The 144,179-nt window shown below is 34.3% G+C and overlaps 1 protein-coding gene and 16 non-coding genes across 17 annotated transcripts in view; 1 reads left to right on the forward strand and 16 right to left on the reverse strand.

The window, feature by feature from the left end:
* Positions 1-63,416: 63,416 nt before the first annotated feature.
* On the reverse strand, positions 63,417-63,488 carry TRNAC-GCA (transfer RNA cysteine (anticodon GCA)). Its single transcript has one exon. It is a non-coding gene; the product is annotated as a tRNA-Cys (tRNA).
* Positions 63,489-68,873: 5,385 nt separating this feature from the next.
* On the reverse strand, positions 68,874-68,945 carry TRNAC-GCA (transfer RNA cysteine (anticodon GCA)). The gene has a single exon. It is a non-coding gene; the product is annotated as a tRNA-Cys (tRNA).
* A 694-nt stretch (positions 68,946-69,639) lies between these two features.
* On the reverse strand, positions 69,640-69,711 carry TRNAR-CCU (transfer RNA arginine (anticodon CCU)). The gene has a single exon. It is a non-coding gene; the product is annotated as a tRNA-Arg (tRNA).
* Positions 69,712-73,241: 3,530 nt separating this feature from the next.
* On the reverse strand, positions 73,242-73,313 carry TRNAC-GCA (transfer RNA cysteine (anticodon GCA)). The gene has a single exon. It is a non-coding gene; the product is annotated as a tRNA-Cys (tRNA).
* Positions 73,314-73,891: 578 nt separating this feature from the next.
* TRNAM-CAU (transfer RNA methionine (anticodon CAU)) lies at positions 73,892-73,963 on the reverse strand. Its single transcript has one exon. It is a non-coding gene; the product is annotated as a tRNA-Met (tRNA).
* A 5,543-nt stretch (positions 73,964-79,506) lies between these two features.
* On the reverse strand, positions 79,507-79,578 carry TRNAC-GCA (transfer RNA cysteine (anticodon GCA)). The gene has a single exon. It is a non-coding gene; the product is annotated as a tRNA-Cys (tRNA).
* Positions 79,579-80,156: 578 nt separating this feature from the next.
* TRNAM-CAU (transfer RNA methionine (anticodon CAU)) lies at positions 80,157-80,228 on the reverse strand. The gene has a single exon. It is a non-coding gene; the product is annotated as a tRNA-Met (tRNA).
* A 5,539-nt stretch (positions 80,229-85,767) lies between these two features.
* TRNAC-GCA (transfer RNA cysteine (anticodon GCA)) lies at positions 85,768-85,839 on the reverse strand. Its single transcript has one exon. It is a non-coding gene; the product is annotated as a tRNA-Cys (tRNA).
* Positions 85,840-86,417: 578 nt separating this feature from the next.
* TRNAM-CAU (transfer RNA methionine (anticodon CAU)) lies at positions 86,418-86,489 on the reverse strand. The gene has a single exon. It is a non-coding gene; the product is annotated as a tRNA-Met (tRNA).
* Positions 86,490-92,028: 5,539 nt separating this feature from the next.
* On the reverse strand, positions 92,029-92,100 carry TRNAC-GCA (transfer RNA cysteine (anticodon GCA)). The gene has a single exon. It is a non-coding gene; the product is annotated as a tRNA-Cys (tRNA).
* A 578-nt stretch (positions 92,101-92,678) lies between these two features.
* On the reverse strand, positions 92,679-92,750 carry TRNAM-CAU (transfer RNA methionine (anticodon CAU)). Its single transcript has one exon. It is a non-coding gene; the product is annotated as a tRNA-Met (tRNA).
* Positions 92,751-98,291: 5,541 nt separating this feature from the next.
* TRNAC-GCA (transfer RNA cysteine (anticodon GCA)) lies at positions 98,292-98,363 on the reverse strand. The gene has a single exon. It is a non-coding gene; the product is annotated as a tRNA-Cys (tRNA).
* Positions 98,364-104,554: 6,191 nt separating this feature from the next.
* Positions 104,555-104,626, reverse strand: TRNAC-GCA (transfer RNA cysteine (anticodon GCA)). Its single transcript has one exon. It is a non-coding gene; the product is annotated as a tRNA-Cys (tRNA).
* A 578-nt stretch (positions 104,627-105,204) lies between these two features.
* Positions 105,205-105,276, reverse strand: TRNAM-CAU (transfer RNA methionine (anticodon CAU)). The gene has a single exon. It is a non-coding gene; the product is annotated as a tRNA-Met (tRNA).
* A 5,522-nt stretch (positions 105,277-110,798) lies between these two features.
* On the reverse strand, positions 110,799-110,870 carry TRNAC-GCA (transfer RNA cysteine (anticodon GCA)). Its single transcript has one exon. It is a non-coding gene; the product is annotated as a tRNA-Cys (tRNA).
* Positions 110,871-117,033: 6,163 nt separating this feature from the next.
* On the reverse strand, positions 117,034-117,105 carry TRNAC-GCA (transfer RNA cysteine (anticodon GCA)). Its single transcript has one exon. It is a non-coding gene; the product is annotated as a tRNA-Cys (tRNA).
* Positions 117,106-135,531: 18,426 nt separating this feature from the next.
* Positions 135,532-144,179, forward strand: part of Pfdn5 (prefoldin 5) — a 14,731-nt gene continuing 6,083 nt past the window's right edge. The window contains exons 1-4 of the mRNA XM_035363502.2: positions 135,532-135,660; positions 137,854-137,988; positions 140,390-140,464; positions 143,186-143,291. Coding sequence (XP_035219393.1) covers positions 135,547-135,660; positions 137,854-137,988; positions 140,390-140,464; positions 143,186-143,291 — 430 coding nt within the window. The 5' untranslated portion in view covers positions 135,532-135,546. The remainder of the gene's footprint in view (positions 135,661-137,853; positions 137,989-140,389; positions 140,465-143,185; positions 143,292-144,179) is intronic.

The following is a 144,179-nucleotide window of genomic DNA, read 5'->3' on the forward strand; positions in this document are numbered from 1 at the left end:
GCCACCTTATCCTGAATCGGAATTCCAGAAAGATCAAGAATATATGCGAGCTGCGTTAAAAAAATAAAGAAGCATGGGATCTTTTCTGACTCGTCTCGGGAATCAAGTATGTGGAACAACCACCATGGGTTCCATTCAAGATCTTTTCAAGAAATGTCAAGACGCACCCGTGACCGTTGTATTAGGTAATTTAGGAAGGCATCCTTCCCTCTTATCCTATCATTTGGAAACCCTTTTTGTTCGACATCATAAAACGGTCCATATTCTTCTCGACGATTCCAACGATTGGTTCGTCAGCGGGTTAGATCCGTCTTGCGAATGCGACGGCACGCATTGCGATCTTCTCATCTGGATCGAACCGAATTTTGGAGACTCGGTGGTCAAACCAGCCTATGCCGATCGTCTCATTGTTTTCACGAGCCATCTTCATCTCAATTTATCTAATTGTCAGTTACTGAATTATCATTTAGGCGATCCCTACGACCTTCCTTCCAGTACCATGAAACCGTGGATCGAAGATGAGGCTGAAATATATCCACACAATGAAGTGCTGTACCCAAGGAAATATCAACCTGGGAGATGGTGGAAGCAAGTCGAGAATGAAATGGATGTTGTCTTTCATTTGAAACTGTGTCGGACAGCTCAAGAATGCTATCTCAGCATGTTAAACGCTCTCGAGATTGTTGGAAAGTATCGTCCCAAAACCTGGCGATTCCTTCTTTCCGAATATATGAAAAAGTCATTGGCTTTAAATCTTCGGATGGGATTAAAGAAATGTGATGAATATCAGTCCCAATCCATTCCATCGGTTCGAGTCCAATCCCTACATCCGTCATCGGCTAATTTACTCAAACCCATCTATGGTCTCGATTCCTTTTTCCAGTCTCAATTAGTTTCCTCACTCTGGTTTTCTTCCTCAGGTTCGATTGATTCTGTTTCTTCCTCCTCTTCCTCCTCAGAAGTTTCCCAAGGTCCCAATAATTCATACATGAGTAAATCATCTAAATCAGCCTCATCGTCTGAAAACCTGATGCGGTTTTCATAATCGTAAATTACATCATATAAAAAAGAACGTCGCAAAGGGAGAAACATAGAAATTAATTTCTGCAGGGCATCTTCAAACGGTTCTCGGCAGACAGGACACGTCAATGCTTTTTCTCTCCAAATGTCAATACATTTCGTGTGGAACTGATGTTGGCACGTTAAAGTAGAAATGGTTTCTACATCTTCGGCAATGAGTTCGTCTAAGCAAATTGGACAACATTCGGCCATTTTGTTTCTACTGTTTCTTCTTCTTATAAATATTTTTTTTGATTCAAAAACCTATTAAAAAAATTATAAATAAGTAAGAGTTCTTCATTATACCAAAAATAAAAGAAGCATCATGTCTCCCTCAAAAACTAGTAAATTAGTCTACTCTATTTATGAAAATCAATATGAAACTTGGTGTTTAGAAATGCATAAAGATCTAAATCATACCGAAACACTTCAAGAATATCACCAATATCTTATCGATCAAAAACAACGTTCCGCGAAATATATTTCAAATGCTTTAAATGCTATTCGACGAAAATGGTTCTTACCTTCTGCAGATGAGGTGGTGGTCAAGAAACCTCGTCGTCGAAAACACCAACTTTTTACAGCAGAGCAGATGAATGAAATCCGTAATCACTGTCTCTCCAATTATGAAACAGATGAACTGTCGCTGATAGTCTTATTACTTTTAGAAACGGAATTGAGGATGATTCACATCTTGGGCTATCTAAACGATGATCCAGAGAAACGAAAAGCGTTTGCGTCTAAATCTTTAGAAGTCTATAAGGATCCAAATCAGATAAAGTTATTCCAGTTTCTTTTCAATGCTCCTCCATCCAAACTATTTGGAAAAAATCATTACCAGTATTTATTTAATCTAAAGCGACGATTGAAGAAACAGTATAACATCAAAGGGGCTTCCTTCGAAATGCTGAAGCGGTCTCGATATCTCGTGAAAGCAAAGGCGAAAACGAATGAATCAGAACCCAATGAGTGAAACTTATATATCGACTTATATATCGTTATCAACATCTCCAAAAAAAGAAAGTAAAACCGACCGACTGGTGGAAAATATTTCTCAAAAAAAAATCTAATGTGGTAATAATAATAATAATAATAATAATAATAATAATAATAATAATAATAACTTTTTGTTAATTTTTATCATGTCTTAGACATGATAAAAATTAACTCTACCCTCCTTTTTGTTTGGAATGATGTCAACATGTTGTCTAGACATGTTTCTAAGTATAAATTTCCAAGAAAAGCATGATTCATTCTTAGAAATCTATTTTTAGAAAAGGTGACATCATTCAAAATAAAAAAGAAGGTACAGTTAATTTTTATCATGTCTAAAAGACATGATAAAAATTAACGAAAAGGTTTTTTTTTTTTTTTTTTTTTTTTTTTTTTTTTTTTTTTTTTTTTTTACTATCAAATTTTTTTGAGAAATATTTTTCAACAGTGGGTCGGTTTTACTTTTCCATTTGGAAATAGATCTGTTGATATAACGATGTATAGGAGATGGATCTGTTGATAATGAAATATTATACACCAGTCGTGAGTCTTACTTTTCCATTTTTGCGTACTGTATTTATTTTTATTTTAAGAATCATCTAATTCCTTCTACTTCGTCTTTGTCGTCTCATTTCTCTCCAAAATGCATTCGGTCGACCAAAATAAGGATTGACTTCCCGTTCTTCATCATCTGAGGTAGGTGAACTTTGTCTAGGTGTATCCATATAAGCATAATCTCCCACTAAATCTTCTCTTCTCTGTCTTCTGAGTCTCGTCTGACTGGTACTAGGCCCTGAAAAAATGAGACCATGGCCTCCCAGATGGACTAAATCTTCTTCGGGTCTTCGTCTTCGTCGTTGCCTTGGCGGTTCTTCCACTTCTGGTTCTTCTTCCTCCTCCTCCTCTTCATCCGAATCTATTCTTAAATGTTCCATTTGCAATGTTCCGCTGGTAAAATAGAGCATATCATCCTGGCTGATACGAGTCCGACAGGTCGGGCATTTCTTTTTACCATACTCTCGAATCCATTTCTTTATACATTTAATATGAAAGGAATGCTCACAATCGAGATTGTAGACTTTATAGCGTTTCGTTTCTTTGAAGGCCTTCAGGCAAATTCCACAGATTTCTTCCTCTGCGTCTGCCATTTTTTCCAATGATTTACTTCATTATGACATATCCATCTCTTCGCCGTCTTCGTTTCTTCTTCTTCCTCCTCTCCCTTGACATATTTCTTGACGAGAGGGAACTTGAGATTCCTTCGTCGCTACATTGAGTAACATTCTCAATTCTTTTTCCATATACCCGTCGGAACATAAGAACAGTTTCACCATTTCCATCGTCCAGAAAATTTCTTCGTCGGATTTTTCAAATTCGCGTATTTTCAAGGCCACTTTCTGTACAAGACGGTAAAATTTCTTACCCGTCGCGATCGAACCTTTCACTAATCCTTTACCTTTGAGCTTTGAAATAATAAACCCGGTCCCGAAAAGATATCCGGGGTACTCATCAATTTGGGTGGCTTTTTTCGTCGTCTCTTCGTCTTCTTTCGGAACAAACAGGACGTAGGGGAAATTTTGTTTGAACGCAAACTGCTTTATTTGATCATCCGCTTTTCCTAGGAACAGTTTCGCTAAAAAGGTTTCGATTCGACTCATTTTTTCAATAAATTCTAGTGATAAGGCATCGCACGTGCCGCCTTGTTGAATCTCTCGAAGGAGGTAGTAGAATTCTGTATTCCGATGGTACGTAATTTGAGAAGTGACCAGTTTTCGCAATTGCTGGGTCAAGAACGATTCTTTGAAGAAGAAGGGGCGACGACAAGTGCGAACTCCAAACTCAAACACGAAATTCGCAACCACGTTGAGTTCGTTCCAGCATAAATTGCAATAAATCATGACGTGCACAAGATCAAATAGGGTCGTGTAAGGAGAATAACGAGCCCGAATTTGATTCGAGGCTTTCATTTCCAAACATAATTGATAAGCGGGATCCTTTTCAACATCCTTGGAAGTAGGAGGTAGAAGGAACGAAGCATCGTCCCCGTCACATATTTTTACGTAGGGAGCTAGGACTTTGTGATAATAACTTAAGAAATTGAAAGGTTGGTTCTCGTCTTGATGGACATTTTCCATGAGCGATTTCATGTTGGTGAAAAGAGCGTGCAGAGCCGCTTTATCGACTTGGGAGTGATTCTCTTCATTGGCGATTTTTTCAATATGCTGGGCGTATTCGTCCATGTATTCGATCATGAACCGTTCGAGCGATTCATACGATTCAAAAGGTTCGGCCTGGGATCGAAAAGAGGCATTCACGCATTGTAATAATCGAATCCCGTTTAATAAAATACGTAACGTGACGGAAACATTACGGATCGGTAAAATACCAGGAATCCCTATGAGAGGAAATGTGCAGGGTACGTTCAAATCTCCCGTCCAATTCGCATATTCTCGAGCTAGACGCGCCGATAAGAACGGATCACTGTCATCAGGAAAGGACGCTTGTAAAATAAAAGCATACGCATCTTGAATTTGATCACATTCCGTGCACTGCAATTGACCATTGACACCTGCTACGATTTTATCGGGACCGTGACACGTTGAAATGAAATCAAGGAACGTGGTAACCAAGATCCTACTTGTATTATTCTTATTCTTATCATGCCGTATACACCTATTGAAATAAGACGGGAAATTCGTCGTTCGTATTATGAATGAGGGCAAACGGTTCGTCAAATTGCTCGACACTTGAATGTCGCTCCTTCCACAGTTCAATATTGGATCTCCCGCTCCTCGGAAAATGAGGAGAACTATCAAACCAAACACAAATCCGGCCGACCTCGAGCCACGACCCAAGAAATGGATCAACGTATTTTTGAAATGTCGACGGGTGATCCCTTTTTACCCGCGACGGATATTGGTCGTCGATTACAAGTGCCTTGCACCGCTCAAACGGTTCGTCGACGATTAAAAGAAAAAGGATTAGTGTCGCGCATCCCCGTCCGAAAAGATTATTTGCGGGAGACTCATCGTCAACGACGCTACGACTTTGCTTCTCAACGTGCGGAATGGACGGTTGACGATTGGTCCCGGATTATATTTTCCGATGAGAAAGTATTCAGTTCGATCGGGTACGGTCCTATTCGCGTATGGCGGCCTCGACAGGTCCTGCGTTATCAAGACGAACGTTATTTTTCTTCTGCGTTAGAAGGCCGTCAACGTTCCGGTCGTTTTAATCTCAGTGTCTGGATGTGCATGAGCGGAAAATTTCCCAACCAAATCCGTCGAATCGGGATCCAGCATTTAAATGCCGACTATTACCTCTCTAATGTTTTAGAGCCGGTGCTTCTCGATCATAGTCAACCTCCCGATGTTTCTTTAAACCCTTTGATCACCGAACACCGTCTCTTGTTCATGCACGATCTCTCTCCGATCCATACGAGTTTACGCGTCACACAATGGATTCGAGAACATGAAATTCCTATGGTTGAAGACTGGCCTCCTAAAGGAGCTGATTTGAATCCCGTCGAAAATGTTTGGGCGGAATTAGAACGTCGATTAGCGAATCGGGTAGCTCGAAACCGATTGGAATTATGGGACTTGGTCCGCGATGCTTTTTATAGTTTGGAAGAAACTTATTTTGAAACATTAATCGCGTCCATGCCTCGACGAATTGCATCTGTCATAGAACACAGAGGAGGTTGGACAAAATACTAATCATCATCCATAAAAAAGACACTTCATTTGGTTCTTCAATGAATATATTTATTGACACCATATTTCACTATTTGTTGCAGGGCGATCATAGCCATAAATCGATGACAATATTTCGTTCCACAATACTCACATTGCTGTGGACGACGAGAAGGTTTTGGCTTACTGTCCATACAGATTCAACACGGAGCAATTGATAAATTTTTTTTCGACAATGTTCATTCGCGACATACAGTCTTTGAATATGAAGTTTTCGCAGATCCTCATTCAATTGCTGAATCCATTTGGTATGCGGTCGATACGTTTTCATGTCTCTAGAGGCAAACCGGACACTGTTTGTCAGAGTGTATCCATCAGACGTGATGGCCAGCACACCTATGACACTCGGATGAATTTCAGTTCGATATTTCTTTTTTTTAGTAGAAGAAGTAGAATGAGATGAGGAGGGAAGATCTTCTTCGATTGTAGAACGCATGCGTGGTGGAGAGGCTTGGTCCATTATTTCTGAATAATGAGAGGGAGAAGACGAAATGGGCGATAACGGCGGATTAAAATTCAGAGAAGGAGTATCACGAATTGGATTAAGTTTCTTCTTTTTGATCCTACGGCGGACAGGTGGAGGAGAAGGAGTTGGCGATATATCAGACCACGACGTGATATACTCATTCTCCGAAGAAACACATTCATATAAAGGCGAAGAAGGTTGCAAGTCCAAACAGGGTTCATCATCGTCTTCACACGTCATGATTAAGTCTCCCGTAGCCATCTGTTTTCGACCTATCTACTCAAGAAAATGAGCTCCGATTCCTTCTACAATCGTTTATATAGAGAAAGAGTGAGAGGGGGGAATGAAAGTAGGTAGGAGTAAAAAAGATAAGTCGTTGGGAAAAATATTTCTCTCAGAATAATTTTCAACCTTAAAAAAAAAAAAAAAAAAAAAAAAAAAAAAAAAAAAAAAAAAACTTTTTGTTAATTTTTATCATGTCTTTAGACATGATAAAAATTAACTATACCCTCTTTTTCAAATGATGTTAACCTGTTGTCTCGATATGCTTCTAAAAATAGAACATGACTCATTTCTTTCTTGGAAATTTATTTTTAGAAACATATTCGAAAGGATGAGACATCATTCTGAGACAAAAAGAAGAGACAGTTAATTTTTATCATGTCTTAAGACATGATAAAAATTAACCAAAAGTTTTTTTTTTTTTTTTCCAAGGCTTAGAAATTTTTTTCTTGGCTTTCAGAAATTTTTCCCAGCGAACTCGATGGACAAAACTATCCAATTTTTTAAGAACGGACTATCGCTCATCTATTTAAGCATTCCGAGTTTCTCTTTAGTTCAATCCGTGTTTCCTTTTAGAATGAGTGTGTGCTCTCCAACATGGTTCTACCCTCTCTTCTCAAGAACCCCGTCCAGTGAAGAATTTAAGGATATCTCCTACCTATCTATCAAAGAAGCTACGCGTAAATTTAATAGAGTTGAATTTAATATGAGTTTTTCTAACATTTTCCATCAATGGATATTCACAAAATTAATAATAAACGCGGAACCACCCGTTTTTTATGAACACAGATTAACGAAAAGAAATGCTTTACATTTCGCTATTTTGTTCTCAATGGATGATATCGTTCGGCAACTGATTCTTCTTGGATGCGACATGAACAAACATGATATTTTTGGTTTTACCCTTTACACTATGCCTGTCAATTACGATGCAAACTCATCGTGGATATGTTGTTGCTTGCTGGTGCAAATGTCCGGTGTTGCGATCCCAAAACAGTTTTAGAACGCTGGCGAAAAAATGGAAAATTGGAAGAGGAAAATATGCGGTTACTCAATTATGCTGTTGAACCACGTATTCTTAGCCTGGAAAATTTATGTTACATAACTATTAGAAAACATATGAGGCATGTCAAAAGGAATGCTCATCATCTCGATTACCTGACTTAATGGTAAGACGTCTCACCCTCGAAGAATGGTAATAATATTCTTTAAAATAAGATCCCTTAACCACCCCGCATTTCCCACTTGAAGAACCCATCCTATCTATTCTTTTTTTTAATGTCTCGGGATGTCATCCGACGCATTCTCTTCGTCAAAAAAAAACGATTTCCTCCCACCTACCCCAAAAAGAAGAAGAAGAGGAAATTTCCCATGAGTCTTTTCAAGAACCCTCCTCCCCCTCTCTCTTCATTATATATAAAAGAAGCCGAGAGAAAAGTTGTCTTTTCTTTTTTCCCATCTCGTCCTCAAGAGAGAGAAAACCAAACGCCATGGAGTGGTTACGGCGAGAGTCTTTTTCCCTCGCGATTCATTTCCGTTTCGCCAAGACAATTCCCCTCACGTTTTACTTGGGGTCGGGCACGCTCTATTTTCGAGGATCGGAACTCGTGACTTGCCTTTCCCAGCAAGGGACTTGGATGAGTCCGAAAAGTCAACGGACTATTCAGCAATGGATCTCTCGAGCCCCTTTTCGCCCTTACCGATCCTTAACGACGGATCTCTGGATCGATACGTCGGACCGCCCCAGCCGGATTCTCCGCTATACCCCTTTTATCACCTTTGATTTCCTGGAAAGACTGCTCAACGATTTGGGTCCAGACGCTCTCCTCTTTTCGACCTGGCTTCAGAGTGTGATGAGAGAACATCTTCAAATCCAAGAAGATTTTCAGACCGGGGAAACTTATTTTAGTCCCGTGGAGAACAAGGTGATGGACTTTCAGTTTCAAAATTTATCGGAACTGTTTCAATGTGCTTTATGTTTTTATTCTTCTTAAAGAGTGTGGGGGGAAACTAAAAATTGTAGAATAATCATAAAAAATAATTTCGTTTTTCTTTTAAAAAAAATATTGAGATAGCCCAATCTTGGGGAGGAGGTGGAAAATTCAAAACTATTATCTAAAACAGATATGGCGGTCAGTCCATTTCGATCCACGGAGGAGGATATGTGTGAGATTCTCTGATCCATAGAGGGTTTCAGGAAAAAAAATGGAGGAATGTCTTATAGACATGATAAAAATTAACTGTCCCCTCTTTTTGTCAAGTAAGGATGTCTCACCGTTTCGAAAACGAAACCAAAACTCATCCTTCTCATGGCAATTATTCCAAGAATGAGTCACGGTTTGTTTTTCGAAACGGTGAGACATCCTTCCCAGACAAAAAGAAGAGAGAGTTAATTTTTATCATGTCTAGAAGACATGATAAAAATTAACAAAAAGTTTTTTTTTTTTTCACTCAGAAATTTTTTCCAAAGCTCTGAGAATTTTTTCCCAGCCGACTCAATGATCCAAACAAGACAGATCCAAATTGTTTCTAGAAGGAACTCTCCCTTCTCTATTTAAACCACTCGTGTTTCCAACTTCAGTTCAGTCTGTGCTGTGAATTCGACCTGGATACACACTTCTCCCTCCTGGAAAGAATTTCTGTGAAGGTATGCGAACATTTTTCTCAGCTCTTAGAAAATTTTACCAGCTGACTTGATCGACGAGAGACATTTCGAACATTCTGTTATCTGCGGAAGTCGTTTCATTTTCGTGCAGTCCATGCTGTGGACTCACCTGAATATCCATTGCTCCCTCCCCCTTCTGGAAAGGGTCTTTTTAGATTCTCGTCTCTCTTTTTACGTTTCGTTGGATATCTAGGACGAACTTTTTTACCTTATTTCTTTCAAACTCTAATATTGAGGTTGGAGAGCCGTCATGGAAAATCAGCCATGATCCTGACGAATCTAAACCGACTCCTTGATAGCAGAGCTATATCATGTTTTTTTTTTTGATGACAGATTTCCAAGCTCCGAGTGATGAGAAATTTAGAAATTTTGCAGTGTTAACGGAAAGGAGGAGACAGAAACCTGGAGAATGGAAATGAAGCTAAGAAATAATGCTAAGAGCTCAGGAAAAAAAGGCTCTTTCCAGGAGGGAGAAGAAGCGCAATTCTAGGTTGAGTGCACAGCACACACGGATCTGAAGTTGGAAACGCGAGGGGTTTAAATAGAGAAGCGAGAGTTTCTTCTAGAAACAATTTTGGATGTCTTGTTGTTTGGATCATGGAGTCGACTGGAAAAAAAAATTCTCAGAGCTCTGGAAAATATTTTCTGAGTGATAAAAAAAAATTTTTTTGGTTAATTTTTATCATGTTTTCTAGACATGATAAAAATTAACTGTCCCTCCTTTTTGTCAAGGAAGGTTGTATCACCCTTTCTAAAAATAGATCATGACTCATTCTTGGAATAATTGCCTTGAGAAAGTGTGAGTGATGGTCTATTTTTAGAAAGGGTGAGACATCCTTCCCAGACAAAAAAGAAGAGAGAGTTAATTTTTATCATGTCTGTAAGACATGATAAAAATTAACCAAAAGTTTTTTTTTTTTTTCAATCTCATCTAGAGAATTTTTTCTAGCCGACTCGATCGACAAGACATGACATGACCATTTTTTTTTTAATAATGGACTTACGTTTATCCCTTTCAACCCTCGAATTTGGCTTTGGATCCGTGTCCTTGCTTCCACATTCAGAGCTCTTTTCTTCAACATTTCGATGCAGGGGAAGAATCAATTCTCTCACGACGTTTAGATATTCTTTCAGAATGCTAGAAAACTCATTCAAAGAAGAAGTATCTAAGGGTGGAGTTGCCGGTTGAGGAAAATTCACGAGTCTTGGAATCGGATTATGCGAATCCGTCTGTATGCCAAACTGTAAAGGTGAACCACCCGCTTTAGGAGAGCAGATAATAGTAAGATCCATCTTTTTCCAATTTTTGATTTGAATATACTTGTTTCTTCTTACTCGGAACATTTTCCTTTTTCTTCCTCCTCATCCAGGAACTGAATTCCAGGTGGAACGGAAGCATTTGTAATAAACTGTTGTTTCTTGGTTCCACACGCCTGACATTTTCCCGTGACCATCGGCCGTCGATTTTTCGACATGCGATAGTGGACGTCGACCGTATCGGTCTTGGTTCGGCATTTCACACACCAAATGGAATAAGAAATAGGTTCCGCGTCAGAATGCTCCATTGCAGTAACACACTCTTTATTATTTTCTTCTCTTTTGAGAGAGAGAGAGAGAGAGATCTTAACCAGAAGTGTAGATATAAAATTTAGGATACGTTTCGGATGCGTCGGCTCTTTTCGCATACCCCACTTCTTCACAGAGGTATTCCGTTTGCTGAACCGCTCTTCGAGGATAAAACTCGTTTCCCCAAGCATCGCGAGCATAACGAATTCGATCGCCGGCCGTTAAACAATATTCGACTCCATCCGCCTTTTTAGGATACATTTCATTTCCCGATTCGTCTTTGGCATAAGGGAATAAAACAGACGTATAAAGCGAATACTCGTCCCCATTTTGAAATTTCGGGTAGTATTCTCGTCCAAAAGCCGTTCGGGCATACCGTCGAGGAGCTAAAATGTATTGGTTTCCGTTTAAATCTACCGCGTAATACTCATGACCGTTTTTGTCTCGAGCCAAGATAGGATTTCCTTCAGGATCCGTACCGTATAATTCGTAATGAGGATGTTGTGGGTCGGTCGGGTATCGTTCTTTCCCCGATGCGTCCACTCGATAAACAGACATGCTTAGTTCTCGTCGCCTGCTCCTTCCTTCCTCCCACTCGAGACCCGTTGAGATGAAGGTGTGAGGTTGATATCTATAAAATGGGTTGACCCTTTCAAACTATTCCATTGTTTAAAGACGCGTGGGTTAGGAAAAAAAATATTAATAAAAGCAAATATCTGAACGGTTCAACACAACGGGTGAATGGAAAAAAGGAATAGTTCTCTCTATCCAGTCACAGGATGGTTTCTTCTTCTAGAACGGCTCACACTCAACTGAAGCGAAACTCGGAACTCGAAATGTTTAAATAGATCATAGAGTCCATTCCAGAAAGAATCCGGAGATGTCTTGTGCAGCCAAGTTGACTGGGAAAAAAATTTCTGAGTTAAAAAAAAAAAAAAAAAAAACTTTTGGTTAATTTTTATCATGTCTTATAGACATGATAAAAATTAACTGTCCCCTCTTTTTGTCTGGGAAGGATGTCTCACCCATTCGAAAAAAACAAACCATGACTCATTCTTGGAATTGTTGCTATTAGAAAGGGTGAGTGATGGTCTATTTTTAGAAAGAGTGAGACAACCTTCCCAGACAAAAAGGGGGTTCATTAATTTTTATCATGTCTAGAAGACATGATAAAAATTAACCAAAAGTTTTTTTTTTTTTCAGAGTTACAGAAATTTTTTCCAGCCCACTCGATCGACAAGACGTCCCCATTTTTTATTTAAGAATGGATTCTTGTTTATTTGTGTGAGCATTCCGAGTTTCGTTTTAGATGAGTCTATGTTGTTGAAGAGGAAACATGGGTACCCTCATTTTTTTTCTTATCTGATTTCTAAGATGAATTCAGTGAGTTCACCTTGACTTTTTCAAATTTTGTTTGTTTACTTTTAGCCCAGAGGTCGATGGATAAATCATTCTGATTTTTTATATATATTTTTTGTGTCGCTCTCTCTCTCTAAGAAACCTATCTCGTTCCAAGTCTTCTCGAAGTGCTATTGGTTCGTTTCGAGACGAGGTCATTTCACATCCCCCCTCCTCAAAAAAGTAAATATATATAAATTAAAGGAAGTGATTTTCATACACACACTTCACCTTTTTGTGTGGTGTCACGATGAGCCTATCCAGTAGAGAACGTCTTAGGGAAAGAATGCGTGAACAGAAACGACGCTGGCGAAGCAATTCAGCTATTCGAGACCGAGAACGAATACTTCAAAGGGAACGTTATGCTGTTCTTAAAAAGAACTCCCGACCGCGAAAGAAACATCTTCCTCCCAAGCAGTGGGAAAGCTATACGAATTTGCAGTATAAGGATATGTGGTCCGAAGAAGCCTATCAAAAATGTATTCGACAATGTAATAAAGAGCAATACAATTTCCTGATCTACGTTCTCGTCCGTTTGTACACTTATTACGCGTTACCTGAATCGAAACGTCCCCCTCCTCTGGATATTATTGTGCAAGGATCTGCCGGAACGGGTAAATCTTTCCTGATCCAAGCTTTATACCAAACTCTGATTCGAACGCCTCTTTTTAGCGAGGCGTGCTCGGTTCTCAAACTCGCACTCAGTGATCAAGGAGCGGTTTACATTACGGGAGATACTTTGCATCATGCCCTGCGTCTTCAAATGAACGGGACTTTGTTCGACCTCTGACCCAAGAGACTTTAGACTATTACAGACCCCTGTATGCTCCTTTACGGATGGTGATTTTGGATGACGTTTCCACGATCGGATCCAATTTATTTTCGCGCCTCGACCAGCAACTTCGACAATTGTGTCATGTGCCGGATAAACCGTTTGGGAATGTACATATGATTAAATTCGGAGATTTGCAGCAGCTCCAACCGATTCGCGACACGCCCATTTTTTATTCTGAAGGGTGGTGGACGCCTCAATCCACGCTCTACTATGAACTAGTCGAATGTATGCGATTTTCTCTGGATTACGAGGAGAGACTCGATCGTTTAACGAGAAATCACTTTTTAGAACCGGACGATGTGGCATTTTTCCAGTCCCGCGTTCGCAGTTTCGACGAAATTACTCGCGAAGCTATTATTCTCTGTTTTTCGAGCAAGGATGCAGAGAAATATAATATGAAACGTCTCCAATCCCGAGGGACGTACTGTTCGTGTCTGGCTCGAGACGTGATTTATTCCGAGAGCGAAAAATTGCGGAAGAGGATGATGAAACAGAGTCGACATTTACATCGATCTCAGATGGCGAATCTCGAATCCGTCCTCCATTTACAAAGAGGAGCGCGATATCAATTGACTAAAACGCTCGACAGATCCAAAGGATGGATGAATGGAGCGATTGGAACACTACACCAAATAGACCAGGATGAAGACGGAGTTGTGACGCGTGTCTGGCTGCAATTTTCGAATAGTCTAGCTCCTATCGATCGCGTCTCCATTCGTATTGACACCTGTTCGACTGAAACACTCGCATTTTATCGCGAACAGTTTCCTTTGATGTTAGCGGAAGCGATCACGGCTCATAAAGCCCAAGGAGCCACCTTTCCGTCGATCGCAATTTACATGCACGGACCTTTTAATCGTTTTCAACAATATGTCGCTTTTTCTCGAGTGACTCAACCCCAGGGATTGTATATTCTGGACCAGTTTCGTCCCCGCATGAAATTGGCGAGCAAGCAAAAATACGAGGAGGAACTGGAGCGATTGCAAAACATGTCCCGGATTCCGTATGATATATCGGCTCGAGAAGAGAACCAAGATCCGTACGAGTTTCTCATGAACCTTCTTCAATGTGGGAATCGTCTTTCCTTCCATCTTTCCAATAGAAACATCTCCCAAGAAAAAGAAGTCGTCAAACTAGAAGAAAAACCTTCTTTCCATGTAAAACCTGTTATAAAATGTCAATCTTAAATCTTTTTTAAAAATTCAATAAAAAGAAATATTCTCCATCAAAACCCCTCCATTCTTTCAAAGCTTCACAAAACGCTCAACAATGTCCACACAATGGGAAGAGAAAAATCGATCTCAACGGTCCACACAATGTTGACTCCTCAAAATATGTCTCTCCCAAGTGACAGGATGCTTCTTCTTCAACGGCTGACACTCATCTAAAGCCAAACTGGGAATGCTTAAATAGATAAGCGAGAGTTTATTCTTAAAAAAAATGGCGCTGTCTTGTCAATGGAGAATCGAGTCGGCTGGGAAAAAATTTTGAGAGCCTGGAAAAAAAATTTCTAACTCTTAAAAAAAAAAAAAAAAAAAAAAAAAAAAAAAAAAAAAAACTTTTGGTTAATTTTTATCATGTCTTCTAGACATGATAAAAATTAACTCTACCCTCCTTTTGTCTGGGAATGTTGTTTCTCCGTTTCTAAAAATAGACCAGAACCCATTCTTGGAATTTTATTCTTTTTAGAAAGGATGAGTGATGGTCTATTTTTAGAAACGGTGAGACAACATTCCCAGACAAAAGGGGAAGGTAGTTAATTTTTATCATGTCTTTAGACATGATAAAAATTAACAAAAAGTTTTTTTTTTTCAGAGTTAGAAAATTTTTTTTCCTGGCTCTCAAAAATATTTTCCCAGCCGACTCTATTCTCCAATTGACGACACAGCGTCATTTTTTTAAGAATGGATTCTCGTTTATCTATTTAAACATTTCGAGTGTCACTTCAGATGAATGTCAGCCGTTGAGGAACAAAAACGTAGATTCCCATTTTCTCATTTCCTTCAGAGAGAGAGAGACCTAAATTTTCGAGACTCGATGACATTTCAAGCATTTTTTGTTTAAGCTATTAGACTTCATATTTGTCTGACGTTCAAGAGTATGATCTCTCGTGGATGGATCTCTTCCACCTCATTCTCTTTCCAGTGGATTTAGAAGGGGAAGGGGAGATTTTTTTTTCCTCATGGAGGATGTCTCCTGAATACCGTTCAAAGAGTCTATGGAGAAATTATATGGTCAGAGTTACGGATTTCCAGGGCAATCTGCTTCTCAGCTAAAAAAAGGATCTCTCTTTCCCAGTCTGTCTTCGATTGCCTCGTTAACTGTGAAACCCATCGCTTTTCCGATTTTATGGTTCTCCCAGTATAATCAGACACTCGGTCACAAAAGTATTCGAACACCGGTACCCTATCAGAAAATGACAAGATGACGTTTTTTTTTTCTCTTTCTCTCTGTGTGTCGTGTTATTCCATCCTAGGTTTTCTTCTCCCCCATCTTGGAAAAAACTGGAAAAAATTGGTTACGATCTCTTTTTGAATGGGGAGATGCCATTTTGAGAAAAAGCTAACGACCCTATCTTGGAGAATGAACATGACCGCTCTACACACCCTTTCTCTCTCTCTCTCTCTCTCTTTGAATTGGGAAGCCATTTTGGGAAAAAGCAGACGACCCTATCTTGGAGAATGGAAATGAACGCCTCTCCCTCTCTCTTTGAAATGGAAAGCCATTTTGGGACCCTCTATTCTTGGGGAGGGAGAAAACTGAAGTCTGCACTTCGCTGTCTCTGAAAAGCGGACCCTCTTCTTCTGATCTTGAAGAACTGGAAATGAACGCTCTACACGATCTCTCTTTGAATTCAGAAGGTATTTTGGGACCTTCTAATGTTGGAAAACTGAAATGAACGCTCTACGCATTTTCTCTCTCTCTCTCTCTCTCTCTCTCTCTCTTTGAGATGAGTAGCCATTTTTGAGGATTCGCCACCACCATCCTAACCTTGGAAAACTGAAATGAACGCTCTACACTTTCTCTCTCTCTCTCTCTCTGAAATGGGTAGCCATTTGAAAACTCCCTAACTTTGGAAGAAACAGAAATGAACGCTCTACACCATCTCTCTTTGAAAATGGGGGGGTGTCATTTTGAGACCTCCCTCCCCTAAACTTGAAAAAAAAACTGAAATGAACGCTCTACACTTTCTCTCTTTGGACATGGGTAGCCCTTTGGGGACTCTCTCCTCTTGGTAGGAAAAAAAAGAACTGAAGTGAAGGCTCTACACAATCTCTCTTGGAATGGGATCCATATTTCGGGAAACGTGGATCACCTCATGCTGGAAAACTGAAGTGAACCACCAAGATTGGACTCTATATAATATTTTTTTTAATTGACATCATGACCCTCCTCCAATTTGTTATTAAAAAAGTTTTTTTTGTTTTGGTTTTTATCCCATTTCCGATGTGATTTCAGAAATGCAATTCCATAACAGTTCAATTTCATTCGAGGTTAAATGATCTAAACAGTCTTTGACCCACCCATCCGTATGATTATTTTCTTCTCCTTCCTGTTGCACCAAATTTTGTAAGTCCATATAATCATTCCATACGGGAAGGGCTGGATCCTCACAAGGCTGTCTTGAAACACTTGGAGTCTCTTTGGGATGAGTGGAGGGATCTAGGATGTCTGGACCCGGCTGCGATTCTACCTCCATGATTTCTGGACCCGTTGGAACTTGTTTACCCGGCTGAAATTCTACCTCTACGATTTCTGGACCCGTTGGAACTTGTGAACCCGGCTGTGATTCTACCTCCATGATTTCTGGACCCGTTGGAACTTGTTTACCCGGCTGACATTCTACCTCTACGATGTCGGGACTTTTTGAAGCTTGTGGACCCGTCTGACATTCTACCTCTACGATGTCGGGACAGGTTGGAGGAGGAGAAGAAGAAGAAGAGGATACTGGAAGAGGTTCTGTCTGTGAGGAGTCCGAAAGAGGTTGCCTGTTTGAACAAGTCGGGGAAGAAGAAGAAGAAGAAGCTTCTGAGTTCTGAAGCGGATCTTGCAGGCCAGGTAGGTTCCGGTAAGTCGACCGTTTTTTAAGAGGTAATTTTTTTTCTTCCTCCTCATCTTCAATTGTGATGACTTCAATTTCATTCCGTTGCCGGGTCGATTTTGTTTCGGACCATGACGACGGTTTGGTCCAGCTCCTCTTATCATCTAAGGAAGGGATGGGTAAAGGTGGCGGAGGGTTTTCTTCTTCTTTTCTTGAAACATCATCGGCGATTGGAAAGAAATCTCCTCTTTCAATTGTTTCCAAAGCGAGTACGAGCACCGATCGACTAGAAAGAGAATCTTCTGGGTTGTGACGATGAGATACTGCGTTTTCGGGGGAACGACATAGTTTTGAAAAGGTCTTAGAATATATTTCTTATATTTCATCCTGTCGCTGACTTTAAAACTTCTTTCCTTCAGATTGGGGGACGATGATTCGTAATAGGCGAGAGGAGCGGCTGTGGTTTGAACAATATGAACTTCGTCTTCAGCCGTCGTTCTCACTCCAAACGTAAAATATCGTTTCGTGAGAAAAATATTCTTCCACCGAAAACTCGTGCGCGGATCTGTATATCGCCGGTCTGTTTGAATGGGCCGTCTCAAAGCTCGATCCATCCGATTCCAAGAGAAGGGAGATTCCTCTTTCGTTTGTTGCGATTCGAATAAATTTCTGTATATATTCTGAACGAGCAGGTTGGAGGATTCGACATCTTGGTTGAAAGAAACGATCGCTTGATGAGGTGGTAAATGCGGAATAAATGTCGCACAATGACACGCCAAAAAAATTTTCAAGTTGGAGATTTGCTTTAGCGTCTTCAAATCCTCCCCGTTCGAAATCCGTTGAGTTGGAAAAACGTCTAATAGCGACATGGCTCCCAATGGAAAAGAAATGATCTCTCCCAGTACTCTCGTCTTTTTATATATCTATATAGACACACACAGACACACATAGAGGCTCTATGACGTCCGTTTTATTTGTTTTTTTTTTGTTTCTCTCTCTCTTCTTTGACTTCTTTTTCTTTTCTTAAAAAGATGAATGAATGTTTCTTAAAACGTGTTGATGGCTCGTGACATTCCACCTTTGGATGCACAAATTTTGTTAATGAAACGAGCCAAATATTTTTACACGTCCCACTTTCTAACCGTCTCGCAAATGAATGGGATTATGGATCGTCTTGAGAAGACAAAAGGGATTCTCGTTCATTTTAGTGAATGGTTGCATAAATGTTTGCACGAACCTCTCTCGATCGAGAAGACTGGGAAGAATACCTATCATATTCTTCTCGAGGACTCTCCTCCTTCGTCTCATCATAGAGAGGCCACGACTTTTGAAAAAATCCTCGAGCAAGAAAAAATAGAATGGTGGAACAACTACCCCATCCCTCTCCCCGAGCACCAAGAGGAGCCTGTTCAGAAGAAAAAGAAAAAACCTTTCCAAAAGCCTATCCTCATCCTCCTCGATAATGATGGGGATGAGGAGAAGCCTGTTCAGATTCCTCTCCGTTTGTCAAAACCCGTCGAGGATGAAAAACCTCTCCCTTCCTCAAAACCCCTTGAGGAAGAGAGACCCCTCGAGAAGGAGAGATCTCTCCCATTGTCAAACCTCCTCGAAGATGAAAAACCTCTCCATTTATCAAGACCCCTCAAGAAGGAGGGACCTCTTCCTTTATCAAACCCCCTCGAAGATGAAAAACCTCTCCATTTATCAAGACCCCTCGAAAATGAGGGACCTCTCGATTTGTCAAAACCCCTCGAGTATAAGGGAACCAAAACTTCTCTCTCTTTCGAAGAGGAGGGACCTCTCAATTTGTCAATACCCCTCAAGAATAAGGGAACCGAAAATCCTCTCCCTTTCTCAAGACTTCTCGAGGAGGAGGAGAGACCGCTCCATGTCTCAAGACAGGACCCCCCTCTATCTCTTGAGGATCCGAGGGAAACGATTCCTATTTAAAAACCATCTATCGACGATCCCCAGAAAAGGTCTTCGGAGGAGATTAGAGTTCCATGTAGAAAACGAATCTGCCACAATCATCATCATCATAATAACAATATACCCCCTTCTCAACAACAGAATCCTACAACATTTGCAGATAAATGCATTCAAACCAATCCCTTTATAGTAACCCTTTTGATTGGAGAACCCGTGCATTAGCCTCGAAAAATAAAATGAGATTCTAGACTGTTTCTATGACCAGAATGTTAAGCCAATAGATAGGTCTAGCTCAGAATTTTTCTTTTTAAAAGAAAATAAATAAATAATCCAAAGACTATTCGTAAATATAAATGGTAAAGTCTCGAGTCGGCTGGAAAACAATTTTCAGAGCTAAGAAAAATTCTACAACTCAAAAAAAAAAAAACCTTTTTGTTAATTTTTATCATGTCTTAGACATGATAAAAATTAACGACCCTCTTCCCTTTTCGTCTGGGAATGTTGTCTCACTCTTTTGAAAAACAAATCGTGATTCATTCATGGAATGATTGCCATTAGAGAAAGGATGAAAAAAAAAACTTTTGGTTAATTTTTATCATGTCTAAGACATGATAAAAATTAACCAAAAGTTTTTTTTTTTTTTTCATTAGAGAATTTTTATCTCACCTCTGAGAAATTTCTTTTCTCCCAGCCGATTCGAGACTTTACCATTTGTTTTTAAGAATGATTTCTCCCTGATCTATTATTTCAAAATTCCAAGTTTCGCTTCACAACCATCTGTGCTGTTGAAGAAGTAACGTGATATATGTATTTTTTTAATGAGTTCTGTCAAGATTGAATTGTGCAGGATCGACCTTGCGAATTTCTTCTCTGTGTCTTTAAATAATAAGTTGAACATGGACATTTTGAGTGCCAAACCTCTCAAAGATTCCTACATTGTTCTGGACATGGAATACTTTCACTGTTATGATCCAAAGACGGGAGATATATGTTTCATCTTGAAAGAACTGGGCTACATCACTTGCGATTTAACCTTATGCGGATCCATGATTTTTCTCCCTCCTGTCCATTACGATGACTTATCGTCCCGCAATCAAGCTGTGGTCAACCAGACTACAAATAACCGACACGGCCTTCAATGGACCGAGGGTCGTCTTTCCTACGAGCATCTTCCTACGATCCTGAAAATACTGACCGAAAATGTGGAGGTGATCTACGTCAATGGATACGATAAAGCCGAATTTTTCAGCAAGCTCTGCCAGCGATCCGTTTACGAGTTTTACATCCCAGGGAAAACCGAGTGGCGGAACAAGTCGAAATGCACGCGACACCAATATTTCCAAAAGATGATTCATTGTGCCGAGAACAAGGTGAGAAATTTTCGATACCATTTGATGGAGGGTAGTTACGTTTTCCGGAAATTACATTGTTACCCCTCCGAGAGCAAAGCTGTCGAAGACGAAGAGGAGGCGGAAGAATCTCCCCAGGAGAACTCGTGCGACGATGAGGAGGAGGAGGAGGATTAACTTTCTAATAATAATAATAATAATAAATGTCTAAGTTGGGATGCTTTAGAGACCCAAGAATATTGGTCTCAACCCTTATCTCACCTAGACCTGAAAGAGGATCCTCAAGTGTACTCTTTGTGGTCCTCTTCTAAAATTTGGTCTTGGAGAAAAGCCTTGAATGTTCATGAATGAAATGGTATGTAAATCCCTACAGAAAAAAAATAGGAAAAAAAAAGTTCTTTTTTTTGTAATATGTTGATTTCTTTCCAATCCCATTTCTTTTCCATAACTCCAGCCCAATCGACGAGAAGAAGAAGAATTTTCCAAGTTACACAAGACGAATCTTCCAAGTTACACAAGATGTAGAAAGATTTCACAAGGATTTATAAATTACACGCTCCCACATGATATATGTATAGAGAGAAAAAGACCCTCTGTTCTCTAGCCAATACGTCAAGACTTCCCTAAACTAAGAGAGATCATGAGTACCGAGGAAACCTTAGCAGAGCAAGTGGAAAGACTTTCAAAGAGATTAGAAGAGTTAAGACGGGATAGATTTACAGTTCCGCCGACTAAAGAGGAAACTATCATCGATTTCAACAAACCGCTGTACTTTCATCCTCTACCCCAAAGAATGAGACGAGTGGACTCGCCGTTGAACAGTTCCAATGAGAAACAAAATGTCACTTATTTGAATAGCCAATTTCAACACATGAATATTTCATAAGTATTTTTTTGGTTTTTTTCCCTAAAGCATAGGGAGATCGGATCATTAGTTTTTCCCTTTTCATCGTCGAAAAAGATTGGGAGGAAAAATCTTTCTCAGCTCTCTCAGAAAAATTTTTCAGCCTTAAAAAAAAAAAACTTTTCGTTAATTTTTATCATGTCTTAGACATGATAAAAATTAACTCTACCCCCCCCCCTTTTGTCTGGGAATGTTGTCACACACTTTCTAAAAATAGACCATCACTCCTCCTTTCCTAAAGAATAGAATTCCAAGAATGGGATCTGATCTATTTTTAGAAACGGTGAGACCCTATTCCCAGACAAAAGGCGGGTAGAGTTAATTTTTTATCATGTCTAAAGTTCAGGGTCCATCCATCTTCTTATGTGAAACGATGAACCTGACGAGATCGAGATAAACAAGTCCTGTGAGTTGTTTTGTAATCTTGACGCGATCCAAGAAAGACTTTTTATTTTTTTTTTTTGAAATAGGCGGGGGGGGAGAGAGAAAATGTTCTCACGACCCTCAGATATCTTTTCATAAATATATTTTTTATCAAAGTGTTTCTTTCATCCCGATCCTTTTAAGAGCTTGGAATGACCCTGACATTTAGATGGGGTCGCGATCCCGACAGATGTTGCGCGAGTATAAAAATGTGTGTCCTCCGCGAGATTTCTTCAGAGAACAGAAGAAGACGTGAACTGAGCTGGTAAGTCCCTTTGGTCCTATGAATATGGTTATCTATAAAATCGATTTGATTCTTAGTTTTTTTTAATAATCATAATAATCATAACTTCATTTAAAAAGACCTTTGAAACTTTGAAACTTCTTAACTCTTTGAAAAGAAAAATGTCTCTTTCAAGACGACGACTCTAAAACCTTTTATTGTTTTTTTCCCCCTTTCTAGATCTTACTGTTATACATATATGTCGACCTGTTATACATATATACCTTTTCGATTCTTTTTTTTTGCTCCTGTTTGTGGAAGACATCACCGTATTCATCGCCATGGCGTGTTCAGAAAACTTTATCGTGCTCGATCTAGAGGGTTTCCAGTCCTACAACCACAAGAAGGGTGAATTTACCTACGTTTTAAAAGAATTGGGCTATGCGACAAAAGATTTTTTGACCGTGGGATCGTTGACGTTTGCTCCTCCTCACCCCTTCCACCAACTGAATGAAAAAAACCAAAAGACGAATGCCTGGCTGACGAGAAACCGGCACGGACTTCGTTGGAACGAGGGTCATATTCCCTACAACCATTTAGGACGCATTCTCCAATCGCTCACTCACAGCTTCTCCACGATTTATGTGGTGGGATGCCAGAAAGCTAAATTCTTTGCTAAAGCCTTGGATTATCAAAAACCCGTGACGGAAATTTATGTGCCAGATGGAATTATTTGGAAGTATCGGGAAAAATGTGCCCGACATCATCAAAGGAGGAAATATTTCCATTGTGCCGAAAACAAAGTGCGCAACTATCGATGGCATATTATGGAAGGAGATTTTCATATCAATCACGTTTATCCAGACGGAACGGAGAAAGAGGAGAGGATTCAGGAGGAAGCAGACAATCCTCTGCAAGCTTTTGATAAGGCCTACGATCAGTTAGAGAAGGATCCGTCCCCAAAAGCGTACGATAACCTCATCCAGAAATGGGATAATCTGTCCTGTTTCCAAGTGATGGAACATCCGGATGAGCATACGCCTTTCCACTTGATGGGCTCTTCTACTTCGTCAACTTCCTCCAATAACTCGAGGAAGACGGAGGTTTGGGGAGACATACCTGAAAATATTCCCCATTACGATCCAGCAGCCTGTTGGGACGAACCTTCCAAAGAATCTCATGAGACCCCCAAAATATCTTCAGAGGATCCAAAGACAAAATCCACTGAGTGTTGGGACAATGAACGGACGACTCATGCTCCAAAATCCACTAAGACTATGTCCACTGAGTGTTGGGACAATGAAACCGAAAAGACGACAGAGAATTGGGATGACCGTTCTCAAAAGTATTTGAATTGATATATACATAAACTCAGGAGAAAAAAAAATAAAGAAAAGATTTTTAGAAATAAGTAGGGAAAGGTTCTCCGCTTTCCCTATATTTATGGAAATGGACTAAGAAGAGAGAGAGACGAATCAGGAGACCAAAAAAATGGGTCTTGGAAGGAATGAGTGCAAATGCATTCGATTCCTTCCGAGACCCATTTTTTTTGGGTCCCTCTCTCATCCAATCTTGGAAAAGAACTTTGTCCTATTTTTCTAGGTCCATTCAAAAAGAAATGAATCTATCTATAAATTTTCTTAAAAGAAAAAAAACAAAAAAGATCCTTTACCTCTTGACGGTCCAAAGTCGAGAATCTTGGAAAACGTCATCCACTCTCCATCCAGTCAAGCTTCTCTGTAGAAAATCTAGTAGGTGCATCTGCATTCTTGAACACCCGGCAGTTATTATTCGACGCGAAACGTCGAATGCTGAAATAGTTAACAGTGATCCCATTCTTAAAGAAACGGGGATGTTTTATTCATCCAGTCGAGTGCGGAAAAATTTCTGAGAGCCGGAGGAAAATTTCTCTGGCTGAAAAAAAAAAAAAAAAAAAAAAAAAATCCCTTTTAGTCTGAAAATTCATATCTTCAATTTTTCAAAAATTGAAGACATCAATTTTCAAATTTTCAGACTAAAAAGGGGGTAATTTATTTTTCAGAAACTTTTCCCAGCCGACTCGATGTGAATAAAACTTTACTTTTTTTAAGAATGTTATTTAATGGATCGATTTCAACCTATCGAGTTTCGCTTGAGTTCCGGCCGTGCTGTGGGCCCACCTGGATACAAGTTTTCCCCTTTTGGAATAGAATAAAACTTTACTGTTTTTTAAGAATGTTATTTAATGGATCGATTTCAACCTATCGAGTTTCGCTTGAGTTCCGGCCGTGCTGTGGGCCCACCTGGATACAAGTTTTCCCCTTTTGGAATAGAATTTCCGTCAAGGTAGGCTACTTTTCCTCTTTTTGCATTTTTCATGTCATTTCATTTGTATTACAATATACTGAATACGGGCGTTCGAACTGATTTCTAGGCTATTTCTATACAAATGGAGCTCGATCCAAGAAAGAAATGATGTCTTTTTTTTATTTTGTGGACTGCCAATTTGTATTGGAATATACTGAAAACGGGTGTTTGAGTCGGTTTTCAATATATTTTATCAGGTTCAATGTTTCTTCTAATCTTCTTCGGAAACATACAAGGACCTGACTAGGAACAGAGAGCTTACTAAAGCTATGTTCACTAATTGTAGTAAGTAGACAGGATACAGACGAAGGGTATACAAAACCCTTTATTTTTCTTTATATACAATGACTTCCGTACTTCGGAATACAATGACCCTCCACTCGGGGTCTAACGTAAAAGATATTAAAATAAAACTAAACTCAAATTTAACTTTAGAATAATAGACGTGTAAGATTGGCCTTATAATAACAGGAAGCGTATGTAGCACAGAGACTGTGAACACTACAATACGTTTAATTTATCAAGAGGATTAAAACCTCTGGCCTGGAAGGCAAATAGCAACTGCGTAACTTCTAAGGTAAGCGGCCTGCTTCGAACTCACTGCTTCCTCTCTCTCTCTTGGCAAAAAGGCCACACTAAATACTTGGCGTTCGCCAGACAACTTTGCATAAACTCCTTCACGCTTATAATTCTGGCCGGAAGTAGAAAATAAGAAGTGATAGTAAAGATTTAAAATAAAATAAACGTTAGTAAAACTTAAGATCCTTACATACTTCCCGCCAGAGTTAATTAGTTTGAAACTGAGGTCTAAAACAACCTTGTTGAAAACTTTTAGCTCTAGAAACTAACGCGAGGCCAACCTTTTACAATCATAACTTAGCTAGAAACTAGAAAATTTAAAAGAAAGAAATTTGTTACAATAGCAGCTCCCGGGATATACAACAATCTTTTTTTTTTTTTCATCTGTACTGCATCTAAACAGGAGCTTTATTCAATTCTGGTTCCTTCCAGAGATCTGGAAGGAAAACTAGTTTAATGAAATGTTACAGAATGACATTGCAAATAACATATAGAATATACTTCTCTTAACATTCTTATTTCATTCATGACTATTTTAATTATCTCTCCCCGTGCTCTCTGACATGTGTTGTAAAAGAACACCGAACACGAATGTGTTTCTGTCTACGTGTGCCACACTTCCTCCTACAATCAAAACACTAACGTGTTAAAATTCAACATACGAGACCTCTTAACACACCCTACTTTTCAACTCTAAACCCTCAGGTACTATTCTAAAAGTGGCTAACTCTAAAGTGTAGCGTCAGAGAGCCTAACTCCATCATTCAACCTTTAACATATATTCGTCATGATTTAATCTTTACAGTCACACGAATAACAAATTTTTAACATTACTTTCACTTTTACCATATCACGGTATTTCTTAACATTTAAAATAACAGTTCACATGTATATAAGAACATATCAACATGCCGTTAATTTTACACATTTGAAAACATACATTAGTAGTACATTGTTAACTTCTATTCTTTTCAAAGCAAGTGCCAATTCTTTCTACATTGAAATAATACATTTCAAAAAAGTCTTTCAGACTAAAACTTCTTTCTTGCTAGAATGTTTGAAATAAAATTTATACAATAACTTTTTTACAATATTTAAGTTCTTACACAATGCTATTATACATCAACTTTAGTTTTACGCGCGAGTAATTGAAAAACATAATAAGAAAATCGGTCACAACTCATTTCTCGCCCTTTCGGCGATAAAGGTAGACCTCGCATGAGGTCAAACTTCTTGAAATCTGCCACTTGCAGTAAGAATGAAAGATTAACTCAAGTTTGCAAAATAACATAAAATTTTACTTATCTTTGTAATATTCAGACATCCTTTTCTGGGCCCAGTCTTTAAAGGTATAGCAGATCGTAGCTTGGTTGATCCTCCTTCTTGTACGGGCTCGCCCTTCAGTGCTTTCCTCTGGAAGCTTCCGTTTTTCACCAGTACGGCCACCCTTGAACACCTTCCTTTTGTCTTCTGCTTGTGGTCTTGGCCGTTTGAAGGCAGCTGGTCTTGGTGGAACCGGGAAACTTCTGTCGTGATCCTGCTTGGACCTCGTTGTTGGCCGTTCAAATTTTTCTTGTACTTTTTCCTCCGCCGCTGATGGCCCTTCCGCAGTTCGGCGACTTTTGCTGCGGAGAGTTCTGTCGGATGAGTCGATCTTCCGTTTTAAAGTCGGGTAATAGTTGCCGTCCTTTCTCCCGGTCCTTTTCACATACGTTGTCCTTCTCCCTTCTTCATTCTGGGGGTGTTCGTGAACTCTGTTTTCTGGACGGTGGAACGGCTTCTTTTTCTTTTTACCTTCATTTTTTCCGCGGGGCAATTTTCTTTTCACTTGCTTCTGTCTCTCATTGGCTTGCCCTTGTACTTGTCGTTTTCCCACCTCTGGAACTTGTACCTGCGGTGTCTGCCGTACCGGATCCTGCAAAAGATCTGAAAAGATTTTCATTTTATTACGGTCGAAGTAGGGTTTAATTTGATCAATATTTGCGGAACAGGTTTCACCATTTCTTGCCTTTAACACTACAACAGCGTGAGTTATTTTTTCTATAACAAATGGTCCTTCAAAGCGTGGAAAAAATTTGGCAGTTTTATCTTCTGGTGCTGAAGAAAGTGAATGCTTAATTTTTAAAACTTCATCCCCTACTTTATAAGTTACTCCCCGTCGTTTCAGATCATAGTATAACTTCTGTTTTCTTTGTGCTACTTCCGTATTCTTTTTTGCTTCTTTTATTAGTTTTTCTATATCACCCATTTTAAATTCTGGGGCTCTTTGTTGCACATAAAATAGTTTATCTAACGGTGTTATAATCTTTCTGCCTAGAAAAAACTCAGCAGGAGTTTTGCCCGTTGTATCATGTTTTGCGGTCCTAAGGGCGAAAGCAAATTCATTGACATAGTTATCCCAGCTTTTATGAAAATTTTTAACATAACTACGGATAATTTTCACTATATTTCTGTTGACCCGTTCCGCTATATTTGATTGCGGCCGATACGGGACCATTTTTAAATGACGTATGCCCAGTTTTTGGCACATGTCTTCAAATATATTACTTACAAATTGAGGACCATTATCCGATATAACTTTTAGGGGCGCCCCGTATTTTAAAATATATTTATTTAAAATAGAATCGGTAACTAATTTCGCGGAGGCTCGTTTTAAGGGAACAATTTCGGTCCATTTACTAAAATGATCAACCATAACAAGGAGATAGCGACTTTTGTTTAACTGACTTTTTGGCAAAGGGCCCAATAAATCTATGCCAATTATTTCATTTGGAAATTCGGATTTAATACTATTTAGAAACCCGGCCGGGCGGAAATTAATATAATTAACGGCTTGACATGTTGGGCAGGACTGGACATACGCCCTTCTTAACTTTTGCAGTTCAGGAAAGTAGACTGCCTCGCGTACGCGTTGAGTAGTTTTTCGAATACCAGCATGAGAAGCTAAAGGGCTGTCATGGAGCTCTTGCAGGATATTTAATCTAAGACTAGCTGGGATAACAGGTCGAAATTCGTTGTTGGAATTCGTAGTTTTTGTGTAGAATAATAGACCATCTATTAGTTCGTAATGGGCCGCCCTATTTCTTATCGCCACAATAACTTGGTGGCTAAAATTTTCAGGATCCTTCAAATACTCATAAATACTTCCAAACTCAGGATCCTTACCCAGTTCGGTTATTACAGTTTCTCGGGAATTTATTGTACACGCTGTAAGCATTTCAACTTTTACGGTATTACCCTGTTCGTCTAATTTAATTCGTGATAGGGCATCTCCTACGATATTTTCCTTTCCGGGGGTATGCTTGATTACCAGATTACATTCTTGCAGCTTGAGTGCCCATCTTATTAACCTTGGGGATAAATTTTTCCCTGAGTACAATCTAGTTACCGCCGCATGATCAGAATATACTGTTATCGGCGCCTTTCCAAAATAGACTCGGAACTTTTGCACTGCTAACAGAACTGCAAGTGCCTCTCTCTCGGTCGCGGAATAGTTTCTTTGTGTTTGATTTAAAGTTCGGCTAAAAAATGCCACGGGCTGCTGATTTTGCGAAAGTACCGCTCCTACCGCATAATCCGAAGCATCCGCTGAAATTTCTAAATTTTCATCCTTTTCAGGAAATTTCAACACAGGGGCTTGCGTTAATGCTTGTTTTAATTTTTCGAAAGCACTATTGGCTTCGGCAGTCCACGAGAATCTTGCCTTTTTCCTTTTTAATTTTAACAATGGCTCAGCGATAGCCGCAAAATCTTTTATAAAGGACCTATAATATGAACAAAGTCCTAGAAAAGAAGAGAGCTTCTTTGCCGTGTTTGGAGTCGGATACTTTTGTACAGCGATTATTTTTGATTCATCTGTCTCGATCCCTTTTTGCGATATTTTGTAACCTAAATATTTTAATTCAGGGGCTGCAAATTTGCATTTTTCGACATTAACTTTTAGACCGGCCTCATTTAATAAAGAAAACACCTGTCTTAAATCCTGTATATGTTGGTCGAGATTATCACTAGTAATAATGATATCGTCTAAATAGATAAATGTGGACTTTCCAAGAACAGGTCTTAACACAATGTCCATGCATCGCTGAAATGTTGCCGGGGCGCCTGAAAGGCCAAACGGCATACGCAAAAATGCGTAAGTGCCAGACTTGGTTATAAAAGCAGTCTTAGGTACGTCCTCAGGCCTGACCCGTATTTGAAAATAACCATTCGTTAAGTCTAAAGTCGTCATAAATTTGGTTGATTTTATGTTCCTTAAAATTTCTTCTATGATCGGTAACGGATATACCGGATATTTCGTTATGGAATTTAATTTACGGTAATCAATAGCGAATCTCCACCTTTTTGGATGCTCCAAAGGATAATCATTATTTTTCTTACATAAAACCACCGGGCTAGCATAACTACTTGAGATGGGCGTTATGATCTTTTTACGTAGCATATCGGTAATATGCCATTCTATAATTTTTTCCTTATTCTTATCATACCGGTATGGTTTTTGACGAACCGGCAATGCATCTCCGGTGTCAATACAATGGTTAGTAACCTGAGTAAATCCTGGAATATCACTAAATAAGGAAGCAAATTCACTTACCACTTGTCGGATTCTATCTTGCTCGTCATTAGGCAGGTGGTCAAGATTTAACCTTGGCGGTTCAACCTTTTCTACACGCACTGGTTTCGTCGTCAGCTTAAGGGACGCTTCATTAAAATCCAGTGTAGCTTGTGCGTCTGAAAGGAAGTCTATTCCTAGGATTAAATGTGCTTGCAAATTCTTTACTATAAAAAACATCACCTTTACTTGTTCGTCCTTGATACGGATGTACAAAGGTACTTTACCTACGCACTTATATTGTTCTCCTTGCGCCGCTAATACTGTTGTATTATCCGCATTATATATGCGGTATTTGCGAAAATACTTTCTAAAAAAGACTTCTGCCACACAGGAACACTGCGCGCCGGTATCCAGGAGTGCGGTGGCCGGGATATTATTTACCAAGACTTCAATCTTCGGAAGAGTTAAATTTTTCACCATTACTGTATTTAACTTGTAGGAAGAGGGGTTTTCGTGGCCTTCGGCTTTCCGCACCCTCTCGTCAGCAGAAATCCGTTTTAGTTTATTTCCGTTTTCAGTATATTCAAATACAAATGGAGCTCTATCCAAGAAAAAAATGATGTCTTTTTTTATGTTGTGGACAATCAATTTTGTATTGGAATATACTGAAAACGGGCGTTCGAGTCCTTTTTCCGACTATTTTTACACACATTCCACTATATTAAAATTACGTCATGGTTGAGTCGAAACAGAGTCGTCCCCGGACAGAGTCGTCTCCGGACAAAGTCGTCCCCGGACAATTTTATACCGAATTTTTATAGAGATATACTTAAAATGGGCTTGGAGGGGAGTGCGCGTTCTAGTATATTCCTATATACATTCGGTTGCATTCAGAAACAAAAAGAATGTCTTTTTGAATGGACAAAAAACTTTTTGTTAATTTTTATCATGTCTTCTAGACATGATAAAAATTAACTCATTCCCCTTTTGTCTGGGTATGTTGTCTCACCGTTTCTAAAAATAGACCAGAGCCCAGTCTTTTCTTGGAATTCTATTCTTTAAAAGGATGAGTCATGGTCTTTTTTTAGAAAGTGGGAGACAACATTCCCAGACAAAAGGGGGGTGAGTTAATTTTTATCATGTCTAGAAGAGATGATAAAAATTAACAAAAAGTTTTTTGTCCATTCAAAAAGACATTCTTTTTGTTTCTGAATGCAACCGAATGTATATAGGAATATACTAGAACGCGCCCTCCCCTCCAAGCCCATTTTAAGTATATCTCTATACAAATTCGGTATAAAATTGTCCGGGGACGACTTTGTCCGGAGACGACTCTGTCCGGGGACGACTCTGTTTCGACTCAACGATGACGTCATTTTAATATAGTGGAATGTGTGTAAAAATAGTCGGAAAAAGGACTCGAACGCCCGTTTTCAGTATATTCCAATACAAAATTGATTGTCCACAACATAAAAAAAGACATCATTTTTTTCTTGGATAGAGCTCCATTTGTATTTGAATATACTGAAAACCGACTCGAACGCCCGTTTTCAGTATATTCCAATACAAATTAGGGCAGTCCACAACATAAAAAAAAGGCATCATTTTTTTCTTCGATCGAGCTCCACTTGTATTAGAATATTTTTTTTTTTTTTTTTTTTTTTTTTTTTTTTTTTTTTAACATCTCATAATTTTTTTCTGAGCTCTGAAAAATTTTTCCTAGCCGATCCCATTTCGTTTTTCGACTTTCACTTTCAACTCTTCACTTTTCCTATCCACTGTCGTTGGAATTGTGTTCACTGGAGGCTATTTCTTTTTTTGCAATCTCGCTTTTAGTTTTCTCTGAGATTCTTTAGAAATGGCTATACAAATTTCACCATCTATATAGAGATGATGTCCAAACAAAGTCGTCCCCGGACCATCTTGATGACCGAATATGTATAGAAATAGTCTGAAAATGGGCTTGAGGGCCGGTTTCTGGACGATTCATCTACAAATTCGGCCGCATCCAGAAAAACAAAAATACATAATTTCTTTTTGGGTGGACAGGAGATGATAAATTTCTTTTCTCTCTCTCTCCCAAGATTGGAGGAGAGAGTGGCCCAAAAAAATGGGTCTTGGAAGGAATCGAATGCATTTTGAAATGCACTCATTCCTTCCAAGACCCATTTTTTTGGTCTCCTGATTCAACTCTCCAGTCTATGGAATAGGGAAAGCGGAGAACGTTTCCCCTTCTTTAAGCGACTGGAGACCATATCGCATCATCATCATCATCATCATCACCATCCTCTTTCTGATACTTTTCAACGAAGGCTTGATGTCTCTGGATGATTTTGGGGAGATGATGGATCCCGAATTGAGTGATGAAAAAGAGAGGACTCTTTTTCCTTTCTTGTTCGTCTTGCACAGTCTCTCGGAGGGTGATATACGTTTCCCCGTCCTCCTCAATTTTCGTCAGAGGTCTCATGAATATTTTACACATCCAAGGGAAGAGCGACTTGTTATGCAGGGATTTCGAAGCGACGAAGGCCGCTTCATTCGAAGTGAGGACAATCTGGTTCGGTTGACCCTATTCTTTGGAGTAGTTGTCCAAATCGCCTAGTCGAAGAAAATGGTGTCGATTAGGAAAAAAGACTTGGAGAACACTCGTCGTATGCGAGACGTTCGTAGGCAAGAGAGTCAAGATATCTTTGGCATTCCAGTACAGGAATCCTAGATCCACATACGCGTGCACGTAATAGTCATCGTTATATTCCAGTTTGAGCAGCATGGCTTTTGTATTTTTTTTTCCGTTCTCAAGGCGAAACACTCGTCTGATATGAACAAGAGCTCGCTGGCGATCCGTTTATATAGACTCCTCAGAGAGAGAGAGAGAAGGAGAGGGGAGGAGGAACAAGGTTGATGAATTCTAAAATAAAAAAAAATGATAACGAAATGAGATCGGCTGGCAAAATATTTTCAGAGCTCAGAAAAAAATTCTGAGATGTAAAAAAAAAAAAAAAAAATTTTGTTAATTTTTATCATGTGTTCTAGACATGATAAAAATTAACTCACCCCCCTTTTGTCTGGGTATGTTGTCTCACCGTTTCTAAAAATAGACCAGAACCCAGTCTTTTCTTGGATTCTATTCTTTAAAAGGATGAGTCATGGTCTATTTTTAGAAAGTGGGACACAACATTCCCAGACAAAAGGGGGGGTGAGTTAATTTTTATCATGTCAAGGAAGGATGTCTCACCGTTTCGAAAACGAAACCAAAACTCATCCTTCTCATGGCAATTATTCCAAGAATGAGTCACGATTTGTTTTTCGAAACGGTGAGACATCCTTCCCAGACAAAAAGAAGAGAGAGTTAATTTTGATCATGTCTAGAAGACATGATAAAAATTAACAAAAAGTTTTTTTTTTTTTTTTTTTTTTTTTTTTTTTTTTTTTACATTTCAGAATTTTTTTCTGAGCTCTGAGAAATTTTTCCTAGCCGATCTCATTTCGTTTTTCGACTTTCACTTTCAACTCTTCACTTTTCTATAAAAGCATTCCACGTTTCTGTTCAGAACAGTGTCTCTCTCTACCCAAATCTGAAACCCTAATCACGAGAGAATATGAGACTAGAAAAATAGTTTAGCTTATTGATCTAAAAAATGTCCCATGCTAGAACTCAGAATTATAATCAGAGCGGGGCTTTCCAGTATCCACTTCCAAGATTTTAGATTTGTCATGGGTGACATGTTCCCAAATTCATAAATTCTTCAATTATAGTCCCCTTCTTTGACAAATGGCTAAGAAATTCTTAAAGAATATCATGATAAAGATTTAGCTATCTATATATAACATTATGTTTTCTTTTCAAAAAAAAATCCAGTCTTGATCGAAATGGACTTTACGCACAATTTATTGTATCCCCACCTTTCCAAGATTGGTTTGAAGAAGTGATCAAAAAAAATGCGTCTGGAAGGAAAAGGGTGCATTTCGAGAAAAGAAAAGAGGACCCTCTTTTTCTCGCAATGCACCCGTTTCCTTCCAGACCCATTTCTTTTGCCTCCTCAGAACTCTCTTTCTTTTCTCCTCCCTCTCTCTCTTAAGAGGGATTGAAAGAAAGAGGCTAGATGGAAAAGTTTCTTTTTTTTTTCTTTCGAGAAGATAAAAAAAATTTGGAGGAGGAGCAAATTTTTTTTTGGGTGGTGGTGGTTGTTTTTTTTAGAAGGTGATAACTTTAGTGACATTTAAAGAGACCACCAGAGGATCCGTTTGAGTCTCGACGACCTTTTCTTGACGGGGGTCTGTCTGGCAATAAGCGCTGGCATATTGTTTAGGGTAAGTAGAAGAATCCGTCATGCCTGGATGAGGCGGTATGTAGCGCACTCCCAGATTAAAGAGGGTGATGAAGGGAAATTTCTCCCCCGGATAGAGCAGTCGGTAAACGGGTTGATTGGGTACAACTCGAACCAGCGGCTGAGTTAAAATGCTATACACCCAGGCCAGAAGCTCATTATTTTTAGGATTATTTTCGGCCAGATGTAACATTTCTTCGCTGGAGAGGACATATCCCTCTTGAGAACTGCCGAGACTCTCAAGATCTTTTATTTTCCTGAAGACGTGGTGTTCGTCGAAAAACACGGAGAGAATGTCCCAGGTTCTTTTACTGGAAGTATGAATCAGAGGCAAAATGTCCGTAGCGTTCCAAAACAATCTTCCGTCATCCACATAACAGCGAATGCTCACAAACTCATTATATAAGACGCGGATCATCATCTTCAGTAGAAATATGGATACGCACAGCAGTCTCTCTCGTGGGAAATAGAGTCTGTCTTCCACTCGCCTCTCTATATATACGAGAAGACCACGTGATGGGCAACGTGACGGTTGACTTCTAGAAAAAAAATCAACTTTGTCTATCTCTCTCTCTCTATGACCTTCTATTTTTTTCCTAAAGGACACCCCGTCACCTTTTCAAAGGTCATGGGATTGAGAGGAACGAAAGAAAAAAAAACAACCATCCTTTGTATACTACCTATGACCTTCTCCTAGAGACCCCTGTCATTTTCTTCTCGAGAGCTACGTGATGAAAGCTTTTTTTTTATTCTAAAGTTTATCAACTTTGTAGACACATGACCCCGTCACCTTCTCAAAGGCCATGTCGTATGGAATGGGACCCTTTTGGTTTTTTCTTTTGAGAAGATAAAAAATAAAACAACTTTATAATCATCTCTCTATGACCTTCACAAACACTCATTTCGTTATCATTTTTTTATTATTTTAGAATTCATCAACCTTGTTCCTCCTCCCCTCTCCTTCTCTCTCTCTCTCTCTCTCTGAGGAGTCTATATAAACGGATCGCCAGCGAGCTCTTGTTCATATCAGACGAGTGTTTCGCCTTGAGAACGGAAAAAAAAATACAAAAGCCATGCTGCTCAAACTGGAATATAACGATGACTATTACGTGCACGCGTATGTGGATCTAGGATTCCTGTACTGGAATGCCAAAGATATCTTGACTCTCTTGCCTACGAACGTCTCGCATACGACGAGTGTTCTCCAAGTCTTTTTTCCTAATCGACACCATTTTCTTCGACTAGGCGATTTGGACAACTACTCCAAAGAATGGGGTCAACCGAACCAGATTGTCCTCACTTCGAATGAAGCGGCCTTCGTCGCTTCGAAATCCCTGCATAACAAGTCGCTCTTCCCTTGGATGTGTAAAATATTCATGAGACCTCTGACGAAAATTGAGGAGGACGGGGAAACGTATATCACCCTCCGAGAGACTGTGCAAGACGAACAAGAAAGGAAAAAGAGTCCTCTCTTTTTCATCACTCAATTCGGGATCCATCATCTCCCCAAAATCATCCAGAGACATCAAGCCTTCGTTGAAAAGTATCAGAAAGAGGATGGTGATGATGATGATGATGATGATGCGATATGGTCTCCAGTCGCTTAAAGAAGGGGAAACGTTCTCCGCTTTCCCTATTCCATAGACTGGAGAGTTGAATCAGGAGACCAAAAAAATGGGTCTTGGAAGGAATGAGTGCATTTCAAAATGCATTCGATTCCTTCCAAGACCCATTTTTTTGGGCCACTCTCTCCTCCAATCTTGGGAGAGAGAGAGAAAAGAAATTTATCATCTCCTGTCCACCCAAAAAGAAATTATGTATTTTTGTTTTTCTGGATGCGGCCGAATTTGTAAATGAATCGTCCAGAAACCGGCCCTCAAGCCCATTTTCAGACTATTTCTATACATATTCGGTCATCAAGATGGTCCGGGGACGACTTTGTTTGGACATCATCTCTATATAGATGGTGAAATTTGTATAGCCATTTCTAAAGAATCTCAGAGAAAACTAAAAGCGAGATTGCAAAAAAAGAAATAGCCTCCAGTGAACACAATTCCAACGACAGTGGATAGGAAAAGTGAAGAGTTGAAAGTGAAAGTCGAAAAACGAAATGGGATCGGCTAGGAAAAATTTTTCAGAGCTCAGAAAAAAATTATGAGATGTAAAAAAAAAAAAAAAAAAAAAAAAAAAACACTTTTTGTTAATTTTTATCATGTCTTCTAGACATGATAAAAATTACCTCACCCCCCTTTTGTCTGGGAATGTTGTCTCCCACTTTCTAAAAATAGACCATGACTCATCCTTTTAAAGAATAGAATTCCAAGAAAAGACTGGGTTCTGGTCTATTTTTAGAAACGGTGAGACAACATACCCAGACAAAAGGGGGATGAGTTAATTTTTATCATGTCTAGAAGACATGATAAAAATTAACAAAAAGTTTTTTGTCCATTCAAAAAGACATTCTTTTTCTTTCTGAATGCAACCGAATGTATATAGGAATATACTAGAACGCGCCCTCCCCTCCAAGCCCATTTTAAGTATATCTCTATACAAATTCGGTATAAAATTGTCCGGGGACGACTTTGTCCGGAGACGACTTTGTCCGGAGACGACTCTGTCCGGGGACGACTCTGTTTGGACTCAACCATGACGTCATTTTAATATAGTGGAATGTGTGTAAAAATAGTCGGAAAAAGGACTCGAACGCCCGTTTTCAGTATATTCCAATACAAAATTGATTGTCCACAACATAAAAAAACACATCATTTTTTTCTTGGATAGAGCTCCATTTGTATTTGAATATACTGAAAACCGACTCGAACGCCCGTTTTCAGTATATTCCAATACAAAATAGGGCAGTCCACAACATAAAAAAAAGACATCATTTTTTTCTTGGATCGAGCTCCACTTGTATTAGAATATACTGAAAACCAACGTGAACGCCCGTTTTCAGTATATTCTAATACAAAATAGGGCAGTCCACAACATAAAAAAAAGACATCATTTTTTTCTTGGAGGGAGCTCCATTTGTATTGAAATATACTGAAAACCGACGTGAACGCCCGTTTTCAGTATATTCCAATACAAAATTGGCAGTCCACAAAATAAAAAAAAGACATCATTTTTTTCTTGGATCGAGCTCCACTTGTATTGTAATATACTGAAAACCGACGTGAACGCCCGTTTTCAGTATATTCCAATACAAAATTGGCTGTCCACAAAATAAAAAAAAGACATCATTTTTTTCTTGGATCGAGCTCCACTTGTATTGTAATATACTGAAAACCGACGTGAACGCCCGTTTTCAGTATATTCCAATACAAAATAGGGCAGTCCACAACATAAAAAAAAGACATCATTTTTTTCTTGGATCCAGCTCCATTTCTTTAGGAATATACTGAAAACCAACGTGAACGCCCGTTTTCAGTATATTCCAATACAAAATTGGCTCTCCACAAAATAAAAAAAAGACATCATTTTTTTCTTGGATCCAGCTCCACTTGTATTGTAATACACTGAAAACCAACGTGAACGCCCGTTTTCAGTATATTCCAATACAAAATTGGCTCTCCACAAAATAAAAAAAAGACATCATTTTTTTCTTGGATCCAGCTCCACTTGTATTGTAATACACTGAAAACCAACGTGAACGCCCGTTTTCAGTATATTCCAATACAAAATTGGCTGTCCACAAAATAAAAAAAAGACATCATTTTTTCTTGGATCCAGCTCCACTTGTATTGAAATATACTGAAAACCGACTCAAACACCCGTTTTAAGTATATTCCAATACAAATTGGCAGTCCACAAAATAAAAAAAAGACATCATTTCTTTCTTCGATCGAGCTCTATTTGTATTGAAATATACTGAAAACCGACTCAAACACCCGTTTTCAGTATATTCCAATACAAAATTGGCAGTCCACAAAATAAAAAAAAGACATCATTTCTTTCTTGGATCGAGCTCCATTTGTATTGAAATATACTGAAAACCGACTCAAACACCCGTTTTCAGTATATTCCAATACAAATTGGCAGTCCACAAAATAAAAAAAAAGACATCATTTCTTTCTTGGATCGAGCTCTATTTGTATTGAAATATACTGAAAACCGACTCAAACACCCGTTTTCAGTATATTCCAATACAAATTGGCAGTCCACAAAATAAAAAAAAGACATCATTTCTTTCTTGGATCGAGCTCCATTTGTATAGAAATAGTCTAGAAATCAGTTCGAACGCCCGTATTCAGTATATTGTAATACAAATGAAATGACATGAAAAATGCGAAAAGAGGAAAAGTAGCCTACCTTTACGGAAATTCTATTCCAAAAGGGGGAAAACTTGTATCCAGGTGGGCCCACAGCACGGCCGGAACTCAAGCGAAACTCGATAGGTTGAAATCGATCCATTAAATAACATTCTTAAAAAAAAAGTAAAGTTTTATTCACATCGAGTCGGCTGGGAAAAGTTTCTGAAAAATAAATTACCCCCTTTTTAGTCTGAAAATTTGAAAATTGATGTCTTCAATTTTTGAAAAATTGAAGATATGAATTTTCAGACTAAAAGGGATTTTTTTTTTTTTTTTTTTTTTTTTTCAGCCAGAGAAATTTTCCTCCGGCTCTCAGAAATTTTTCCGCACTCGACTGGATGAATAAAACATCCCCGTTTCTTTAAGAATGGGATCACTGTTAACTATTTCAGCATTCGACGTTTCGCGTCGAATAATAACTGCCGGGTGTTCAAGAATGCAGATGCACCTACTAGATTTTCTACAGAGAAGCTTGACTGGATGGAGAGTGGATGACGTTTTCCAAGATTCTCGACTTTGGACCGTCAAGAGGTAAAGGATCTTTTTTGTTTTTTTTCTTTTAAGAAAATTTATAGATAGATTCATTTCTTTTTGAATGGACCTAGAAAAATAGGACAAAGTTCTTTTCCAAGATTGGATGAGAGAGGGACCCAAAAAAAATGGGTCTCGGAAGGAATCGAATGCATTTGCACTCATTCCTTCCAAGACCCATTTTTTTGGTCTCCTGATTCGTCTCTCTCTCTTCTTAGTCCATTTCCATAAATATAGGGAAAGCGGAGAACCTTTCCCTACTTATTTCTAAAAATCTTTTCTTTATTTTTTTTTCTCCTGAGTTTATGTATATATCAATTCAAATACTTTTGAGAACGGTCATCCCAATTCTCTGTCGTCTTTTCGGTTTCATTGTCCCAACACTCAGTGGACATAGTCTTAGTGGATTTTGGAGCATGAGTCGTCCGTTCATTGTCCCAACACTCAGTGGATTTTGTCTTTGGATCCTCTGAAGATATTTTGGGGGTCTCATGAGATTCTTTGGAAGGTTCGTCCCAACAGGCTGCTGGATCGTAATGGGGAATATTTTCAGGTATGTCTCCCCAAACCTCCGTCTTCCTCGAGTTATTGGAGGAAGTTGACGAAGTAGAAGAGCCCATCAAGTGGAAAGGCGTATGCTCATCCGGATGTTCCATCACTTGGAAACAGGACAGATTATCCCATTTCTGGATGAGGTTATCGTACGCTTTTGGGGACGGATCCTTCTCTAACTGATCGTAGGCCTTATCAAAAGCTTGCAGAGGATTGTCTGCTTCCTCCTGAATCCTCTCCTCTTTCTCCGTTCCGTCTGGATAAACGTGATTGATATGAAAATCTCCTTCCATAATATGCCATCGATAGTTGCGCACTTTGTTTTCGGCACAATGGAAATATTTCCTCCTTTGATGATGTCGGGCACATTTTTCCCGATACTTCCAAATAATTCCATCTGGCACATAAATTTCCGTCACGGGTTTTTGATAATCCAAGGCTTTAGCAAAGAATTTAGCTTTCTGGCATCCCACCACATAAATCGTGGAGAAGCTGTGAGTGAGCGATTGGAGAATGCGTCCTAAATGGTTGTAGGGAATATGACCCTCGTTCCAACGAAGTCCGTGCCGGTTTCTCCTCAGCCAGGCATTCGTCTTTTGGTTTTTTTCATTCAGTTGGTGGAAGGGGTGAGGAGGAGCAAACGTCAACGATCCCACGGTCAAAAAATCTTTTGTCGCATAGCCCAATTCTTTTAAAACGTAGGTAAATTCACCCTTCTTGTGGTTGTAGGACTGGAAACCCTCTAGATCGAGCACGATAAAGTTTTCTGAACACGCCATGGCGATGAATACGGTGATGTCTTCCACAAACAGGAGCAAAAAAAGAATCGAAAAGGTATATATGTATAACAGGGAAGATCTAGAAAGGGGGGGAAAAACAATAAAACGTTTTAGAGTCGTCGTCTTGAAAGAGACATTTTTCTTTTCAAAGAGTTAAGAAGTTTCAAAGTTTCAAAGGTCTTTTTAAATGAAGTTATGATTATTATGATTATTAAAAAAAACTAAGAATCAAATCGATTTTATAGATAACCATATTCATAGGACCAAAGGGACTTACCAGCTCAGTTCACGTCTTCTTCTGTTCTCTGAAGAAATCTCGCGGAGGACACACATTTTTATACTCGCGCGACATCTGTCGGGATCGCGACCCCATCTAAATGTCAGGGTCATTCCAACCTCTTAAAAGGATCGGGATGAAAGAAACACTTTGATAAAAAATATATTTATGAAAAGATATCTGAGGGTCGTGAGAACATTTTCTCTCTCCCCCCCCCCGCCTATTTCAAAAAAAAAATAAAAAGTCTTTCTTGGATAGCGTCAAGATTACAAAACAACTCACAGGACTTGTTTATCTCGATCTCGTCAGGATCATCGTTTCACATAAGAAGATGGATGGACCCTGAACTTTAGACATGATAAAAATTAACTCTACCCGCCTTTTGTCTGGGAATAGGGTCTCACCGTTTCTAAAAATAGACCAGATCCCATTCTTGGAATTCTATTCTTTAGGAAAGGAGGAGTGATGGTCTATTTTTAGAAAGTGTGAGACAACATTCCCAGACAAAAGGGGGGGTAGAGTTAATTTTTATCATGTCTAAGACATGATAAAAATTAACAAAAAGGTGTTTTTTTTTTTTTTTTTTTTTAAGGCTGAAAAATTTTTCTGAGAGAGCTGAGAAAGATTTTTCCTCCCAATCTTTTTCGACGATGAAAAGGGAAAAACTACTGATCCGATCTCCCTACGCTTTAGGGAAAAAAAACAAAAAAAATACTTATGAAATATTCATGTGTTGAAATTGACTATTCAAATAAGTGACATTTTGTTTCTCATTGGAACTGTTCAACGGCGAGTCCACTCGTCTCATTCTTTGGGGTAGAGGATGAAAGTACAGCGGTTTGTTGAAATCGATGATAGTTTCCTCTTTAGTCGGCGGAACTGTAAATCTATCCCGTCTTAACTCTTCTAATCTCTTTGAAAGTCTTTCCACTTGCTCTGCTAAGGTTTCCTCGGTACTCATGATCTCTCTTAGTTTAGGGAAGTCTTGACGTATTGGCTAGAGAACAGAGGGTCTTTTTCTCTCTATACATATATCATGTGGGAGCGTGTAATTTATAAATCCTTGTGAAATCTTTCTACATCTTGTGTAACTTGGAAGATTCGTCTTGTGTAACTTGGAAAATTCTTCTTCTTCTCGTCGATTGGGCTGGAGTTATGGAAAAGAAATGGGATTGGAAAGAAATAAACATATTACAAAAAAAAAGAACTTTTTTTTTCTATTTTTTTTTCTGTAGGGATTTACATACCATTTCATTCATGAACATTCAAGGGTTCTCTCCAAGACCAAATTTTAGAAGAGGACCACAAAGAGTACACTTGAGGATCCTCTTTCAGGTCTAGGTGAGATAAGGGTTGAGACTAATATTCTTGGGTCTCTAAAGCATCCCAACTTAGACATTTATTATTATTATTATTATTAGAAAGTTCATCCTCCTCATCGTCGCACGAGTTCTCCTGGGGAGATTCTTCCGCCTCCTCTTCGTCTTCGACAGCTTTGCTCTCGGAGGGGTAACAATGTAATTTCCGGAAAACGTAACTACCCTCCATCAAATGGTATCGAAAATTTCTCACCTTGTTCTCGGCACAATGAATCATCTTTTGGAAATATTGGTGTCGCGTGCATTTCGACTTGTTCCGCCACTCGGTTTTCCCTGGGATGTAAAACTCGTAAACGGATCGCTGGCAGAGCTTGCTGAAAAATTCGGCTTTATCGTATCCATTGACGTAGATCACCTCCACATTTTCGGTCAGTATTTTCAGGATCGTAGGAAGATGCTCGTAGGAAAGACGACCCTCGGTCCATTGAAGGCCGTGTCGGTTATTTGTAGTCTGGTTGACCACAGCTTGATTGCGGGACGATAAGTCATCGTAATGGACAGGAGGGAGAAAAATCATGGATCCGCATAAGGTTAAATCGCAAGTGATGTAGCCCAGTTCTTTCAAGATGAAACATATATCTCCCGTCTTTGGATCATAACAGTGAAAGTATTCCATGACCAGAACAATGTAGGAATCTTTGAGAGGTTTGGCACTCAAAATGTCCATCTTCTTCAATTGAGGAAAAAAAGAAAACAAAATTCTCTCTCTCTCTCGCTGTGTGTCCTGAAGGAAAAAATGGATAGCGTTCTCTCGCCGTCTCCTCTTTTATATATATAGAGAGAGAGAGAGAGAAGGTTGCACGTGACAGGTCGTATGAATTCTGGGAAAGGTCACATTCGTATATATATTTGTTTTTTGAATAATATCGTGCGTATCTCAATACACATCCATCATAATAATAATAAAGGTCACCTTGCAAAGAAAAAGAAATAAAAAACATGGAACTCGTGCTCGACTTTGAAGGTTTCTACGATTCTCAATGAGCCTTTATTGTGAAAGAATTGGCTTACGTCACATTGGACGGTACTTCTCGAGGGGTATTTGTTTTTAAACCCCCGTTTCCATGGCAAATGCTCACCGAGAAAGAAAAACGAACCGCTGTGTGGGCGAGTGATTATTATAACGGCTTGTCGTGGTACGAAGGAGAAATTCCGTACAGCTATTTTCCATGGGTGTTAACGATGTTGACGGAATCTTTTTCCATGATTTGGGTGCGAGGAGAAATGAAACGGCGGTTTTTAGAGAAATGGTTGCAAAGATCCATTTATTGCATTTCGGGATCGACGCAAGAGATTCTCAAATACAATGGGATCGAACACATGAATTGTCCTAACCATACAAAAGGTTTTTTCCATTGCGCTCTACAAAAAGCAGTTCGGTATCATTATTATTTATAGACACAGAGAAGAAATTCGCAAGGTTGATCCTGCACAATTCAATCTTGACAGAACTCATTAAAAAAATACATATATCACGTTACTTCTTCAACAGCACAGATGGTTCTGAAGCGAAACTTGGAATTTTGAAATAATAGATCAGGGAGAAATCATTCTTAAAAACAAATGGTAAAGTCTCGAATCGGCTGGGAGAAAAAAAATTTCTCAGAGGTGAGATAAAAATTCTCTAATGAAAAAAAAAAAAAAAAAAAAAAAACTTTTGGTTAATTTTTATCATGTCTTAGACATGATAAAAATTAACCAAAAGTTTTTTTTTTCATCCTTTCTCTAATGGCTATCATTCCATGAATGAATCACGATTTGTTTTTCAAAAGAGTGAGACAACTTTCCCAGACGAAAAGGGAAGAGGGTCGTTAATTTTTATCATGTCTAAGACATGATAAAAATTAACAAAAAGTTTTTTTTTTTTTTTTTTTTTTTTTTTTTTTTTTTGTGTGTGTTGTAGAATTTTTCTCAGCTCTGAAAATTGTTTTCCAGCCGACTCGAGACTTTACCATTTATATTTACGAATAGTCTTTGGATTATTTATTTATTTTATTTTAAAAAGAAAAATTCTGAGCTAGACCTATCTATTGGCTTAACATTCTGGTCATAGAAACAGTCTAGAATCTCATTTTATTTTTCGAGGCTAATGCACGGGTTCTCCAATCAAAAGGGTTACTATAAAGGGATTGGTTTGAATGCATTTATCTGCAAATGTTGTAGGATTCTGTTGTTGAGAAGGGGGTATATTATTATTATTATTATGATGATTGTGGCAGATTCGTTTTCTACATGGAAGTCTAATCTCCTCCGAAGACCTTTTCTGGGGATCGTCGATAGATGGTTTTTCAATAGGAATCGTTTCCCTCGGATCCTCAAGAGATAGAGGGGGGTCCTGTCTTGAGACATGGAGCGGTCTCTCCTCCTCCTCGAGAAGTCTTGAGAAAGGGAGAGGATTTTCGGTTCCCTTATTCTTGAGGGGTCTTGACAAATTGAGAGGTCCCTCCTCTTCGAAAGAGAGAGAAGTTTTGGTTCCCTTATACTCGAGGGGTTTTGACAAATCGAGAGGTCCCTCATTTTCGAGGGGTCTTGATAAATGGAGAGGTTTTTCATCTTCGAGGGGGTTTGATAAAGGAGGAGGTCCCTCCTTCTCGAGGGGTCTTGATAAATGGAGAGGTTTTTCATCTTCGAGGAGGTTTGACAATGGGAGAGATCTCTCCTTCTCGAGGGGTCTCTCTTCCTCAAGGGGTTTTGAGGAAGGGAGAGGTTTTTCATCCTCGACGGGTTTTGACAAACGGAGAGGAATCTGAACAGGCTTCTCCTCATCCCCATCATTATCGAGGAGGATGAGGATAGGCTTTTGGAAAGGTTTTTTCTTTTTCTTCTGAACAGGCTCCTCTTGATGCCCGGGGAGCGGGATGGGGTAGTTGTTCCACCATTCTATTTTTTCTTGCTCGAGGATTTTTTCAAAAGTCGTAGCCTCTCTATGATGAGACGAAGGAGGAGAGTCCTCGAGAAGAATATAATAGGTATTCTTCCCAGTCTTCTCGATCGAGAGAGGTTCGTGCAAACATTTATGCAACCATTCACTAAAATGAACGAGAATCCCTTTTGTCTTCTCAAGACGATCCATAATCCTATTCATTTGCGAGACGGTTAGAAAGTGGGACGTGTAAAAATATTTGGCTCGTTTCATTAACAAAATTTGTGCATCCAAAGGTGGAATGTCACGAGCCATCAAAACATTTTCGTCGGATAAATATTCGTCCCGTATCTTTTGATAACTCCCCACGGTATAATAACCCGCACATTTTGAAAAACCGGAGGCTTTCAGGTAAACGACTCCTTGGATGATATAAAAGGAAAGATCAACATATTTATATTTGAAAGGAATACACGTAGTGAGCTGGGGATGCCTCCTCATGATCCACTTGGACAAAAATACGACTTTGGGGCTCTCCCCTTTTATTTATAGAGAGAAAGAGAGTGTGACCTTCCCTTCCCTCCTCCTCCTCTCTCCCTGCTTTCTCTATCTCTGGACGTCCTTGGATTGGAACGGGTGACTTTGAAAAAAAAAAAGAAGGTCATGGTTGGATAACTTTTTCTTTATTAAATTATTACTTTCACTTCCTCATTCCCACACACATTCATCTTTTTAAGAAAAGAAAAAGAGGTCATGGAGATAAGATTTCTTGGAAAGAAGAGAGAGAGAGACAAAAAAAACAAATAAAACGGACGTCATAGAGCCTCTATGTGTGTCTGTGTGTGTCTATATAGATATATAAAAAGACGAGAGTACTGGGCGAGATCATTTCTTTTCCATTGGGAGCCATGTCGCTATTAGACGTTTTTCCAACTCAACGGATTTCGAACGGGGAGGATTTGAAGACGCTAAAGCAAATCTTCAACTTGAAATTTTTTTGGCGTGTCATTGTGCGACATTTATTCCGCATTTACCACCTCATCAAGCGATCGTTTCTTTCAACCAAGATGTCGAATCCTCCAACCTGCTCGTTCAGAATATATACAGAAATTTATTCGAATCGCAACAAACGAAAGAGGAATCTCCCTTCTCTTGGAATCGGATGGATCGAGCTTTGAGACGGCCCATTCAAACAGACCGGCGATATACGGATCCGCGCACGAGTTTTCGGTGGAAGAATATTTTTCTCGCGAAACGATATTTTACGTTTGGAGTGAGAACGACGGCTGAGGACGAAGTTCATATTGTTCAAACCACAGCCGCTCCTCTCGCCTATTACGAATCATCGTCCCCCAATCTGAAGGAAAGAAGTTTTAAAGTCAGCGACAGGATGAAATATAAGAAATATATTCTAAGACCTTTTCAAAACTATGTCGTTCCCCCGAAAACGCAATATCTCATCGTCACAACCCAGAAGAGTCTCTTTCTCGTCGATCGGTGCTCGTACTCGCTTTGGAAACAATTGAAAGAGGAGATTTCTTTCCAATCGCCGATGATGTTTCAAGAAAAAGAAGAAGAAAACCCTCCGCCACCTTTACCCATCCCTTCCTTAGATAATAAGAGGAGCTGGACCAAACCGTCGTCATGGCCCGAAACAAAATCGACCCGGCAACGGAATGAAATTGAAGTCCTCACAATTGAGGATGAGGAGGAAGAAAAAAAATTACCTCTTAAAAAACGGTCGACTTACCGGAACCTACCTGGCGTGCAAGATCCGCTTCAGAACTCAGAAGCTTCTTCTTCCCCGACTTGTGCAAACAGGCAACCTCTTTTGGACTCCTCACAGACAGAACCTCTTCCAGTATCCTCTTCTTCTTCTTCTTCTTATTCTTCTTCTTCTTCTCTAACTTGTCCCGACATCGTAGAGGTAGAATGTCAGACGGGTCCACAAGCTTCAACCTGTCCCGACATCGTAGAGGTAGAATGTCAGACGGGTCCACAAGCTTCAAAATGTCCCGACATCGTAGAGGTAGAATGTCAGCCGGGTCCACAAGTTCCAACGGGTCCAGAAATCATGGAGGTAGAATCACAGCCGGGTTCACAAGTTCCAACGGGTCCAGAAATCGTAGAGGTAGAATTTCAGCCGGGTAAACAAGTTCCAACGGGTCCAGAAATCATGGAGGTAGAATCGCAGCCGGGTCCAGACATCCTAGATCCCTCCACTCATCCCAAAGAGACTCCAAGTGTTTCAAGACAGCCTTGTGAGGATCCAGCCCTTCCCGTATGGAATGATTATATGGACTTACAAAATTTGGTGCAACAGGAAGGAGAAGAAAATAATCATACGGATGGGTGGGTCAAAGACTGTTTAGATCATTTAACCTCGAATGAAATTGAACTGTTATGGAATTGCATTTCTGAAATCACATCGGAAATGGGATAAAAACCAAAACAAAAAAAAATTTTTTAATAACAAATTGGAGGAGGGTCATAATGTCAATTAAAAAAAAATATTATATAGATTCCAATCTTGGTGGTTCACTTCAGTTTTCCAGCATGAGGTGATCCACGTTTCCCGAAATATAGATCCCATTCCAAGAGAGATTGTGTAGAGCCTTCACTTCAGTTCTTTTTTTTTTCCTACCAAGAGGAGAGAGTCCTCAAAGGGCTACCCATGTCCAAAGAGAGAATGTGTAGAGCGTTCATTTCAGTTTTTTTTTTCAAGTTTAGGGGAGGGAGGTCTCAAAATGACACCCCCCATTTTCAAAGAGAGATGGTGTAGAGCGTTCATTTCTGTTTTTTCCAAAGTTAGGGAGTTTTCAAATGGCTACCCATTTCAGAGAGAGACAATGTGTAGAGCGTTCATTTCAGTTTTCCAAGGTTAGGATGGTGGTGGAGAATCCTCCAAAATGGCTACTCATCTCAAAGAGAGAGAGAGAGAAAATGCGTAGAGCGTTCATTTCAGTTTTCCAACATTAGAAGGTCCCAAAATACCTTCTGAATTCAAAGAGAGATCGTGTAGAGCGTTCATTTCCAGTTCTTCAAGATCAGAAGAAGAGGGTCCGCTTTTCAGAGACAGCGAAGTGCAGACTTCAGTTTTCTCCCTCCCCAAGAATAGAGGGTCCCAAAATGGCTTTCCATTTCAAAGAGAGAGGGAGAGGCGTTCATTTCCATTCTCCAAGATAGGGTCGTCTGCTTTTTCCCAAAATGGCTTCCCAATTCAAAGAGAGAGAGAGAGAGAGAGAGAAAGGGTGTGTAGAGCGGTCATGTTCATTCTCCAAGATAGGGTCGTCAGCTTTTTCTCAAAATGGCATCTCCCCATTCAAAAAGAGATCGTAACCAATTTTTTCAGTTTTTTCCAAGATGGGGGGGAGAAGAAAACCTAGGATGGAATAACACGACACACAGAGAGAAAGAGAAAAAAAAAACGTCATCTTGTCATTTTCTGATAGGGTACCGGTGTTCGAATACTTTTGTGACCGACTGTACATTGTTAACTTCTATTCTTTTCAAAGCAAGTGCCAATTCTTTCTACATTGAAATAATACTACATTTCAAAAAGTCTTTCAGACTAAAACTTCTTTCTTGGTAGAATGTTTTAAATAAAATTTATACAATAACTTTTTACAATATTTAAGTCTTTACACAACGCTATTATATATCAACTTTAGTTTTACGCGCGAGTAATTGAAAAACATAATAAGAAAATCGGTCACAACTCATTTCTCGCCCTTTTGGCGATAAAGGTAGACCTCGCATGAGGTCAAACTTCTTGAAATCTGCCACTTGCAGTAAGAATGAAAGATTAACTTAAGTTTGCAAAGTAACATAAAATTTTACTTATCTTTGTAATATTCAGACATCCTTTTCTGGGCCCAGTCTTTAAAGGTACTGCAGATATTAGCCTGGTTTATCCTCCTTCTTTTACGGGCTCGCCCTTCAGTGCTTTCCTCTGGAAGCTTCCGTTTTTCATCAGTACGGCCACCCTTGAACACCTTCCTTTTCTCCTCTGCTTGTGGTCTTGGCCGTTTAAAGGCAGCTGGTCTTGGTGGAACCGGGAAATTTCTGTCGTGGTCCTGCTTGGACCTCGTTGTTGGCCGTTCAAATTTTTCTTGTACTTTTTCCTCCGCCGCTGATGGCCCTTCCGCAGTTCGGCGACTTTTCCTGCGGAGAGTTCTGTCGGATGAGTCGATCTTCCGTTTTAAAGCCGGGTTATAGTTGCCGTCCTTTCTCCTGGTCCTCTTCACATACGTCGTCCTTCTCCCTTCTTCATTCTGGGGGTGTTCGTGAACTCTGTTTTCTGGACGGTGGAACGACTTCTTTTTCTTTTTACCTTCAATTTTTCCGCGGGGCAATTTTCTTTTCACTTGCTTCTGTCTCATATTGGCTTGCCCTTGTACTTGTCGTTTTCCCACCTCTGGAACTTGTACCTGCGGTGTCTACCGTGCCGGATCCTGCAAAAGATCTGAAAAGATTTGCATTTTATTACGATCGAAGTAGGGCTTAATTTGATCAATGTTTGCGGAACAGGTTTCACCATTTCTGGCCTTTAACACTACAACAGCGTGAGTTATTTTTTCTATAACATATGGTCCTTCAAATCGTGGAAAAAATTTGGCAGTTTTATCTTCTGGTGCTGAAGAAAGTGAATGCTTAATTTTTAAAACTTCATCCCCTACTTTATAAGTTACTCCCCGTCGTTTCAAGTCATAATATAATTTCTGTTTTCTTTGTGCTACTTCCGTATTCTTTTTTGCTTCTTTTATTAGTTTTTCTATATCACCCATTTTAAATTCTGGGGCTCTTTGTTGCACATAAAATAGTTTATCTAACGGTGTTATAATCTTTCTGCCTAGAAATAACTCAGCAGGAGTTTTTCCCGTTGTATCATGTTTTGCGGTCCTAAGGGCGAAAGCAAATTCATTGACATAGTTATCCCAGCTTTTATGAAAATTTTTAACATAACTACGGATAATTTTCACTATATTTCTGTTGACCCGTTCCGCTATATTTGATTGCGGCCGATACGGGACCATTTTTAAATGACGTATGCCCAGTTTTTGGCACATGTCTTCAAATATATTACTTACAAATTGAGGACCATTATCCGATATAACTTTTAGGGGCGCCCCGTATTTTAAAATATATTTATTTAAAATAGAATCGGTAACCAATTTCGCGGAGGCTCGTTTTAAGGGAACAATTTCGGTCCATTTACTAAAATGATCAACCATAACAAGGAGATAGCGACTTTTATTTAACTGACTTTTTGGGAAAGGGCCCAATAAATCGATGCCAATTATTTCATTTGGAAATTCGGATTTAATACTCTTTAGAAACCCGGCCGGGCGGAAATTAATATAATTAACGGCTCGACATGTTGGGCAGGACTGGACATACGCCCTTGTTAACTTTTGCAGTTCAGGAAAGTAGACTGCCTCGCGTACGCGTTGGATAGTTTTTCGAATACCAGCATGAGAAGCTAAAGGGCTGTCATGGAGCTCATGCAGGATATTTAATCTAAGACTAGCTGGGATAACAGGTCGAAACTCGTTGTTGGAATTCGTAGTTTTTGTATAAAATAATAGACCATCTATTAGTTCGTAATGGGCCGCCCTATTTCTTATCGCCACAATATCTTGGTGGCTAAAATTTTCAGGATCCTTCAAATACTCATAAATACTTCCAAACTCAGGATCCTTACCCAGTTCGGTTATTACAGTTTCTCGGGAATTTATTGTACACGCTGTAAGCATTTCAACTTTTACGGTATTACCCTGTTCGTCTAATTTAATTCGTGATAGGGCATCTGCTACGATATTTTCCTTTCCGGGGGTATGCTTGATTACCAGATTATATTCTTGCAGCTTGAGTGCCCATCTTATTAACCTTGGGGATAAATTTTTCCCTGAGTATAATCTAGTTACCGCCGCATGATCAGAATATACTGTTATCGGCGCCTTTCCAAAATAGACTCGGAACTTTTGCACTGCTAACAGAACTGCAAGTGCCTCTCTCTCGGTCGCGGAATAGTTTCTTTGTGTTTGATTTAAAGTTCGGCTAAAAAATGCCACGGGCTGCTGATTTTGCGAAAGTACCGCTCCTACCGCATAATCCGAAGCATCCGCTGAAATTTCTAAATTTTCATCCTTTTCAGGAAATTTCAACACAGGGGCTTGCGTTAATGCTTGTTTTAATTTTTCGAAAGCACTATTGGCTTCGGCAGTCCACGAGAATCTTGCCTTTTTCCTTTTTAATTTTAACAATGGCTCAGCGATAGCCGCAAAATCTTTTATAAAGGACCTATAATATGAACAAAGTCCTAGAAAAGAAGAGAGCTTCTTTGCCGTGTTTGGAGTCGGATACTTTTGTACAGCGATTATTTTTGATTCATCTGTCTCGATCCCTTTTTGCGATATTTTGTAACCTAAATATTTTAATTCAGGGGCTGCAAATTTGCATTTTTCGACATTAACTTTTAGACCGGCCTCATTTAATAAAGAAAACACCTGTCTTAAATCCTGTATATGTTGGTCGAGATTATCACTAGTAATAATGATATCGTCTAAATAGATAAATGTGGACTTTCCGAGAACAGGTCTTAACACAATGTCCATGCATCGCTGAAATGTTGCTGGGGTCCCAGAAAGGCCAAACGGCATACGCAAAAATGCATAAATGCCAGACTTGGTTATAATCTAAAGTCGTCATAAATTTGGTTGATTTTATGTTCCTTAAAATTTCTTCTATGATCGGTAACGGATATACCGGATATTTCGTTATGGAATTTAATTTACGGTAATCAATAGCGAATCTCCACCTTTTTGGATGCTCCAAAGGATAATCATTATTTTTCTTACATAAAACCACCGGGCTAGCATAACTACTTGAGATGGGCGTTATGATCTTTTTACGTAGCATATCGGTAATATGCCATTCTATAATTTTTTCCTTATTCTTATCATACCGGTATGGTTTTTGACGAACTGGCAATGCATCTCCGGTGTCAATACTATGGTTAGTAACCTGAGTAAATCCTGGAATATCACTAAATAAGGAAGCAAATTCACTTACCACTTGTCGGATTCTATCTTGCTCGTAATTAGGCAGGTGGTCAAGATTTAACCTTGGCGGTTCAACCTTTTCTACACGCACTGGTTTCATTGTCAGCCTAAGGGACGCTTCATTAAAATCCAGTGTAGCTTGTGCGTCTGAAAGAAAGTCTATTCCTAGGATTAAATGTGCTTGCAAATTCTTTACTATAAAAAACATCACCTTTACTTGTTCGTCCTTGATACGGATATATAAAGGTACTTTACCTACGCACTTACATTCTTCTCCTTGCGCCGCTAATATTGTCGTATTATCCGCATTATATATGCGGTATTTGCGAAAATACTTTCTAAAAAAGACTTCTGCCACACAGGAACACTGCGCGCCGGTATCCAGGAGTGCGGTGGCCGGGATATTATTCACCAAGACTTCAATCTTCGGAAGAGTTAAATTTTTCACCATTACTGTATTTAACTTGTAGGAAGAGGGGTTTTCGTGGCCTTCGGATTTCCGCACCCTCTCGTCAGCAGAAATCCGTTTTAGTTTAAATTATTTTTCCTTTCCGTGCTTTCCTTCTTTCTCCACTGGCCTTGAGACTTTTTTCCTGGGTTGCTATTGAACTGTCGACGTTCGCCGGCTGTTTTTGAATGCTCGGGTTTCCATGCCCACTGATTCGCTTTTTCTCCGTAGCCGTATGCTTGAGTTTGCTGTAGTCTTGGCGTACCAAATTGGTTTTGCTGTTGATATTGGCGTCTTCTTTCGACGTCCGCCGTTCTTCTACTTTCAAACTGGATTGCTAGCTCAAATAATTTTTCCAGTGTAGTCGGATTTCTTAATTCAATAAAGTCTTGCACTTGGGATAGTAACCTCGGCAAAATCACTTGAATTATTTCAGGATCCGGACGGTTTCCATACAAGAGCTTGAAAACGTGAATTTTTCTTAAAATAAAGCTCGAAAGGTTTTCGATTCTTTGTTGATATATGCTAAAAAGTTCCGTTTCTAATTTCGCACGATCCCATACAACAGGGAAGGCTTTTAGTAGGGCAGTCTTGAAATTTTCGTAAGTATAGGTGGGACTTCCTGCTTGACCCAAGAGACTTCTGCCGATACATTTGAACCAGTTAAGCGCTTGGCCCCTCAAAGCGCTGGTAGCTAAGGTAACTTTTTGAAACTCGTGCACGGGGTAGAGCATGAAGTGGTCATCCAATTTTTCAAAAAACCTGGTTACCGGTGAGTTTCCATTAAATGTTGCTTCTGGTTTCATCGAAGCGCGCATGGTCTGGGCGATGTACCCAAATCCTTCCAGGGCGGCAGCTGGCATTTCTGGATTCTGAGCCGTTTCTGCAGGCAGCACAGGTTCTTCTTGAAACTCGGCCATGGTTATTCTTCTACGTTGGGCGCCACTATCAGGTTCAATGTTTCTTCTAACCTTCTTCGGAAACATACAATGACCTGACTAGGAACAGAGAGCTTACTAAAGCTATGTTCACTAATTGTAGTAAGTAGACAGGATACAGACGAAGGGTATACAAAACCCTTTATTTTTCTTTATATACAATGACTTCCGTACTTCGGAATACAATGACCCTCCACTCGGGGTCTAACGTAAAAGGTATAGAAATAAAACTAAACTCTAATTTAACTTTAGAATAACACACGTGGAAGATTGGCCTTATAATAACAGGAAGCGTATGTAGCACAGAGACTGTGAACACTACAATACGTTTAATTTATCAAGAGGATTAAAACCTCTGGCCTGGAAGGCAAATAGCAACTGCGTAACTTCTAAGGTAAGCGGCCTGCTTCGAACTCACTGCTTCCTCTCTTTCGCTTGGCAAAAAAGGCCACACTTAAATACTTGGCGTTCGCCAGACAAACTTTGCATAAAATCCTTCACGCTTATAATTCTGGCCGGAAGTAGAAAATAAGAAGTGATAGTAAAGATTTAAAATAAAATAAACGTTAGTAAAACTTAAGATCCTTACAATACTACACGAAAAGTTAAATGATTTATATGGTGTTTGGAGTTTTTCTCTCAGAAAGAGGTAATATTTAGCAAATTACAGTTCTCAAAAATGGATAGAAAGTTCCTACAATGCAAACATATATGTACAATTATAAGAAAACATAACACTTATTTGGGTGTAATTTTGAATTGAAAAGGGGTTATTCCTCATCAAATGTGCATTAGTAAGGCATGTTTAACTGCTATGATACGTATTGTGCGAAGGAAGTTCTGTATTTGTGATGAAGAAGGTTAAAATATTCGAAATTATAGTGGAGATTTGGGTAAAATGTCTCTTACTCTTTCTCTCTTTGGTTCCTTCTGTAAATATAGGTATATTGGTAATGATATATGTTGTGTAAAGGTATGGTAGTGTTTTACAATATTTCATTCATAAGAAAATAAATTGGTAAATAAATTAATGCAAACTGACAATTGCGAAAAGAACATTTTAGTCTAAGAAATAAAAAAAAAACAGACTATATATGATATTGTCTAGGGAAATTAAGTTGGAACTGGACTAAGTTATAAAAAAAATGTGTTAACACTATGTGTACTATGTGTTAGAAATAAATGTATACCAATAAAACAAACTTTCAAGAGATGAAATCGTAGCCAATGGGTAAAATCGATTGTCCTTCATTTTTTATTCAAAACTGGAAATGTATTAGGACTTTCTTTTGGATATGTAACCTAAATAATCGCCAATTTCACATGAAAATCATTCATGAAGGCAGAAATATCCATACTTAGTGTAGGAAAAGGTAATAAAAGGAAAATTTGCATAGTCGAAACATTTAAAGTGAAGTAGAATGCATTCATTTAGTACAAATTACTGAATTAGGAGGTACTGAGCGTTCAAAATAATAAGAAAGAATTTTGTACGAGTACATGAAAGAATGAATATGGGTCTAAAATTATGGATGAAAGTTGAGATTTCATTCTAAAATTTCGGAATCTATCAAACTAGCTTAATGATAATCAAGATTCAAAACTGAACATTGGTAACACTGAAGAGCTTAAAAACATATATTCAGATATAAAGGGTATTCAGAATTAAAAGGAAATGCCGGAATACGCAGGAAATTTTAAAGTTTGAAAATGCGAATGAAGTTAATAATGAAGTAAAGTAGTAGGATAAGTCATGGTAAGAGTACTACAGAATGATAAATTGTAGAATTGGCAAATTAAAATAGTACTATAAAATATGGATTAAGTAAGGGCTATTCAACGAATTGGATATGAATAACAGTTAAAGGTTGTAAAATAATATGCTTAATTGAAATCTATCTCTATGTTTAAGAAATTTAAGCGTGTTAATTTAGCTGAAATAGTAAAATCACAAGCGCAATTACAATCAAAAATTATAAAACAGAGTTAAATTTTAGAGTATGTTGGAAACTAGAAAGAAACCCAGTGTCAGAAAAGTATGAAAATTACATCTGAAATTAAGTAAAGTTCATGCGTATGGTAGGAAAATGTAATAAACAAGTTCAAAATTAGAGTACTTTAAAAATTACGAAGGTATAAAATGTACGAAACATGTTAACAATAATATCTAAAATTGAGTAAAGCTCATATACATGGCAAGAAAATAGAGGAATTAAGCTAAAATTAAGAGCCTGTTCGAAATTAGCAGTGTTAAAACGTATGAAAGTCGTTACAAATTAAATGAAAGTCATGTGAAAGTATAAGAAATTAGTTAAAATTCTTAATATGTTGGAAACTAAAAACAATAAAAAAACAGAAAAGGAGTTAAAATTTACATCTAGAATTAAATAAGTTAGGTATATGGTAGGAAATTGTAATAAACAAGTTTAAAATTAAAGTAAAATGTTTAAAATTAAAGTTTAAAATTCAAAATTTACGAAGGTTTAAAATGTACGAAACAAGTTAAAAATTACATCTAAAATGAAATAAAGCTCATATATATGGTCAGAAAATATAGGAATTAAACTAAAATGTAAAGTATATTTGAAATTACGAAGTTTAAAACGTATGAAAGTAGCTATAAATTAAATGAAAGTCATGTACATAGTGTAAAAATATAGCAAATTAGTATGTTGGAAACTAAAAACGTTAAAATATAGAAAAGAAGTTAAAATTTACACCTAAAATTAAATAAAAGTCAGGTATATCATGTGAAAATATAGCAATTATGTTAAAATTTGGACTATATTGGAAATTATGAAGGTTAAAATGTATGAGAGAAATGAAGTAAAAGTCATGTACGTAGTGTGAAAATATAGCAAATTAGTTAAAACTCAGAGTATGTTGGAAACTAAAAACAATAAAAAACAGAAAAGGAGTTAAAATTTACATCTAGAATTAAATAAGTTAGGTATATGTTAGGAAATTGTAATAAACAAGTTTAAAATTAAAGTATATTAAATAGTGTGAAGGTTAAAATGTACAAAACAAGCTAGAAATGTTACATCTAAAATTAAATACAAGTCATCTATATGATTAGAAAATGTATGAAATAAGTTAAAATACAGAACATGTTGAAGATCTGTAACGTTGAAAAGAACGAAAAAAGTTAAAAATTACATCTAACATTGAATAATATAATACACGAAAATGCGTGTTTTAGTAATTACACTCATAAAATATAACGAATAAGTTAAAAGTATTGCCTAACAAGTCTGAAAAACTCTGGGTAAAATGAATTTAGGAATAAGAATGAGTAATGCAATGAAGATTACGGAAAGTATATGTGATATTATGAACAGAAGATTTAAGAAATAAGGTAAAATTCTGAGTGTATAGGATCATTCAATCATTAAATTCGAAAATAATCCTCGTTCAGGGTAACTAGGAGATAATCATCATATACGTAGTAAAACAGTTGGAATACGAAGAAAAAACACAAAGGCTAAAAATTTATTAACGAAGGGAAATCACCTCCGATAAATCAGTAAAATATAATCTCTTATTAAATTGTGATGACATGTAGCAGTTTTGCAGATATTCAGTCATAGAATAAATACAAGTAAGAAAATAATTATCTTCGGAAGAGGTTATACTGTGAAGGAAACATTTCATTTTATATCTGTTTAAGGAAATGAACTATATTAGTCACTTAAAACACCTACTTGATATACGTTTTTAAGAACTCAATATAAATAAGTACACATTATCATATAACTGCTCAATGCCTAAATCACCAAATTAATAAAACCTAAGCACACGTCGTTTTTCTGTGACGTAGCAACTACCCTTATCTCCCATCCACCTCCTGATAAGGCTCCCTGTCTCCATTTTCAGATAAGCCTCCCTTCCACGACTCAGCCTTCCTTCTCGGGAGCTCCCTCAACTCCCGCTCCCTAAAGCTCCCGAGCCAGAACTCTCATTTTCCTCTACTAGGGTACTCCGGTACAGTAAACCGTTACTAGGGTACTCCGGTATAGCAAACCGTTACTCCGGTATTTCGTTACTCCAAATCGTTACTTGGGTACTCGGTACTTGAAATCGGTTTTCGGTACTTTTCAAAGTAACGGTTACTTGAATAACGGGTATTTTGTACCGGGTACTTGTCTGCACCCGTTACTCTAGTACGGGTACAAGAATGTACCAAAGTTGCCCATCACTACCAGACACTAAATGGTCCTTATTTGTACGAACGGCTGTGAAAATCATCGGAACTGGAAAAAGATTCAAGTCGTTCGGCTGAAAGATTGTACAGAAGACGGGAGGGGTCCTTAAAGAATAATATATGACACAGAGAAAACTTTTCACTAACTTGTTAATTTAGATAAAAAGAAAGAGTTGCATTCGTTTAGGGGGGTGCAAGTGCACCTCTTTGCACCCATGCATCTAGACGATGGGAAATAACATAGGAATGCGTGGTTGGAAAAGCTTTCCTGGCGCAGTAGTGACGACGCAAAACGCAAAAAAGGAAAGACACAAACAGTGAGACAAAACACGTTTTATTATGTTTAATACAACAGAAATCTACAAATAAGAACAAAAACAAGCAGCAATCGTCATTAAAGAAGGTATTCGAAATTACGACTCCGGACCGTGATGGACCACCATTTCTCTGGCGTATGAAGATCAGCATCACGAAAGGAAGATGCAAATGACGCATGGTTTTTGCATCAAGGTCCGGGTCGTAATTTCGAACACCTCCTTTGATGATGATTGTTGTCTCTATATTTATTCTTTGTTTTTGTTGTATTCCGAATAATAAACATGTTTTCTCACCCCGTTCATGTCCTTTCTTTCTTGACTTTCGTCGATACCTCTCCAAGAAACGTTTCCGACCATGCATTCCTATGTGATTTCCCATTGTCTAAGTGTACTCTATCTCTCCTGAAAGTTTGTCACCGCTGTACTGATATATTCTGTATATAGTTAACAGATATTTTTATGTGTTTAGAGTTGGATACTTTTCAACTAGACAGTTGTCATTATTATGGCTAGAAGTAACTGGAACTTAAACACCTTTAAAGTTTCGAATGTTTCGTTGTATGATTTTCTGCGCTTAAAAATTATTTTTAAAATGGGTAATAACTTATTAACATTTTATGAAAACCTAAATTAATATTGTGGATTATTTGTTCAAATTTTGCATGAGTTATTTAATTGAGAGTTTCTGTTTGTATTCAAATCTTAAAATTTGCTGAAGCCGTTTTCTGAAATCTTTCCCAGCTTGATGTAAGAAAAGAAAGGAAATTAATGAGATTAGTTAATTGTGAAAAGTATGTAAATGTTCTCTGCAGCTGTTTAGATTTTTGTGAGAAAACTCAGCCATTTAATATGCAGAAAATGTTTATGATGATAATCCATTTTCTTAGAAATAGTATTAGGTATAAGACAAGATTATGTACTATAAAAATTTGCATTTAGCCATTTAATATCCACGATAACTGTAAAAAATTAAAAGTATAAAATAATACCTTTTTAATAATAAGTTTATCTTTTAATTGACATACAAGACAACATACAAGTTCATAAAAGTGCCAGAACCAAAACTCTGGTACCAGTACACCTTGCAAGAAAATGGCGAAATACCGATCTTCATTTTGTGCTGTTGCGACCGTGTTCCGGTCTTCGTCGTACACCTACAGTTTCCCAAAACCGATTCCATAGTCTGAAAATGACACTTGGGAAAACTCTTAACGCTAACGTTACAATGGATTGCATTTGACCCACCTCTAAACGACCGATGGCCCTTCAGAAATTTTCCTTTTTTTATTCTTTTTTTTAACCTCTTTTATTTCATTTTTGTTAAAAAAACGGTTGTCGATTATATGGTTATTTTATGCTGAACTCACAGTATCCCCTAATTGTTTTGATAATATACTTTACAGTGGTGCTGGTGGTTCTTACGTTATATTGGTGTGGTCTTAATAGCATTATGGGCTCCTAGGCAAATTAATGTGCTGGAGTTCCTGCGGTAATCAGTCCTTCTTCATTATAAAGCAATTTTTATTTATTTTTTTAGAATGGTTTATTTTTGCTATAGGTTTGTTTGCTATTAGTTTGTTGGTCGTTATGTTTTCCACATGTTGATTCCATGTTCTGACAAAATTTAAATTGTTTAAATTGCACTTTATACGGTCGAAATTGCGCAAACGATCAAGTTAAAAAAGGTATGACTATGTCTTGAATAAATGTCTTTTCTTTATTAAACAAGTGAAAAACCTCTGTCTTCTAATAATCCATAATAAAATACTAATATTGTAGACTTTTTTAAAAATGTTATTTTATAGGTATTTTTTGGAAGCGGAAGAAGTGAAAAACTGAGTAGCGCTTTCGCCGGGAATCGAACCTCAGACCTCTGGAATACGCTCCCAGCGTGCTAACCACTACACTACGAAGGCGGGAGAAATATCTTATATACTCCCCCTTTTAAAGGGCGATTGGGGTTTTAAGGGACCCAATCTCCAAATCCTGGTGTGGAGAATCATCATCCACAACCGTTTTAGTTCAGACGCCACTGTGGGGACATTAGGTATTTTTTGGAAGCAGGAGAAGGGAAAACTGAGCAGCGTCTTCGCCGGGAATCGAACCTCGGACCTCTGGAATACGCGCGCCCAGCGTGCTGATCACTACACTACGAAGGCTGTAGCAGTACCTTGTATATGCACAACATGGCAAGCCCAACCATCCTTCGCTCGTACCTTCAAAATCGAAGTGTATAAGTAACATCAGACAACGGCATTTATGTCAAAAATGTCTTTAGAGGGTGCCCACAGGGGTCATGCCTTGGACCAACACTGTGGAATATAGTGGCAAACTCAGCATTTCGTCAGTTCGAGAGCGAAGAATACGCTCGAATCATAACCTATGCGGACGATTTTATGCTAGTTGTGGCAGGAAGGAGTAACCTCGAAATGAGATCTCAATACTGTCTTGATCTGTTCTTCCAATGGGTCAGAGCACATAAGCTTCAGATTTCGGCAGAGAAAACTAAAGCTTTACTCATAGGACGCAGCAGGCAGCTAAGATGCAACCCAAGCATTAAAGTCCATGGGATACCGGTAAAATGTTTCCCCCAATTGAAATATCTTGGGCTATTACTCGACAACAGACTTTCTTGGATGCCACATGTCAGGAATTTTAAGACTCGAATTAGCATCCTAAGCAACAACATGAGATGCATGACTTCACATAAATGGAGTATCTCATCTAAGCTACTAAAAATTTGGCACAGAACCATTACAGAAAGAGTAATAACTTACGGAGCAGCAATCTGGGGGGGCGAACTTACCTCTCATATGAAAAAATCCCTGCTCTCTATTCAGTAACTTCAAGTAACGTCAACACCTACAATAACTGGCAGGAATTCCTCCCCTTGATTTGATAGTAAAAAGGGAGGCAGCTATCGTAAGGGTTACCAGGCTGGGTTCAAACATCAACGCTCTGGGGTCATAGTTATCACCACTCGGACTACGAGGAGTAAAACAACTGCAATAACTTCCATCCAGCAGCTTTTAATCTCTCCGACGGTATCAGCATAAACGACCAACCTATTCAGAGGAACAATAATAACCTTTTCACAGATGGCTCCAAAACTGAGAACGGCACGGGCAGCGCCTTCTGTAGACTGGAAAATGGTGTTGTAACATTCGAGTGGAAAAGGAAACTAGGCTGGAACAACTCGGTATACCAAGCAGAGCTTCTAGCTATCAGTGCTGCAATTAGATATGCGAACACATGTCAACAGGAGAAATTCTCCATACTCAGTGATTTGGCATCAAGTTTGGCGGCTATCGCAAGTCAAAACAGCCGGAGTCCTTTGGCATACCGAATTCAGAAACAGCTTCTGACAATGCCTATTTCGCAAAGACCCACTTTAAAATGGGTTCCCGCTCACACAGGGATTCAACACAATGAAGCCGCTGACCTACTTGACCAAGCAGGCAGCCAACTGCACAGATATATTAGAAAGACCAACTAAACTCCCTTGGTCTCATATTAAGCGAACAACTTTGACTAGTCTGCTACAAAATTGGCAAAGTAGATGGACAGAGGCAGAGGTAGGACGAAGGACATTTCGCTTACTGCCAAAAGTTAACATGGAAATAAAGACCCACTGTGCTAGCCTAACACAGTTCTTGACAGGTCATGGACCATTCCCAGTATACCTGAACAGATTCAGACTTAGGGATACTCCTTTCTGCGAATGCGAAGAGGAAGGCGACACGGACCATTATTACTTCCATTGTGTACATACAAGAACCTGGCACTTGAAGAAACCAGCGGACTTTGCCTGGGCAATGTGGGCGTCTAACACACTCAAAAACAGAATAGCCCTTGATAAAATAGAGCAAATCTCAAGACACTGCCTAAGCAGAAATAACCGTGAATAATATTATGTTTCAAATGTTCAGAACTTAAAGCAGATAACCAGAATAACGCTTAGTGCCTGCAGTTATCAATATGTAAAAACTGTTATTAGTATGTAATATTCAACCTTGTTACTTTGGAGTCTTCCCCGCCATGATGGAATATAATTCCGTTTGGTTCATGTCCGTGGTCGGAAGCCATCATAGCGGTTCACTCACTCACTCACTCCCCCTTTTAAAGGGCGACTGGGATTTTAAGGGACCCAATCGCCAAATCCTGGGTGTGGAGAATCATCATCCACAATCGTTTTAGTTCAGGCGCCACTGTGGAGATATTAGATATTTTTTGGAAGCAGGAGAAGTGAAAAACGAGCAACGTCTTAGCCGGAAATCAAACCACGGACCCCTGGAATACGCGCGTCCAGCGTGCTGACCACTACACTACAAAAGCATGCTACGAAGGCGGTAGCAATACCTTGTATACTCCCCCTTTTAAAGGGCGACTGAGGTTTTAAGGGAGCCAATCACCAAATCCTAGGTGTGGAGAATCATCATCCACAACCGTTTTAGTTCAGGCGCCAATGTGGAGACATTAGGTATTTTTTGGAAGCAGGAGAAGTAAAAAATGAGCAACGCCTTCGCCGGGAATCGAACCATGGACCTCTGGAATATGCGCCGAGTCTGCTGATCACTACAGTACGAAGTCATGCTAAGAAGACGGGAGAAATACTTTATAAGGTCATTTATAATATATGATTTTATGTTCCCTGTCATGAATTTCTGGGATTAAGTTCATAAGTCTGCTGGTCTATTGTAACTGCCAAATGCAGATGATTCGGGTATTGACAAAGATGTGATATTCAAAACCCTTTTCTGGCATTTGAATTTTTCAAATTCGATATTGAATAAATCGTTTTCTTTCAGTATTATCTAGATCGCTTTTGCGAACTACTAAAATAAAAAAGTTTTATTTTTCTTCGCTTTCTAGAAAATTTTGTATTCGTATACATTAATTCTAAAATAATTTTCCTCCTTTTACAATACAACTGCTATATTCTTCTATTCCTTGGCGCAATATTCTTAAGAGAATAAATCCTATCAGTTAAGAACTTCAGATAAGATATGAATATTAAGCTTTTTTTAGCATGTAAATAAATAAACATTTGAATAATATATAAGGAAAATAAACATTTTATTACAAAAAAGAACAGATATTTATCTCAGCAATATGCTTAAACTAGCCAAAAAACTAAATGAATATGTAAATCGGGGGTTTGAATATAAATCTGCGGTTGATGAATGCAAAAGAATACATCAGTTTCATTATGAACATCAAGATGAATCACTACAAATGTCTGAAGGAAAATTTAGAATTACGTTTTAAATATAGTACGGACATCCTTAAAACAAGTGTTTTCAACTACTAACACCATGATAATTTTAGTATCGTGCAATTTATCAGAAACTGATAAAGAAGATCACTAGAAAAAATATAAGGGTTGGGGGAGGGGAACCTAGGGGTACGTTTCTTCAAAGATACTTACAGTGCTAGATTTAAAACTCAATATCCTTTTGAGATTCTGCGGTGCAATCGATGAAAAATCATTTTTCAAAACAAATTCATTAAGAGTTATTTACATACAATTATGTCATGAGAAAAGTTTTTGAAATTCGCATTAAAATAGTTGAATATTATGTTTATATCGAATTCCCTATAAAAGATATAATTTCTAATTTCGCTCATCTAAAATGTAGAAAAATAAAAACTCAAATTAACATCTTTTTAAATAATTTAATTAGTTTTAGAATTACATATTTATCATTAAAGTAGAATTTAATTGTTTAAAATGTAGTTTCGTTCTCTTACTTCTATCAGTGACAGAAATGAAAGCAGGAAAGTGTGGATATGAACGATGCTTTATTTTATTCGCAGGCGAGTGCCGAAGACACCTATCCCGGTCTTGAATATAATTAATATAAAAGATTCGAGAAATTTTTAGTCCGGTTTCCCAAAAAAATAGGCTTCATCCCTCCTCGTCTGTTAAGCCTAAACCATTTTTCAGATGTTAAAAAAAATGTAATATCAAAAATTTGCAGTTTTCCATTTAAACTTTAATGATTTTTATATTTCAAAAAAGTCTTTTGAAACGATAGTGATAAAGAAAAGCCAGACTGTAGGGGGCACCCGGGTTTGAACCGGGGACCTCTCGATCTGCAGTCGAATGCTCTGCCACTGAGCTATACCCCCTGCCGTTTGTTTGCTTGACTTCTTTCTTTATATCCTCTAACAAGAATCATTCTGGTTATTCGAAGGAAATTCAATTGATGCCATTTTGGATACCTGAAAACTTGATTGCAACAGATGAATATAGAAATTTCAGACAAAGGAATTAGGAATATGACAAATGAATTAGGAATTCTGACAAAGAAATTAGTGGTCCTAGTTGATGAATCTTTTAATGTTACATAAATAAAGAATGATGCATGTTCACCCTTAGTTTACTTGACATCATTTATTATGTAATTAATACGTGCAATATTTTTTAAGAATAAAAATTAATATTTTGGGGATTAGAACAGAATTTCTCAAATTCAATTTAATATGAGGGAAAAGTAGCGAACCCAGTTACTTTTTAATAAAATTTTACTGTTCTATATCTTCCTTTAAAATTTCTTAAAGTATTTTAAAATCGTTCGTCGCTATTTTGACGTCCATTGAAGTAAACAAAAATTAATTTTTCATTACACGAAAACCAAGGAAAGTTTCCACGAGTATCCTTTTAGTGCTTTCAATAATCCTATGAATACCGGAATTCACAAAAAATAAAAACTGTTAGCAGAGCGTGGTTTCGACCCACGGACCTCTGGGCCCAGCACGCTTCCACTGCGCCACTCTGATACAAAGAAAGTTACCTAAAGTCTCTGTTGCTCCTCAATTACGATGTTTCCTTATGTGTTTAAAATACTAACGTTTCCGTTGAAGTCTTTCAACTTAATAATCTCGAAGTTTTATAACACTGCATTTGATAAGGTGCATTACTCTTGAATGCAGGAAGTTTAATTTCAGCGAGAGTCCATCTGAATACAGTTTCGTTGAATCCTTGCTTCTCAATTTTCGGAGAAATCGTTATTCTAGTCAGAGATCAACATTTAATACCTGAAATTAAAAGTGGTTTAGCCTTATGAAAGGCCGTCAGCAGGATATCCGAAATAAACAAAACAAAACAAAAAATTAATTTAAAAAAAATAATAATCTGAAATGTTTCAGATTTTAAATTACGTCCAAAGGGGCGTTTTTTAACATTTTGTGTGTTACCTTTCTTTATTAAATATCATGTTCCTCGCACTTAAACTATAAGATCCAGTGCAACAGCAATATCGCAAATTGTTTTAAAGCGAGCATATCTTTAGAATTTCCGATACAGAGACTCACGCGCTGGAGATAAAAATGTTTTTTCTGCGCAACGTTGTCATTGCTCGCTTTGAAATCCTTGAGTTTGTTAATCAAAAATTCGTCAAAGTTTTAAAAAATAGGAGATCGATCATAAAACAAATTTAAAATTTAAAATTTGGTCTTCCACATGCTCATATTCGTTGGAGGATTACGTTATTCAAAATTCGATGACTCTATGTACCGTTATTTTATGACAATGTGAGAAATATACATACATTTACGCAGATTTTCATTATTTAATTTCTTCAAATATAATGCAGGACTCTAACATTTTATGGCAACAGTTTGAAAAGTGAACCGACATTTATAGGAGTTCGACGCAAAATGCCAAAACGAAAGCAATAGTCCTTCGGGACTCAAGTCCCTTTGGACTAAAAAAAAAATCTAAAAGCTTTCTAATTTTGTATTGTTCCCAGAGCGGCGTCTTTTCATTGTACTTCTGAATTTAGCCATTTAATTTCCAGGATAACAGTAAAAAATAACAAAGAAAATAAAATAAGTTTTTCTTTTAATCGTCTGATTGAAAATACAAGTTCATAAATGTGACAGATGCCAGATAGTACCTAAATAATTAATTACAGAATCAAAATTCATATATTCCGTCCTTTTTATTTCATCTCTTCTGTGATACTGATATTTGCAGGTGTTTTGAATAATGTGGAAAGCAATGATCATAAGAAAATTTGAATACAGTTTGGAAACTGCTGCAAGCAGTTCTTGTGAAATACTAATCTTTTACATAATTTGAAGATGAAAAATTATTTTCATGTGCCAGAAATATTTCCCAAATATAATTACTAGTTGAGAGGCCATAACAAGCAATAAAAAACGATAATTAAATTTTATTGTCGACGTTTGTCGTAAACAAACAAACAAAAAAAAAAAAAAATGTTATCAAAAACGAGCTGGGGTATTTTCTCCTACTCGTGCAGAAGAAAGCTTTTAGTCCGCTGACCTGTTGGTGATCTGATAAGCGACTAGCAGGCCTTTTCTTTAGAATGTTCCAAACATGTTCTATTGGAATCGCAACTGGGGAATATACTGGCCGATCCATTCAAAGGATTCCTTTCTCGAAACGAAATTTGTTCACTAGCTGAGCATGATGTGGCATAACGTTATGATCCATGAGAATGAATTCATCCCGGATTTCTGCAGCGTAAAGGACCACAATAGGTCGCATGATCTCACCCCTATGTCGCTGAACTATCTGTTCTCAGTTCCTAATAATCTGCGGATCGGTTCCGCCATTGAGAGGATTACCGGTCCAGACCATCAATCCGCCTTCGCCATATACGTTCACGTACAAGTGCAGGATAATTCGGTGTACCAGGTTTTCTCTAGATGATAATCTGCCTATTGACAGGTCTAAACCTACCAACAGGCCCTTGTCGTAACTAAAGCACGTCGGCAGCACTAAACAACATTCGTCCGTGAAGTACACTCATCTCATTCCTATCTGAGATGCTCCTGTGCTAACATTCTCCGAGAAGAAGATGGTTCTGTGTCAACGAAGCAGAAACCATAGGTCTGCGAGCATACCCACATGGTGGAATCAATTTCGAAGAGTTTGAACCAAAATTCTGGTACCAGTAGATCTTGGAAGAAAATGTCGTTCATGGTACAATTTCTTTTGGGCGTTAGTGTTAAATACCGATCCTCGTTTTGTGTTGCTGCAGGAGTACGATCAAGTTCCGATCTTCCATGTACATTTCCAGTTTACCAAAACCGATTCCATAGTCTGAAAATGACATTTGAGAAACTCCTGACGCTTCCCTTACAATGGATTGCGTTTGACCATCTTCTAAACGACCGATGCACCTCAGGAAATTTTGCTTTTTAACCTCTTTTATTTCATAAAAAAGTTGTCGATTATATGGCTATTTTATGCTCAACTCACAGTGTCCCCTAATTCCTTTGACAGTGTCCTTTTCAATGCTGCTGGTACCTCTTACCTTATCTCAGTGTCGTCTTAGCAGCATTATGGGCCCTTAGGTAAATTAATATGCTGGGATTCTTGCGGTAGCCAGTCCTTCTTCATTATAAACAAAATTTTTACTTATTTTTTTAGAATGGTTTACTTTTGCTATACGTTTGTTTGCTATTAGTTTATTGGTTATTTGTTTTTCAACATGCAAATTCCATGTTCTGACAAGATTTAAATTGTTTAAATTTCACTTCATACGGTGAACATGTTTGCTGTATGTCTGTTGCGGAAGCGATCTAGTTAAAAAAGGCATAACTATGTCTTAGATAACAGTCTCTTTTTTATTAAATAAGTGAAAAACATGTGTCTTCTAATGATCTATAATAATATAATACTGTAGATTTTTTTAAAAAAAGCTATTTTGTAGAGCTCGTTTATAATATGTGATTTTATGTCCCCTCTCATGAATTTCTGGGGTTTAATTCATAAATTAACTAGCCTATTGTAACTGCCAAATTCAATTGTTTAGATTCTTGACAAAGATATCATATTCAAAACACTTTTTCATCATCTGAATTCCGTCAAATTCTATACTGAAAAGAACCGTTTAGTTTCAAATTTATCTGGATCGCTTGTGTGAACTATTAAAATAAAGGAGTTTTTGATTTTCCTTCACATTCTGTAGAAAATTTAGTGTTTGTATATATTAATTCTAAAATAATTTTCCTTCTTCCATAATTCCTATGTTCCTCTATTGCTTGGCGAAATATTCTTAAAAAAATAAATATTATCAGCAAATAACTTCAGATAAGACTATGAATATTAAACTTTCTTTAGACTATAATAAAGGAAAATAAACATTTTTAATACAATACAGATCAGATTCTGATCCCAGCAGCATGCTTCCAGTAGCCAAAAAACTAAATGAAGGTGTAAATTGGAAATTTATATTTATATCTGTGGTTAAATTCCGACGAATGCAGAACAGACGTCAATTTCAATATGAATTTCAAGATGAATCACTACAAATAGCTGAAGACAGATTTAGAATTATGTATTTTAATATTGCTAATAGAATTACTTTTTAAATATAGTATGGACATCCTGAAAATAGCGTTTTCAATTACTAAATTTGCACAATGCTAATTTTGTTTTCATAGAATTTATCAGAAACTGATAAAGAATATCAGCAGAAAATACTATAACAATTTGAGGAGGGGGGGCGATCTCGGATTATGTTCCTTCACAGATATTTACAAAAGTGTAAATTTAAAACTCAGTAACCTTATGGGATTCTGCAGGGCAATCGATGAAAAATCGTTTTCAAAACAATTTAATTAAGATTTATTTACATATAGGAATATCATCAGAATTGTTTTAAAACAGTTGAAAATTATGTTTATATCGGATTCAATGTAAAAGAAAGTTTCTACTTTCATTCGTCTAAAATGTAGAAAACAAATTCAAATTAAAAAAAAAAATACTATCTTCTTTAATTCGTTAAATTTAGATTCATTATTCATTAATATTTTAATTAGTGGGCCCGTCAATAGCTCAGTAAAACTCATAACTAAATAAATCACTTTACACAAAACTCAAAAAATGGGCTGTATACTAAAATTTATTAATTACTCAAAAAGACGAATAGTTAGTTCACATCTCTCGGCGGGGTCTCAGAACACACTCAAAAAACTCAATACAAGTGGCCGCCAGGTGGCGTTATAAAAAACATCAGTGTCATCGTTTTAGAACACAAATATTACATATTTTTCACAGATGGCGCCTCTGGCGTCAACAATTAGTTTTAAAAGTATATATTTCTTGTTAAAGTACAATTTAATTGTTTAAAATATGGTTTTGCTGTCTTCTGTTCTGTCACTGACAGAAAATGAAAATAGAGAAATCTGATATTGAACGGCGTTTTTTTATCTTTCGCAGGCGAGCTCCCTACCCTGTAACCCTACCCTGTATATAATTATTTATATAAAAGTTTCGAGAAATTTTTAGTACGGTTTCGAAAAGTATAACAGTCGTCCCTCCTCGTTTTTTAAGCCTAAACCATTTTTGAGATGGCAAAAGAAATGGAAAATGTGATTGCAATCTTCTATCTGAACTTACAATATAATACAATATGAACTTACAATATACTTACAATTGCAATCTTCTATCTGAACTTACTTCTATCTGAACAATGAAATTTATATTTTATTTCTTTTTTTTAGAAAAAGTTTACTCACCAAAAAAAAGTAGTCCATAGGGGGCACCCGGGTTTGAACCGGGGACCTCTCGATCTGCAGTCGAATGCTCTACCACCGAGCTATACCCCCAGCTGTCTGCTCTCTTGCGTTCTTTCTTAACATTCGGTAGCAAGAATCATCTGGTCATTCGGAGCAGAATGGTGTGCGTATTTAATTATGGCAAAGCACACTAGGGCTATCTGCCTAAGGGGAGGGATGCCTTCGTGGAGGACTTTCTAAGAGAAACTGGCTCGTATACACGTTACACATGGGGAAAACCACGGAGCAGAATGAATTGATGGTATTTAGGATAGCTGAAAACTTGGATGCCACAGAAGGACATAGATGTTTCGGACAAAGGAATTGCGAACATGGAAAGTTACGCGAAATGGTGAATTATTTAATGCTACATAAATAAAGGAAAATATATGCTTGCCCTTATTTTACTCGACAAAGGAAGTATTACGCAGCTAACATATGCAATATTTTTAAGAACAAAAATGAATATTTTGGGAATTAGAACAGAATTTCTCAAATTCAAGTTTAAATTAATATGAGGGAAAAGTAGTGAAACGAATTACTTTTTAATAAAATTTTACTGTTTTCTTCTTTCCTTTGAAAGTTCTGAAATTATTGTAAACTTATTCCTTCCTTTTTTGACGTCCATTGATAAAACAAATCTTTATTTTTCATTATACGAAAACCACTGAAAGATTTCCCAAGTATCCTTTCAATCCTCTTATTATCATACGAGTACCAGAATTATAAAAAGTAAAAAACGAATTAGCAGAGCGTGGTTTCGATCCACGGACCTCTGGGTTAGGGGCCCAGCACGCTTCCACTGCGCCACTCTGCTACAGGAGTAGGTTATCTAAAATCTATATTTCTCCTGGCTCACGATTTTTTTATCTTTTTAAAATACTAGAATTTTCATTAAAACTTTTAAATTGAATAATCTAAGCATTTGATAACTCTGAACTATAATAAGCTGCGTTACTCTTTAATGCAGGATGCTTAAATTGAGTAAGAGCCCTTTTGAATACGGCTTCGCGTACTAGACTTAAATAGCAAACACACGGACTGGGGATGCCGCGGCACCAACCATAATTGCAAAGTTCTTAAGAAATTCATAAGTAATCATCCTGTGGGGATCTACGCACCCAATTCGAATACGTTCAGGCCGCATATTACGGGGCACATTCCAGATATTTTGGACATTATACTGTCGAACACTAATATTAATATGATCCTGGAAGTACATGGCGATCTTAGCTCGGACCACTGCCCGGTGGTAGCGACACTGGGGGCTGCAAGTATAAGCTACGCAACTACTAAGACTTACACAGATTGGACGATGTTTCGTAATGTTGTTAAGAAGCGGCTGCCTAGGCCAGGAGTACTTAAAACCCAAAATGACACCGACAGGGAAATTGACTCTCTCACTGCATGCTTAAACAACTGTTACTACGAGTCTACCAAAATCACTCAGATGACAGATAAGCTTACTAAGTTCCCTAAATTTAGTAAGGCACTCAAGACTGAAAGAAACCGGTTACGCAGAAGCTACAATACTACCTGGGATCCGAACACGAAAGCCGAGCTCAATAAAATAAGTAAAAGACTCAGGAAGGAAATACAGGATTTCAGGCAAGAAAACTGGAATGACAAAATCGCTGAACTTGAGATGGATTGCGATGCTTTTTGGCGCTTCACTAAAATGCTTAAGCGCACGCACCAATGCGACAGGCCTGTAGTAGCAAATGGTATGACATCCTACACTGATAATGATAAATGTAAGATTTCCACAAAGACTTAAAGAAGCCATTTAGTCCCAACATAACACCATGCAATAATTCGTTTGCACAGCAAGTTCAAAATGAAGTAAATGAATGGTTGAAGATACCTACTGCACTTAATGCTAGCGGACTCAGTACTCCGAAAGAGGTTACGAAGATAGTCTCTAAACTTAACCTAAAGAAGGCGCCAGGCATTGACAGGATCACGAATCTCATGATCAGGAATTTGCCTAAAAGTGGCATGACAAGACTCACAGGCATCTTTAACGCTTGTATTACGTGTTGCTACTTCCCAGAAAGCTGGAAATGTGCGAAAATATTTTTGCTTCCCAAACCCGCTAAAGACATCACTAAAGTAGAAAATCACAGGCCGATTAGTCTTTTATCCAATCTTGCCAAGATATTTGAAAGGATTATCTTACAGAAATTTCAGCCCTACTTGCAATTCCTACCTGATGAACAGTATGGCTTTAGGAGTGAGCTATCTACTGCGAAACAACTAATTAGACTTGTTGAGTTCATTGGATCCGCACTCCATCATAAAAGCTGCACAGCACTGCTCATGCTAGACGTGGCCAAAGTATTTGACCGCGTCTGGCATGAGGGTCTAATCTACAAATTAATCAAGTTTAATTTTCCCAGAGAGCTTACCTTACTGACACATTCTTATATCACAAGCAAATTCTTCACTGTGAGCTGCAGACAGAGTCATTCTGGCTACAAGATGATGTCAGCAGGGTCCCATAGGGGTCCTGTTTGGGGCCAATTCTTTATTTATTTCATGCGGCGGATTTTCCAAGGGACAAATTTAATTGGAACACGCTACTAGCCTACTATGCGGATGATACTGCGGTAGCAGTTAAATTAGTAAATCCTAACAGAGCCATTAGCGTTTTGCAAGATATTGTCCTTGATATTAAGGAATGGTGCTCCAACTGGAGGATTCCTATTAATGCTGATAAGTCTCAACTGCTTATCGTACGCAGGAAGAAATTAAAAGTTATTATTCAGCCACTGTACCTATTCGGCCAGCGGGTACCCACAGTTGACAAGGCCAAATATCTAGGCGTTTATCTAGAAATTACAACACTATGGGGTTTTCTGTTTAAGTTTTACATCTACCTTTGTAAATGTCTTTGAAGGACCGTACCCCTTAGCTTAAAACTCTCGTTTTACGGATGTCCATACTATATTTAAAAAATAATTCTAATTATTAAATATTCTAATTACTAAATTCTAATTACTCTAATTCTAATTTCTAATTTAGTAATTCTAATTACTAAATATTAAAATACATAACTTTAAATTTGTATTCAGGTATTTCTGGTTAAAATAAAGAAATTTTTGATTTTACTTCACATTCTGTAGAATATTTAGTATTTGTATATATTAATTCTAAAATAATTCTCCCTTTTTTCCAATTCCTATATTCCTCTATTCCTTGGAGAAATATTCTTCACAAAATAAACCCTATCAGCAAACAACTTCAGATAAGACTATGAATATTAAGCTTTCTTTAGAATATAATAAAGGAAAATAAACATTTTTATTACAATACAGATCAGATTCTTATCCCAGTAATATGCTTCAAATAGCAAAAACATAAATGAAGATGTAAATTGGGAATTTGTATTTAAATCTGTGTTTAAATTCCGATGAATGCAAAAGAGACGTCAATTTCAATATGAACCTTCAAGATGAATCACTACGAATAGCTGAAGACATTTAGAATTATGTATTTTAATATTGCTAATACAGCTACTTTTTAAATATAAAATAGACAACCTTAAAAGAAGCGTTACCGACTGCTAAAATTGCATAAGGTTATTTTAGTTTCATAGAATTTATCAGAAATTGATAAAGAACACCAACAGAAAATACTATAACAATTTGTGAACGGGGGATCGGAGACTTATGTTTCTTCAAAGATATTTACAAAAGTGTAAATTTAAAACTCAGTAACCTTATGGGATTCTGCGGGACAATGGATGAAAAATCGTTTTCAAAGCAATTTAATTTAGATTTATTTAAATATAGGAAGATCATCAGAATTGTTTTAAAATAGTTGAAAATTATGTTTATGTCGAATTCGATATAAAAGAAATAATTTCTACTTTGATTCGTGTAAAATGTAGAAAACAAATTCAAATTTTAAAAAAATAGTACCTTCTTTAATTCGTTAAATTTAGATTCATTGTTCATTAATGTTTTAATTAGTTTTAAAAGTATATGTTTCTTGTTAAAGTACAATTTAATTGTTTAAAATATGGTTTTGCTGTCTTTTCTTCTGTCACTGACAGAAAATGAAAATAGAAAAATCTGATTTTGAGCGGCGTTTTTTTATCTTTCGCAGGCGGGCTCCGAACCCGTAGCCCTACCGTGTATATAATTATTATATAACAGTTTCGAGAAATTTTTAGTCCGGTTTCGAAGAGCATAGGAGTCGTCCCTCCTCGTTTGTTAAGCCTAAACTATTTTTGAGATGACAAAAGAAATGGAAAATTTGAATGTAATCTTCTATCTGAACTTTAATGAATTTTATATATATATATATATTTAAAACCTTAGTAATAAATAAAAGGGAGCCCGTAGGGGGCACCCGAGTTTGAACCGGGGACCTCTCGATCTGCAGTCGAATGCTCTACCACTGAGCTATACCCCCTGCGCTTTCGCTTGCAATCTTTCTTTACACTCGATAGCAAGAATCATTCCGGTTCGAATAACCGGAATGAATTGATGGCATTTTGGATAACATAAAACTTGGATGCCACAGAAGGAGACAGAATTTCCAGACAAAGGAGTAAAGAATATGGAAAGTTATACCAAATGGTGAATTATTTGACGTTAGATAAAGTAAAGGAAAATATATACTTACTTACCCTTATTTTACTTAATACAGCAACGAATATTGCATGTGTTACGCAACTAACACATGCAATGTTTTTAAGAACAAAAATCAATATTCTGGGAATTAGAAAAGAATTTTTCAAATTCAAGTTGAAATTAGTATGAGGGAAAAGTAGCGAAGCGGATTACTTTTTAATAAAATTTTACTGTTTTGTTCTTTCCTTTAACAGTTCTGAAATTATTCTAAAACTATTCCTTGCTTTTTTTACGTCCATTGAAGTAAACAAATAATTATTTTTCATTGCACGAAAACCATTGAAAGATTTTGCAAGTAGCCTTTCAATCCTTTTATAATCGTATGAGTACCAGAGTTATAAAAAGTAAAAAACGAATTAGCAGAGCGTGGTTTCGATCCACGGACCTCTGGGTTATGGGCCCAGCACGCTTCCACTGCGCCACTCTGCTACAGGAGTGGGTTTACTAAAATCTCTATTTCGCCTGGCTTACGTTTTTTTTTTTTTTTTATCTTTTTAAAATATTAGAATTTTCATTGAAATTTTTAAATTGAATAATCTAAGCATTTGATAACACTAAACTACGATAAGCTGCGGTACTCTTTAATGCAGAAGGCTTAAATTGAGTGAGATCCCTTCTGAATGTGGCTTCGTGGTATCGTTGCTTCTTAGTTTGGGGGAAAACCGTTATTCCAGTGGGAGACAAAGTTTTAATTCGTGAAATTAGAAATGGTTTGGCCTTATGAAGGGCCATCAGCAGGAAATCAGAAATAAAACAAAATAAAAAAATATTAATAAATTCAGAAATATATAAAAAACCTGAAAGCTTTCAGGTTTTATATGACGTCCAGACCAGCGATTTTTTTATATACACTCTTATGCACTCTTAATGACCATTTATGCTGACGCTTCTTTGGGCTACAAATATTAAAAAACAGCGTGTCTTTAAAATTTCGAGTAGACAGTCTCGCGCGCTGGTGTTAAACATGCTTTATAGGGACGCGGTGATTAATCGCACCCACGGTGCGAATACCTAAAAGGCTATTCACACCACCTACGTTCGCTCATGCGCACAATCAGCCCAGGTACCAGCATTTTACGCCGATTTTCGTAAAGCAGGCGATAGTGAGAGCCAAGATTGTTAACCCTAACTCAGCAATAGAAAGTGTTGTTAATAGTTCACCAGCAAGAGAATAATTTGCAAGTAATAATTATCAGTTACAAAGACGATGTCAATCTACATACATGATAATGTTCAGGAAATGATTAGATAAAATAGAGATTTAATGATGGTTCTAATTGCAAGCGAGGACGTGTAATTAAAAAATCTTTAATATATTGACAAAAAGGCTACAGAAATTACTTAAATTCTTTTATTTAACAGAAGAATTTTTATGCAAACTTAGACCCTAGTCTTATAGCATAGGACTGCCAGAATTTATTATTCAATAAGAAAACTTACTAAAAATTATAATATTCTTATATATTCATCATTTTTTTCAGTATCCACTCGTGTTTATAGGTTCAAATGCCATATTTTAAAATCAAAGTTATTTATGAAATAAAACCTTGTACAGTCTGATAAATCATTTCTGTATGCAAATTTTTAAATCTAAATCTCTTACATTAAATTTTTCTGTCTTTTAAATTACATCCCATTATTTATTTCAATTTAATTTATTAATGTGCTTGTACTAATATTTCAAAGTTCTTTGAAATGCTTTATGTTTCATGAAAATGCCAAGTATTTCCATAAAGAAATAAACAGGCATACAGAATTGTTAATAATCAGTATTATGTGATTAATTAGTCATTTAATAGTTGATTTATTCGCATATTTCATGTTTAAATTTTCTACACGGAAAACCTCTGTCTAATTTTTATTATCTTTCCTCGGACGAAGATTTTCAAAGAGGAATGAATTAAAGTCTTGATTGCGCAAAACACATCTTTGAAGTTAACTGTATTCTAAGAAGTGCAATAAATGTAAACAAGATTTTGTCCCCCCCTCCAAATCAGTCAATTAAACTATTTCAACCGTTCAGGAAAACGATAAACATTGGGAACAATCTACCCTTTTTTATATATACTTTAATAAAAGGAAATGTGTTCCTTCTTTTTATAAGAAAACGAACCCATTTTCCTTTCTAAACTTTTGAAAGTTTCCAACGCTTAAAAAATGATAAACTACGCCCAAGGTAGTAACCCGCCTTTAAAAAAAAAAGACTCACTACAAATCTTAGGCAGTTCGCGTACGTAGAATCCGTTATGGATCTAACAGTTCAAAGCGCATGCGTGGTCAATGGTAGTGCGAATATCTTAAGCGGCTAATCGCACCGCTGGTCCGAATAGCATCGGCCTTATAGGGAAATGTTTATGGAAGTTACAGTGAAATGTTTAAAAAATATTAGAGTTCCGTTTTAATGAAAGCATAAATTAGTATTTTGGATTACTTGATTAACTTTTGCATGTGTTATTTAATTGAGATTAGTGTGTGTATTCAAATTATATATTAGATTATATTATTTTGCCAAAATATGATGCACCCCTTTTCTGAATTCTTGTTCAGATTGCTGTAAGAAAAGGAAGGAAAGTAGTGAGATCAGTTCATTGTCAAAATGTATGTAAGTGTTCTCTGCAGCTGCTAGATTTTTGTGAGAGAACTCAGCTATTTAACATGCAGAAAAAGTTTATAATGCTAATCACTTTTCTAAAAGTAGTATTAGGTATAAAACGAGGATTATGTACTATACATTATAGTTTCAAAAGAATGTAGCAAAGTTAAATTAAATTTAAATAATCCTCTTTCGCCATTGCTGCAAGGAATGAAATTTGAATTTAACAAACATTCTCTATTAGTAATAAGCGAATTTAAAGCTAATTAAATTTTAAATGAAATTGAATTACAAATAAATGATTAATTATTGCTGCGAACTAATCTACAATATCATTTAAATTCTGAAAGCATGTGTAAATCAAGTGCAAGTTTCAAAATCTATGAATATATGATAAATGTATAATATATAATTCCAATCAATTTTGTAAATCCTAAAAATTTATAAAAATGCATAAGTGAATAATTGTTGAACAGGCAGGAGACAGACTTATCAAGGGAAGTTGTCTCCAAACCTAACTTTTCAATTATTCAATTCGTGTTTCGTCGTCCATGTAGGCAAGGGTAAAAAGAAAATTCAAAACCAAAAGTAAAACCAAATATTGTGAATTACTAAAAAGAAATTTAAACAAGTAAAATTTAGAGAAATTAGCAAGTAAAGACCAGAATAATTACACTTAAGAGTAGAAAATCAATTTTTTTTAGAAAAGCAAAGTAATTTAGAAACTCTTGTCTACAAACAACTTCCCCGACACGAATTATGCAAAAAAAAATCAAAAAGAAACTAGATACTATTTATAAAAAAAAATAAATAGTACTAAGGCAAGTAAAAAGTAAGTCTTAATTTAACTTACCAACTATATTTGTATTTGGAGAATGGAGCAGCATGCCAAACAAGTGATGTTAAGTAGTGTGGTACTATACTGTCCAAGATAACTATAAGCAATAATATAAAAAATAAAATCTGTCCGTGTTTAAAATGTCTAAAGCAAAATACAAGTTTATGAAAGTAACAGAGGCCTGCTGGTAGCCGAATGATTAATTTATAAAACAAAATTCATTCATTCTGTCCTTTCCGTTTTTATGTCTTCTGTGATACTGATATTCTCAGGTGTTTTGAGCAATGTGGAAAACCACCAGCAAATGATCAACTTGTGCCTAATTTGGAGAAACAGAATGATTTTCATGTGTCAGAAATATTTCCAAAATATAGTTATTGGATGAGGGGCTATAAATAAATTGCTTTTGACAGAGACTTTCAAAAAGACATTTTATACTTTTGCAACATCGATTTTGGTCTTATAAATTCACTTCTATAAATGGAAAGTTATTTCTGCATAAGTTGTAATCGCTAACTCTACTTCAAAGAAATGAAATAAGACTTTTCATTAAATATTTAATTTTAACTGAAAAAAATCCTGTGAAATAACGCTTGCAATAGGAAACATCACTTTACTGAAAAAGTTAAAACTTAAATATCATGAAACAAAAGAAAAGGGAAATACAAATTTTTAAAATCTAAAGAAAGGATAAATGAATTCAGAAGTGAAGGCTATGCTAAGATGTTCTTTAAAAACATTCATACTCATATTCGAAAGAGTCAATCTTAATGTAAAATTAAATGGTTTAACTGAAGTCAATTAATTGTTACAAGTAAAATTTTATGGCAGGAAAGATAGTAATTTTTTAAAAAAAAGGTCGTAATTATTTTTTTCTTCAGTCTCTCATAAACATTTCAAAACCTTTTCAGCTGTTTTAAATTGTATTAGCTTAAGTTACATTTGGATACTAAAATCGAGCATGACCAAATGGGGTGGGGCGGGAATGGCTCTTGCCAACTACAAATGCTGCACATTAATCTTTCCTAGAAAGTACAATACTATGGTATTTTCTGTTTGAGTTTTACATCTACCTTTGTAAATGTCTTTGAAGGACCGTACCCCTTAGTTTAAAACTCTCGTTTTACGGATGTCCATACTATATTTAAAAAATAATTCTAATTATTAAATATTCTAATTACTAAATTCTAATTACTCTAATTCTAATTTCTAATTTAGTAATTCTAATTACTAAATATTAAAATACATAACTTTAAATTTGTATTCAGGTATTTCTGGTTAAAATAAAGAAATTTTTGATTTTACTTCACATTCTGTAGAATATTTAGTATTTGTATATATTAATTCTAAAATAATTCTCCCTTTTTTCCAATTCCTATATTCCTCTATTCCTTGGAGAAATATTCTTCACAAAATAAACCCTATCAGCAAACAACTTCAGATAAGACTATGAATATTAAGCTTTCTTTAGAATATAATAAAGGAAAATAAACATTTTTATTACAATACAGATCAGATTCTTATCCCAGTAATATGCTTCAAATAGCAAAAACATAAATGAAGATGTAAATTGGGAATTTGTATTTAAATCTGTGTTTAAATTCCGATGAATGCAAAAGAGACGTCAATTTCAATATGAACCTTCAAGATGAATCACTACGAATAGCTGAAGACATTTAGAATTATGTATTTTAATATTGCTAATACAGCTACTTTTTAAATATAAAATAGACAACCTTAAAAGAAGCGTTACCGACTGCTAAAATTGCATAAGGTTATTTTAGTTTCATAGAATTTATCAGAAATTGATAAAGAACACCAACAGAAAATACTATAACAATTTGTGAACGGGGGATCGGAGACTTATGTTTCTTCAAAGATATTTACAAAAGTGTAAATTTAAAACTCAGTAACCTTATGGGATTCTGCGGGACAATGGATGAAAAATCGTTTTCAAAGCAATTTAATTTAGATTTATTTAAATATAGGAAGATCATCAGAATTGTTTTAAAATAGTTGAAAATTATGTTTATGTCGAATTCGATATAAAAGAAATAATTTCTACTTTGATTCGTGTAAAATGTAGAAAACAAATTCAAATTTTAAAAAAATAGTACCTTCTTTAATTCGTTAAATTTAGATTCATTGTTCATTAATGTTTTAATTAGTTTTAAATGTATATGTTTCTTGTTAAAGTACAATTTAATTGTTTAAAATATGGTTTTGCTGTCTTTTCTTCTGTCACTGACAGAAAATGAAAATAGAAAAATCTGATTTTGAGCGGCGTTTTTTTATCTTTCGCAGGCGGGCTCCGAACCCGTAGCCCTACCGTGTATATAATTATTATATAAAAGTTTCGAGAAATTTTTAGTCCGGTTTCGAAGAGCATAGGAGTCGTCCCTCCTCGTTTGTTAAGCCTAAACTATTTTTGAGATGACAAAAGAAATGGAAAATTTGAATGTAATCTTCTATCTGAACTTTAATGAATTTTATATATATATATATTTTTAAAACCTTAATAATAAATAAAAGGGAGCCCGTAGGGGGCACCCGGGTTTGAACCGGGGACCTCTCGATCTGCAGTCGAATGCTCTACCACTGAGCTATACCCCCTGCGCTTTCGCTTGCAATCTTTCTTTACACTCGATAGCAAGAATCATTCCGGTTATTCGAACCGGAATGAATTGATGGCATTTTGGATAACATAAAACTTGGATGCCACAGAAGGAGACAGAATTTCCAGACAAAGGAGTAAAGAATATGGAAAGTTATACCAAATGGTGAATTATTTGACGTTAGATAAAGTAAAGGAAAATATATACTTACTTACCCTTATTTTACTTAATACAGCAACGAATATTGCATGTGTTACGCAACTAACACATGCAATGTTTTTAAGAACAAAAATCAATATTCTGGGAATTAGAAAAGAATTTTTCAAATTCAAGTTGAAATTAGTATGAGGGAAAAGTAGCGAAGCGGATTACTTTTTAATAAAATTTTACTGTTTTGTTCTTTCCTTTAACAGTTCTGAAATTATTCTAAAACTATTCCTTGCTTTTTTTACGTCCATTGAAGTAAACAAATAATTATTTTTCATTGCACGAAAACCATTGAAAGATTTTGCAAGTAGCCTTTCAATCCTTTTATAATCGTATGAGTACCAGAGTTATAAAAAGTAAAAAACGAATTAGCAGAGCGTGGTTTCGATCCACGGACCTCTGGGTTATGGGCCCAGCACGCTTCCACTGCGCCACTCTGCTACAGGAGTGGGTTTACTAAAATCTCTATTTCGCCTGGCTTACTTTTTTTTTTTTTATCTTTTTAAAATATTAGAATTTTCATTGAAATTTTTAAATTGAATAATCTAAGCATTTGATAACACTAAACTACGATAAGCTGCGGTACTCTTTAATGCAGAAGGCTTAAATTGAGTGAGATCCCTTCTGAATGTGGCTTCGTGGTATCGTTGCTTCTTAGTTTGGGGGAAAACCGTTATTCCAGTGGGAGACAAAGTTTTAATTCGTGAAATTAGAAATGGTTTGGCCTTATGAAGGGCCATCAGCAGGAAATCAGAAATAAAACAAAATAAAAAAATATTAATAAATTCAGAAATATATAAAAAACCTGAAAGCTTTCAGGTTTTATATGACGTCCAGACCAGCGATTTTTTTATATACACTCTCATGCACTCTTAATGACCATTTATGCTGACGCTTCTTTGGGCTACAAATATTAAAAAACAGCGTGTCTTTAAAATTTCGGGTAGACACTCTCGCGCGCTGGTGTTAAACATGCTTTATAGGGACGCGGTGATTAATCGCACCCACGGTGCGAATACCTAAAAGGCTATTCACACCACCTACGTTCGCTCATGCGCACAATCAGCCCAGGTACCAGCATTTTACGCCGATTTTCGTAAAGCAGGCGATAGTGAGAGCCAAGATTGTTAACCCTAACTCAGCAATAGAAAGTGTTGTTAATAGTTCACCAGCAAGAGAATAATTTGCAAGTAATAATTATCAGTTACAAAGACGATGTCAATCTACATACATGATAATGTTCAGGAAATGATTAGATAAAATAGAGATTTAATGATGGTTCTAATTGCAAGCGAGGACGTGTAATTAAAAAATCTTTAATATATTGACAAAAAGGCTACAGAAATTACTTAAATTCTTTTATTTAACAGAGGAATTTTTATGCAAACTTAGACCCTAGTCTTATAGCATAGGACTGCCAGAATTTATTATTCAATAAGAAAACTTACTAAAAATTATAATATTCTTATATATTCATCATTTTTTTCAGTATCCACTCGTGTTTATAGGTTCAAATGCCATATTTTAAAATCAAAGTTATTTATGAAATAAAACCTTGTACAGTCTGATAAATCATTTCTGTATGCAAATTTTTAAATCTAAATCTCTTACATTAAATTTTTCTGTCTTTTAAATTACATCCCATTATTTATTTCAATTTAATTTATTAATGTGCTTGTACTAATATTTCAAAGTTCTTTGAAATGCTTTATGTTTCATGAAAATGCCAAGTATTTCCATGAAGAAATAAACAGGCATACAGAATTGTTAATAATCAGTATTATGTGATTAATTAGTCATTTAATAGTTGATTTATTCGCATATTTCATGTTTAAATTTTCTACACGGAAAACCTCTGTCTAATTTTTATTATCTTTCCTCGGACGAAGATTTTCAAAGAGGAATGAATTAAAGTCTTGATTGCGCAAAACACATCTTTGAAGTTAACTGTATTCTAAGAAGTGCAATAAATGTAAACAAGATTTTGTCCCCCGCCTCCAAATCAGTCAATTAAACTATTTCAACCGTTCAGGAAAACGATAAACATTGGGAACAATCTACCCTTTTTTATATATACTTTAATAAAAGGAAATGTGTTCCTTCTTTTTATAAGAAAAGGAACCCACTTTCCTTTCTAAACTTTTGAAAGTTTCCAACGCTTAAAAAATGATAAACTACGCCAAGGTAGTAACCCGCCTTTAAAAAAAAAAGACTCACTACAAATCTTAGGCAGTTCGCGTACGTAGAATCCGTTATGGATCTAACAGTTCAAAGCGCATGCGTGGTCAATGGTAGTGCGAATATCTTAAGCGGCTAATCGCACCGCTGGTCCGAATAGCATCGGCCTTATAGGGAAATGTTTATGGAAGTTACAGTGAAATGTTTAAAAAATATTAGAGTTCCGTTTTAATGAAAGCATAAATTAGTATTTTCGATTACTTGATCAACTTTTGCATGTGTTATTTAATTGAGATTAGTGTGTGTATTCAAATTATATATTAGATTATATTATTTTGCCAAAATATGATGCACCCCTTTTCTGAATTCTTGTTCAGATTGCTGTAAGAAAAGGAAGGAAAGTAGTGAGATCAGTTCATTGTCAAAATGTATGTAAGTGTTCTCTGCAGCTGCTAGATTTTTGTGAGAGAACTCAGCTATTTAACATGCAGAAAAAGTTTATAATGCTAATCACTTTTCTAAAAGTAGTATTAGGTATAAAACGAGGATTATGTACTATACATTATAGTTTCAAAAGAATGTAGCAAAGTTAAATTAAATTTAAATAATCCTCTTTCGCCATTGCTGCAAGGAATGAAATTTGAATTTAACAAACATTCTCTATTAGTAATAAGCGAATTTAAAGCTAATTAAATTTTAAATGAAATTGAATTACAAATAAATGATTAATTATTGCTGCGAACTAATCTACAATATCATTTAAATTCTGAAAGCATGTGTAAATCAAGTGCAAGTTTCAAAATCTATGAATATATGATAAATGTATAATATATAATTCCAATCAATTTTGTAAATCCTAAAAATTTATAAAAATGCATAAGTGAATAATTGTTGACCAGGCAGGAGACAGACTTATCAAGGGAAGTTGTCTCCAAACCTAACTTTTCAATTATTCAATTCGTGTTTCGTCGTCCATGTAGGCAAGGGTAAAAAGAAAATTCAAAACCAAAAGTAAAACCAAATATTGTGAATTACTAAAAAGAAATTTAAACAAGTAAAATTTAGAGAAATTAGCAAGTAAAGACTAGAATAATTACACTTAAGAGTAGAAAATCAATTTTTTTTAGAAAAGCAAAGTAATTTAGAAACTCTTGTCTACAAACAACTTCCCCGACACGAATTATGCAAAAAAAATCAAAAAGAAACTAGATACTATTTATAAAAAAAAAATAAATAGTACTAAGGCAAGTAAAAAGTAAGTCTTAATTTAACTTACCAACTATATTTGTATTTGGAGAATGGAGCAGCATGCCAAACAAGTGATGTTAAGTAGTGTGGTACTATACTTTCCAAGATAACTATAAGCAATAATATAAAAAATAAAATCTGTCCGTGTTTAAAATGTCTAAAGCAAAATACAAGTTTATGAAAGTAACAGAGGCCTGCTGGTAGCCGAATGATTAATTTATAAAACAAAATTCATTCATTCTGTCCTTTCCGTTTTTATGTCTTCTGTGATACTGATATTCTCAGGTGTTTTGAGCAATGTGGAAAACCACCAGCAAATGATCAACTTGTGCCTAATTTGGAGAAACAGAATGATTTTCATGTGTCAGAAATATTTCCAAAATATAGTTATTGGATGAGGGGCTATAAATAAATTGCTTTTGACAGAGACTTTCAAAAAGACATTTTATACTTTTGCAACATCGATTTTGGTCTTATAAATTCACTTCTATAAATGGAAAGTTATTTCTGCATAAGTTGTAATCGCTAACTCTACTTCAAAGAAATGAAATAAGACTTTTCATTAAATATTTAATTTTAACTGAAAAAAATCCTGTGAAATAACGCTTGCAATAGGAAACATCACTTTACTGAAAAAGTTAAAACTTAAATATCATGAAACAAAAGAAAAGGGAAATACAAATTTTTAAAATCTAAAGAAAGGATAAATGAATTCAGAAGTGAAGGCTATGCTAAGATGTTCTTTAAAAACATTCATACTCATATTCGAAAGAGTCAATCTTAATGTAAAATTAAATGGTTTAACTGAAGTCAATTAATTGTTACAAGTAAAATTTTATGGCAGGAAAGATAGTAATTTTTTAAAAAAAAGGTCGTAATTATTTTTTTCTTCAGTCTCTCATAAACATTTCAAAACCTTTTCAGCTGTTTTAAATTGTATTAGCTTAAGTTACATTTGGATACTAAAATCGAGCATGACCAAATGGGGTGGGGCGGGAATGGCTCTTGCCAACTACAAATGCTGCACATTAATCTTTCCTAGAAAGTACAATACTATGGTATTTTCTGTTTGAGTTTTACATCTACCTTTGTAAATGTCTTTGAAGGACCGTACCCCTTAGTTTAAAACTCTCGTTTTACGGATGTCCATACTATATTTAAAAAATAATTCTAATTATTAAATATTCTAATTACTAAATTCTAATTACTCTAATTCTAATTTCTAATTTAGTAATTCTAATTACTAAATATTAAAATACATAACTTTAAATTTGTATTCAGGTATTTCTGGTTAAAATAAAGAAATTTTTGATTTTACTTCACATTCTGTAGAATATTTAGTATTTGTATATATTAATTCTAAAATAATTCTCCCTTTTTTCCAATTCCTATATTCCTCTATTCCTTGGAGAAATATTCTTCACAAAATAAACCCTATCAGCAAACAACTTCAGATAAGACTATGAATATTAAGCTTTCTTTAGAATATAATAAAGGAAAATAAACATTTTTATTACAATACAGATCAGATTCTTATCCCAGTAATATGCTTCAAATAGCAAAAACATAAATGAAGATGTAAATTGGGAATTTGTATTTAAATCTGTGTTTAAATTCCGATGAATGCAAAAGAGACGTCAATTTCAATATGAACCTTCAAGATGAATCACTACGAATAGCTGAAGACATTTAGAATTATGTATTTTAATATTGCTAATACAGCTACTTTTTAAATATAAAATAGACAACCTTAAAAGAAGCGTTACCGACTGCTAAAATTGCATAAGGTTATTTTAGTTTCATAGAATTTATCAGAAATTGATAAAGAACACCAACAGAAAATACTATAACAATTTGTGAACGGGGGATCGGAGACTTATGTTTCTTCAAAGATATTTACAAAAGTGTAAATTTAAAACTCAGTAACCTTATGGGATTCTGCGGGACAATGGATGAAAAATCGTTTTCAAAGCAATTTAATTTAGATTTATTTAAATATAGGAAGATCATCAGAATTGTTTTAAAATAGTTGAAAATTATGTTTATGTCGAATTCGATATAAAAGAAATAATTTCTACTTTGATTCGTGTAAAATGTAGAAAACAAATTCAAATTTTAAAAAAATAGTACCTTCTTTAATTCGTTAAATTTAGATTCATTGTTCATTAATGTTTTAATTAGTTTTAAATGTATATGTTTCTTGTTAAAGTACAATTTAATTGTTTAAAATATGGTTTTGCTGTCTTTTCTTCTGTCACTGACAGAAAATGAAAATAGAAAAATCTGATTTTGAGCGGCGTTTTTTTATCTTTCGCAGGCGGGCTCCGAACCCGTAGCCCTACCGTGTATATAATTATTATATAACAGTTTCGAGAAATTTTTAGTCCGGTTTCGAAGAGCATAGGAGTCGTCCCTCCTCGTTTGTTAAGCCTAAACTATTTTTGAGATGACAAAAGAAATGGAAAATTTGAATGTAATCTTCTATCTGAACTTTAATGAATTTTATATATATATATATTTTTAAAACCTTAGTAATAAATAAACGGGAGCCCGTAGGGGGCACCCGAGTTTGAACCGGGGACCTCTCGATCTGCAGTCGAATGCTCTACCACTGAGCTATACCCCCTGCGCTTTCGCTTGCAATCTTTCTTTACACTCGATAGCAAGAATCATTCCGGTTCGAATAACCGGAATGAATTGATGGCATTTTGGATAACATAAAACTTGGATGCCACAGAAGGAGACAGAATTTCCAGACAAAGGAGTAAAGAATATGGAAAGTTATACCAAATGGTGAATTATTTGACGTTAGATAAAGTAAAGGAAAATATATACTTACTTACCCTTATTTTACTTAATACAGCAACGAATATTGCATGTGTTACGCAACTAACACATGCAATGTTTTTAAGAACAAAAATCAATATTCTGGGAATTAGAAAAGAATTTTTCAAATTCAAGTTGAAATTAGTATGAGGGAAAAGTAGCGAAGCGGATTACTTTTTAATAAAATTTTACTGTTTTGTTCTTTCCTTTAACAGTTCTGAAATTATTCTAAAACTATTCCTTGCTTTTTTTACGTCCATTGAAGTAAACAAATAATTATTTTTCATTGCACGAAAACCATTGAAAGATTTTGCAAGTAGCCTTTCAATCCTTTTATAATCGTATGAGTACCAGAGTTATAAAAAGTAAAAAACGAATTAGCAGAGCGTGGTTTCGATCCACGGACCTCTGGGTTATGGGCCCAGCACGCTTCCACTGCGCCACTCTGCTACAGGAGTGGGTTTACTAAAATCTCTATTTCGCCTGGCTTACTTTTTTTTTTTTTTATCTTTTTAAAATATTAGAATTTTCATTGAAATTTTTAAATTGAATAATCTAAGCATTTGATAACACTAAACTACGATAAGCTGCGGTACTCTTTAATGCAGAAGGCTTAAATTGAGTGAGATCCCTTCTGAATGTGGCTTCGTGGTATCGTTGCTTCTTAGTTTGGGGGAAAACCGTTATTCCAGTGGGAGACAAAGTTTTAATTCGTGAAATTAGAAATGGTTTGGCCTTATGAAGGGCCATCAGCAGGAAATCAGAAATAAAACAAAATAAAAAAATATTAATAAATTCAGAAATATATAAAAAACCTGAAAGCTTTCAGGTTTTATATGACGTCCAGACCAGCGATTTTTTTATATACACTCTCATGCACTCTTAATGACCATTTATGCTGACGCTTCTTTGGGCTACAAATATTAAAAAACAGCGTGTCTTTAAAATTTCGGGTAGACACTCTCGCGCGCTGGTGTTAAACATGCTTTATAGGGACGCGGTGATTAATCGCACCCACGGTGCGAATACCTAAAAGGCTATTCACACCACCTACGTTCGCTCATGCGCACAATCAGCCCAGGTACCAGCATTTTACGCCGATTTTCGTAAAGCAGGCGATAGTGAGAGCCAAGATTGTTAACCCTAACTCAGCAATAGAAAGTGTTGTTAATAGTTCACCAGCAAGAGAATAATTTGCAAGTAATAATTATCAGTTACAAAGACGATGTCAATCTACATACATGATAATGTTCAGGAAATGATTAGATAAAATAGAGATTTAATGATGGTTCTAATTGCAAGCGAGGACGTGTAATTAAAAAATCTTTAATATATTGACAAAAAGGCTACAGAAATTACTTAAATTCTTTTATTTAACAGAGGAATTTTTATGCAAACTTAGACCCTAGTCTTATAGCATAGGACTGCCAGAATTTATTATTCAATAAGAAAACTTACTAAAAATTATAATATTCTTATATATTCATCATTTTTTTCAGTATCCACTCGTGTTTATAGGTTCAAATGCCATATTTTAAAATCAAAGTTATTTATGAAATAAAACCTTGTACAGTCTGATAAATCATTTCTGTATGCAAATTTTTAAATCTAAATCTCTTACATTAAATTTTTCTGTCTTTTAAATTACATCCCATTATTTATTTCAATTTAATTTATTAATGTGCTTGTACTAATATTTCAAAGTTCTTTGAAATGCTTTATGTTTCATGAAAATGCCAAGTATTTCCATGAAGAAATAAACAGGCATACAGAATTGTTAATAATCAGTATTATGTGATTAATTAGTCATTTAATAGTTGATTTATTCGCATATTTCATGTTTAAATTTTCTACACGGAAAACCTCTGTCTAATTTTTATTATCTTTCCTCGGACGAAGATTTTCAAAGAGGAATGAATTAAAGTCTTGATTGCGCAAAACACATCTTTGAAGTTAACTGTATTCTAAGAAGTGCAATAAATGTAAACAAGATTTTGTCCCCCGCCTCCAAATCAGTCAATTAAACTATTTCAACCGTTCAGGAAAACGATAAACATTGGGAACAATCTACCCTTTTTTATATATACTTTAATAAAAGGAAATGTGTTCCTTCTTTTTATAAGAAAAGGAACCCACTTTCCTTTCTAAACTTTTGAAAGTTTCCAACGCTTAAAAAATGATAAACTACGCCAAGGTAGTAACCCGCCTTTAAAAAAAAAGACTCACTACAAATCTTAGGCAGTTCGCGTACGTAGAATCCGTTATGGATCTAACAGTTCAAAGCGCATGCGTGGTCAATGGTAGTGCGAATATCTTAAGCGGCTAATCGCACCGCTGGTCCGAATAGCATCGGCCTTATAGGGAAATGTTTATGGAAGTTACAGTGAAATGTTTAAAAAATATTAGAGTTCCGTTTTAATGAAAGCATAAATTAGTATTTTCGATTACTTGATCAACTTTTGCATGTGTTATTTAATTGAGATTAGTGTGTGTATTCAAATTATATATTAGATTATATTATTTTGCCAAAATATGATGCACCCCTTTTCTGAATTCTTGTTCAGATTGCTGTAAGAAAAGGAAGGAAAGTAGTGAGATCAGTTCATTGTCAAAATGTATGTAAGTGTTCTCTGCAGCTGCTAGATTTTTGTGAGAGAACTCAGCTATTTAACATGCAGAAAACGTTTATAATGCTAATCACTTTTCTAAAAGTAGTATTAGGTATAAAACGAGGATTATGTACTATACATTATAGTTTCAAAAGAATGTAGCAAAGTTAAATTAAATTTAAATAATCCTCTTTCGCCATTGCTGCAAGGAATGAAATTTGAATTTAACAAACATTCTCTATTAGTAATAAGCGAATTTAAAGCTAATTAAATTTTAAATGAAATTGAATTACAAATAAATGATTAATTATTGCTGCGAACTAATCTACAATATCATTTAAATTCTGAAAGCATGTGTAAATCAAGTGCAAGTTTCAAAATCTATGAATATATGATAAATGTATAATATATAATTCCAATCAATTTTGTAAATCCTAAAAATTTATAAAAATGCATAAGTGAATAATTGTTGACCAGGCAGGAGACAGACTTATCAAGGGAAGTTGTCTCCAAACCTAACTTTTCAATTATTCAATTCGTGTTTCGTCGTCCATGTAGGCAAGGGTAAAAAGAAAATTCAAAACCAAAAGTAAAACCAAATATTGTGAATTACTAAAAAGAAATTTAAACAAGTAAAATTTAGAGAAATTAGCAAGTAAAGACTAGAATAATTACACTTAAGAGTAGAAAATCAATTTTTTTTAGAAAAGCAAAGTAATTTAGAAACTCTTGTCTACAAACAACTTCCCCGACACGAATTATGCAAAAAAAATCAAAAAGAAACTAGATACTATTTATAAAAAAAAAATAAATAGTACTAAGGCAAGTAAAAAGTAAGTCTTAATTTAACTTACCAACTATATTTGTATTTGGAGAATGGAGCAGCATGCCAAACAAGTGATGTTAAGTAGTGTGGTACTATACTTTCCAAGATAACTATAAGCAATAATATAAAAAATAAAATCTGTCCGTGTTTAAAATGTCTAAAGCAAAATACAAGTTTATGAAAGTAACAGAGGCCTGCTGGTAGCCGAATGATTAATTTATAAAACAAAATTCATTCATTCTGTCCTTTCCGTTTTTATGTCTTCTGTGATACTGATATTCTCAGGTGTTTTGAGCAATGTGGAAAACCACCAGCAAATGATCAACTTGTGCCTAATTTGGAGAAACAGAATGATTTTCATGTGTCAGAAATATTTCCAAAATATAGTTATTGGATGAGGGGCTATAAATAAATTGCTTTTGACAGAGACTTTCAAAAAGACATTTTATACTTTTGCAACATCGATTTTGGTCTTATAAATTCACTTCTATAAATGGAAAGTTATTTCTGCATAAGTTGTAATCGCTAACTCTACTTCAAAGAAATGAAATAAGACTTTTCATTAAATATTTAATTTTAACTGAAAAAAATCCTGTGAAATAACGCTTGCAATAGGAAACATCACTTTACTGAAAAAGTTAAAACTTAAATATCATGAAACAAAAGAAAAGGGAAATACAAATTTTTAAAATCTAAAGAAAGGATAAATGAATTCAGAAGTGAAGGCTATGCTAAGATGTTCTTTAAAAACATTCATACTCATATTCGAAAGAGTCAATCTTAATGTAAAATTAAATGGTTTAACTGAAGTCAATTAATTCTTACAAGTAAAATTTTATGGCAGGAAAGATAGTAATTTTTTAAAAAAAAGGTCGTAATTATTTTTTTCTTCAGTCTCTCATAAACATTTCAAAACCTTTTCAGCTGTTTTAAATTGTATTAGCTTAAGTTACATTTGGATACTAAAATCGAGCATGACCAAATGGGGTGGGGCGGGAATGGCTCTTGCCAACTACAAATGCTGCACATTAATCTTTCCTAGAAAGTACAATACTATGGTATTTTCTGTTTGAGTTTTACATCTACCTTTGTAAATGTCTTTGAAGGACCGTACCCCTTAGTTTAAAACTCTCGTTTTACGGATGTCCATACTATATTTAAAAAATAATTCTAATTATTAAATATTCTAATTACTAAATTCTAATTACTCTAATTCTAATTTCTAATTTAGTAATTCTAATTACTAAATATTAAAATACATAACTTTAAATTTGTATTCAGGTATTTCTGGTTAAAATAAAGAAATTTTTGATTTTACTTCACATTCTGTAGAATATTTAGTATTTGTATATATTAATTCTAAAATAATTCTCCCTTTTTTCCAATTCCTATATTCCTCTATTCCTTGGAGAAATATTCTTCACAAAATAAACCCTATCAGCAAACAACTTCAGATAAGACTATGAATATTAAGCTTTCTTTAGAATATAATAAAGGAAAATAAACATTTTTATTACAATACAGATCAGATTCTTATCCCAGTAATATGCTTCAAATAGCAAAAACATAAATGAAGATGTAAATTGGGAATTTGTATTTAAATCTGTGTTTAAATTCCGATGAATGCAAAAGAGACGTCAATTTCAATATGAACCTTCAAGATGAATCACTACGAATAGCTGAAGACATTTAGAATTATGTATTTTAATATTGCTAATACAGCTACTTTTTAAATATAAAATAGACAACCTTAAAAGAAGCGTTACCGACTGCTAAAATTGCATAAGGTTATTTTAGTTTCATAGAATTTATCAGAAATTGATAAAGAACACCAACAGAAAATACTATAACAATTTGTGAACGGGGGATCGGAGACTTATGTTTCTTCAAAGATATTTACAAAAGTGTAAATTTAAAACTCAGTAACCTTATGGGATTCTGCGGGACAATGGATGAAAAATCGTTTTCAAAGCAATTTAATTTAGATTTATTTAAATATAGGAAGATCATCAGAATTGTTTTAAAATAGTTGAAAATTATGTTTATGTCGAATTCGATATAAAAGAAATAATTTCTACTTTGATTCGTGTAAAATGTAGAAAACAAATTCAAATTTTAAAAAAATAGTACCTTCTTTAATTCGTTAAATTTAGATTCATTGTTCATTAATGTTTTAATTAGTTTTAAATGTATATGTTTCTTGTTAAAGTACAATTTAATTGTTTAAAATATGGTTTTGCTGTCTTTTCTTCTGTCACTGACAGAAAATGAAAATAGAAAAATCTGATTTTGAGCGGCGTTTTTTTATCTTTCGCAGGCGGGCTCCGAACCCGTAGCCCTACCGTGTATATAATTATTATATAACAGTTTCGAGAAATTTTTAGTCCGGTTTCGAAGAGCATAGGAGTCGTCCCTCCTCGTTTGTTAAGCCTAAACTATTTTTGAGATGACAAAAGAAATGGAAAATTTGAATGTAATCTTCTATCTGAACTTTAATGAATTTTATATATATATATATTTTTAAAACCTTAGTAATAAATAAAAGGGAGCCCGTAGGGGGCACCCGAGTTTGAACCGGGGACCTCTCGATCTGCAGTCGAATGCTCTACCACTGAGCTATACCCCCTGCGCTTTCGCTTGCAATCTTTCTTTACACTCGATAGCAAGAATCATTCCGGTTCGAATAACCGGAATGAATTGATGGCATTTTGGATAACATAAAACTTGGATGCCACAGAAGGAGACAGAATTTCCAGACAAAGGAGTAAAGAATATGGAAAGTTATACCAAATGGTGAATTATTTGACGTTAGATAAAGTAAAGGAAAATATATACTTACTTACCCTTATTTTACTTAATACAGCAACGAATATTGCATGTGTTACGCAACTAACACATGCAATGTTTTTAAGAACAAAAATCAATATTCTGGGAATTAGAAAAGAATTTTTCAAATTCAAGTTGAAATTAGTATGAGGGAAAAGTAGCGAAGCGGATTACTTTTTAATAAAATTTTACTGTTTTGTTCTTTCCTTTAACAGTTCTGAAATTATTCTAAAACTATTCCTTGCTTTTTTTACGTCCATTGAAGTAAACAAATAATTATTTTTCATTGCACGAAAACCATTGAAAGATTTTGCAAGTAGCCTTTCAATCCTTTTATAATCGTATGAGTACCAGAGTTATAAAAAGTAAAAAACGAATTAGCAGAGCGTGGTTTCGATCCACGGACCTCTGGGTTATGGGCCCAGCACGCTTCCACTGCGCCACTCTGCTACAAGAGTGGGTTTACTAAAATCTCTATTTCGCCTGGCTTACTTTTTTTTTTTTTTTATCTTTTTAAAATATTAGAATTTTCATTGAAATTTTTAAATTGAATAATCTAAGCATTTGATAACACTAAACTACGATAAGCTGCGGTACTCTTTAATGCAGAAGGCTTAAATTGAGTGAGATCCCTTCTGAATGTGGCTTCGTGGTATCGTTGCTTCTTAGTTTGGGGGAAAACCGTTATTCCAGTGGGAGACAAAGTTTTAATTCGTGAAATTAGAAATGGTTTGGCCTTATGAAGGGCCATCAGCAGGAAATCAGAAATAAAACAAAATAAAAAAATATTAATAAATTCAGAAATATATAAAAAACCTGAAAGCTTTCAGGTTTTATATGACGTCCAGACCAGCGATTTTTTTATATACACTCTCATGCACTCTTAATGACCATTTATGCTGACGCTTCTTTGGGCTACAAATATTAAAAAACAGCGTGTCTTTAAAATTTCGGGTAGACACTCTCGCGCGCTGGTGTTAAACATGCTTTATAGGGACGCGGTGATTAATCGCACCCACGATGCGAATACCTAAAAGGCTATTCACACCACCTACGTTCGCTCATGCGCACAATCAGCCCAGGTACCAGCATTTTACGCCGATTTTCGTAAAGCAGGCGATAGTGAGAGCCAAGATTGTTAACCCTAACTCAGCAATAGAAAGTGTTGTTAATAGTTCACCAGCAAGAGAATAATTTGCAAGTAATAATTATCAGTTACAAAGACGATGTCAATCTACATACATGATAATGTTCAGGAAATGATTAGATAAAATAGAGATTTAATGATGGTTCTAATTGCAAGCGAGGACGTGTAATTAAAAAATCTTTAATATATTGACAAAAAGGCTACAGAAATTACTTAAATTCTTTTATTTAACAGAGGAATTTTTATGCAAACTTAGACCCTAGTCTTATAGCATAGGACTGCCAGAATTTATTATTCAATAAGAAAACTTACTAAAAATTATAATATTCTTATATATTCATCATTTTTTTCAGTATCCACTCGTGTTTATAGGTTCAAATGCCATATTTTAAAATCAAAGTTATTTATGAAATAAAACCTTGTACAGTCTGATAAATCATTTCTGTATGCAAATTTTTAAATCTAAATCTCTTACATTAAATTTTTCTGTCTTTTAAATTACATCCCATTATTTATTTCAATTTAATTTATTAATGTGCTTGTACTAATATTTCAAAGTTCTTTGAAATGCTTTATGTTTCATGAAAATGCCAAGTATTTCCATGAAGAAATAAACAGGCATACAGAATTGTTAATAATCAGTATTATGTGATTAATTAGTCATTTAATAGTTGATTTATTCGCATATTTCATGTTTAAATTTTCTACACGGAAAACCTCTGTCTAATTTTTATTATCTTTCCTCGGACGAAGATTTTCAAAGAGGAATGAATTAAAGTCTTGATTGCGCAAAACACATCTTTGAAGTTAACTGTATTCTAAGAAGTGCAATAAATGTAAACAAGATTTTGTCCCCCGCCTCCAAATCAGTCAATTAAACTATTTCAACCGTTCAGGAAAACGATAAACATTGGGAACAATCTACCCTTTTTTATATATACTTTAATAAAAGGAAATGTGTTCCTTCTTTTTATAAGAAAAGGAACCCACTTTCCTTTCTAAACTTTTGAAAGTTTCCAACGCTTAAAAAATGATAAACTACGCCAAGGTAGTAACCCGCCTTTAAAAAAAAAAGACTCACTACAAATCTTAGGCAGTTCGCGTACGTAGAATCCGTTATGGATCTAACAGTTCAAAGCGCATGCGTGGTCAATGGTAGTGCGAATATCTTAAGCGGCTAATCGCACCGCTGGTCCGAATAGCATCGGCCTTATAGGGAAATGTTTATGGAAGTTACAGTGAAATGTTTAAAAAATATTAGAGTTCCGTTTTAATGAAAGCATAAATTAGTATTTTCGATTACTTGATCAACTTTTGCATGTGTTATTTAATTGAGATTAGTGTGTGTATTCAAATTATATATTAGATTATATTATTTTGCCAAAATATGATGCACCCCTTTTCTGAATTCTTGTTCAGATTGCTGTAAGAAAAGGAAGGAAAGTAGTGAGATCAGTTCATTGTCAAAATGTATGTAAGTGTTCTCTGCAGCTGCTAGATTTTTGTGAGAGAACTCAGCTATTTAACATGCAGAAAAAGTTTATAATGCTAATCACTTTTCTAAAAGTAGTATTAGGTATAAAACGAGGATTATGTACTATACATTATAGTTTCAAAAGAATGTAGCAAAGTTAAATTAAATTTAAATAATCCTCTTTCGCCATTGCTGCAAGGAATGAAATTTGAATTTAACAAACATTCTCTATTAGTAATAAGCGAATTTAAAGCTAATTAAATTTTAAATGAAATTGAATTACAAATAAATGATTAATTATTGCTGCGAACTAATCTACAATATCATTTAAATTCTGAAAGCATGTGTAAATCAAGTGCAAGTTTCAAAATCTATGAATATATGATAAATGTATAATATATAATTCCAATCAATTTTGTAAATCCTAAAAATTTATAAAAATGCATAAGTGAATAATTGTTGACCAGGCAGGAGACAGACTTATCAAGGGAAGTTGTCTCCAAACCTAACTTTTCAATTATTCAATTCGTGTTTCGTCGTCCATGTAGGCAAGGGTAAAAAGAAAATTCAAAACCAAAAGTAAAACCAAATATTGTGAATTACTAAAAAGAAATTTAAACAAGTAAAATTTAGAGAAATTAGCAAGTAAAGACTAGAATAATTACACTTAAGAGTAGAAAATCAATTTTTTTTAGAAAAGCAAAGTAATTTAGAAACTCTTGTCTACAAACAACTTCCCCGACACGAATTATGCAAAAAAAATCAAAAAGAAACTAGATACTATTTATAAAAAAAAAATAAATAGTACTAAGGCAAGTAAAAAGTAAGTCTTAATTTAACTTACCAACTATATTTGTATTTGGAGAATGGAGCAGCATGCCAAACAAGTGATGTTAAGTAGTGTGGTACTATACTTTCCAAGATAACTATAAGCAATAATATAAAAAATAAAATCTGTCCGTGTTTAAAATGTCTAAAGCAAAATACAAGTTTATGAAAGTAACAGAGGCCTGCTGGTAGCCGAATGATTAATTTATAAAACAAAATTCATTCATTCTGTCCTTTCCGTTTTTATGTCTTCTGTGATACTGATATTCTCAGGTGTTTTGAGCAATGTGGAAAACCACCAGCAAATGATCAACTTGTGCCTAATTTGGAGAAACAGAATGATTTTCATGTGTCAGAAATATTTCCAAAATATAGTTATTGGATGAGGGGCTATAAATAAATTGCTTTTGACAGAGACTTTCAAAAAGACATTTTATACTTTTGCAACATCGATTTTGGTCTTATAAATTCACTTCTATAAATGGAAAGTTATTTCTGCATAAGTTGTAATCGCTAACTCTACTTCAAAGAAATGAAATAAGACTTTTCATTAAATATTTAATTTTAACTGAAAAAAATCCTGTGAAATAACGCTTGCAATAGGAAACATCACTTTACTGAAAAAGTTAAAACTTAAATATCATGAAACAAAAGAAAAGGGAAATACAAATTTTTAAAATCTAAAGAAAGGATAAATGAATTCAGAAGTGAAGGCTATGCTAAGATGTTCTTTAAAAACATTCATACTCATATTCGAAAGAGTCAATCTTAATGTAAAATTAAATGGTTTAACTGAAGTCAATTAATTCTTACAAGTAAAATTTTATGGCAGGAAAGATAGTAATTTTTTAAAAAAAAGGTCGTAATTATTTTTTTCTTCAGTCTCTCATAAACATTTCAAAACCTTTTCAGCTGTTTTAAATTGTATTAGCTTAAGTTACATTTGGATACTAAAATCGAGCATGACCAAATGGGGTGGGGCGGGAATGGCTCTTGCCAACTACAAATGCTGCACATTAATCTTTCCTAGAAAGTACAATACTATGGTATTTTCTGTTTGAGTTTTACATCTACCTTTGTAAATGTCTTTGAAGGACCGTACCCCTTAGTTTAAAACTCTCGTTTTACGGATGTCCATACTATATTTAAAAAATAATTCTAATTATTAAATATTCTAATTACTAAATTCTAATTACTCTAATTCTAATTTCTAATTTAGTAATTCTAATTACTAAATATTAAAATACATAACTTTAAATTTGTATTCAGGTATTTCTGGTTAAAATAAAGAAATTTTTGATTTTACTTCACATTCTGTAGAATATTTAGTATTTGTATATATTAATTCTAAAATAATTCTCCCTTTTTTCCAATTCCTATATTCCTCTATTCCTTGGAGAAATATTCTTCACAAAATAAACCCTATCAGCAAACAACTTCAGATAAGACTATGAATATTAAGCTTTCTTTAGAATATAATAAAGGAAAATAAACATTTTTATTACAATACAGATCAGATTCTTATCCCAGTAATATGCTTCAAATAGCAAAAACATAAATGAAGATGTAAATTGGGAATTTGTATTTAAATCTGTGTTTAAATTCCGATGAATGCAAAAGAGACGTCAATTTCAATATGAACCTTCAAGATGAATCACTACGAATAGCTGAAGACATTTAGAATTATGTATTTTAATATTGCTAATACAGCTACTTTTTAAATATAAAATAGACAACCTTAAAAGAAGCGTTACCGACTGCTAAAATTGCATAAGGTTATTTTAGTTTCATAGAATTTATCAGAAATTGATAAAGAACACCAACAGAAAATACTATAACAATTTGTGAACGGGGGATCGGAGACTTATGTTTCTTCAAAGATATTTACAAAAGTGTAAATTTAAAACTCAGTAACCTTATGGGATTCTGCGGGACAATGGATGAAAAATCGTTTTCAAAGCAATTTAATTTAGATTTATTTAAATATAGGAAGATCATCAGAATTGTTTTAAAATAGTTGAAAATTATGTTTATGTCGAATTCGATATAAAAGAAATAATTTCTACTTTGATTCGTGTAAAATGTAGAAAACAAATTCAAATTTTAAAAAAATAGTACCTTCTTTAATTCGTTAAATTTAGATTCATTGTTCATTAATGTTTTAATTAGTTTTAAATGTATATGTTTCTTGTTAAAGTACAATTTAATTGTTTAAAATATGGTTTTGCTGTCTTTTCTTCTGTCACTGACAGAAAATGAAAATAGAAAAATCTGATTTTGAGCGGCGTTTTTTTATCTTTCGCAGGCGGGCTCCGAACCCGTAGCCCTACCGTGTATATAATTATTATATAACAGTTTCGAGAAATTTTTAGTCCGGTTTCGAAGAGCATAGGAGTCGTCCCTCCTCGTTTGTTAAGCCTAAACTATTTTTGAGATGACAAAAGAAATGGAAAATTTGAATGTAATCTTCTATCTGAACTTTAATGAATTTTATATATATATATATTTTTAAAACCTTAGTAATAAATAAAAGGGAGCCCGTAGGGGGCACCCGAGTTTGAACCGGGGACCTCTCGATCTGCAGTCGAATGCTCTACCACTGAGCTATACCCCCTGCGCTTTCGCTTGCAATCTTTCTTTACACTCGATAGCAAGAATCATTCCGGTTCGAATAACCGGAATGAATTGATGGCATTTTGGATAACATAAAACTTGGATGCCACAGAAGGAGACAGAATTTCCAGACAAAGGAGTAAAGAATATGGAAAGTTATACCAAATGGTGAATTATTTGACGTTAGATAAAGTAAAGGAAAATATATACTTACTTACCCTTATTTTACTTAATACAGCAACGAATATTGCATGTGTTACGCAACTAACACATGCAATGTTTTTAAGAACAAAAATCAATATTCTGGGAATTAGAAAAGAATTTTTCAAATTCAAGTTGAAATTAGTATGAGGGAAAAGTAGCGAAGCGGATTACTTTTTAATAAAATTTTACTGTTTTGTTCTTTCCTTTAACAGTTCTGAAATTATTCTAAAACTATTCCTTGCTTTTTTTACGTCCATTGAAGTAAACAAATAATTATTTTTCATTGCACGAAAACCATTGAAAGATTTTGCAAGTAGCCTTTCAATCCTTTTATAATCGTATGAGTACCAGAGTTATAAAAAGTAAAAAACGAATTAGCAGAGCGTGGTTTCGATCCACGGACCTCTGGGTTATGGGCCCAGCACGCTTCCACTGTGCCACTCTGCTACAGGAGTGGGTTTACTAAAATCTCTATTTCGCCTGGCTTACGTTTTTTTTTTTTTTTATCTTTTTAAAATATTAGAATTTTCATTGAAATTTTTAAATTGAATAATCTAAGCATTTGATAACACTAAACTACGATAAGCTGCGGTACTCTTTAATGCAGAAGGCTTAAATTGAGTGAGATCCCTTCTGAATGTGGCTTCGTGGTATCGTTGCTTCTTAGTTTGGGGGAAAACCGTTATTCCAGTGGGAGACAAAGTTTTAATTCGTGAAATTAGAAATAGTTTGGCCTTATGAAGGGCCATCAGCAGGAAATCAGAAATAAAACAAAATAAAAAAATATTAATAAATTCAGAAATATATAAAAAACCTGAAAGCTTTCAGGTTTTATATGACGTCCAGGCCAGCGATTTTTTTATATACACTCTCATGCACTCTTAATGACCATTTATGCTGACGCTTCTTTGGGCTACAAATATTAAAAAACAGCGTGTCTTTAAAATTTCGGGTAGACACTCTCGCGCGCTGGTGTTAAACATGCTTTATAGGGACGCGGTGATTAATCGCACCCACGGTGCGAATACCTAAAAGGCTATTCACACCACCTACGTTCGCTCATGCGCACAATCAGCCCAGGTACCAGCATTTTACGCCGATTTTCGTAAAGCAGGCGATAGTGAGAGCCAAGATTGTTAACCCTAACTCAGCAATAGAAAGTGTTGTTAATAGTTCACCAGCAAGAGAATAATTTGCAAGTAATAATTATCAGTTACAAAGACGATGTCAATCTACATACATGATAATGTTCAGGAAATGATTAGATAAAATAGAGATTTAATGATGGTTCTAATTGCAAGCGAGGACGTGTAATTAAAAAATCTTTAATATATTGACAAAAAGGCTACAGAAATTACTTAAATTCTTTTATTTAACAGAGGAATTTTTATGCAAACTTAGACCCTAGTCTTATAGCATAGGACTGCCAGAATTTATTATTCAATAAGAAAACTTACTAAAAATTATAATATTCTTATATATTCATCATTTTTTTCAGTATCCACTCGTGTTTATAGGTTCAAATGCCATATTTTAAAATCAAAGTTATTTATGAAATAAAACCTTGTATAGTCTGATAAATCATTTCTGTATGCAAATTTTTAAATCTAAATCTCTTACATTAAATTTTTCTGTCTTTTAAATTACATCCCATTATTTATTTCAATTTAATTTATTAATGTGCTTGTACTAATATTTCAAAGTTCTTTGAAATGCTTTATGTTTCATGAAAATGCCAAGTATTTCCATAAAGAAATAAACAGGCATACAGAATTGTTAATAATCAGTATTATGTGATTAATTAGTCATTTAATAGTTGATTTATTCGCATATTTCATGTTTAAATTTTCTACACGGAAAACCTCTGTCTAATTTTTATTATCTTTCCTCGGACGAAGATTTTCAAAGAGGAATGAATTAAAGTCTTGATTGCGCAAAACACATCTTTGAAGTTAACTGTATTCTAAGAAGTGCAATAAATGTAAACAAGATTTTGTCCCCCCCTCCAAATCAGTCAATTAAACTATTTCAACCGTTCAGGAAAACGATAAACATTGGGAACAATCTACCCTTTTTTATATATACTTTAATAAAAGGAAATGTGTTCCTTCTTTTTATAAGAAAAGGAACCCATTTTCCTTTCTAAACTTTTGAAAGTTTCCAACGCTTAAAAAATGATAAACTACGCCAAGGTAGTAACCCGCCTTTAAAAAAAAAAGACTCACTACAAATCTTAGGCAGTTCGCGTACGTAGAATCCGTTATGGATCTAACAGTTCAAAGCGCATGCGTGGTCAATGGTAGTGCGAATATCTTAAGCGGCTAATCGCACCGCTGGTCCGAATAGCATCGGCCTTATAGGGAAATGTTTATGGAAGTTACAGTGAAATGTTTAAAAAATATTAGATTTCCGTTTTAATGAAAGCATAAATTAGTATTTTGGATTACTTGATTAACTTTTGCATGTGTTATTTAATTGAGATTAGTGTGTGTATTCAAATTATATATTAGATTATATTATTTTGCCAAAATATGATGCACCCCTTTTCTGAATTCTTGTTCAGATTGCTGTAAGAAAAGGAAGGAAAGTAGTAAGATCAGTTCATTGTCAAAATGTATGTAAGTGTTCTCTGCAGCTGCTAGATTTTTGTGAGAGAACTCAGCTATTTAACATGCAGAAAAAGTTTATAATGCTAATCACTTTTCTAAAAGTAGTATTAGGTATAAAACGAGGATTATGTACTATACATTATAGTTTCAAAAGAATGTAGCAAAGTTAAATTAAATTTAAATAATCCTCTTTCGCCATTGCTGCAAGGAATGAAATTTGAATTTAACAAACATTCTCTATTAGTAATAAGCGAATTTAAAGCTAATTAAATTTTAAATGAAATTGAATTACAAATAAATGATTAATTATTGCTGCGAACTAATCTACAATATCATTTAAATTCTGAAAGCATGTGTAAATCAAGTGCAAGTTTCAAAATCTATGAATATATGATAAATGTATAATATATAATTCCAATCAATTTTGTAAATCCTAAAAATTTATAAAAATGCATAAGTGAATAATTGTTGAACAGGCAGGAGACAGACTTAACAAGGGAAGTTGTCTCCAAACCTAACTTTTCAATTATTCAATTCGTGTTTCGTCGTCCATGTAGGCAAGGGTAAAAGGAAAATTCAAAACCAAAAGTAAAACCAAATATTGTGAATTACTAAAAAGAAATTTAAACAAGTAAAATTTAGAGAAATTAGCAAGTAAAGACCAGAATAATTACACTTAAGAGTAGAAAATCAATTTTTTTTAGAAAAGCAAAGTAATTTAGAAACTCTTGTCTACAAACAACTTCCCCGACACGAATTATGCAAAAAAAAATCAAAAAGAAACTAGATACTATTTATAAAAAAAAATAAATAGTACTAAGGCAAGTAAAAAGTAAGTCTTAATTTAACTTACCAACTATATTTGTATTTGGAGAATGAAGCAGCATGCCAAACAAGTGATGTTAAGTAGTGTGGTACTATACTGTCCAAGATAACTATAAGCAATAATATAAAAAATAAAATCTGTCCGTGTTTAAAATGTCTAAAGCAAAATACAAGTTTATGAAAGTAACAGAGGCCTGCTGGTAGCCGAATGATTAATTTATAAAACAAAATTCATTCATTCTGTCCTTTTCGTTTTTATGTCTTCTGTGATACTGATATTCTCAGGTGTTTTGAGCAATGTGGAAAACCACCAGCAAATGATCAACTTGTGCCTAATTTGGAGAAACAGAATGATTTTCATGTGTCAGAAATATTTCCAAAATATAGTTATTGGATGAGGGGCTATAAATAAATTGCTTTTGACAGAGACTTTCAAAAAGACATTTTATACTTTTGCAACATCGATTTTGGTCTTATAAATTCACTTCTATAAATGGAAAGTTATTTCTGCATAAGTTGTAATCGCTAACTCTACTTCAAAGAAATGAAATAAGACTTTTCATTAAATATTTAATTTTAACTGAAAAAAATCCTGTGAAATAACGCTTGCAATAGGAAACATCACTTTACTGAAAAAGTTAAAACTTAAATATCATGAAACAAAAGAAAAGGGAAATACAAATTTTTAAAATCTAAAGAAAGGATAAATGAATTCAGAAGTGAAGGCTATGCTAAGATGTTCTTTAAAAACATTCATACTCATATTCGAAAGAGTCAATCTTAATGTAAAATTAAATGGTTTAACTGAAGTCAATTAATTGTTACAAGTAAAATTTTATGGCAGGAAAGATAGTAATTTTTTAAAAAAAAGGTCGTAATTATTTTTTTCTTCAGTCTCTCATAAACATTTCAAAACCTTTTCAGCTGTTTTAAATTGTATTAGCTTAAGTTACATTTGGATACTAAAATCGAGCATGACCAAATGGGGTGGGGCGGGAATGGCTCTTGCCAACTACAAATGCTGCACATTAATCTTTCCTAGAAAGTACAATACTATGGTATTTTCTGTTTGAGTTTTACATCTACCTTTGTAAATGTCTTTGAAGGACCGTACCCCTTAGTTTAAAACTCTCGTTTTACGGATGTCCATACTATATTTAAAAAATAATTCTAATTATTAAATATTCTAATTACTAAATTCTAATTACTCTAATTCTAATTTCTAATTTAGTAATTCTAATTACTAAATATTAAAATACATAACTTTAAATTTGTATTCAGGTATTTCTGGTTAAAATAAAGAAATTTTTGATTTTACTTCACATTCTGTAGAATATTTAGTATTTGTATATATTAATTCTAAAATAATTCTCCCTTTTTTCCAATTCCTATATTCCTCTATTCCTTGGAGAAATATTCTTCACAAAATAAACCCTATCAGCAAACAACTTCAGATAAGACTATGAATATTAAGCTTTCTTTAGAATATAATAAAGGAAAATAAACATTTTTATTACAATACAGATCAGATTCTTATCCCAGTAATATGCTTCAAATAGCAAAAACATAAATGAAGATGTAAATTGGGAATTTGTATTTAAATCTGTGTTTAAATTCCGATGAATGCAAAAGAGACGTCAATTTCAATATGAACCTTCAAGATGAATCACTACGAATAGCTGAAGACATTTAGAATTATGTATTTTAATATTGCTAATACAGCTACTTTTTAAATATAAAATAGACAACCTTAAAAGAAGCGTTACCGACTGCTAAAATTGCATAAGGTTATTTTAGTTTCATAGAATTTATCAGAAATTGATAAAGAACACCAACAGAAAATACTATAACAATTTGTGAACGGGGGATCGGAGACTTATGTTTCTTCAAAGATATTTACAAAAGTGTAAATTTAAAACTCAGTAACCTTATGGGATTCTGCGGGACAATGGATGAAAAATCGTTTTCAAAGCAATTTAATTTAGATTTATTTAAATATAGGAAGATCATCAGAATTGTTTTAAAATAGTTGAAAATTATGTTTATGTCGAATTCGATATAAAAGAAATAATTTCTACTTTGATTCGTGTAAAATGTAGAAAACAAATTCAAATTTTAAAAAAATAGTACCTTCTTTAATTCGTTAAATTTAGATTCATTGTTCATTAATGTTTTAATTAGTTTTAAATGTATATGTTTCTTGTTAAAGTACAATTTAATTGTTTAAAATATGGTTTTGCTGTCTTTTCTTCTGTCACTGACAGAAAATGAAAATAGAAAAATCTGATTTTGAGCGGCGTTTTTTTATCTTTCGCAGGCGGGCTCCGAACCCGTAGCCCTACCGTGTATATAATTATTATATAACAGTTTCGAGAAATTTTTAGTCCGGTTTCGAAGAGCATAGGAGTCGTCCCTCCTCGTTTGTTAAGCCTAAACTATTTTTGAGATGACAAAAGAAATGGAAAATTTGAATGTAATCTTCTATCTGAACTTTAATGAATTTTACATATATATATATTTTTAAAACCTTAGTAATAAATAAAAGGGAGCCCGTAGGGGGCACCCGAGTTTGAACCGGGGACCTCTCGATCTGCAGTCGAATGCTCTACCACTGAGCTATACCCCCTGCGCTTTCGCTTGCAATCTTTCTTTACACTCGATAGCAAGAATCATTCCGGTTCGAATAACCGGAATGAATTGATGGCATTTTGGATAACATAAAACTTGGATGCCACAGAAGGAGACAGAATTTCCAGACAAAGGAGTAAAGAATATGGAAAGTTATACCAAATGGTGAATTATTTGACGTTAGATAAAGTAAAGGAAAATATATACTTACTTACCCTTATTTTACTTAATACAGCAACGAATATTGCATGTGTTACGCAACTAACACATGCAATGTTTTTAAGAACAAAAATCAATATTCTGGGAATTAGAAAAGAATTTTTCAAATTCAAGTTGAAATTAGTATGAGGGAAAAGTAGCGAAGCGGATTACTTTTTAATAAAATTTTACTGTTTTGTTCTTTCCTTTAACAGTTCTGAAATTATTCTAAAACTATTCCTTGCTTTTTTTACGTCCATTGAAGTAAACAAATAATTATTTTTCATTGCACGAAAACCATTGAAAGATTTTGCAAGTAGCCTTTCAATCCTTTTATAATCGTATGAGTACCAGAGTTATAAAAAGTAAAAAACGAATTAGCAGAGCGTGGTTTCGATCCACGGACCTCTGGGTTATGGGCCCAGCACGCTTCCACTGCGCCACTCTGCTACAGGAGTGGGTTTACTAAAATCTCTATTTCGCCTGGCTTACGTTTTTTTTTTTTTTTTTTTTTTTTATCTTTTTAAAATATTAGAATTTTCATTGAAATTTTTAAATTGAATAATCTAAGCATTTGATAACACTAAACTACGATAAGCTGCGGTACTCTTTAATGCAGAAGGCTTAAATTGAGTGAGATCCCTTCTGAATGTGGCTTCGTGGTATCGTTGCTTCTTAGTTTGGGGGAAAACCGTTATTCCAGTGGGAGACAAAGTTTTAATTCGTGAAATTAGAAATGGTTTGGCCTTATGAAGGGCCATCAGCAGGAAATCAGAAATAAAACAAAATAAAAAAATATTAATAAATTCAGAAATATATAAAAAACCTGAAAGCTTTCAGGTTTTATATGACGTCCAGACCAGCGATTTTTTTATATACACTCTCATGCACTCTTAATGACCATTTATGCTGACGCTTCTTTGGGCTACAAATATTAAAAAACAGCGTGTCTTTAAAATTTCGGGTAGACATTCTCGCGCGCTGGTGTTAAACATGCTTTATAGGGACGCGGTGATTAATCGCACCCTATAATACCCTATTCGCTCATGCGACAATCAGCCCAGGTACCAGCATTTTACGCCGATTTTCGTAAAGCAGGCGATAGTGAGAGCCAAGATTGTTAACCCTAACTCAGCAATAGAAAGTGTTGTTAATAGTTCACCAGCAAGAGAATAATTTGCAAGTAATAATTATCAGTTACAAAGACGATGTCAATCTACGTACATGATAATGTTCAGGAAATGATTAGATAAAATAGAGATTTAATGATGGTTCTAATTGCAAGCGAGGACGTGTAATTAAAAAATCTTTAATATATTGACAAAAAGGCTACAGAAATTACTTAAATTCTTTTATTTAACAGAGGAATTTTTATGCAAACTTAGACCCTAGTCTTATAGCATAGGACTGCCAGAATTTATTATTCAATAAGAAAACTTACTAAAAATTATAATATTCTTATATATTCATCATTTTTTTCAGTATCCACTCGTGTTTATAGGTTCAAATGCCATATTTTAAAATCAAAGTTATTTATGAAATAAAACCTTGTACAGTCTGATAAATCATTTCTGTATGCAAATTTTTAAATCTAAATCTCTTACATTAAATTTTTCTGTCTTTTAAATTACATCCCATTATTTATTTCAATTTAATTTATTAATGTGCTTGTACTAATATTTCAAAGTTCTTTGAAATGCTTTATGTTTCATGAAAATGCCAAGTATTTCCATAAAGAAATAAACAGGCATACAGAATTGTTAATAATCAGTATTATGTGATTAATTAGTCATTTAATAGTTGATTTATTCGCATATTTCATGTTTAAATTTTCTACACGGAAAACCTCTGTCTAATTTTTATTATCTTTCCTCGGACGAAGATTTTCAAAGAGGAATGAATTAAAGTCTTGATTGCGCAAAACACATCTTTGAAGTTAACTGTATTCTAAGAAGTGCAATAAATGTAAACAAGATTTTGTCCCCCCCTCCAAATCAGTCAATTAAACTATTTCAACCGTTCAGGAAAACGATAAACATTGGGAACAATCTACCCTTTTTTATATATACTTTAATAAAAGGAAATGTGTTCCTTCTTTTTATAAGAAAAGGAACCCATTTTCCTTTCTAAACTTTTGAAAGTTTCCAACGCTTAAAAAATGATAAACTACGCCAAGGTAGTAACCCGCCTTTAAAAAAAAAAGACTCACTACAAATCTTAGGCAGTTCGCGTACGTAGAATCCGTTATGGATCTAACAGTTCAAAGCGCATGCGTGGTCAATGGTAGTGCGAATATCTTAAGCGGCTAATCGCACCGCTGGTCCGAATAGCATCGGCCTTATAGGGAAATGTTTATGGAAGTTACAGTGAAATGTTTAAAAAATATTAGAGTTCCGTTTTAATGAAAGCATAAATTAGTATTTTCGATTACTTGATCAACTTTTGCATGTGTTATTTAATTGAGATTAGTGTGTGTATTCAAATTATATATTAGATTATATTATTTTGCCAAAATATGATGCACCCCTTTTCTGAATTCTTGTTCAGATTGCTGTAAGAAAAGGAAGGAAAGTAGTGAGATCAGTTCATTGTCAAAATGTATGTAAGTGTTCTCTGCAGCTGCTAGATTTTTGTGAGAGAACTCAGCTATTTAACATGCAGAAAAAGTTTATAATGCTAATCACTTTTCTAAAAGTAGTATTAGGTATAAAACGAGGATTATGTACTATACATTATAGTTTCAAAAGAAGGTAGCAAAGTTAAATTAAATTTAAATAATCCTCTTTCGCCATTGCTGCAAGGAATGAAATTTGAATTTAACAAACATTCTCTATTAGTAATAAGCGAATTTAAAGCTAATTAAATTTTAAATGAAATTGAATTACAAATAAATGATTAATTATTGCTGCGAACTAATCTACAATATCATTTAAATTCTGAAAGCATGTGTAAATCAAGTGCAAGTTTCAAAATCTATGAATATATGATAAATGTATAATATATAATTCCAATCAATTTTGTAAATCCTAAAAATTTATAAAAATGCATAAGTGAATAATTGTTGAACAGGCAGGAGACAGACTTATCAAGGGAAGTTGTCTCCAAACCTAACTTTTCAATTATTCAATTCGTGTTTCGTCGTCCATGTAGGCAAGGGTAAAAAGAAAATTCAAAACCAAAAGTAAAACCAAATATTGTGAATTACTAAAAAGAAATTTAAACAAGTAAAATTTAGAGAAATTAGCAAGTAAAGACCAGAATAATTACACTTAAGAGTAGAAAATCAATTTTTTTTAGAAAAGCAAAGTAATTTAGAAACTCTTGTCTACAAACAACTTCCCCGACACGAATTATGCAAAAAAAAATCAAAAAGAAACTAGATACTATTTATAAAAAAAAATAAATAGTACTAAGGCAAGTAAAAAGTAAGTCTTAATTTAACTTACCAACTATATTTGTATTTGGAGAATGGAGCAGCATGCCAAACAAGTGATGTTAAGTAGTGTGGTACTATACTGTCCAAGATAACTATAAGCAATAATATAAAAAATAAAATCTGTCCGTGTTTAAAATGTCTAAAGCAAAATACAAGTTTATGAAAGTAACAGAGGCCTGCTGGTAGCCGAATGATTAATTTATAAAACAAAATTCATTCATTCTGTCCTTTTCGTTTTTATGGCTTCTGTGATACTGATATTCTCAGGTGTTTTGAGCAATGTGGAAAACCACCAGCAAATGATCAATTTGTGCCTAATTTGGAGAAACAGAATGATTTTCATGTGTCAGAAATATTTCCAAAATATAGTTATTGGATGAGGGGCTATAAATAAATTGCTTTTGACAGAGACTTTCAAAAAGACATTTTATACTTTTGCAACATCGATTTTGGTCTTATAAATTCACTTCTATAAATGGAAAGTTATTTCTGCATAAGTTGTAATCGCTAACTCTACTTCAAAGAAATGAAATAAGACTTTTCATTAAGTATTTAATTTTAACTGAAAAAAATCCTGTGAAATAACGCTTGCAATAGGAAACATCACTTTACTGAAAAAGTTAAAACTTAAATATCATGAAACAAAAGAAAAGGGAAATACAAATTTTTAAAATCTAAAGAAAGGATAAATGAATTCAGAAGTGAAGGCTATGCTAAGATGTTCTTTAAAAACATTCATACTCATATTCGAAAGAGTCAATCTTAATGTAAAATTAAATGGTTTAACTGAAGTCAATTAATTGTTACAAGTAAAATTTTATGGCAGGAAAGATAGTAATTTTTTAAAAAAAAGGTCGTAATTATTTTTTTCTTCAGTCTCTCATAAACATTTCAAAACCTTTTCAGCTGTTTTAAATTGTATTAGCTTAAGTTACATTTGGATACTAAAATCGAGCATGACCAAATGGGGTGGGGCGGGAATGGCTCTTGCCAACTACAAATGCTGCACATTAATCTTTCCTAGAAAGTACAATACTATGGTATTTTCTGTTTGAGTTTTACATCTACCTTTGTAAATGTCTTTGAAGGACCGTACCCCTTAGTTTAAAACTCTCGTTTTACGGATGTCCATACTATATTTAAAAAATAATTCTAATTATTAAATATTCTAATTACTAAATTCTAATTACTCTAATTCTAATTTCTAATTTAGTAATTCTAATTACTAAATATTAAAATACATAACTTTAAATTTGTATTCAGGTATTTCTGGTTAAAATAAAGAAATTTTTGATTTTACTTCACATTCTGTAGAATATTTAGTATTTGTATATATTAATTCTAAAATAATTCTCCCTTTTTTCCAATTCCTATATTCCTCTATTCCTTGGAGAAATATTCTTCACAAAATAAACCCTATCAGCAAACAACTTCAGATAAGACTATGAATATTAAGCTTTCTTTAGAATATAATAAAGGAAAATAAACATTTTTATTACAATACAGATCAGATTCTTATCCCAGTAATATGCTTCAAATAGCAAAAACATAAATGAAGATGTAAATTGGGAATTTGTATTTAAATCTGTGTTTAAATTCCGATGAATGCAAAAGAGACGTCAATTTCAATATGAACCTTCAAGATGAATCACTACGAATAGCTGAAGACATTTAGAATTATGTATTTTAATATTGCTAATACAGCTACTTTTTAAATATAAAATAGACAACCTTAAAAGAAGCGTTACCGACTGCTAAAATTGCATAAGGTTATTTTAGTTTCATAGAATTTATCAGAAATTGATAAAGAACACCAACAGAAAATACTATAACAATTTGTGAACGGGGGATCGGAGACTTATGTTTCTTCAAAGATATTTACAAAAGTGTAAATTTAAAACTCAGTAACCTTATGGGATTCTGCGGGACAATGGATGAAAAATCGTTTTCAAAGCAATTTAATTTAGATTTATTTAAATATAGGAAGATCATCAGAATTGTTTTAAAATAGTTGAAAATTATGTTTATGTCGAATTCGATATAAAAGAAATAATTTCTACTTTGATTCGTGTAAAATGTAGAAAACAAATTCAAATTTTAAAAAAATAGTACCTTCTTTAATTCGTTAAATTTAGATTCATTGTTCATTAATGTTTTAATTAGTTTTAAAAGTATATGTTTCTTGTTAAAGTACAATTTAATTGTTTAAAATATGGTTTTGCTGTCTTTTCTTCTGTCACTGACAGAAAATGAAAATAGAAAAATCTGATTTTGAGCGGCGTTTTTTTATCTTTCGCAGGCGGGCTCCGAACCCGTAGCCCTACCGTGTATATAATTATTATATAACAGTTTCGAGAAATTTTTAGTCCGGTTTCGAAGAGCATAGGAGTCGTCCCTCCTCGTTTGTTAAGCCTAAACTATTTTTGAGATGACAAAAGAAATGGAAAATTTGAATGTAATCTTCTATCTGAACTTTAATGAATTTTATATATATATATATTTTTAAAACCTTAGTAATAAATAAAAGGGAGCCCGTAGGGGGCACCCGGGTTTGAACCGGGGACCTCTCGATCTGCAGTCGAATGCTCTACCACTGAGCTATACCCCCTGCGCTTTCGCTTGCAATCTTTCTTTACACTCGATAGCAAGAATCATTCCGGTTCGAATAACCGGAATGAATTGATGGCATTTTGGATAACATAAAACTTGGATGCCACAGAAGGAGACAGAATTTCCAGACAAAGGAGTAAAGAATATGGAAAGTTATACCAAATGGTGAATTATTTGACGTTAGATAAAGTAAAGGAAAATATATACTTACTTACCCTTATTTTACTTAATACAGCAACGAATATTGCATGTGTTACGCAACTAACACATGCAATGTTTTTAAGAACAAAAATCAATATTCTGGGAATTAGAAAAGAATTTTTCAAATTCAAGTTGAAATTAGTATGAGGGAAAAGTAGCGAAGCGGATTACTTTTTAATAAAATTTTACTGTTTTGTTCTTTCCTTTAACAGTTCTGAAATTATTCTAAAACTATTCCTTGCTTTTTTTACGTCCATTGAAGTAAACAAATAATTATTTTTCATTGCACGAAAACCATTGAAAGATTTTGCAAGTAGCCTTTCAATCCTTTTATAATCGTATGAGTACCAGAGTTATAAAAAGTAAAAAACGAATTAGCAGAGCGTGGTTTCGATCCACGGACCTCTGGGTTATGGGCCCAGCACGCTTCCACTGTGCCACTCTGCTACAGGAGTGGGTTTACTAAAATCTCTATTTCGCCTGGCTTACGTTTTTTTTTTTTGTTATCTTTTTAAAATATTAGAATTTTCATTGAAATTTTTAAATTGAATAATCTAAGCATTTGATAACACTAAACTACGATAAGCTGCGGTACTCTTTAATGCAGAAGGCTTAAATTGAGTGAGATCCCTTCTGAATGTGGCTTCGTGGTATCGTTGCTTCTTAGTTTGGGGGAAAACCGTTATTCCAGTGGGAGACAAAGTTTTAATTCGTGAAATTAGAAATGGTTTGGCCTTATGAAGGGCCATCAGCAGGAAATCAGAAATAAAACAAAATAAAAAAATATTAATAAATTCAGAAATATATAAAAAACCTGAAAGCTTTCAGGTTTTATATGACGTCCAGACCAGCGATTTTTTTATATACACTCTCATGCACTCTTAATGACCATTTATGCTGACGCTTCTTTGGGCTACAAATATTAAAAAACAGCGTGTCTTTAAAATTTCGGGTAGACATTCTCGCGCGCTGGTGTTAAACATGCTTTATAGGGACGCGGTGATTAATCGCACCCTATAATACCCTATTCGCTCATGCGACAATCAGCCCAGGTACCAGCATTTTACGCCGATTTTCGTAAAGCAGGCGATAGTGAGAGCCAAGATTGTTAACCCTAACTCAGCAATAGAAAGTGTTGTTAATAGTTCACCAGCAAGAGAATAATTTGCAAGTAATAATTATCAGTTACAAAGACGATGTCAATCTACGTACATGATAATGTTCAGGAAATGATTAGATAAAATAGAGATTTAATGATGGTTCTAATTGCAAGCGAGGACGTGTAATTAAAAAATCTTTAATATATTGACAAAAAGGCTACAGAAATTACTTAAATTCTTTTATTTAACAGAGGAATTTTTATGCAAACTTAGACCCTAGTCTTATAGCATAGGACTGCCAGAATTTATTATTCAATAAGAAAACTTACTAAAAATTATAATATTCTTATATATTCATCATTTTTTTCAGTATCCACTCGTGTTTATAGGTTCAAATGCCATATTTTAAAATCAAAGTTATTTATGAAATAAAACCTTGTACAGTCTGATAAATCATTTCTGTATGCAAATTTTTAAATCTAAATCTCTTACATTAAATTTTTCTGTCTTTTAAATTACATCCCATTATTTATTTCAATTTAATTTATTAATGTGCTTGTACTAATATTTCAAAGTTCTTTGAAATGCTTTATGTTTCATGAAAATGCCAAGTATTTCCATAAAGAAATAAACAGGCATACAGAATTGTTAATAATCAGTATTATGTGATTAATTAGTCATTTAATAGTTGATTTATTCGCATATTTCATGTTTAAATTTTCTACACGGAAAACCTCTGTCTAATTTTTATTATCTTTCCTCGGACGAAGATTTTCAAAGAGGAATGAATTAAAGTCTTGATTGCGCAAAACACATCTTTGAAGTTAACTGTATTCTAAGAAGTGCAATAAATGTAAACAAGATTTTGTCCCCCCCTCCAAATCAGTCAATTAAACTATTTCAACCGTTCAGGAAAACGATAAACATTGGGAACAATCTACCCTTTTTTATATATACTTTAATAAAAGGAAATGTGTTCCTTCTTTTTATAAGAAAAGGAACCCATTTTCCTTTCTAAACTTTTGAAAGTTTCCAACGCTTAAAAAATGATAAACTACGCCAAGGTAGTAACCCGCCTTTAAAAAAAAAAGACTCACTACAAATCTTAGGCAGTTCGCGTACGTAGAATCCGTTATGGATCTAACAGTTCAAAGCGCATGCGTGGTCAATGGTAGTGCGAATATCTTAAGCGGCTAATCGCACCGCTGGTCCGAATAGCATCGGCCTTATAGGGAAATGTTTATGGAAGTTACAGTGAAATGTTTAAAAAATATTAGAGTTCCGTTTTAATGAAAGCATAAATTAGTATTTTCGATTACTTGATCAACTTTTGCATGTGTTATTTAATTGAGATTAGTGTGTGTATTCAAATTATATATTAGATTATATTATTTTGCCAAAATATGATGCACCCCTTTTCTGAATTCTTGTTCAGATTGCTGTAAGAAAAGGAAGGAAAGTAGTGAGATCAGTTCATTGTCAAAATGTATGTAAGTGTTCTCTGCAGCTGCTAGATTTTTGTGAGAGAACTCAGCTATTTAACATGCAGAAAAAGTTTATAATGCTAATCACTTTTCTAAAAGTAGTATTAGGTATAAAACGAGGATTATGTACTATACATTATAGTTTCAAAAGAAGGTAGCAAAGTTAAATTAAATTTAAATAATCCTCTTTCGCCATTGCTGCAAGGAATGAAATTTGAATTTAACAAACATTCTCTATTAGTAATAAGCGAATTTAAAGCTAATTAAATTTTAAATGAAATTGAATTACAAATAAATGATTAATTATTGCTGCGAACTAATCTACAATATCATTTAAATTCTGAAAGCATGTGTAAATCAAGTGCAAGTTTCAAAATCTATGAATATATGATAAATGTATAATATATAATTCCAATCAATTTTGTAAATCCTAAAAATTTATAAAAATGCATAAGTGAATAATTGTTGAACAGGCAGGAGACAGACTTATCAAGGGAAGTTGTCTCCAAACCTAACTTTTCAATTATTCAATTCGTGTTTCGTCGTCCATGTAGGCAAGGGTAAAAAGAAAATTCAAAACCAAAAGTAAAACCAAATATTGTGAATTACTAAAAAGAAATTTAAACAAGTAAAATTTAGAGAAATTAGCAAGTAAAGACCAGAATAATTACACTTAAGAGTAGAAAATCAATTTTTTTTAGAAAAGCAAAGTAATTTAGAAACTCTTGTCTACAAACAACTTCCCCGACACGAATTATGCAAAAAAAAATCAAAAAGAAACTAGATACTATTTATAAAAAAAAACAAATAGTACTAAGGCAAGTAAAAAGTAAGTCTTAATTTAACTTACCAACTATATTTGTATTTGGAGAATGGAGCAGCATGCCAAACAAGTGATGTTAAGTAGTGTGGTACTATACTGTCCAAGATAACTATAAGCAATAATATAAAAAATAAAATCTGTCCGTGTTTAAAATGTCTAAAGCAAAATACAAGTTTATGAAAGTAACAGAGGCCTGCTGGTAGCCGAATGATTAATTTATAAAACAAAATTCATTCATTCTGTCCTTTCCGTTTTTATGTCTTCTGTGATACTGATATTCTCAGGTGTTTTGAGCAATGTGGAAAACCACCAGCAAATGATCAACTTGTGCCTAATTTGGAGAAACAGAATGATTTTCATGTGTCAGAAATATTTCCAAAATATAGTTATTGGATGAGGGGCTATAAATAAATTGCTTTTGACAGAGACTTTCAAAAAGACATTTTATACTTTTGCAACATCGATTTTGGTCTTATAAATTCACTTCTATAAATGGAAAGTTATTTCTGCATAAGTTGTAATCGCTAACTCTACTTCAAAGAAATGAAATAAGACTTTTCATTAAATATTTAATTTTAACTGAAAAAAATCCTGTGAAATAACGCTTGCAATAGGAAACATCACTTTACTGAAAAAGTTAAAACTTAAATATCATGAAACAAAAGAAAAGGGAAATACAAATTTTTAAAATCTAAAGAAAGGATAAATGAATTCAGAAGTGAAGGCTATGCTAAGATGTTCTTTAAAAACATTCATACTCATATTCGAAAGAGTCAATCTTAATGTAAAATTAAATGGTTTAACTGAAGTCAATTAATTGTTACAAGTAAAATTTTATGGCAGGAAAGATAGTAATTTTTTAAAAAAAAGGTCGTAATTATTTTTTTCTTCAGTCTCTCATAAACATTTCAAAACCTTTTCAGCTGTTTTAAATTGTATTAGCTTAAGTTACATTTGGATACTAAAATCGAGCATGACCAAATGGGGTGGGGCGGGAATGGCTCTTGCCAACTACAAATGCTGCACATTAATCTTTCCTAGAAAGTACAATACTATGGTATTTTCTGTTTGAGTTTTACATCTACCTTTGTAAATGTCTTTGAAGGACCGTACCCCTTAGTTTAAAACTCTCGTTTTACGGATGTCCATACTATATTTAAAAAATAATTCTAATTATTAAATATTCTAATTACTAAATTCTAATTACTCTAATTCTAATTTCTAATTTAGTAATTCTAATTACTAAATATTAAAATACATAACTTTAAATTTGTATTCAGGTATTTCTGGTTAAAATAAAGAAATTTTTGATTTTACTTCACATTCTGTAGAATATTTAGTATTTGTATATATTAATTCTAAAATAATTCTCCCTTTTTTCCAATTCCTATATTCCTCTATTCCTTGGAGAAATATTCTTCACAAAATAAACCCTATCAGCAAACAACTTCAGATAAGACTATGAATATTAAGCTTTCTTTAGAATATAATAAAGGAAAATAAACATTTTTATTACAATACAGATCAGATTCTTATCCCAGTAATATGCTTCAAATAGCAAAAACATAAATGAAGATGTAAATTGGGAATTTGTATTTAAATCTGTGTTTAAATTCCGATGAATGCAAAAGAGACGTCAATTTCAATATGAACCTTCAAGATGAATCACTACGAATAGCTGAAGACATTTAGAATTATGTATTTTAATATTGCTAATACAGCTACTTTTTAAATATAAAATAGACAACCTTAAAAGAAGCGTTACCGACTGCTAAAATTGCATAAGGTTATTTTAGTTTCATAGAATTTATCAGAAATTGATAAAGAACACCAACAGAAAATACTATAACAATTTGTGAACGGGGGATCGGAGACTTATGTTTCTTCAAAGATATTTACAAAAGTGTAAATTTAAAACTCAGTAACCTTATGGGATTCTGCGGGACAATGGATGAAAAATCGTTTTCAAAGCAATTTAATTTAGATTTATTTAAATATAGGAAGATCATCAGAATTGTTTTAAAATAGTTGAAAATTATGTTTATGTCGAATTCGATATAAAAGAAATAATTTCTACTTTGATTCGTGTAAAATGTAGAAAACAAATTCAAATTTTAAAAAAATAGTACCTTCTTTAATTCGTTAAATTTAGATTCATTGTTCATTAATGTTTTAATTAGTTTTAAAAGTATATGTTTCTTGTTAAAGTACAATTTAATTGTTTAAAATATGGTTTTGCTGTCTTTTCTTCTGTCACTGACAGAAAATGAAAATAGAAAAATCTGATTTTGAGCGGCGTTTTTTTATCTTTCGCAGGCGGGCTCCGAACCCGTAGCCCTACCGTGTATATAATTATTATATAACAGTTTCGAGAAATTTTTAGTCCGGTTTCGAAGAGCATAGGAGTCGTCCCTCCTCGTTTGTTAAGCCTAAACTATTTTTGAGATGACAAAAGAAATGGAAAATTTGAATGTAATCTTCTATCTGAACTTTAATGAATTTTATATATATATATATTTTTAAAACCTTAGTAATAAATAAAAGGGAGCCCGTAGGGGGCACCCGAGTTTGAACCGGGGACCTCTCGATCTGCAGTCGAATGCTCTACCACTGAGCTATACCCCCTGCGCTTTCGCTTGCAATCTTTCTTTACACTCGATAGCAAGAATCATTCCGGTTCGAATAACCGGAATGAATTGATGGCATTTTGGATAACATAAAACTTGGATGCCACAGAAGGAGACAGAATTTCCAGACAAAGGAGTAAAGAATATGGAAAGTTATACCAAATGGTGAATTATTTGACGTTAGATAAAGTAAAGGAAAATATATACTTACTTACCCTTATTTTACTTAATACAGCAACGAATATTGCATGTGTTACGCAACTAACACATGCAATGTTTTTAAGAACAAAAATCAATATTCTGGGAATTAGAAAAGAATTTTTCAAATTCAAGTTGAAATTAGTATGAGGGAAAAGTAGCGAAGCGGATTACTTTTTAATAAAATTTTACTGTTTTGTTCTTTCCTTTAACAGTTCTGAAATTATTCTAAAACTATTCCTTGCTTTTTTTACGTCCATTGAAGTAAACAAATAATTATTTTTCATTGCACGAAAACCATTGAAAGATTTTGCAAGTAGCCTTTCAATCCTTTTATAATCGTATGAGTACCAGAGTTATAAAAAGTAAAAAACGAATTAGCAGAGCGTGGTTTCGATCCACGGACCTCTGGGTTATGGGCCCAGCACGCTTCCACTGTGCCACTCTGCTACAGGAGTGGGTTTACTAAAATCTCTATTTCGCCTGGCTTACGTTTTTTTTTTTTTTTTATCTTTTTAAAATATTAGAATTTTCATTGAAATTTTTAAATTGAATAATCTAAGCATTTGATAACACTAAACTACGATAAGCTGCGGTACTCTTTAATGCAGAAGGCTTAAATTGAGTGAGATCCCTTCTGAATGTGGCTTCGTGGTATCGTTGCTTCTTAGTTTGGGGGAAAACCGTTATTCCAGTGGGAGACAAAGTTTTAATTCGTGAAATTAGAAATGGTTTGGCCTTATGAAGGGCCATCAGCAGGAAATCAGAAATAAAACAAAATAAAAAAATATTAATAAATTCAGAAATATATAAAAAACCTGAAAGCTTTCAGGTTTTATATGACGTCCAGACCAGCGATTTTTTTATATACACTCTCATGCACTCTTAATGACCATTTATGCTGACGCTTCTTTGGGCTACAAATATTAAAAAACAGCGTGTCTTTAAAATTTCGGGTAGACAGTCTCGCGCGCTGGTGTTAAACATGCTTTATAGGGACGCGGTGATTAATCGCACCCTATAATACCCTATTCGCTCATGCGCAAAATCAGCCCAGGTACCAGCATTTTACGCCGATTTTCGTAAAGCAGGCGATAGTGAGAGCCAAGATTGTTAACCCTAACTCAGCAATAGAAAGTGTTGTTAATAGTTCACCAGCAAGAGAATAATTTGCAAGTAATAATTATCAGTTACAAAGACGATGTCAATCTACATACATGATAATGTTCAGGAAATGATTAGATAAAATAGAGATTTAATGATGGTTCTAATTGCAAGCGAGGACGTGTAATTAAAAAATCTTTAATATATTGACAAAAAGGCTACAGAAATTACTTAAATTCTTTTATTTAACAGAGGAATTTTTATGCAAACTTAGACCCTAGTCTTATAGCATAGGACTGCCAGAATTTATTATTCAATAAGAAAACTTACTAAAAATTATAATATTCTTATATATTCATCATTTTTTTCAGTATCCACTCGTGTTTATAGGTTCAAATGCCATATTTTAAAATCAAAGTTATTTATGAAATAAAACCTTGTACAGTCTGATAAATCATTTCTGTATGCAAATTTTTAAATCTAAATCTCTTACATTAAATTTTTCTGTCTTTTAAATTACATCCCATTATTTATTTCAATTTAATTTATTAATGTGCTTGTACTAATATTTCAAAGTTCTTTGAAATGCTTTATGTTTCATGAAAATGCCAAGTATTTCCATAAAGAAATAAACAGGCATACAGAATTGTTAATAATCAGTTTTATGTGATTAATTAGTCATTTAATAGTTGATTTATTCGCATATTTCATGTTTAAATTTTCTACACGGAAAACCTCTGTCTAATTTTTATTATCTTTCCTCGGACGAAGATTTTCAAAGAGGAATGAATTAAAGTCTTGATTGCGCAAAACACATCTTTGAAGTTAACTGTATTCTAAGAAGTGCAATAAATGTAAACAAGATTTTGTCCCCCCCTCCAAATCAGTCAATTAAACTATTTCAACCGTTCAGGAAAACGATAAACATTGGGAACAATCTACCCTTTTTTATATATACTTTAATAAAAGGAAATGTGTTCCTTCTTTTTATAAGAAAAGGAACCCATTTTCCTTTCTAAACTTTTGAAAGTTTCCAACGCTTAAAAAATGATAAACTACGCCAAGGTAGTAACCCGCCTTTAAAAAAAAAAGACTCACTACAAATCTTAGGCAGTTCGCGTACGTAGAATCCGTTATGGATCTAACAGTTCAAAGCGCATGCGTGGTCAATGGTAGTGCGAATATCTTAAGCGGCTAATCGCACCGCTGGTCCGAATAGCATCGGCCTTATAGGGAAATGTTTATGGAAGTTACAGTGAAATGTTTAAAAAATATTAGAGTTCCGTTTTAATGAAAGCATAAATTAGTATTTTCGATTACTTGATCAACTTTTGCATGTGTTATTTAATTGAGATTAGTGTGTGTATTCAAATTATATATTAGATTATATTATTTTGCCAAAATATGATGCACCCCTTTTCTGAATTCTTGTTCAGATTGCTGTAAGAAAAGGAAGGAAAGTAGTGAGATCAGTTCATTGTCAAAATGTATGTAAGTGTTCTCTGCAGCTGCTAGATTTTTGTGAGAGAACTCAGCTATTTAACATGCAGAAAAAGTTTATAATGCTAATCACTTTTCTAAAAGTAGTATTAGGTATAAAACGAGGATTATGTACTATACATTATAGTTTCAAAAGAAGGTAGCAAAGTTAAATTAAATTTAAATAATCCTCTTTCGCCATTGCTGCAAGGAATGAAATTTGAATTTAACAAACATTCTCTATTAGTAATAAGCGAATTTAAAGCTAATTAAATTTTAAATGAAATTGAATTACAAATAAATGATTAATTATTGCTGCGAACTAATCTACAATATCATTTAAATTCTGAAAGCATGTGTAAATCAAGTGCAAGTTTCAAAATCTATGAATATATGATAAATGTATAATATATAATTCCAATCAATTTTGTAAATCCTAAAAATTTATAAAAATGCATAAGTGAATAATTGTTGAACAGGCAGGAGACAGACTTATCAAGGGAAGTTGTCTCCAAACCTAACTTTTCAATTATTCAATTCGTGTTTCGTCGTCCATGTAGGCAAGGGTAAAAAGAAAATTCAAAACCAAAAGTAAAACCAAATATTGTGAATTACTAAAAAGAAATTTAAACAAGTAAAATTTAGAGAAATTAGCAAGTAAAGACTAGAATAATTACACTTAAGAGTAGAAAATCAATTTTTTTTTTTACAAAAGCAAAGTAATTTAGAAACTCTTGTCTACAAACAACTTCCCCGACACGAATTATGCAAAAAATATCAAAAAGAAACTAGATACTATTTATAAAAAAATAAATAGTACTAAGGCAAGTAAAAAGTAAGTCTTAATTTAACTTATCAACTATATTTGTATTTGGAGAATGTAGCAGCATGCCAAACAAGTGATGTTAAGTAGTGTGGTACTATACTGTCCAAGATAACTATAAGCAATAATATAAAAAATAAAATCTGTCCTTGTTTAAAATGTCTAAAGCAAAATACAAGTTTATGAAAGTAACAGAGGCCTGCTGGTAGCCGAATGATTAATTTATAAAACAAAAGTCATTCATTCTGTCCTTTTCGTTTTTATGTCTCCTGTGATACTGATATTCTCAGGTGTTTTGAGCAATGTGGAAAACCACCAGCAAATGATCAACTTGTGCCTAATTTGGAGAAACAGAAGGATTTTCATGTGTCAGAAATATTTCCAAAATATAGTTATTGGATGAGGGGCTATAAATAAATTGCTTTTGACAGGGACTTTCAAAAAGACATTTTATACTTTTGCAACATCGATTTTGGTCTTATAAATTCACTTCTATAAATGGAAAGTTATTTCCGCATAAGTTGTAATCGCTAACTCTACTTCAAAGAAATGAAATAAGACTTTTCATTAAATATTTAATTTTAACTGAAAAAAATCCTGTGAAATAACGCTTGCAATAGGAAACATCACTTTACTGAAAAAGTGAAAACTTAAATATCATGAAACAAAAGAAAAGGGAAATCTAAATTTTTAAAATCAGAAGAAAGGATAAATTAATTCAGAAGTGAAGGCTATGCTAAGATGTTCTTTAAAAACATTCATACTCATATTCGAAAGAGTCAATCTTAATGTAAAATTAAAAGGTTTAACTGAAGTCAATTAATTGTCACAAGTAAAATTTTATTACAGGAAAGATAGTAATTTTTTTTATAAAGTTCGCAATTTAATTTTTTTTTCCAGTTTATCATAAACATTTCAAAACCTGTTTCAGCTGTTTTAAATTGTATTAGCTTAAGTTACATCTGGATTCTAAAATCAAACGTGAGCAAATGGGGTGGGGCAGGAAAGGCTCTTGCCAACTACAAATGCTGCACATTAATCTTTCCTAGAAATTACAACAGTATGGTGTTTTCTGTTTGAGTTTTAAATCTACCTTTGTAAATGTCTTTGATAGAGCATACCCCTTAGTTCAAAACGCTCGTTTTAGGGATGTCTATACTATATTTAAAAAGTAATTCTAATTATTAAAAATTCTAATTACTAAATTCTAATTACTCTAATTCTAATTTCTAATTTAGTAATTCTAATTACTAAATATTCTAATTACTAAATTCTAATTACTCTAATTTTAATTTCTAATTTAGTAATTCTAATTACTAAGTATTAAATTTTTCTTCAGGTATTTGTAGTGATTCATCTTGATGTTCATACTGAAACTGACGTGCCTTTTCCATGCGTCGGATTTTTAATTCTAATTACTAAATTCTAATTACTCTAATTCTAATTTCTAATTTAGTAATTCTAATTACTAAATTCTAATTACTCTAATTTTAATTTCTAATTTAGTAATTCTAATTACTCTAATTTTAATTTCTAATTTAGTAATTCTAATTACTAAATATTAAATTTTTCTTCAGGTATTTGTAGTGATTCATATTGATGTTCATACTGAAACTGACGTGCCTTTTCCATGCGTCGGATTTTAATTCTAATTACTAAATTCTAATTACTCTAATTCTAATTTCTAATTTAGTAATTCTATTTACTCTAATTGTAATTTCTAATTTAGTAATTCTAATTACTAAATATTCTAATTACTAAATTCTAATTACTCTAATTTTAATTTCTAATTTAGTAATTCTAATTACTAAATATTAAATTTTTCTTCAGGTATTTGTAGTGATTCATCTTGATGTTCATACTGAAACTGACGTGCCTTTTCCATGCGTCGGATTTTAATTCTAATTACTAAATTCTAATTACTCTAATTCTAATTTCTAATTTAGTGATTCTAATTACTCTAATTGTAATTTCTAATTTAGTAATTCTAATTACTAAATATTAAATTTTTCTTCAGGTATTTGTAGTGATTCATCTTGATGTTCATACTGAAACTGACGTGCCTTTTCCATGCGTCGGATTTTAATTCTAATTACTAAATTCTAATTACTCCAATTCTAATTTCTAATTTAGTAATTCTAATTACTCTAATTGTAATTTCTAATTTAGTAATTCTAATTACTAAATATTCTAATTACTAAATTCTAATTACTCTAATTTTAATTTCTAATTTAGTAATTCTAATTACTAAATATTAAATTTTTCTTCAGGTATTTGTAGTGATTCATCTTGATGTTCATACTGAAACTGACGTGCCTTTTCCATGCGTCGGATTTTAATTCTAATTTCTAAATTCTAATTACTCTAATTCTAATTTCTAATTTAGTAATTCTAATTACTAAATATTCTAATTACTAAATTCTAATTACTCTAATTTTAATTTCTAATTTAGTAATTCTAATTACTCTAATTTTAATTTCTAATTTAGTAATTCTAATTACTAAATATTAAATTTTTCTTCAGGTATTTGTAGTGATTCATCTTGATGTTCATACTGAAACTGACGTGCCTTTTCCATGCGTCGGATTTTAATTCTAATTACTCTAATTCTAATTTCTAATTTAGTACTTCTAATTACTAAATATTCTAATTTCTAAATTCTAATTACTCTAATTTTAATTTCTAATTTAGTAATTCTAATTACTAAATATTAAATTTTTCTTCAGGTATTTGTAGTGATTCATCTTGATGTTCATACTGAAACTGACGTGCCTTTTCCATGCGTCGGATTTTAACGAGGCTTTAATTTCAAATTCCCGATTTACTCCTTCACTAAGTTTTTAGTTATTTTAAGCATATTGCTGATACTAAAATCTGACATGTATAGTAACAAATATGTTTATTTTCCTTCAGTGTATTTTAAATAAAATTTAATATTCATAATCTTATCCGACGTTGTTTGCTGATAGGATTTATTCTAAGATTAACTTCATTAAAAAAGTGGGCTTTAATAAATTTTAATAAAAGATAAAAAAATTTAATAAATTTAAAACTCAGTACTCTTTTGAGATTCTGCGGTTAATTTCTGGCAATTTATCTTTCCAACTTGCCTCTTTCATTGAGAATATTATTGACTTTAAATGTTCACACTGCAATCGAGGAATAATCGATTTTCAAAATAAATTAATTAACATTTATTAACATACAAGTACGTCATCAGAAAGGTGTTTGAAACTTACATTAAAACAGTTAAAAATTATGTTAATATCGAATTCAACATAAAGGAAATAATTTCTACTTTCATTCATCTAAAATATAGAAAACCAAATTCAGAATAAATAAATTAATATCTTGTTTAATTCAATAAATTTTCATGCATTAATGTTTTAATTAGTTTTAAAATTATATATTTTTCAATACAATGTAATTTAATTGTTTGGAATATGGATTTATTGCCTTCTCTTCAACCATTGAAAGAGAATGGAAATAAAAAAAGCTGATCTTGAAGGGCGTTTCTTTTAATGTGCAGGTGAGCGCCGTATATGTTATAGCATAGCTTTGATTATTTGTATCTAAAAAATTCGAAAAATTTTTAGTTCAGTTTCGAAAAAATATAGAATTAATCCCTCTTCTGTTGTCTAAACCATTTTTGAGATGTTGAAATAAATATAAAAGGGAAAATTTGATTACAATTTCCTATTTAAACTTTAATGATTTTTGTATTTTAAATGTTTTTTGAAAATTTTAATAATAATGTTTTCGTTAGATAATAATAGAAAATTTCATATTGCATCATTTTCATCACCAAATTTATTTATTTGATTCACACAGAACATGTATAAAGTGCAATGAAAAAAGTCAAATCAATTTAAGTTGTAAGTCATTGAGGTCACATTTAATTGCAAATACTTGAAAACAAAAGAGAGTCCAAAGGGGACACTTGGGTCTGGAAACGTGGTCCTCTCGATCTGCAGTCGAATGCTCTACCATTGAAGCTATACTCCCCCCGCTATGTGATCGTTTGATTTCTTTCTCTAAATCATTCTCTAATCTAAAATTTTTAAGAACACTAGAATCATGCCGGTCATTCGAAGCAGAATGAATTAGTGCCATTTTGGATATCTAGAAGCTTGGATGCCACAAAAGGAGATCGAATTTTCACACAAAGGAATTACGAATACGGAAAATTATGCCAACTGATGAATCATTTAATGTTACATAAATAAAGAAAAATGCATGTTTGCCCTGATTTTACGTCATATATCATCTGTTATGTAACTACACATGCACTATTCAGTAGAACGAAAATACAGAGTCGTAGCTAGGGTTTTCAGCGCCCAGGGGCAACTGAAGATTTCGCGCCCCCTACTGTTTGCCAACGATGGAAAACATTTAATTCTAAAATATCGTAACATCGATTTGACGCCCTTTGGATTCTGCGCCCGGGGACAGATGCCCCCCCTTGCCCTCCTCTAGCTACGCCCCTGCGAAAATAAAAATTTTGGGAATAGGTATTAATGCGAACAGTTTCTTAAATTCTAGTTAAAACTAATATGAGACAAAAGTAGAAAAATCGATTACTTTTTAATAAAATTTTACTCTGTACTTTCCTTTAAAAGTTCTTAAATTATTTTAAAACTAATTCAGAAGTCAAACAACAAAAATCAGCGTTATACCTACAAAATTTTCACAGGACTAGTTTCGATGGTTTTACCGAACCATCATCTTCAGCTGCAAAACCGCAAATGAACAAGAACAATTTTGCCTTCGGCTTTTAGAGAAATTATGTTTTAGTTCTGGTTTCGCCAACAGATGGCGCCACTTGCTTATTCTTGTTCAGGCTTTCTTATCTTATCTAATCATTATTTCCTATCTTGTTCATTTGCGGTTTTGCAGCTGAAGATGATGGTTCGGTAAAACCATCGAAACTAGTCCAGTGAAAATTTTGTAGGTATAACGCTGATTTTTGTTGTTTGACTTCTGAATTAGTATTTATTCGGCGTCTTATTGTGTCTTAATTTTAAAACTGTTCATCGCTTTTTTGACGTCCATTAAAATAAACTAATATTTACTATTTTTCATTGCACGAAAACCAATGGAAGTTTCCTTTCAGTCCGTTCATATTCATATGAGTAATGGAATTATAAAAATAACTTCACTAGCAGAGCGTGGTTTCGATCCACGGACCTCTGGGTTATGGGCCCCGCACGCTTCCACTGCGCCACTCTGCTACAGAAGGTTTCCTAAAATCTGTATTCCTCCTCGCTTACGATATTGGAGTACGTAAATACAGTAGAGTTGATATTTTGGAGATCGTTGCACTAGAAATTTTGCATTTTTATGTAAGTAAATAAACATATGGGATTTGATTTTGCTAATATACTGGAAGTCTGATTCTTGTTATGTGATGATATTTGCTACAAGTAAGACTGTCCTGAGCACAGATCTTTCAGTCCAAAGTTCATAAATAAAGTTCATGGCCTCAGCTTAGTAAGTTAGGTGTTTTGAAGCATTTGGAAAATGTTAATGTTGCGCGGAGTCAATTATTGGGGTGTAGCCTAGAATTATTGGGGTGTAGCCTAGAATTATTGGGATGTAGCTCTGCTCTTTCCGCTTTTCCATTATCGGTTCTAAGGTATTTTGGAGATCGTTGCACTAGAAATTTTGCATTTTTATGTAAGTAAATAAACATATGGGATTTGATTTTGCTAATATACTGGAAGTCTGATTCTTGTTATGTGAGGATATTTGCTACAAGTAAGACTGTCCTGAGCACAGATCTTTCAGTCCAAAGTTCATAAATAAAGTTCATGGCCTCAGCTTAGTAAGTTAGGTATTTTGAAGCATTATGGAAAATGTTAATGTTGCGCGGAGTCAATTATTGGGGTGTAGCCTAGAATTATTGGGGTGTAGCCTAGAATTATTGGGGTGTAGCCCTGCTCTTTCCGCTTTTCCATTATCGGTTCTAAGGTATTTTGGAGATCGTTGCACTAGAAATTTTGCATTTTTATGTAAGTAAATAAACATATGGGATTTGATTTTGCTAATATACTGGAAGTCTGATTCTTGTTATGTGAGGATATTTGCTACAAGTAAGACTGTCCTGAGCACAGATCTTTCAGTCCAAAGTTCATAAATAAAGTTCATGGCCTCAGCTTAGTAAGTTAGGTGTTTTGAAGCATTATGGAAAATGTTAATGTTGCGCGGAGTCAATTATTGGGGTGTAGCCTAGAATTATTGGGGTGTAGCCCTGCTCTTTCCGCTTTTCCATTATTGGTTCTAAGGTATTTTGGAGATCGTTGCACTAGAAATTTTGCATTTTTATGTAAGTAAATAAACATATGGGATTTGATTTTGCTAATATACTGGAAGTCTGATTCTTGTTATGTGAGGATATTTGCTACAAGTAAGACTGTCCTGAGCACAGATCTTTCAGTCCAAAGTTCATAAATGAAGTTCATGGCCTCAGCTTAGTAAGTTAGGTGTTTTGAAGCATTATGGAAAATGTTAATGTTGCGCGGAGTCAATTATTGGGGTGTAGCCTAGAATTATTGGGGTGTAGCCCTGCTCTTTCCGCTTTTCCATTATCGGTTCTAAGGTATTTTGGAGATCGTTGCACTAGAAATTTTGCATTTTTATGTAAGTAAATAAACATATGGGATTTGATTTTGCTAATATACTGGAAGTCTGATTCTTGTTATGTGAGGATATTTGCTACAAGTAAGACTGTCCTGAGCACAGATCTTTCAGTCCAAAGTTCATAAATAAAGTTCATGGCCTCAGCTTAGTAAGTTAGGTGTTTTGAAGCATTATGGAAAATGTTAATGTTGCGCGGAGTCAATTATTGGGGTGTAGCCTAGAATTATTGGGGTGTAGCCCTGCTCTTTCCGCTTTTCCATTATCGGTTCTAAGGTGTGAACTGGCATAGGTCCAGTCCTAGAGCACTGAACTCTTGGTGTATATTCATTATTTTGGATATAGGTGGCACTGAGATATCACCATTCTTTTAAAGTTAAGATCTAGATTGGTGAGTTTCCGAATGTGTAGGTAACTTGTAAGAATAGGTAATTGTCTGAATCTCCTTTGACCGCGCAGATGCTGTTGTCGCTATTAGAGAGGTTCCTTTTGACAAAATAATCTGGATATGGGCCATGATCTGTGAGGTAATACTTTAGGAAAGATTTGGAGCTTCTAATTTCTGTGCGGATTTTGGGGGGAAACTGGTGAGTGCGCCGGTCTGTTGTAGCATTTTCCCACTCTTCTTGCCACTCGTAGCCTTAGATGTTTGTTTAGGATTTGTCGAAGTTGCGATTTCGGAAGCTTGATGTTGAGGAACTCGCCTTCTTGGGAAAGAGCTGTTGTTTTTGCCAAATTGTTGGCGGTATCGTTGCCAGCGTTGCCGCTGTGCCCTTTGATCTAAATTATGGTTATTTCAGTATTGAGATCTTTAGAGATTTGATTAATTTCATGGGCCAAGTGAGAACGGTTGTCTGGATTTCGGATGGAGAGTATGGCTGCTTGGCTGTCTGAATTAATAGATATTTTGGAGAAACTGTTTTTGATGTAACGTTGAAGACAACTTTTATTGCTGAGTTCCGCTGGATGTATGCTTTTGGAGTTGTTTAAGTACTCTTTCGATTTTATTTCAGAATTAGGGTTCAAAGCCAGTTCAAAGCCAGTTCAAAGCTATTGACAACATGTTTCAAATCGACGAGTCTCTCTCGGGGCAAACGTGAAGTGGTTTTAACATGGTGATCTGCAGTGTACCGAGGTAACAAAAACTGACAAAGCACATATTTACAACTCTGTATGCCATTCCGCTGCTCTCAATACCCAAATGGGGAAGCATTTCTCAATAAAGTTTTTAGAAAAGAACGTTTATATTGTTAGTATAATAAAAGAGTTTCTCATACCATATTTTACGTAAGATAAATATACGAATAGTAGGTCGCTTTAGGGCATTCAACTATTATCTTCGAAATTAAAAAAAGTTTTAGCACATATATATATTTTATTTATATTTAAACTCTTATTTATCATAATTATCACATTAGCTCTCATATAAGTTGTTCAAATTTATGTAAAAAAGCTAAAATCCTTAACTTCTTTATATTCCAGTAGAGAAGAAATTAAATTCTGATGTACATGTAGTGGGCTTTTTTGAAATGAGTAACTCATATATGTAAGATTTGAAAAGGTAAAAGTTTTTATTTTAGCATATAAAAATGTATTGGTATCATTGCTAAAATATATACAATGATGCGTCGCATAACGAACGTAATTCCGTGATGACATTTATTATGCTGAATGCTGTTTCCCGTAGGTTGCTATGGGATTAATTTAAACCAGTTTAGGAGACCAAATCGTAAAAAATATTTAATAGTTGAAGAAATATTTAACTTCGGAGAAGCGTTACGTTGACTCATTTTTGAGAGTCTGTCTTATAGAGGTTTAATAAGTAGACTTTATCCCTTAGATCATTACAACTTTTACTTCATTAGAATCCACGGCTAACATGGCTACAAAGAATAAAAAATGAGCCCCTTTTAGAACAGAACGTTCATAAAAATATGGAGATCAAAACAAGAGAAAAGAATTTTGACCCAATAAAGTTAAGGTCATTTAAGATAATCGCCTCTTTAAGCTGGTTAGTCAAGTTAATCTTCCAAAAGCTCAAAAAACGGGTTCCTTTGAACGTGGTTTGCTTAAATCAGAAACCATTTGCTTTGCGATTTAATTCCTTGCTTGAATACAGCGAAATGTCGCTGTCATTTGGCAGTTCTTATACACTATTTCGACTTCGTACGATGATTTTATCTTTTATTTGGAGACTTTACTCCAAAAGTTCTGATTCCACTTCATTCAGAAGCCACAGCCAGAATTCAACACACGCAGGTTTGTCCGAAAGGTTTGGCTCGCCACAACAGAAAATTTGTAACAATAATTCAGTTACAGGTCTTTTTTGAGAAGGTTGGATTCTAAGTTGCAGGTCTTTTTTGATAAGGTTCTGATCCGTTGATCTCTTAATTTTCATATGCAGATGACCAGCATTGAGATTGTGTTGGGATTTTTTACAGGCTATCATCCACTGATTATTTTTATTCACTACAGCTCTTGTTTCGGGCCGTTTACCTACGCTTTGCATTGCTTATTTTGTTGAAGGTTTTGTTAGACAATTGCCACAATTCAGCACGCGTTTCCACAAAGTGTGCTTCGTGTAACATTCAGTGATGAATAACCGCTATTTTATTGTTAGGACAACTTTGTGCTTCATCCAGCTGATTACTAAACACATCTGCACCTCTCACTCAAAAGCTAATTATTGTTAAGAGTCTGCACAAGATCCTCTCACATCCGTATATTGTCTATCCCAATTTCTGGTGGTCTTTTTGCTGTTCCGAATATATTTTCACGAAATTCCGAAAACACTTTTCTGGGCCAATTTTATTTTGAACAATCTGTGCTGTTTCTTTGTACATAAGAGAAATATTTAATGAGTATTTCGGGGATCAGGTTTTGAACGTTGTCATATTGTGTGTCTCGTTTTGAATAATAACCATAAGCAAGAACTAAAAACGAGAAGGATTATAATGTTTTTGCATTAAAATATTGAATTTATTATTAGTTTTCAATAATAGAAGCCATACAGAATAATAGAATAATAGAAGTCATAAAAATTAAAATAATTTCATAGTTATTCAAATATGTTTTTGGCATAGTTGAATTATGAATACTTCTTTTATAAAGTTATCGTACCCGGTATTTTTGTTTTCCTATAGCTTATCCTAACCTTCTCTAACTACAGATTTGTATATCAATATGTAACATAGAATTCACTGTCTAAATGCTTACTCTACCTCTTTTGACCAGACTTTATTCCTAACAGAATATATTGTCTCAAGAGATGTATATTTCTTGGATTCCCAAAAAGAAAAAATTCTATAATATTGCAAAAAATTTTGAAAATGACTTTGGCTTCTTGAAAAAAAAGTAAAAAATTATTCACCTTATGTATTAAATCAAGAATGTTTCCCTTATTTCGCATCTATTCAACTGGTTAATACTTTATATGATTCTTTGAATACTGCAGATATTAATAGTAATCGAATAATACAGTTACAGGGTAGACAGAATCTAAAGTCTTAATTATTCAGCTTATAATCACTTCTTATTCTATATTTTTATTCATCTTAAAATCAGGAATTAAATTATTTCAAAGTCATTGCAATCGCTAGAGGTTTCGATTCATGACTTAGCAGTTAAAAGATTTTCCATTTCTAATAAAAATTCCAACGTAGTCAAAGCTAATAATTTAGTCGCTATTTCTTTCCTTCTGACTGCGATTTACAAAACTGCGCCTGTTTTACAGAAGTTAAATTTTCGAACTCCCTCCTCTTAAAATATACAATTCTGTTCTTATAGACCTAACATAAATTCTTACGGAACTTGTAGCATTCTTTGACAAAATTGAATTGGCTTACGTGGATTACGACAGAGCGCTCAAGACCTATCTATCGAAGGAAAAAGATGTTTTCATGGGCGACTTTCTAGGGCAAACTAGAGATGGGCAAAACTGCTCCTTTAAGGGGTCAGATCGGAACCGTCCGCTCATTGAAGTTAATCAGTTCTTTTTAACGATTCATCGCTCACTAACAATAACCTTGAGGAATGTTCTCGGAACTGGCATGGATCAAGAGCGGTGTGAAAAGATGTTTTCATTTGCGACTTTCTAGGGCAAATTAGAGATGGGAAAAACTGCTCCTTTAAGGGATCATATCGGAACCGTTCGCCCACTGAAGTGAATCAGTTCTTTTTAACGATTCATCGCTCACTAACAATAACCTTGATGAATTTTCTCGGAACAGGCATGGATCAAGAGCGGTGTGAAAAGACGAGGGAAAAACAGAAATAATTGAACAAAGAGTGGGATCACTGGAATCAACTCAACCAAATCGTTTACTTCCCTGGACTGGTTTCTTTCAACTGTGCTTTTGAATTCCCTAAAAAAACCTTTCTGCTCAGAACAATAAAATTATGGAACAAAAAAAATGCTAAAAGTTAAAAAATAATGAAAACTAAACTCACTTTTGTTAAAGATTACATTAGTTTACTACTACCATAACTGATATTTTGTAGCTACTACAAAGTACACTGTAAAATAAATTCTTAGATTGGAAGCAGGTCCCAAAGAACCGGAAATTGTTTTTTGACTACACCGGCATTTTCTTTTTTATTTAATTTGACAAAATGATACGAGGTTCTTCTGTTTGGTAGGCTTCGCATTTTGTTCTGCAACCTTGAAAAATATATTAGATCGAAAAAATTATGTTTATAAATAGACACTAATTCTAAAGAAGATTAAAAAGAAATTCATAGCTCTTGATCACAAGACGTTAGTAAAATAAGTATATAAATAAAAACATAATTTATTGTTTTACGTAAATACTACAGTAAAAAGTAATACTTAATACACATAGCTATACTATAACATATTACTTAATACATATATAATACTTAATACACATGGCTTTTCTATAGTATTCAAAGAATCGAAATGAAACTCAAAGAAACAGCTCCGAGGAAACGAAAAGAGCAAATAATCAAGACTCCGCAGGAGCCAGATTTGCGGCTAGAGCAGGTGGGATAAAACGAGAGACTAATGAAGACTCAGGAAGAATCAGATCCGAGGTTACAGCAAATGCGGTGAAAGAGCGAATATTCACGACTCCAAACCACCCAGATCTGCGACCGCCGGAGCGCTGACGGCTGGGAGTCTGAGCAATTAGTTTCTATAATCTGCGTACTTTAAACAGATCCTCGCAGAGCCAGATGGAAAAAAAATTCCATCCATTTGCAAGCAGGGGTGGTCAGTTTCGCTGAGATGCGTCGGTTCATTTAAAGTTTTGTATTTAAATACTAGATGGAACACAAACAAACCAATAATACACATATATACATGTATAACACACAAACACACATAAAAAATAGGTCAGAGACTTTTCAATAAATAATAAAGCAAAGATGCCAGTGTTTACATTAACAGGCATCAAATTTTTGCACACTTCACAACAAAAGCTCTCAGTGAATTGTTAAAGAACTGCTACTTCGTTTTCGCTAGACCGCTGATCATTCGCTCAGTAAAGTGAATTGGTTCCGAAGCGGATCGTCAATTTCTAGAGAAAACTGCTCATATCCTTGTTTACATATGGGAAGTACGTTGAAAATTCCCAAGCAACTAACCCATTTTCCAGGATTTAAACCCATGCTGAATAACCACTGTTCACTGATTTTACCGCTCGTCCACTGGTCGGCTATCATTGCTTGCCACTGCGGTTTTATATACATTTGTCAAATGACATGTGTTTTAAAATTTCGCGTCAAGGAACATGAATCTCATGAATATCGAAACAAGGCATGTGAAGAGGGATTAAGTAAAACAATTTTTACTTGCAATTCACAAATTAAAATTTACCTCAAAGCAGTTCAGTTTTTTTATTCTATTCGCAATTATAGCGAAATGTTTGGCCTCTAGTAGGAAAGTGTCTAAAACATAAATAGCACTGATATTAGCAGTGCAGTTGGCTTACTGTTTTTGAAGATAATCTGTAAAGTATCGATGAAAATGCTGACAACCTGTCCTCGCAGCCTGTAGAATTGACAACATGTGAAAAGGGGAATTTATCAGAAATAGCGAATAACAGAAAAGATAATACTAATTGTTCTGTGCCTCAGTGTATTTCAAAGGAAATGTAAAATGCGGAACTAAGTTTCCACAAATTCCCGAATTTAAAGAGTAGATTAAAATTATCTAGGTGGGATGATAATAGTAAATCACCGGGGTAATTGGATTCGAAAATCCAACCCCGATGACATGTCCAAGGGTGCTAGTAATAAGTGGTCTTCCTTTGTATCCAACACTCTTATTAGCCGAAGAGAGGAATGGTCGGTTTTGTCCATCGGTTTTATCAAAAATGTATGCCCATTCTAAGCAATCTTTCTAGTGATTATAATTTGTTGCTCAGGGTGGCGTCTGAATATAAATTTGAAATTGTGGAAAGGAATTGCAGAATAGAATTATTGGGAAAATATTTTAACTCAATCGTATCGTAAAATCCTTATTAATAACTTTAAATATACAGCTTTGCATAGAATTATTGATTTCATTTAGACTAGAAAGTTTAAATTAGTGAATGTATGCATTCCAATATTTTACATGCTATGCGATACTTAACAACTTTATATACCAAAACTATTGCCCAAATTTCGAAAACCTATAATTCACGCTTACGTTCATTAATATTGCTAAGAATTTTGTGTATGTGTAAAAAAATTTAGTGAAATTGTAATATTTATTTGTATAACGTAACATAAAATTTTCGAAAGAAAAGGAACTCTGCCGGAAAAGTAAGTTACAGGGCAAATCTGTTTAACATTGCGGTAAATATCTGTCTCACTAAATTGGCGAGATATCGTCAAGCTGGCGATAATTTTGACCACTAAATTTTGTCCCAAAATGTGGTGAGAAATCGCCAAAAATCGTAAAACTTGGATACCATTTGAAGAAATTTTAATCCGTTCCCTTTAATACTCTAATAGTTATTGTAACTGAATAACTGTAGTTGATTTTAAATGCAACTGTAGCCATAGCCGATCTTCACATGCCTTTGAGTAAGGTACTAGAGATTTCTCGGTGGCCGGAAGAAACCTATATAAGACGGGAGAACACCGTTTCTCAGTTGTTAGTTCAAAGCTGATTTCGGAGTATTGAGATATCCGTGAGAGCTTCTTCTTTTAAATGCCTTTGGCATTGAGTTGCGTTTAACATTCTTAGTGGTCTGAAGTGTAACTACTGATTATGCTCTCTGATTCTGAGAAGAGCTGTGCGAGTGCTTTTGTGGAAAGTTCCAAAACTGTAAAATGTTTCTTTTCAGAAAATACATTTTATCCAGCTATCATCGGTTCTGTGTGCATTCAATCCATTATGAAATCAAAATGTTGTTGTATTTATTTTATTGTAGTCAATTTATTGTGCTTTTATGTTCTAAGTTTATTGAAACCTGAAGTCTTTTTTACATTACTTTTTTACAAGTACAGAGCTTTACGAAGAGTCAACGTAGTACAAACAACTTGTAGTAACGGGAGTTGTTTGTAGTTTAACATATTTTTATAATCAGATTAGTTGCGTGAGCGCCTTCTGTAAGGAGAAAGAGATGCTACATAATTTTTATTATTAATTATTGCTTTTGTTATAACAGAAACTAGATCACATACTGGTCTCCTAATATTGTCAACAAACAGAACGTTCTCTCTAAAATCCCAGAATACTCTTTGCGATGGTGAAAGTTCGGATAGTGCTAACATCTGTTGGGGGAAAAGGGAACGATTCTCCCCAAATTCTCAGTTCAGGTTTACTCCATTTCAGACAAATTTGAATCGCCAATTGTTAATCTCTAAATGAGTTACTTGCTTTGACTCTTTAATATATTTTAATTTCTGTCTTCATTACAGAGTGCATCACTGTTCTCTACTAAGAAATTCTCCAAAATTTGTTAATATCTCTTTCTATTTGTAGTTCTTTGAAAGTGCTGATAGCACAGTTACTGGTAGCTCAGTTGCTGATAGCACTTCTACTGAAATAAAATCGAAGTTAATTAACTTTGTTTTCACTCCAATGTATCCTGATATTCACAATACGGATATACGATTTGTCAGTCTAATTAACTTTTTCCTCAAACTTTCAGTCAGGTAAGTTTTTTTACTGTAAAAAAGAGATGTAAACTATAATTTTTACAGAGAGATAAGTTGGAGATGAATCAGGACAAAAACAACTCAAAGATGACTGGCGCCGGAACTTTAATATCCAAAATGGCCGGTGACAATGTTGTTACGGTTGATGTGACTGAACTTCCATTGCCTAAATTAACTCAAATTAAACAAGAATTGGACAGTGTAAGCATTTTAAAATTATTCACACACTCCTGTAATTATCTGATGTTTCATTTTCGTAGACTAGGAAATTAAACGCCGTATTTAATATTAATCCTGCCATGTGGTTAGTTACGTTCCCGTACCTGCCAACCCGATCTTTCATCACCTCTTTCAATCTCCAGTTTTTAATTTTTAGCCTTTACGTAGAAGAATACCTCATAACTGTAAATGAAATTTATTGAGTTAACGAAACGTAAATTGCGCAATTTTACCCACCCCCTAGCGATTTTCAGCGTAATTTTCCTCTCTAAATTTTATTTGATCTGAATTGTAATCTTCTGTAGACTGTCTTAGTCTTCTGCAAACATTTATCCAGTATTATAAAATTTCACTAAGCGTTTAACGCTACTAATTGTTTCAAATTTTGTTTTACATCAAAAAGTGGACACATAACTACGTTTATCCACACAATATACATTACTGATTTTATTTTCATTGCTTGCAAAATTACTTTGCTAAATAAAAGCTCGGCTAAATTGGAGATTACACACTGGAAATTTTTTTCGTGTAAAAGTGTCAAAAAATTGCAACTGTATCTTATTAATATTAAAAGGTACTCTTCTGTTATCGGGACCGTATTCAGGAAATGTATGTATGCAAGTCATATGTACATATATTCTTGCATACATAAATACGTACATCCATCCATACATACATTTCTCAAACTAGTCCCGGTAACAGTAGAGTACTAAATGTTATATCATAATCACTATAAATATTTGAGTAACCTGAATCATGTATTACAAAAGTGAATTTAAGTTACTGTGGATTTATTTTGAAATGGCATCACGATGTAGTGGCAAAACTTGAAAACTTGCCAGTTTTTGTGTGAAAAACCTTCCAGTTTTTCATATTTTAAGATTGACAGCTATTCTTTCTGAGTAATCAGTTTTGTTTCTTAGCTTTTCTGTTTCACAGTCTGATATGAAATTTTTTTATGAATGAGCTGCATTTAAAATTTACTCAGATAAATTATTTCTATAAGAAATTTTTTTTTGGATATTTTTAATATATTAGTCAAGAATCTCTTTTTAAACTAAAAGATCAGTTATGCATGTTGAAATTGATTTTCTAAGTATTTACCTGTTGGGCTATATGAATTCAGTTTTTGCCATTATCTTATGTCTGTATTTTGTTAATTTTTTTTTCTTTGTGCAAAACATACTTGCAGAAGTAAGCAGCATCAGTTTGCAAAATTCCTATGGTATTATGTGCGTGGATTATTGTATTTATTTAATAAATAAGATCTGCTGTCTATTTTCGGATACATTTTATGAAATAAAAATGTTTGTGAGTATTTGATGCTGATTGAATGAATATTTGTGTATATTTGATGAAGATTATGCTGCTGATTAGAATTCATTTACTTCTAATGAGGGTAAAAAGCAAATTGGCTAACTAAACACAGTAGTTTAGAACGATATAGGGGGTGGAAATAGATGTACCTGTCCTGCTGCAGGAGTAAGATTGGCTGCCACAAAAACTCCTCGACTGCTTCCTGTCCTCATGCTGGACATCCTGTCTGGCTATGAGAGGGAACCATACTCCTTATTGGAGCCATTTTCAGTTTGATATTACAATGTGGATTTTTGGACATTCCTGCAAAATGAGCATTACTGATAAGCATGCATACATAAAATGACTTTTGAATGCTATATCTCTTTCTATGTTATAAATGTATATTCATACCAAATTGCCTTAAAATCTGTCCATTAGGTTTTCAGAATTTCGACATAATGTGCAATTTTTTTTTTTAAATTTTGCACAAGAGTATAGATGTAGTTATTATAAATAGAAGTAATTAGCAGTTTGTGTATATGATAATTACTATGTAGTTTATTTAATATGATTATCATTATTTGGTGTAGTTTGGTTCACCCCCCCCCCCAAAAAAAGGCAGCTAAAATTGTTAAAGAGAAAGTTGTAACATAGGAATTCTTTGTTCTGCTTATTTATTATGATGTCATTTTATATAAGTGTTTATTGTTCTGCTTTCTGCTTGTTTGTAATGATATTAAATAGCAGTTTACTACATTTAGCTCTTAGAGGCACAACTATGACTGGTGTCACATTAACTGATAAATACCTCTATAAGTATTTCTTAAATAATAAATATATTAAGTTTTATTTATTTTATTTTTATTTTTTCCCCAGCAAGTTGAAGTATTTAGTGCATCTCTTCAACAACTTAAAATTGCTCAGAAAAAATATGGAGATTCAAAAGAGTGTGTGGAAAAAATGCAAGAAATGAAAGAAGGAAAGCCTTTATTAGTTCCATTAACAGATTCTGTATCCTTAAGTTTGTTGCTTATTATACAGTAGTATCTGTGTGTCATATAATTAACCCTTTTTAGTTATAAGATAAATTTATTATGTGAATGAAAAATTACTTCATGGAAAGTTTAACATTAAAAAAAAAAAAAAAAAAAAAAATTATTCAATTTTATTTACTTTTATTTATTCAATTTTTTAACATTCATTCATCAGAAAAAGTAAATGATTTTAAATATTTACTCCTGAAATGTGTTTATCTTATGTAAAAAAGATTCACGATATTTCTGTTTTGTTAACATTTTGTGTGACCAATTTTGAAGCAGGATTGATTAAAGAAATTTAAAAAAATTAAATATTATCTTGCCTTTGAAGTATTTTTAATAGATAAAGCAGTTATATAAAAATAATTTTGTAGTTTTGCATATTAATTTATTCTGCAGTTTTTAGTCAGAAATTATTTAGAATTAACAAGAAGCTAATTACGTCACAAGACTTTCTATTTCACTTGATTTCTTCAAATCAGTCCTAAAAAATGTCCATGGAATTTTTTTTTTTTTTTTTTTTTTTTTTTTTTTTTTTAAATAGATTGATAATTATTTGCTAGGGAAAGAGATAGTTAAATTAAGAAATAAAAGACTGATAGAATGTAATCAAGAATTTTAGTACATTTTGATTACTATTATCTTCTTGCATATTCCCTCTTCCAAGCTTTTAAGCACCAGATTTTGAAAGTTTTAAAAATATACCTGTACTTTTCCCCTTCATTGATGTGTTCAGAGAATGAGCTGCCGTAAATTTTAAGATGGATTTGTCCACATAGTTATTATTATTATTATTATTATTATTATTATTATTTTCCTTACAAACAAAGATAAAGCCTTGCAAACTGTTTGCAAAGGTCACGCCCAACATTTCCCTTCTAACTGTTGAACTGTATGTCAGCCTAATACAAGAACTGACCAATCGCTGCGAGTCGTACACGCTGAAATTTGGTGTACGATTTTGCTGAGACAGGTGCACATTCACCTTCTCTAATTATTTATGGATAATTTGAGGCCTAAGGAATAGTAGAGGCAACAGTAAAAATGAGTGAGATTCAGGTTACAGGGTAAGAGATATAAAGTGATCTTATAGGTATTATAATGTTGATATAACTATATATTTTTTTTGGAATGTAGGTTTCTTTTAAAGAAATAATATTGTGATAGTTTCTGGTAGTTTACCCATGACTACTTTTCACATGTTATATTTTTAATATAACCACATCCTTTATTCATGTAGTTTTTTCCTCTCAACTTTTGGACATTAAAATTAGCAAAAAAAAGGGAGGGTTAGGGAATACATGAGGAAATGCTGTATATTAAGCTGAAGAATAATGTTTACTTACATATTAGTGCAATCAACTCTAGTGCAGTTTGGTAATCTTTTACAGAAGAAAAGAACAAGAACTTTAATTGAAAAAAGTATTTATTACTTACATAAGTATTATATACATATTTTACCTTCTAATAAAGTATTTACCTAATAAATCGATTAATGAATCTTTGGCAAATGATTTTAGTTTCGCTTTTGTTCTGATTTGAAATTTCGTGGTAAATGTTTCAATAATAAATTAAAACCAGTTTTTCTCTTTAGTGATTGAATGGCAAAATACTGTATTCCTGCAAAAGTTTTATTTTCTTCCATTGCTGGTAGAAACCATAAGCACATATTTTAAAATCACTTAAAATTAAAAAAGTTTACAATTAAAAAGTTTAAAACAGTTGTGCCAATTGTTCCTGCAGAATTTTGAGCCGCACTGCTGTCTGCAACTCTTATAGTCATGCATTCATCAACTTGTTCTCTTCTAAAATAACCACTGCTGCAAAAATATTCCACTCACTTTGTGGAAAGGCTTTTGTCGATAGCTACTACTTTATCAGGCCGTTTGATTTAACAGGAAGCTTTGTTTAGAATGCTACGATTACAAACTTTCCCCAGATGATTCTTTCAGTTTGTTTCATTTTACTCAAGCATTGAACAAATGTTAATTTTTCTTGACCAACTGTAAATGAACTGTAGTACAGTCACAAATGCAGTTTTGGCTCTTGAACTTTTTTTTTTTTTCAAGGGAAAAAAAAAATGCTCTGATAATGGTTACACCCTTGTTCATTAAAACTTAAAGAGGCTTATTGAGAATCAGTTGGGATGATATCAAATGAAAGCATGCATGTGTTGTCATGCTTATCTGTAATTGGCATGGAATTCTACTAATTAGCGAGAGTTTCATTATTGACTGGATAATATGTTGGTACAAAAATTGTTATACTTTTGTAGTAATTAAAAATTTACAATTATAGATGTAGAAATCATTTTTATAAAGTAATCTGATAAGCATATGCCTTTTCATTGTTTTATACCCTTTACTTTTAATCAGATGTATGTCCCTGGTAAATTAGATGACACTGCTAAAGTTCTTATTGATATTGGAACTGGATATTATGTAGAAAAGGTAAAGTGTTTCAGTTATGAAGTGATGTAAATATTGCACATAAAGTCTTTGAATATACTTAATTATAATATTTTATTTCAGCTAATTTCATTCAAATTGCAATTTATTTCTTGCAAATAATTCTATTTAATATAATACTTTATATTTAAGGGTTTGGTAAAATATTGCCAAATTGGGCAGCATTTTGAAAAGATCTGAAATCTGTTATTTTTGTTACTTTGCCATCTTTGTTACTGTATGAGCTACATTAATGTTTTTTTTTATTATTATTATTATTTTATTTATTATTTTTAAAGTATATACAGTACAAAGTCCATAATCGAGACGTCCGTTATCCGGAATGATCTATAATCCGGACCTCAAAGCCACAAACTTTTTCTTTTGTATGCTTTATGCATGCGCGTTTAGCACAAAAAATGAAGCAACTTAAACAACTTGTATTGAAAGAAATGTTTAATAAAGTAAACAAATAAATATTAAGGTTTTTTTTTTTTTTTTTTTTGTGTGTGTGTGTGTGTGTAAATTTTGATACCCTGTAGATCATAATTTCTCTTCATGCACATAATGCGTTTATGCATGTGCATTTAGCACAAAAAATGAAGCAAACAACTTACATTGAAAGAAATGTTTAATAAAGTAAACAAATAAATATTAAGTATAATTTCTGCATGCCATCTTACCAGATTTAAATTGATGATCTATAATTATCTTGAATATCTGCCTTTTGATAATCCTTATTTCTAAAGCACCATGAAATGAATAAAATTAAGTTTTGCTTTTGATTTTAATAATCTTTGAGAGAAGTGATAACTAAAAAGCCAGCAGTATTAACTTTCTTCATTTTAGAATTTGAGTAAATTTTCTAAAACTTAACAGAGTATGAAATTAGCACGAAAAGAACATATTTTTTATCATAACTTGAGACTTACATGTTGTTTTGTGAATAGTTTGGTGATAAGTTTGTACCTTTTCTTGTTAATTAAAACAACTGATGGGATAACACTCTTTTATTTTATACTCTTTAGAGGCTGAAGAGCCCCATTTTAGGGATAAGGAATTAAACTCTAGCCTGAAGCATTAGCGCAGAATCCATTGTGTTTTTTTTTTTTTTTTTTTTTTTCCCATATGCCCTGGGTTTTACCTTAGAATATAAACTACAGTCTTAAAATGCAGTCTTCAGATATCCCTTGCTTCTTAAGTTAATTCATGAATCATCCGGTGTTGAACATTTTCCAACAATATTCCAACAGCATGTAGTTCCTCTTTATTGACATTATAGTAACCTGTTTAAGGCATATCAGCCACACTTTGGCTTCCCTCAATGAAAGCTTTAACTCATTGTACAACTGCTTTTTAAAGGTGATGATAACAGATCGTAATGACATTGTGCTGTATGGCCTCAAACAAATTCATTCTTAATGCATTCTATTTCTAGAACATTGGGCTTTAGATTTCAATTGTATATCAGAATCTGTTTTTGGAAGAGTAGATGTACATAGTGTTGGAAAAGAGAGTTCATTTACTTGAATTGAGGTTGGTTATGTATCAAATTAATGTGCCTTAAGAGGTTATCACACATGGCTACAGTCCCTGCTAGACGGGACTTTTCTGAGAAACGAGATTCTGATAGCACTGTTTTAAACAGGAGGATTCCTAGAAAAAAGAGCCCCGCCTGAAGCGAAGTCCCGCCTAGCTTTGGAAGCAATGTTGCGGCTATGCAGGTTCAAACCTCACCGAAGGTGTCTAGAGTCCTGGATAGAGACAAACCAATCAGACGAAAATTCTGCTTCTGAAGGATCACGTGATCCTGATTTGAGCAATAATCAATTACTGTTTGGCATTCAAGGCTTTGCAGTAAGCAAGAATGGTAACCTAGCTACGTGTCTTTCCTGGAATTGTGTGGGTTCTGAGAATCGTCCCTTTTGACGTCAAATCACATTATGTTTCGGCTCCTGCGTAGCCGAAACATAATGTGATTGGGACCTTATAGGCAACATGGACGGTTTCATTTCATAGTATATATGTAGCAATGTTACCAATATTAAAGTTTCAATCCTTATGCCTGTATGAAGTGAGAAAAAGTTTTATTTGATTACTATCTGCTGAGAGGTCGTGCTGCTAGTGTTATGTGTTGTGCATTTGTAAGCTACAAAATTTTGTCTGAAACAATTTCAAGTGCTGTGATATAAAATGTGGAGTTCAGATTAAAATGATGCTTGACAGTGCTAAAGATTTAATTTTGAGAATGGTTATGTGAATAGCACATAATCTGTGTTTCTTTTCATATCGGTAAATTTTGTTAGTGTATGGATTGACAGTATGAGTGTCATCTTAATTTTCCTGTATAAATTAATTTGCTTGTCATGATAGATTTTTTTTCACAGTGTAAAAGAAGTGGGATGAAACAGTGGCACTAGAAGTTGATGAATTGCTGTTAATTATGTAGTATCTTTATTTTTCAAATTATAACAATGTCTTACTAAATATGCTGAAATATTTTCATATTTCTTAATGGCAATTAGATTATTGGTAATAAAATACCTTCCATTTAAACAAGTTCCATTGTTGTTTTTATATAGTCATATTACTTAGGTTCTTTTGGGCTTACTTAAAGGGAAAAAAGAAGTCCTGATTACAATCATAAGAAAGTGGTCATAAATTGGCTAAAATTTATATAAAAGTGTATTTTTTTTTTTTTTTTTTTTTTTTCCTTTTTTGCAGGAACTTCCAGATGCTATAGATTATTTCAAAAGGAAAGTTAAATTTGTCACAACACAAATTGAAAAAGTGCAGCAAATCATGAAAGAAAAGCTCATTGCTAGAGAAGGTAATAATTCATTTTAAATAAAAAGCTAAGTCAGAAATAAATATTCATACTTATGTATTATTTTGTTGACTATGAAATTGTTGCCAAGCAGCACCGGTTATAAATAACTGCGACATAGCAACATACTTATGACATTTGCACTTTCGGGTTATATAACTCCAATTGATTCTCGATAAGCCATGATCAAGAGAATTAACATTAGTTAACTGGAGGGGGGAGGGAAAAAAGCTGAGTATGGTCGACAATATGTTATGGATTGGAACCTACAGGAACTTTGTACTCATATTCATCTAAACATTTTCCAGTAATATTGGGGGGGTACTTAATACCATGTGCAATTCGCTGATGTTTTAACTTGAAAAAACATCAGCGAATCGCACAATCTAGGCATCGCACACAAATCAACAAAATAAACTAAAATAAAGTTAAAAGTATATTTATGGGTACCCCTTGGCGATTTTCAGTGGTATATGGATACTGAGTTTGTGCAGTTCTTTGACTTGTTATTTTGGCATTGTGTAGCAGTGATTTTAGCACCAAAAATTGCTGCTACGCAAAGACAAAATAACAAGTCAAAGAATTGCACAAATTCGGTATTCATGTACACATTGACATATTTTTATTTTCACTTTAAAAAAAATCACGTAATTGAACCAACTAGGCATTGTGCACTCCCTTGACTTTTCCCACACACTCATCGACCTATTTTCACTTTTAAAAAAAATCAGAGAATTGACAAACTTGGCATTGCACACTCCCTTGACTTCGTCGTGCACACTTAAATATGTTTTCATCTAAAAAGTCGAAAGATCACCCAACTCTACAATAGAAGCAAATAAAAAATACATCATCTGAATAAACTACATTTTAAACCAAACAATCAATTAA

The sequence above is a fragment of the Stegodyphus dumicola genome, chromosome 2, assembly GCF_044657685.1.
Source record: "Stegodyphus dumicola isolate Sdum_Otavi_A_Nest chromosome 2, ASM4465768v1".
In the NCBI taxonomy this organism is placed as follows: domain Eukaryota; kingdom Metazoa; phylum Arthropoda; class Arachnida; order Araneae; family Eresidae; genus Stegodyphus; species Stegodyphus dumicola.